This window comes from Thermobia domestica, chromosome 13, assembly GCF_964235325.1.
Source record: "Thermobia domestica chromosome 13, izTheDome1.hap1.1, whole genome shotgun sequence".
Lineage (NCBI taxonomy): Eukaryota > Metazoa > Arthropoda > Insecta > Zygentoma > Lepismatidae > Thermobia > Thermobia domestica.
Genome location: NC_137466.1, coordinates 176,165,341 through 176,309,519, shown reverse-complemented (window position 1 = coordinate 176,309,519; position 144,179 = coordinate 176,165,341). Strand labels below are relative to the sequence as shown.

Genomic DNA, 144,179 nt, shown 5'->3' with positions numbered 1-144,179 from the left:
AGAATATCACCGCCTGTATTAGCTCCTCCAATAACTGAAAATTGTAACCTTGAATTTTGTTTTTGTTTCTTTCGTTGTGGTTATAATTCATTAAAGTTATGCTTTGTGACGTTTTCTAACTGACGTAGGAGGTAAAGTATTATATATATATAGAGTTGCAATAACAGAATGGGGATTTTAGAACCTTAATTTATAAATTTCTTGCCAGTGGCCTTATTTAAGTTAAGAATAAGCTTAAAATTTAAACCTAAGAACTAAAGTTCTGTAAAAGAACGACAAGTTGACTCAAGTCACTCCGAGCAGTGGTCATAAAAAAAAAAAACTTTAAAATTTCTTATCGTGCAACTAGGCTTACGGGAAAAGAGTTTTCCGATGAAAAGGATTGATTGTTAGAACTAACTTAGAATATTCAGGATTTTTTTTTTTACGTACCAGTATATTATGTGGTACCGGAAATGAATAATTTAACGGAATAAACCTACCTGGTAGCTAATTCTTTTCGGGTCCAATGATGATTTCGCCGTATTTCTTCAAACGCACCAATAATGATTACGGTCACATCTTTGTTGTAGTGCCGTATTCTTCTGTTGTAGCGAAGTCAGTTGTTAACAATAACAGTAATCACAATAATATTTCCCAGTTCGTTAGTAACCCAGCTCTTAATTCGGGTAAATAGATTGAGCAGTCGTCATTAAGAGAAGGCGATGGTTACTTGACTGAAATTCTCTCTTCAAAATAATATGTGAATTTAAAATGAATTCGTTCAGAGACGAAGGGAGTTTGTATTGCCCTCTTTGAAATCATTAATACCTTGTTCTGAAGGAAGAAGAAGGAAATACAGCAATTTGAAATTTTGAGATATTTCCTTCCCCTTTCTTTAAATTGTGAGATGGGGGGGAAATACAAATAAGATGTATCCTGAACACAGGAGTCGAGCTGAACTTTCTAAATTATAATATTTGAAAACCTTACAAAATTCTTCTCGTTTGACTAGGTTCAACCTGTGCTCAGTGTACATTTAAATGCGTTTGCGGAAGAGAAGTAGTTTCTCAGTGTGCCGGAAATTATAGATAAGAATATGGAGGCTGGATTATTGTTAGGTTTACTTCTTTCTACGACTTATTATGTTTTAGTTCAAACCTAACTGAACATTTTGAACATTTGAAAACCCTCTTCAAAATTCTAGAATTTGGAAATTTTGCTCTAAATTTAAAAAAAAAAAGTGTCAATTTGTAAAACTGAAATTTCGTTTCTTGGATATGTAGTGAATGGAAAGGAATTGAAGCCGAACCCTAAACAGAATGAAGCCATTAAGTGTTTTCCAGTTCCTAAAAACAAAAAGAAGTTAAGATCCTTTTTAGGAATCCTGTCATGGAGGAGAAAGTTTATTCCTCAATTCGCTGCGTTAACGGCTCCATTCTTTGACCTTTTGAAGAAAGACAGGAAATACTGTTTTACGGAGGAATTAATGAGTAAATTTCAACAATTAAGAGAGTTGCTAAGTGAACCTCCTGCACTTAGTCAACCGAATTTCGACAAACCATTTCATCTATTTTCAGATGCTTCGTTAGAAAATTTGGCGGGTTATTTGGCTCAATATGACGATGATGGAGAACTTTTGGTCATCGAATACGCGAGTCGAAAATTAAAGCTTCATGAAGTGTCTTACTCGATTTTTCAATTAGAGTTACTAGCTGTTTTGTTCCTATGTGAACATTTTTCGTATTATATATTAGGCAGGAAGGTGACGGTTCACTGTGACAATAGTGCAGTGACCTATGCTTTCACTTTGCAAAACCTTGATCCTAGAACGACCAAAATTTTGTTGAAACTCCAAAGGTTTGATCTCCGATTTGAGCATATCAAGGGAGTAGATAATAAAATTGCAGATATATTGAGTAGGAATTCTCCTGAACTCCCTGCCAAATCGGAGGACTATCACGTAAATTTCATTAATTACAATGAAAATATTCTGTTTGATACCAATGAGTTGGAGCGAATGCAAGCATCGGACAAGTACTGTCGTGAGTTGAGAGCTAAAATGAATTCGGAATCTGCGAACTCTAGAATCAAGGTTATAAATAATCTAATTTATATTCAAAATTCAAAACTAAGAATTGGCTGCTGGTGATTCCACAATCTCTGATTGAAAGAACAGTGAAACACATTCATGAGACAGGACATTTTGGCGTTGCTAAATGTGTAAAATTAGTGCAAGATTTATTTTTTTGGAAAAGTCAAAAACAAACGTTTCGAAAACATATAAATGATTGTGAATCGTGCGCGCGAACGAAATTTTCGAACAGAGCTATCTCTCGCGAAGATTTGCATATTGAGGCAGATAAACCACATAGCAAGGTGTGTGTTGATCTCGTGGGTAAGCTCCCATGTAGCTACGGATATTATGTATTGTCAATTGTTGATGTTTACTCCAGATTCCTTTGTTACCTACCTTTAAGAACAGCAACTACAGCTGAGATTATTCGAACTTTAGAGAAAGATTACTTTTATATTTGTCCATACCCAAATTATATCGTCTCTGATCAGGGCCCACAGTTTATTTCTCAGAGGTGGAAGGATTACTGTAAGGAACATCAGATGCAGCATATTCTGATTTCTCCTTATAACGCACGAGCGAATGGAATTTTGGAGAGATCCCATCGTGATTTGAATAGGATCATCAGATTGCTATGTAGTAATAACCATACCAAATGGAAAAATGTCTTGAAGGTCGCACAAGACCTGTTAAACTACTCCTACAATAGTTCCATCAATTGCACACCTGCAGAAGTTTTCATTTCTTTTTCGGCTGCAGATAGGTTTCGGGAGAAATTTCCTTGGCCTCCTGAACTTCAAAATGTGGAAAATTCAAAGAGGTTGATACAAGTAGAACCTCGTTTGTTGTCAAAAAGGAAGAGGAAACTGAAAAAGAATGTAGTTGAAATTAAAGAAGGGAATCTAGTCATGGTGAAAACTCATTTTCTTTCGGACGCTTTCAAAAGGGTCACGCACAAATACTTTCCTGTGTTTACAGGGCCTTATTTTGTGTCGAAGGTTCAACATAATTCCGTATTTTTAAAGGATTTAAAGGGGAGAGAAGTGCCAGTCCAAAATTTAATGAATGTTAAATTGTTTAATTGTTCAGAAGAGAAGCGAATTGAGTTATTAAAAGATTTCGAACAACTTTAACTTTAAAAAAAAAAAATTTTTTTTCGAGGTCGCTGGGAAAAATGTAACGTACCCTTTTACCGGTACTTTACATTGTTATTGTTTTACCGGTATTTTACATTGTTATTTGTTGTGCTGTTGTTTTGCTAAATGGTCCCCATTTGGTATAGTCATGCCATTAGCTCGTATACATGTTTTATTTGTTTTCACGTGTTAGCTATTAATGTTAGTTGTTCAAATGTTTCTTTACTGTTAATACAAGTCACCGGATGGTGAGGTTATTCTATGACTGTCCACTATATTTACGTATAACTAATATCAATTACAAATGATTTAATAATATATCGGATTCTTCTAAATTTGCTAGGTAGATTCTATTAACACTGCAATAGTAAAATGCTTATTTACATAACACTCACCCATGACGTAACATAATTAGTCGTGTCGATCATCGGTCCTTTGCATTCAATTGTCTTATGCGTGTAGCATGCTGTGCAGCATGCTGGGAAACAGAGCCAAGATGGCGATAATCGGGTGAGGAGACATGAAAATGCACTGAATGCCGATTGGTGTTCTTCAAGTGAATGGACAGACACGACTAGGTGAGAATTATCAATATTCTGTTCTTAGTTTGATGAATTATGTGTCTCATTAAATATATTATATATATTAATACTTCACTAAGTTCTTAAATTTCAGGGAAGTAATAACATCAAAATATTAAGTTTTACAATATAACAAAATATGGTGTAGTTGAGTTATGTAGTCGCCAGGTATTGCATGATGCTCAGCCATTTTTACTGTGCTACAAAATAGGCGACCCCCTTCGGTCATCCATGATAATTTAAAATTTAAATACGTAAAACGTACTTTTAGGACTCAACCTCATCAAAATTTGTGTTTTGATCCAACCTAGAGATAATTGGAATAAAAGAATTGGATGCCGAAGGCTAAATTAATCTTTAACAATTTTGGTAAACGGTCGCCTGATGAAACCGCCTATGGATGCTGAAAATAGTAGGTGTCGGGTGGTTTAAAGTTGGATATATAATCGTCATTTCTTCGAAGTGTGCAGTTTCCATTCCGTAACGAAAAGGCAGAATCCGGAGAAGTGAGGAGGATACAACCAACGTGTCATAAGGTAAAAACTTTCCTTACTTATTTATCCTGAACCGGGAACCATTCAGATTGATGACAGCAAGGGTACCAGTGGTGATATAAAACCTAAACTATTTGCAACTTAATGACAGTTTGTGAAATTTTTATTCGGTACATCAATAGTACGACAAACATGTGTAAATAAAATCTCGTGTTGTGCCACGCATTTAACAGGATTATCGTAATACTTCCATTAATATAATTATTAAGACTAATATCATTAGTAAATCTTTAGTATGCATTCGGTAAAATAAACTTAGCTTTCGGTACAGATTTCGAACGTGATGTCCTTATGTAATTTCAAGGTTAGGTTAGTTATGCTCGACTTGTCGTTTTTCTTCCTTTTCCTTAAATATATTGATCCATAGAATAAAATGTCATGTTTACAGTATAATCAGGAAAGTGCTAAATATTGATGTATTTTTCTTTTCTTCATATTCATTTGTATATATATCATATTCATTCATATTAAGAGTCAATGTAGTTTTTGTTATGTTAGAAAATGTGACCCAATGTCATAGAAACAAATTTAAGATATGCTACAAATATATGTTATGAAATGATTCCTAAGGAGGAATAATAATAATTGTAATAATAATAATGTAGTATATAGAAGTGGAGATGACATAAATGGGTACATATGCAGTACGTGACAGAAGTGCATGGAACATAATATTTCATTTTTTTTTCCTTCTTTATTTGTTCCTGACATTTTCCTGAATTTTGGATAAAAATAAATGGATCAATGAATAGTTAGAATTAATAGGATTGTTCCATTGGAGTGTAATACTCTAGGTTAACCTACCAAAGAAACTACTAACGATGTATCATCTATATGCTATTTTTTTTTCCTCTTTTCTTTCTTCTTTGTACTGGCAAGCTATGAATATGTAAATCACGTACAATTGTAACAATGTTGATTGGAAGTTATGTATTAACCGAATGTGAAAACTAAAGCAGTGCAAAGAGTCAAGCTTAATTTTGAAACAATAGTTCGAAATTTATAACCGTCTTCTTAAGCTGTAATTCCAGTTTTTCTTTTGTTTCAATAAATGATAACTTGAACTTTAATGTATGATTCCATTTCAGTAAGTCATATTAAATACCTAGATTATAGGATAATAGTAACATAAAGTGCCAGCTGATGTCGAACATGTGCTAGATGGCACAGTCGCTAAGATCTCATTGACGGTCTACCACTTGACAAGAACCTGCTATTGCGTTAGAAATTCCGTTGCGTATGTAAATTAGAAATCAATCCTCGTTCGTTGCTTTAACAGAAATTAGGTAATTACAAATTCGCTATCCTCATCATTTTTTTTTTTTAATCCAATCTAAGATTGTGCTTGGTATCTTCTCATTTATTTTTTATGACGTGAAAATATAACGTTTCATTGGTTCTGAGTTCTTACTATCACAGATTAACTTCCGGGTTCCTCCGCGGCGAACTCGCTCTCTTAATTTGCTAGCTTACGAGATACCTAAGTTATCAATTGTCAAGCGCTCTTTGTTTTACAGACTAGTGCACGATTACAATGCTGTTTCAATAGATTTTAACATTTCTACTTCTAGACGAAACTTTAGAACTCAACTAAAGAGAATATTGTATATTGAGAGGTGAACTTTTTTTTTTTTGTATTTGCTTTGTTGGTTACTTTGTATTCTTTTCGTTTTTTTTCTTTCTATGATTTTATGTTTTTTCATGTTGATCAGCTTCAGCCAATTGGACTTTTACTGCATGAAACTTAGTGAATAAATAAATAAAATGTAAATATGTATTAATATTTTTAAGCAACTCTCCTGTCGAACTGATCTTTCAGTTGCATTTTCTCTGACAGTTCTATTTTATTTTTTTTATTTTTTTAACTTTTGCCGATTGGTTCACGTATAACTAACATGTATTTATCATGAATGAAAGTTATCATAGATCTGAAATTGCAACATTATGTAATGAAATTGTTTCATTATATGCATGAGTCAATTACCCGTTTCACTTTTTCACTATATAAATTCAGTAACCCAAATTCTGAATTCATTATATTAATTACGCCTAGTTGTTCTGCCAAGACCTGCAAGCCCCAGCATTCGATTGTATGTAAACATTTATAGTTCTGAATTCAAAGATAGAGAAAGTAAAAACAAGCAGCAAAGAAAATTGGATGTTACACAATACATCATTAGCTCCAAAACATCAGTTTGATATCAAATCAAGTATGACACAAATCGAGCTTAAATCAACAAAAGCGAAGATTGAGTAAAGTCTCATTTTGAAAACTTCCAAGTCAGTCTTGAACCGTTGAGGTTTTAACTGTAAATTTATTAGGGAATATCTGATTCTCTGAATGTGGATACTATCTAAAGGCGGAGTATAATAACTCTACACAGATTAATCCAGATCTTAATTCAGGACCAGAGGCAACGATTTAGCGGATCTTTTCTAACTCAAACGATTGAGCTCATCTAAATCATGGATACAGCTTAAAGACAATAATCTCACAAGCAATTCTTCTATAAAAGTTAGTTTATCCTTCGAAATATTCTATAACCTATAAACATGTTGACCTTCGGTCAGTCACGTTAAATGAAACACATACAATACATAACTCTTAATCAACATTAAGTGTATAATCAAACACTTTGAATTTAAACTTATCATAAGCTAATTATGTCTAGTTAATCTAATTAGTTTAAAATTACCCTAATTAAGGATGCAATTTAAGACTATGTTTGCGATAGTACGTTTCGATTTTGTCTAAATCAGTACTGCAGAAAAAGTCACAATATCTTAGTTTCTTTTCAGTATACGATCTGAGATTTTAATATGGTATAATATCCATAGAAACCAGTGGATCTTCTCAATAACGCCAGAATTGTGGTAAAAGTGGTGATGGTATAGGGTGGAAGGAAAAACAAAAAGAGTTTGACACCTACTTTTTGTTTCCCAATCCTGTACATTTCGGATAGCTCAGAAGGAGTAGGCAGAAACTAGCTCAAACTTTTGAGAGCACGTCTTGTAGATGAGAGTAGTTCGTAACCTCTAGATGCTTCCTGGCCTGCTTCTATTTTCAGGTTTAAAAGGTTGGAGGCTGAAGACTGTCTCATTGAATCGTCCTTTTTTGTCCTGATTTGTGGAAGTAACCAACTCACTACCGATATTCGACTTCTTGACTTCATTACCCAAGGTTTGTATATAAGGATTCTGGTGACATCCCTAGATTAAGTCACAGAAGGGAAAAGAAAACCTATTTCTCGTTGGCAAACACTGTAGGTTTCTAAAATGTGCTCGTTTTTTGTAATTGTTATGAAATGTGAGAGAAAGTTGAAACTTTTTGCTGTTTATTGCAAAAATGATAATTTAAATAAATTACATAAATGTAATTGACTTGGGAAGAAGTTCCTTTCTTCCTGTCGACAAAATTGCATATCTGTAGTCTTCCCTTACGTATTATGAGTATGTTTGTCAAGACTCTCAACAGACGTATTTTATCTGAAATAGGGTCTAGATTGAATTCTACTCAAATATGTTGGTGTACATACTAGTTTTGAACGATTCCGTTCTGTGCACATCCGAATTGTGGCTTTGAAGTCAGACATAGACACACTAGCTGCATAGACGAGCGAAGGGTTTCAAATGATGTTTCAGAAAATAGCTCAAGTCTGATTCTAAATTTCATCGTTTCTTTGGGCTGAATTTGATTGTTTACTTATGCGAACATCGGACACTTGTGACAGTTTTTATTCTACGCAGAATGCTATTTATATGATCCACACAATGACATCTGTGAATTATTATATAGAATACTTCACTGAGATAAAACTATATTTTACGAGAAAATAAATGATAGAAAGTTAAAACATCAAATGATGCATGAAATGCTCCAAAAGATCCAATACACTGTACATAAGGCACAATAAGCAGATTATATCAAAGCCGCATCGTATTAATTTCTACTATAAAAGTCTTTAGTAGAAGTCAGACATTTTGAACTACATCTAAGTTGTACTCCTATAGCAGAGATAACGTGATATAATGGAAACCTGCCCACGACCCACTGATCCGCCGTGACCCACTCTAACTAAAATCCCACTGTGATACACCCTGATCCAACACCGACAGTGGCTCTTCCTGTCTCTTGAGGTGTAAAGGGAAGAAAATATAACCAACATTCACACTTTTCTATTAATTAACCATAGAGATTCATATAAATAGGTAAGAGAGTATATTTGTTTGTACCTAAACAGCCTTACTTGTTTCAATATCAAACGATAGTCGCACTGGGTCGCGAGTCATGAAAGGTTTTGGGTAGCAGTAGTTAATTTATCGTTAACACATAATCCACTGATCCACTTTAACTCTGTCCAATAGATACAAGGCAATTTGTATTCCTATAAGATACTACGTTTGGCAAGTAGTCGTAAGTTTGTTTAAGGGAGAGGGAAATGTATAATTAAAGGGAGAAAAGCAACTCGGACGTCTCAAATTTTGGGCAGGTATACGACTTGGATTTGATATTTGATAAGTAATCACAGCTAGCCTACAGACTCTACTCGTTTTTATCATCCTCCATTTGATTCTTCTACGAGTATATTTAGATGCCCAAAATAGTATACCTATCAAATGGAAATTTTTCAGGAGAACTTTGATGTTCAATATCTCATGGAAAATTCATATTTCTTTTATGGTTACAACCAAAAACACAATTATGAAATTTGTTTTGTAATGCTGATAGTGAATAAATCTCTTGATGTGATTTACATAGGATGTTGAAGTTCAAATTTCTCACCCGGAAAATTTCAATCCGCACCCACAAACATCACTTGGCATCCAAGCACTCCACATTAAAAAAAAAAAAAAAATGAATCACAAGTACAGAGATATCATATGCAATTGATACATTCCACCAAATCTTGTTAAAACTTAGCGTCTTGACAATCATAGACAAGAATAGTATTTATATGTAATATTATGATATGTAGACCTCTGAACGGAGAGGAAGACCCAGCACATTTAGAAGGAAAATCCATAGATTCCGGCTACAGGCGCCTTTCCTAGTACTGCACCTGCCGCGGCAGGAGAACTGCAATCTTAGAAAATCCCTGCTGTGATGCAGACTTTCTTGACCATGAAGAGCCCATTACACAACCAGGTAATGTTTATCGAAATATATCACCTTGATTTTCTGAATCCTGCACATGCCAACGGAAGACACTCATGGTTTCCGTCTGTTTGTGGCTATACAGATTGGTCTTGGCTAAGAAACAAATTGTATGTAACCTGTTCCGGAATTTTTTTGTGTGCTATAGAGTCCTGCGAAATTTTCCCTCTCCGTATTTTCTAAACTAAAAATAAGCTTCTCTCTCTCTCTCTCTCAGTGTGGTTCTAGAGTTATAGTCCATCAAAATTGGGATTTGGACTTACCCTTATTAGTAAAATTCTACACACACACACAAAAAAAAAAATCTACCTGATATTAAACGTTAATTTTGGGCGTAATAAAGTAAATTATGACAGTTGCTTATCTACATTGGAAATGTAGTGGTTACCTACAATAAATATATGATTCTTAAAAAAAATCATTGGAAGCCCTTCTTTTTTTCTCAAATGGGAAACTTACTAGTTATTAGAAGAAATGAAAGGAAGTTTTCTTCGATGACTGTACCTGATACAGTACAATGTGTTCAAATTTTGTTCGGACAACTTTTGTACTAATATGTATAACCTGTTACTATCATTATATTACTCATGTGTAAAAGCCGTATTTGTAAAATTCCGAGAACTCTTTTGATGACACCTACGGGGCACAATGGCTCAGTAGTAGAACGCTTACCTCTGGTGGGTGGGGTTCTTGGCACGACACCCATCCAAGTAAGTTTGTGGTGGGCAATATCGTGCCTGTGGGTTTTCGTGTGGCGCTCCCGTTTTCTCCCACTTCCTCATCCCGTCAATTCTTCCATTAACATTCACTTTCTTTAATCATCGTCTTCCTTAGCTAAAGGACATAATCGTTAGACGTTAATCTCAAGGATTTTAGTTCATATCGTTTTCTTTTGACACCGCTTGTTGATGTAATACCATATTTGGTTTTGCTGAGAAATTCCAGATTGTAATTCCAGATGGAGACGCGGCAAATAACAGTTTCTCATAAGGCTCATTCAGCATACGACAGCATTCAATCTTTCAGCACCTTTGCATCCTCCTTGGTGGTGTTTCACGTATTTTTCAAAGTTAAAGATCATTGGTATATACCACGTTACTACATGTTAATACATGCCGTTCAGATTCGATCAATAAAAATGTGGACAAAACAAGACACTTTTGTTTAAGGGAATTTATCAAATATTAGACCATTAAAAATACTAAAGCGTGTTACAGTGAAACATCCCTTAACCAGGGGTGCCCACAAGGGGGGCTATGACGCAAACTGCGTCATTGAAATATTTGGGGGGGTAAAAATCTATATAAATATGTTTGAAGGGGTGTAAAAATTAATCAAAAAGTTTTTTTTTCATGGAAGAACACCTATGGATAGACAATTGAGGGGGGGTGCGTCATGGACATGAGGGGGGGTGGGCACCACTGCCTTAACGAACACCTAACAGAGACCTTCATAATCAAGACAGACTTTTTTGTCCTGGCATAAATATACTGTATATTGTTAGAGAAGAAAATCCTTTCATTTAGGGAGAAATAATCACGTCCAACTTATTAGTTATTTAGAGGTTTCACTGTATTACTTTTACTGATTTTTGAGGAAGAAGTATCTAGAAAGGAACTAATTTTTCTTGCCTCAGTCCATGGAAACAGTGAAGAAAAGCACAGATTCTCGAAAGGGGAGATGGAGTATAGTACGTTAAGAGATAATTAATACCATTATCATACAAAATATAGTAAGAAATACAAAAACAAATAAAGTATTTCACAGAATGCAGATTATGTGTTTCCTCTCTTCTCTACTTAGCGTTGCTCTTTTGTGGCCGTGAAAATGAGGTAAATGCGCTTTTTCCTGGAGACGACACAGTCAAGGTTACTGAAACTGCAGCAGCAGCGCACAGGGCCACGAGTTTCCATGACGACCATTTTGCTCTCTCACCGTTGTCATGGTGATTGGCTCTCGGAAGGAAGGGTTGCCAGGTGATTTCTTCTTTTCTTTTTTTTTTCGCTTTGTGATTTTTAACTACGTATAGCGTACATTCACATAATAATAAAAAAAAAAGGAATGAGGAAGATAAAGCGTATGACATTGAACTTACCCATCGTTCCGTGAATCTAACTTATATATTCCAGAAGATTTTTCGTTGTAATGTCAGCTGTCATTTAAATTTTGTCATCCTAGACATTTTGCAATATGTTTTCTTACATTTATTTCCTTATTATTCCTCCTTCTAGATTTCATCTTTTATTCAACGTGCACTTAAACAAATAGTATTCTGTATGATAGAAAAGTTATGCAAATAGTGTTTTCATAGTCAATTCGCTTTCAATCATAAAATGTTTATATTGAATATCATTTTAATATAGTATATGTTCTGCTGATAATTTTTATATTTAAAAATTTCTGTTTAACCTTCTGCTTATTCTGATAATATCCAGAAGGCTAAATATATTTATATCATGTATCAATCTATGGAATTGCCATCATTGACTGGTCTAATGGACAGAGCCTGTAACCCTATTCTTCGTTGTTATATATATATATATATATATAAAAGATATTAAGTGTCCCAAAAATAGGATTCTAGCTCTAAATGGGTTAACATGTGGGTTTAAAAATGTACTAGCCGGATGTAGTATCCTTTGAAATATACAACTTTATGTTGAGTTGGCAGCACTGTTAATCTAATGGTATAACAGAGTGTGTCAAACCATGTATCCCAGCCTATTTTTACATGGTACAAAATTTCAGTGTTTCTGTTTTTGTTTTAAAATTTACGAGAATATATCGACGTAAATAGTCCACCCTGTACATATAAATCAAAACAAAATTTGAAAGTAATTACTAAATTAAGATTAGTAATAAAGACATTTTTTGTTCTTTTTGCTTCCTTTTCTTAAAACAAATTTTCTCTTTGAAATTTTGCAATGTGGCTTATCTCATTACAAACTCAAACCTATTTTTTTTTTCAGTACCACTAATTGATGGTTTTGTTTACTTTCTAATGATGGATTATGCAGGAAAAAACAACTTCTTAAAAGCATTAATAAAACAAAAATAAGTCTTCCCCCGTCGCTGCTTAGCAAAGATATTCATATAAATTTATTTCTTTTTCTTTTAAAGTATCCCGTTTGAATTTATTTCCTTTTTTTTTTTTTTTTGAGAGAGAGAATATTTTTTGTGAGTATTTATTCAGACATTTGAAGATAAATACAGATTAAAATACATCGTGTGCATCACTTCCTTCCGCTTGTTGCTATGGAAACCAGGAAACCAGTAACTGAGTTTTATATCTTTCTGATCTCTGAAAATGTAAGTTTTTTTCCCATTCAACAGAAGTTAAAAGAAGTTCTTTGGTTTCAAGCTGTGTTTGCAGAAAAGGAAATGAACATTTGAAGCAAATAGGAACACAAGAGCAATTCTAAGAAAAGCGCGTGAGTACAGGACTACATGTATTATAGCATACAAACTATAGAGGAAGCAGAAAGATTTATATATCATAGGCATTCTGTCATTATTGATAGGTCACTTGCTACTTCTGAGAAGCTTCCATGCTCCACGGCCTTCCGCTATCTAATTCATCTTCACGTACGACTTTTCTGTTTTGCCACCCATTAATTGTAGGTTCCTTCGCCTCCTCTCTCTCTTTCCTGACATCATACCCCCTAGCACGCCCCTTATGATACAGTTTCCTCTCATCCAATGTTAAAACCGGTTTCTCTCTCTCTTCTTAATAATATTTAAAATTGTTCTTTTCTCCCCCCACCATTTCTAACAACCTGTTATTCGTTTTCCGTTCGACCCAGCTAATTCGCTTTATTCTTCTCCACCAGCTCGCGCCGTATGAACTTTGTGGTGGACAAACACCGTGCTCGTGGGTTTTCTCGGGGTTCTCCCGTTTCTTCCTACTTTCTTCATTCCACCATTTCATTCATTTCTCATCATCACCGTCTCGTTTAGCCTAACCGGCATAACAGTGCGACGTAAAACTTAAAAAATTCATTTCATTTTTTATTCTTCTCCACACTCACATTTCAAAAACTTCCAGTCGTTTCTCATCATTTTTGCGTAATGTCCATGTTTCTGCCCCATACAGTACAATATTCCACACGAAGCATTTTATGAGTCTTTTTCTTAACTCTTTATTCAAGGTCCCACAAAATTGTATTTTCTTCCTCCTAAAGGCTTCTTTCGCCATTCCTATCCTTACTTTTATTTCACGTTCACATTTCGCATCATTACTAATAATACTACTCATATATCGGAAACTAGTCCCTGTTCTATTTTCTCCTCTATTACTTCTATATTTGAGACTACCCCTTTCATGGCTTTTGTCTTTCTAACAATTATTTTCATCCCTTATTCTCCAAAGCCGTTCCTCAAGTTTTCTTATGTCTTATTGATTTTCTCTACGGATTCTGCAACAAGCGCCATATCATCTGCAAACCATATACACTAATCATCTTACTTCCTACTGAAGTGTCGTCTTCATTTTGTAGGCTCTTTTTTCACTATCTCTTCTAGATAAATAAGAGTGTCCCAAAAGTAGGTAAATACCCCTGCATTGATCAAGTATAACATTCTAGTTTATGGGTCTATTTGTTGCGGCTCTTCCTAGCTTAAGATGTAGGTAAAAACACATTAAGAATAAATAATAAAGAAACATGCATAACATTAAGAAATGGTACAATGAGCTGATCAGCACGGTACTGTATACTTTTTTGTGGGCTACTCTATATTAAATAATGTAGGAGAGAGACAGGATCTCTGTCGAACTCCCCTTCCAATTGTATCTCCTCTGTTATTTTCTCTCTTATTCTAACACTTGCTTGTTGGTTCATATATAAGTTCCTTATGAGTCTTCAATCTTTCGTTCCAACATAACTTTCTTTAAAACTTTCAACAATTCCCAATTCACGCTGTCAAAAGCCTTTCTAAAATCAATAAATACAACATACACATCCTTCCCTTTTTCTACAAACTTTTCACCGATTACTCTTAATAATCCAATTGTATTTCTTGTACCCTTACTTCTCCTGAACCCAAACTATTCCTCCTCAACTTTTCATTTTTTTCTTCCATGTAATCTTCTGTTTAGGATTCGAAGCAAAATTTTTGCTGCATGATATATGAGACTAATAATAATAATCCCCACATCTTTCTGGGTTCGATTTCTTGACCATCGGTATCATTATGGTCTTTAGGAAATCTTTTGCCGACTCTCCTTTTTCATATATTTCATTGCAGAGTCGAAACAATTCTTTCTTGCCCTTTTCTCCCATATATACCTTCTAGTTATAAAATTAGACCATGTAATTGTGAATACAATAAAGAAAACAATGTTCGTGATTCAAGCGCTCTTGAAAACCAAATATGCACAAGCCTTCGATCCTTTTGAAATATCAATAAGAAAATCAAAATAAACTTTACTAAACACGTTTTTTTTTTTAAAAAAAAAACAAAGATCACATGATTCCATATTTGGTATATTCGGAGCAATATATCCTTCATTATTTTAGCTGTGAAGGTATTTTCCCTTGACCTTTCAATTTCTAAGCTTATTCTTCTGGGTGAAGCTGTTGATATTAGGTCTATTTTAAGAAAAGGTAGATTTTATGAATTTACTTTCAAAGGATTCGCATTCAGAAACGAATTGGCCTAGGCATATGAAACAAGAAATAGGATGTCCAAAATACAACAAAGATTCAGAATATATATAAGTTAAACACGTTCAGAGATTCATCACTTCAAGAATAAGAAAGTTGAAAATGACCCCCCAAGTATAGTTCTTATTATGACCCGGCCTACAGTATGTTATTAATTATTCATTATTCACTCAAATAATAACTTATGTTAGCTGTAATGTGAGTTACGTAATTATGTCCACAATGCACAAATTTAGTTTATAAACATTGTGTATATAGAATTATCTGAACGTCTGTGTGCGTGAGTTTTCTCGGGGTTTTCCCGTTTAGTGCGACTTTCTTCATTCCACCATTTTATTTATTTCTCATAATCTCCGTTTCCTTTAGCCTAGCTGACATAATCGTGGGACGTAAAACTGAAAGATTTAATTTTATTTCAGTTCAATTACCTAAAGGTGAAGCAGAACTGTTGCGAGTCTAGACTGCAGCAGTGGAATTGGCTTGATCAGACAGTAAATATGACGGCCATTGTGAATTCCTTTCATTTCGTAAAAGTTAAAGTAACTTAATAATTTACAGTAATATAGAGGATTGCTCGGGGTTCTCCCATTTCCACATGAATTCTTAACCTACCAATTATTTAATAGTCCTTCGCTTTCATTAATCATGCTTCTTATTTAGCTTAAAGGACGCAACCGTTGGCATTAACCTACAGATTTCTTTTCTTGATTTGTTTGTGGAGTTTAATTAATGATAATAATTAGAAGGTGGTTCCGTATTTCTGTTTAATCAAGTAGTTAATTTGAATCTTATTTACTGTATATTCATTAGGTAGTGATCTCCAGATGAGTTCATTTTTCTAATGGTTTATCATCAATAATTTTTGCTATTATAAACACACATGGGTTTCTCTTTACATTTTGAAACGGAGATAGGCTTCCAAAGATATGAAGATTCTATATCATTAATCGGAAGCGATAAAACTATCATTCTCTGTCTTAATAGAAATAGTATCGAAAACACCACCTGTTCTTGGAAGGTTAAATTCATATATAGCTTTGAGACTTATAGTTAAAAATACTAAAAATTTTGTACGGAATAAAATATCGACAGCGGGAAATTATTTTACAAACTCTGCAATAGCAACAAAGTAATAGTGTTATCAATCCAACATGAAGTTGCATCCTTTGAAATGGCACTACATCAGAACGTTACATGTTTTACATCTACATGTTAAACAGAAACTTACACTACCTCATTTGTTATTTAGTGTCTAGTGTAACACTACAATATCACAGTTTTGGAGGCCTCTACCTGACTGAGATGAACAGCAATAACCTAACTTAGACGAAACGACTCAAGTACCTTAGTGTTGAATACTCTGATGATGATGGATTTCAAATAAATGTAAAAAAAAGTTATTGAAAATTTGACTGTTTCCAAAAGATTTTGTTTAGAAAAGCTACTTAAATAAATATCATGTTCAATCAAGTAAATGGTTTTCAATAAACGTGAATCCTAATGGCATTTGCAACACTTCGGTATCTCAACCATTCCGGAGATATGCGAAATTTATGGAGATTTCTATACTGTTTATGACATAATGACATAAATGATGTGTTCGTGAGAATTTTTGCTAATGATAATTGCTTTCCTTAGTATTAAACAGTGCTGACAGTTTAATAATGGTCATCATATCTCAAGAATGGATTGAACTATCAATTCACTGTAAACGGCGTTATGATCTTTACGTTTATTGGAAATTATCCAGGTGACAGGATGTGGTAGTTATCGAAGCAGCTTTTCAAATATAACTTTTTTTTTGAGAAGATTAAAATTCGAATCCCTTCTAATGATGTCCCTATTAATTCGAAATAAGTCACATCATTATCATAGTCGCTAAAGTACTTTGGATATTCATTGTCTCATTCGTTTCATTGCTTTATTACTGCCGTAGAGATCTCCGAAATTTCAAGTTTATGAAACTGTAGGGTTCACAGTTTGCCAAACATTGAATAACAAATGTGCTACTGCGAGTTTTTCTTTAAAATTATAAAATATGTAATAATCTTACGCAATGCCATATGAGAAAATACAATGGGTTGACAACACTGGTAATATGCTAGTATTGCAGAATATATACACACTTGATATTTCGCTCGTACAAAACATGAGCGTTTTTAATCTATTAGTTTACACTGTAACAAAGGCATTTCGAAATAAATGGTCCTTCCTGTGTATAAACACTCCTAGCTACCTATCACCATTTTTCTGTATGGAAATCAATGTTAAAACCGAAAATGGTGGTAGGTTTCTAGATTCAGTTTGACAAGAGATGTAAAGGAAAAGATGGAATCCTATTGTTGGGAGGCTGAATTCATATCAGCAAACCACACCTTAACTATCTGTTACTATTTCCAGTTTTATGATGATCGATGTTGAAACTGGAAATGAGATGCCCCTTTTGGTTTAAATGTAGGATTCTAGTAAGAGATAGAACTTACCTTTGATTGATTGATTGATCGGGGGAATAACGGATATATAAGCATCGTGGCTATTTGTCACGATGGAACATTTCTTTGGAACCATAAAAAAATGTTGGGGCACACTTAGTATTCGGAGGGGTATATATTATTTTCACACGCTACTATTCTATTTATTATTATACTATAGACGCATTATTTTGGTCCCTCCGAGGGAGCACTCTCAGAGCTCCGGAGGGGCAGTGTCCCCGAAAAATATGCCTGGAAGAAACACTGTTTTGGAACACTGAATTTATAGAAAGAAAAATTTTATTGCCATCTATTACTGGCTTTGCTCTGATATTTGTCCACAGACAGACATAGCCATCCTCCCATACGTATGTATTGCGTAATTTGAAAGATAAGTTCTTAATTATTCCTGGTAACCTTATTACTTTGTTTTCAAAAACATGAAACCTGTGTTTCTCTTTCCCTATTTTTCTTTTGGAAGTTAATGCAGAGAAGTGAGTCTACTAGAGAAATTGAATTAGTACGCCATACTACAGAAAAACAGCTTCTTCTAGATATTTTCTAAATTAAATGCCATCTTCATCTGTTCCAAACAACCTCCAGAGCTTCACATATATAATTTACATACTTTACTCTCACAAATACTCAATCGGGAAATAGGAGCTTCTTATAACATAATACAACTTCCAAGTAATTGTCTTGAAAGAATCAATACAAGTGAACGTGAAAACAACAACGTTACGTAACACTCTGTGCCTCGATTCTTAGTTCAAAAAGTAATTTTCCTTCTCAGTTTCAACGCCAACACCAACGATTATATTTCAGCGAAACAACGCTCTAATTGAATTCTGCAGTTAAGGAAGCTCCATTATTTATTACAAATAGGACGCAGGAGGATGGAACAGAGACCAACATACGAGAACATATGAGATAAATTTAAGTTGATGTCAGTTCGTATATATATAGGGGATGGACAAATATATAGGGGTTGGACAAATAAATTTAAAACGTTTGTAAAAGTGTGAAAATTATACCTAGTATGGTGTGGAGCCTCCTTCTGCGTCCAAAACTGCTTGGATCCGACGTGAAATGGACCTATACGCTCCAAAACGTGCTCCAGTTCCTTAAGGAACGCTGGTGGATGGTAATGAGACCGAACATGCCTTTCTAACTCAGACCACAATGACTCAATGATGTTCAGATCTGGTGATTATGGAACCCAGGGGAGGTGAGATAGCTCCTGGTCATGCTCCTCAAACCATGATTTCACCGTTTTTGCAGCGTGACAGGGTGCCAAATCATCTTGGTAGATGCCATCACCATCAAGGAACAATATTTGGGCCATGGGTAGAACCTGGTCCCCCAAAATGGCCTCATACGCCTTAGCATTCATCATTCTATGCAGGGCTATGATGAGACCTGCAGAAAACCACGATATCACTGCCCATACTGTAACAAAAGCACCCCCATGCTTTAACGTTGGGAGCAGACAGTCTGTATCATAGGCCTGCGACAGTGTTCTCCAGACGTAAACACGGCCGGTTGTTGGAAACAAGGTGAAGGTCGATTCATCGGACCACATTACGTGTTTCCACTGCTCATGAGTCCACGCCTTGTGGCCCTTGCACCAATGGATACGCCTCTTCGCATTTACTGCTGTGACCAGGGGATTGGCGATAGCTGCCCTGCCATGAATTTTCATTTTGTGAAGTTCCCGTCGCACTGTTTTTGATGAAACCGTATTCTGAAGACCGGAATTGAGTTCAGACGTAATTTTCATTGCAGTGGTCTTCTTTTTAGCTGCTACAATCTGTTTTAATGCCCTCCGGTCCCTATCTGACAGGATTGTCTTTCGACCACTGTTGTGCTTTGTAGACGTCGTTTGCCCATGAATTATGTATTCCCTCGTGACATTGGACACAGTGCCTTTCGATATCCCCACAATGTTTGCCACTGTTACCGCTGAAGCTCCAACGAGACGGGCACCAACAATCATGTCTCTTTGGAAGTCTATCAGGTCACTGCACCACTGCACCACTTTCACACCACGACACTCACAGGTGAACGGTTTACTGCTGACGGAAGAGGAAGGTGCACATGACACATTGAAAAAATATATATATATATTCATATCATTATAAGTATTCTCCCACTCACCACTTACTGCAACTGAGAAGCTTCCAAACTCCACGGTCTTCTAACATCTTCTCATTTGTTTTTCGCTCGATTCAGTTAATTCTTTCCATTCTTCTCCACACCCACATTTCGAAAGCTTCCAGATGTTTCTCATCATTTTTGCGTAATGTCCATGTTTCTGATCCATATAGTACAATATTCCACACGAGGCATTTTATGAGTCTTTTTCTTAACTCTTCATTCAAGGTGCCACAAAATAGTATTTTCTTTCTCCTAAAGGCTTCTTTCACCATTTCTATTCTTGTTTTTATTTCACTTTCACACTTCATATCATCACTAATATGTATGACATACATTAATGAACTCTACTAATGAAAGTAAAGAACAAAGTGCGAAACTAAAGGCTAATGAAATTTTGCAGTAAGAAGAGCTATGTATCCTTTATCACAGGCAACCAACAATGCTTTGCTGTTCTAGAGGTTGCGTAGGAGCTAGGGAATGTTATGATTTTAAAACGATACGATATGTTAAAGTTAACGTCACTCATGAAAATAATAACGATTGACTTTGTTAAGAAACTCAGCCGAGAATACCGCTTTAGCTCTCTATTGCAAAAAAAAAAAAAAAAAAAAAAAACCCTCAAGAATTCACTTTCGTTCAAGAGTTATCGTGTGGACTAACGTACAGATAGACATAATAAAATTTTATAAGGCCCGATTAGTACGTGATCTTAATGAACGTATTCTTAATGGACAAATCGTTTCAGTTCAAAAGAAATGATAAACTATTATTGACGACTGAGGAAAGACATACATTTTAATACCATAAAAATTTGTTTTTCCTGGTTTTCTCGAAAACTGTGCATGGGATTTTAGTTTCCAACATCTGATTTTGTGTAGCTCTTAGTGATCTATATATTGATATACAGTATGATCCACTTTGATTAATGTTATAATTGAAAACAAAAAAAAAATCATCATCACACCCTACTTGTGTATCTTAGGCTCTGATTATATTCAAGGTTCTTCCTTCTTCCAGGAGAGCGTTACTATAATAATTATGTCGTTTATTTCCTTCACGTCCACCAATTTCTCCTTCATATTCTTATTCAAACCACTCCAAAGCCATTCTTTCTGCTATTGTTCGCCGTACATATAAGCTTGTATCCATTTCCTATGATCAAAAGCCAATCCATTTAGTCTCCTGGATGCATGCTTACTCTTCTTGTCAGCGTTTTCGATAACTTGTAACTCTACCTGTCAAGATTTCAATGTTCCACGTTCCTACTCTGATTTTCTGCTGTATTTGGAGCTAGCTTCTTTAGCCCCTGCCGTTCATTGTTAAGGGGCAGCACGTGCTCACTTCTAATGTCCTTAAGGCGATCGATCCACGTGTCGCTTCTGGGGTACGCCATAGCCCTTTTCTCACTCATATTCCTTTCTCTATCCATATTTAATTTTACAATTGTTTTTACAATCGGATACCTATCCTGTCGTCAACCTTCGCGCTTGTGGGCCAGGGTTTTTTGTCGGGGTTGTCTCCCCTAATTTGAAAGTATTATTACAACCAAAATTTACCAAATTACTATTAAAATTACCAAAGTTACAGACCTGCTAAAAGTTACAGACCTGCTACTAAATTTACTAACCTACTACTGAACGTTACCGAACTACTACTGAAAGTTAGAAATTTACTTCAAACAATTACTAAACACATAATTTTAGTGTGTGTAGAAAGTAGACAAACGTAACATAATAAAAGAGATAAAAATATTGGATGAGGAGTAAATAACCCAATTTAATAAAAGAACATCTAGATTAAGGATATGAACTTAGATTTTTCAAATCTATTTTTTTATTTCATAAAATTTACATTTTATGTAAATATTAACTGAATATGATCTTCATTCAATCCCAGTTTCATATTCTGATTTTTATGTTGTTTGAGAAGTCATCCCTCAGTTAAATTTTATGATATATGAAAACTAATGACCAGAAATAGCTTTGTGAATGTGATGCATTAATAAGTTATCCAACAATTACCTTCATTTGGAACAGTATCCCCCCGGTTTGAAACATTAAGAACTGATTTTATTGGTTATATATCATATTGGTTCTAGAGGGTGTCCAATATACAATGCAACCCGGAGTTTGGGATAGTAGAACTTTTGAACCTGAAGCGATACACAAATAATGGTTATACAAAAATGAAGCCTTGTTCATGCATATATTTTTAAACTAGGAAGCAACGATTGAAGTACACTAGGAACTACACACTGTTGCCAGATGTAACCGAAGGTGTAAATCAATTTTTTTGAAAAACAGGTAAATTGACTCATAACTCATACGTATGGATGTTCTGTCGTTAATTTTCAGTTTGTTTAGTTGGAGTAGCTTGGAAACTATGGAGCAGAAAAAAGATTTTTTTCATTTCCGCCGACAACTAATCGGATGAGGCCTCTGTAAGGGGGAACTAAGGAAATCGTAGTTTTCATAAATTAACACTCTGAATTGGCAACTTTGCTGATGTTTCAGTGCATCAAAAGGTGTGTTAAGGATCTGTCTACATTATGCAATTCCTGAAAACAATGAAAAACAAAGTTTGAAATTATCATGATAAAACGTTTACTTACATGCACCCAGCAACACTGCTATTTATTTGTATGGGACTATTTAAAGCAAGAGGTATACAAGAACAATTCCCGAACTATTCAAAACCTGGAAACGAACATTCGCAGTGCCATTGAGAATATTAACACTTCTGCTCTTCGTAAAGTTGCTGCAAACCTGATGAAACTTGTGAACCAGTGTTTGAATCAGAACAGGGGACACTCCCAACATCCGCTGCAGAGCTAGTAACTCATTTCTGATAGTAGCAGTGTTGCAGGGTGCATGTAAGTAAACGTTTTATCATGATAATTTCAAACTTCGTTTTTCATTGTTTTCTGAAATTGCATAATGTAGACAGATCCTTAACACACCTTTTGATGCACTGAAACATCAGCAAAGTTGCCAATTCAGAGTGTTAATTTATGAAAACTACAATTTCCCTAGTTCCCCCTTACAGAGGCCTCATCCGATTAGTTATCGGTGGAAATGAAAAATTCTTTTTTTGCTCCATAGTTTCCAAGCTACTCCAACTAAACAAACTGAAAATTAACGACAGAACATCCATACGTATGAGTTATGAGTCAATTTACATGTTTTTCAAAAAAAATTGATTTACACCTTCGGTTACATCTGGCAACAGTATGTTGTTCCTAGTGTACTTCAATCGTTGCTTCCTAGTTTAAAAATATATGCATGAATAGGGCTTCATTTTGGTATAACCAATTTTCGTGTATCACTTCAGGTTCAAAAGTTCTACTAACTCGAACTCCGGGTTGCATTGTATATTAGACACCCTGTACTTATAATGTAAATCGTATCACTGTGTAAATGTCCATATTCTAAGCTTTCTTTTCGCTCTTATTTTCGAAGTTTTTACTCTTCACTAACTTTCTTATTTGAAAGGCCTACAAAAATATCATCCTTAGCTGTCTCATAAATGATTGATGAGAAACGAATACACATATACTTAAAAGATCATAGTTTCCGTCTACAGCTACGACAAATTGGTTTATTAAATCTAGTTTTATGTGTAACGGAGAAAACGTTTTACAGTGATCGATCAATGGAACTGAAACAATGTTCCTCTACATAGCCAAGCTTTCTGTACCTTGACCTCGCGTCTAACTATTACAAGAAGCAAGAACTCTTCGTGTAACATGATTGTTGGTTCAGTAATAAGTCAAATAACTTAAAACCCCCATATTATCTATTTACGTTCCTGTATCTATCGTTGGCTAACAAAACGAAATTTTAAACTTTCATAAGTTTCCTTCAAAATCACCGAATGAGCGACTGGAATGCAAGAGTTACGCAATGAAACACCTTTCAAACCGAATCAACAAATAACCGCCAATTTCTGAACTGTTGTAAGGAATATTGTGGAATTTCAATTGTAGAGAAATGCCGTGACAACAAATTAACATTTCTTCCTTTCCAGTGTTGCCACATTTGGTACAATTGTACCAAATTCAGCCCTTTTTGTCATTCATCGGCCCGTTGGTACCACGCTGGCATTTTCAGCCCTTTTTGTAAAAAAAAAAAAAAAAAAAAAAAAATGGTACAATTCTACCCAATTCAGCACCATTTAACAAATACTTGTCACATTTTTAAAAGCGTCACTAAGACTTTTTGGACTTAAAAATGCTGTTGAAGATTCATTTTGTGACGTTGCATCTCTTAACGCTAGAAAATTTGTGTGGATAGTTTGTAATTCGAACTATACCGGGAAACAAATGACGCTAGATGGGCGCATCTACGCCGCTCCTGAAGGGAGACCAGAAAGAAGCAGTGTGGTGGAAATATTATCTTGAAATCTTAAAAAAAGGAAGCACACCACACACACACACACACACACACGTTGAATCAAGTGTTAAATATTCTGAAGAAGACCAGCGTGTGCTTAAGTAAGTCTATAATTGTCGTTGCAAAGATTCAACAGCAAAATGATAATAGCACGAAAAATAGATTGACATAATTGCTAGGAGCTAAGTTGTTTCCTAGTGACACCATATTGACGAATATAAGAATACCCGAACATTTATGCAATTATATATATATATCGGCGTGTTGATTTGGACTCTTGAAAGACGAGGGGGAAGGTTATAGAACTTAACCTCTTTCAGTTTTGTGTTATAGAGTCATGTAGTACACTGGCATAAAATTCAGCCCTTTTTGTTTCAATTTGGTACTATTTTTCAGCCCACTTCAGAGCTAGGACTGTGGCAACACTGATCCTTTCTGAAATATGGCACCAATTCCGCTTCTCAGGCCTGTACCGCGAGAATGTGATATTTTTACAGAACTCCTAGTAATTCTGCAATATCTTCTGACAAATTCAGATCGCGCAAAGAACTGTTAAGTTCATGTCGGTTAAAATGGCACTGCCGTTAAATTTTGACTATTATTAGGTTCAGTTAGTTACTCTGTGCAATATACACCCTGTTTCAAAAAGAATATACGTATTTCGAATGCATATATTTATTAAACTTTAAGACATACGAATATGAAATTTTACACACATATTTACGAACCTCTCAAGTTCAAATTACAGTTCAAAGTTCAAATTACAGATGTTCAATATGTCCTCCATCAGTAACACGAACAATATCACATCGATACTCAAATTCCTCCCATACTCGGGCAAGCATGTCCTGCGTCACTGATGTTATGGCAGTACGGATCCGGTTCTTCAACTCTTCCAGGTTTTGTGGAAATGATGGTACATAAACGTTGTCTTTAACTAAACCCCACGGTGACCGTGGAGGCCAGCTGAGACATGCTAAGTCGCCAGCTCCTTGACGACCAATCCAACGGTTAGGTAGAGTTTCATTCAGATATTCACGCACTTGGCGACTCCAGGGAGGGGGTGCCCCGTCTTGTTGAAAAATGAAGTCTTCGTGCAGCTTCGGAAACAACCAGTTTTGTAACATAGCGAAATACTGCTGACTGTTAACCGTGTTTCCATTAAAGAAGAAGAATGGGCCGTAAGCAGATGATGGGGATATCACACAAAACACATTGACTTTGGGCGAATCTCGTACATGTTCAATGACTGCATAGAGGTTCTGTACGCCCCAAATTCGAACATTTTGTTTGTTTACCTGACCACTAACACGGCAAGTCGCTTCATCACTAAACACGATGCGTTGTGCAAAAGTGTTATCATTGTCAATAGCATCCAGAATCTCGTTACAAAATGCCACACGTTTGCGTTTGTCATCAGGACGCAGAGCTTGTAACAGTTGTAACTTGTACGGCTTCATAACCAACCGAGGTCTCAAAACACGCCCAATTGTTGTTGTCGGCACTTGTAACTCCTGACTGGCACGACGAGTTGATTTTGAGGGACTACGTTGGAAAGCATTTTGAATTCGTGCAACATTTTCTTCAGGAACACGAGGGCGGCCAAAATTTTTTCCTTTACATACACATCCTGTATCTACAAACTGTCGATTCCATTTGCAAATGTTCCACCCATTCGTAGGATCAATTTGGTACCTCAACCTGAAACGTCTTTGCACTGTAATCACGGAATTGCACTTCGCAAACTCGAGAACACAAAATGAATTCTGCTGCGGAGTAGCCATTTTAAACATATGACGGTTACCAAGCAAAACAGAAGACAACTGACATCTAGCGGCTATTAATATAAACTAGACTATGTATTCGTTTCTCTAATAGCCGAGCCGAGGCGCAGCGGTCGATAGTTTGAACAAAATAATTCTTCGTAATACGTATATTCTTTTTGAAACAGGGTGTATACAAACAATCATCAATGTACAAGAATAACATCGTCGCTGCGAAAGTGAATTCGATACAAAGTAATGTACTAGTAGTTACATCTGCTATCAAATGAATATAATGCAATTTTGTTCATGAACTGAACATGCAATTTTGTTCGTCTCATGCTGGAAAGACTACAAGGAGGTTGCATGCGCATGTCGCTTGGAGCACTGTCGTGGCTGTGACGTCATCTGGGTTGCAAGGGACAAAGAGAAAAGGCGCGGATAGAGTGACAAGTGGAAATTCTTTGTTACTTTGTTCTGTTAAAGGTCGAGAATGTCTAACTGTATAGTGTACGGCTGTAGTAATTACTACAGAAAAACTAAAGGAACTAATATAAAATACTTTAGATATCCTCAAGAAGAGGGAGAATGTCTCCAGAAATGGATTTTAGCTTGCAGGTAACAGGACAAAATAAACCTAAAATATAGTTTTACATAAAAATAATAAATAAATGCAATGTTAAATGAAATTCTATAAACACGATTTCATTATGTAGTTTCTTTTTAGTATTAATAGTATGTAATAGTAGTATATAGGGCTATAGTAGCTTGTGTTGATTCTGCGTACAAAAATCCAATAGTACGATTTAAAAAGACGAACTTCGAGGTAAGACCCGGATTCGAAATCATGAGGGAAGGGGAGCGACAGAGGTGATCATAAATATCATCATTTCCGTCTACATAAGATATTGAGATAAAATTTTCCCCACAGAGGCAGGCATGTTACTCGAGAAGGGAGGCACGATGTTCTAGGGGGCATTACCTCCCTCGAGTTAAGCATATGGAGAGCATTGAACGCGTTAAAGTAGTTCAGATCCCATTTCATTCTAGAGGTTTGCATTCCCTGTAGCCTTGGTGCTGAAACGGGACGTTGCACTTCAAATTAACTAACGGATGGAAGGTTCGTAATAACGATTAACGGTTACAAAGATATATAACAATGTATTACATCAAGAGAATAAAGTATTCACCTACCATGTAAGGGCGACATTGTCGGGACATTTCTGCACTCAGATTTTGAAACTTTTGTTCATTGTAATCATGACTTTGGATAATAATTATTTATATATATTTAGGTGCCCCTCCAGAATTATAAAATTAAGAATGACTGCAGTAAATATAGAAATATGGTAGATTCTCGATCAATCAAGGAAGCACGGTGGCTCAGTGGCAGAACGCTCACCTCTGGTGCAAGGAAGGGGTACTGGTTCACTCCCCGGTCAAATGAGTTTGTGGTGGACAACATCGTGTCCGTGAGTTTTTCGGGATACTCCCGCATTCTTATTCCACCAAATTTCACATAACAATTCACTTGCATTTATCGTTTGTCTTCTTTAGTCCATGGGACATAAAAGAGAAAATTTATCAAGAAAATGAAGAAAATTAAGTAATTTTATGGTTTACATGTTCTCTAGTCTACCTGTAACACCCGTACAGGCGTCTTCATCTACCCCTAGTACTTTGTTTCTTGCTTGAAATGGTCATGTTGTTGCAATTTCTTTGTTTGAGGTGCTTTGTATATACATATTTATTTCTGTATATTTTTATAACATGATAGTATATGTAACGTTCTATTTCGAACAAATGTCTAATAATATAATTTGTTGTGGCATTCACCAAACCTCTTGTTCAAATAAAAATTCTATAAATATACCATCAGCGATTTCAAATAAGATGATTTTTTATATAAATCAAAAATAAAAACGATGTTTAAAATATTAAATACGTGCGTCCCTGCTCAACAAAGTTTTTAACCTCCGCTGAGATTCTGATGAAACTTACGTGGGAGCAACCTCTTAGAAAAAAATCTTTCCAAGCATAACGAAAATACACGTACGTGCATCTCTGTTTGCGAAAACCATAAATTCGCCCCTGAGATATTCTCAAAATTTATGTGGGGCCATCAGTAAAGAATTCTCTTTCAAGCAAAATTATAAAAATAGCGAATCGAAAGCGATCAATCTGTTACGTTTCGTATATACTTGAGCATACATAAATACATAATAATGAAATGCATTAACGACACACTGTGTTATAGACTATTCAGGCCTATACATGCTCAAGTGTATTACTTCAGATGTTAAAAAAGAAAAGAAAGAAAGAAAGAAAAAGCAGAAAATGTAGTGAGTAATGTTGGCTTGTTCAAGCTTCAAAATTGTTTAATATGAACTGATATTGCTTGTTTCTTTTGCTATTGTAAATATCTTTCTTTGAATTAACTTAGCTTAATCATTGATTACATTACGTTTATATAATTATTTTGTTCTAAAATTTTCACTTCGTTGAAGACCACTACAAATACAAGAGAAGTTTGCGTGTGAGATACCAGCGAGCAAGCGCTTGTTGAAAGGATCTTGCATCGTTTGGCCTAATCCTCGTTTCGCCTAACCAATTATCTGACACTTTTATGACAGATAAAAGATAAGCTTTATGTCCGCCATTTTAGGCGAAATAAGGATACTCGTTTGGCCGAATCCTCGTTTTGCCTAAAATGGTGGACTATAAAAAAATCGCGGAGATAAAACTGGAGGGAAATTTTTCGGAAAAAAATATTCCATACTATGTGAAGAACTGAGAAATACAAATTAGTTTTCCCATAACTAATTTGTAATATTGCTATTTGCTTTCGGAAAAATGTTTCGACAATTGTACAGTTACTTTTCCTTCCATTTTGAGAATATTAATGCCCCCACAGGGTGTATAGTGACTATATTTGAGATGAGAGAAACACAAAAAGTTACACCTGTTATTAATTTTATTTAAAGGTGAGTGCTGTTCAAAAGTAACTTTTAGTTTGCAGTTTGTTTCCAAATATTTAATATTGTCAAATGGTACTGCTAATCGGTACGTTAAAGGAAATATAGTTTGTGTGTTTCTTTCTTATGTAGGTGCAAAAGTTATTTTATTGTAGGTTTTGCTGATCTTTCAAACGATTTCATTCCAGTTTCAACGCTTTTTTGAAACTGTTAATGCAATATAAGAGATCCGATTGTGATTCTATTGTAATTACAATTCGTATGAAATTTGTAACTATTTCGAGCTAGATCTGACAAAAGATCCCTAAATTTGCTAATAGCTTAACAATGGACAATTGTGATCGCAATGAGTGATTTGTGAGAAATCGCTCCGCTGACAAATTGCTCTTTGGATAATTCCACAATTCAAACATCTCAATGTGTTACTGACAAAGAAGAAAAATATATTTCATTTCTTATTATTACTTTTGAAATTACAACTTTTGAGTTGAATTTCCACTCGTTTCACATACTACCAGGAATGTCCATAGCGTAAGTCTCTGAAATGCACAATGAGATTGAAATCCGGGCTTCTCGGTGGTTGTTTCAGCAGGAAGAATTTGAATGCTCCTCCAAACAGATGGTGGCCAACCGGGATCTGTTACGAGAGTGGTTGTTCTGCTGGTACACTCCATTTCCACTTGTATGACAGAAATAAAGATATAGTTGACTCTGGTGATCTTCGTACTTCGATACAATACGGGTGAATAGTAGGTAACAAAGGTCCAAAACATTGCTTACAGAAAAACACTATAAATCAACGTGGTCTCCGTTATCTTGTACAATTCCAACCTGATATGATTTCGTTGGGATGGCACCAAATTATAGATCATTATCGGCATGATGAGATTGAAATTGAGACTCATCGAACCAGGGTTTGCTGGTTTAAACCAGCTGTTAAAAAAATAAATAAATAAATAAACTGCTCTAAACCAAAAAACGAAAAATGTTCGTAAAAGTGTAATTGTTCGTAAAATCTTGATAAACACTCATTTATGGGTTATCACGTTTCACTCCCGAATATTATTCCTATTATATTCAGACATAAATTTCCCATTCATTACTCAAAAAGAGTATACTGCTAAAGCAACTTTTGTATTTTTTTATAAGTTTATGAATGCTTCTCTTCTGATTTCTTTTATAGTTTGTTATTATTATTATGCAATTTCAATCAAAGTAAAATTCTAAATATTGTTTTGTTTTAATAATATTTACTATTGATAAAATACATCGAAATGCTGTAGTTTTTGGGGGAGAGGAGGGTTCATACAAATCCCACGAGAGGCATTTATTGAAATCAGAAGTATCTTTGGTATTTATTTATGTATAAATGGGTCAGAGCCAAAGTGAACTCAAATAATTCGTATCTTTATTCACTTTTCATACAGATATGCAAATTAAGTCTACTTCTTCTTCTTCTCGTTGTATTTCTCTATCTTGGACTAAATTAGTTCTTCTGTACTCTGCAGCATTTTGAAATTGTCCATATGTAATTCTGTATAATAGTTTCACTTGTGCAACTGGTTATCTTTTTGTCCTTCTGAAATAATTCTTGACAGTTACATTAACAAGTACCTAAAGATCAGCACAACGTATTTTTACCAGGAGTCCTTCATGAGTGAGTCGGCAGACATATCGCATTTGTGGTCAATTAGTCCCGGTTTAGAGTTCAAATAGAGGACAATTTCTCTCGGATGTAAGCCCAGAAGCGGTTTCATTCCGCTTTAAGCTTATGTGATTTCTTCCAGCATAACCCAGTTGTTGCATAATAACACCAACATGAAACAAACTTCTCTCCATATGTGATATAAATACATACAGCAAATTATTTAAACAAAAAACCTGGTTTAAACAAAAAAAATACCGGGTTTAAACAAAAAAAACGGGTTTATTGTTTTTTTTAAAAAAAAAAACAATGTTTTTGCCAACCCTGCATCGCACCATGCTACTCGTTTCTATGGTCCAGTCACGGCATTCTGTTGCCAGTGTAAAATATTAACCGTAGTGACATATAATGACAAGTCGTGGGTTATCGGTTTCTGAAGTCATACGATGAAGCGAACGTTGTCTACTAATTTTAATCTATATATTTTGCATTTCTTAATTCTTTATATACCGGTACTAGGGAATTTTCTCTTATATAATTTCCCTCTAGTTGAATTTCCACGATTTTTTCTTATTGTCCACCATTTTAGGCGTAACGAGGATAAGGCCAAACGAGGATCCTTTTTTCGCCTAAAATGGCGGACACAAATCTTATCATTTATCTGTCATAAAAGTGTCAGATAATTGGTTAGGCGAAACGAGGATTAGGCCAAACGTGGCGACACGTGTTAAAAGTGTATCTGCCTCTCGTTGGCCGCGTCTGCGACCAAGATGACTTCATGCGCCAGAGCGACAAGAATGTAGCACTGCATTGCATCCACCTTGTAGTCTTTCCACCATGGTTCGTCTATTTTGAATATTAAAGAATATTTTTATTGCATTATATGTACAACTAGCGACATCTGGGAGAGAAAGTTCTAAAATATGTTGATAAGAGCCTGATAGCAACCTGATAAGAATCAAGTTGTTACGAAATTCAAATAATAAAATTGGTTTTGAATAATAATACTTTAATTGAACAAAGAGTTTATTTTGAAATAAATAAATAATTTAGTTTCATAGTTGATATATTGAATATGCATCAGTAGTATGCACACTGAGGTATGAACGAATCAGGAATAAATTATGAAATGGAAATGAGGAGAAATTAATGTAACTAAAATTTACAGATATTTAAATATTTTTACCAACTTTTACACAATTGATCACATCGCGTTTGAGCTTAGTCATTTCGTGGTAGGCAGGTTATAGACTTAGACCAAACTTAGTTGCTAATGGTGGACTGTCTATTTTTAATCTAATTTCATTTATTTAGAAATTATAATTTTGAAGTAGTATTAGTAACCATTTCAACTGAAGGGAAATGTTATTATGAATATTATTAGTATTAGTAGTAAAGTCCTGGGTGAAGGGGATGTTACACTCATTATATGTACCCAAGAGAAAACCTTATCCATTATCATGTACCTGAACTCAAGAGACAACTACCTGAAACGTTATCCATTAGCATATATTAAAAAGACAACTGCCTGAACTCTTATCCATTAGTGAGTCCAAAAGATAACTGCCTGAAATGTCATCTATTAGGACGTGTCCAAGAGACATGTAGCTGAAATCTAATCCATCAGGATGTAACCAAAAGTTATCTGTCTGAAGTATTATAAATTAGTGTATACTTAAGATACGCCTGCCTTAAACCTTATTAAAGCATATCTATGAAGACTTACTCAACAGAACAACCTGAAATATTCTTCATAAGCACATTCCCTACAGACCTATTTTATACTGACGTGAACTTACAAGATTGTATCTACTTAAACCCTTCTGTATCGGTGTGTAGCCGACAGAACTCTGCCTGAAATCTTAATATATTTTCATGTAACAAATTAGATTACTGAATATCTGCATGTAATGAATGTTTAAGAATTTACACTTGACAGCGTATCTTAAATTACACACATGAAGAGATACCTAACTTAGTTTTTCCAGGATTTGGTAGGCACAAGATGACACAGTTGTATGCACAGAAAGTTCGGAAACATTTTCAAATAATGCGATAGTTGACAATTTACTTTTCGCAAGAATTTCATAGAATATAGGATGTTCACGCATATTAGTGAACCTTGTGTACTCATGTTAAGCCAGTCAGTATGTATTAAGCGAACAAGCATTCATAATTCCCTTTTATTTAGTTGGACCGAAAGAACACAAGCTGTGGGAACAATTTCCTCCTTGGGGTTAAGAAGGGAGTAAACATGCAGTCATAAAAAAAAGGCGAAGGAGGGAGGGAGAAGAGTCTTAACTATTCCTTATTTGTTAGAAGTCTAGAAGTCTCTTGATGATACTTTAAGAAAACTTCACACTTCTCGTCACGAAATTTCATTTTGTTCTGTAATTTTTACTCTTAAACAGGAGCAAGTTATTAAATACGTTCATACGATGTTATCTCACATTGTTTTATTATCAAAATTTGATCTTACTTTATTAGTATTATTGTTTTCTACTTTTTAGTTCTTTTCTCTACTTGTTGTTAGGGCCTTGGTTAAAGTCGGTTAAATTTTAAAACAAAAAACAGTTTTTATATAAGTCCAATGGTTATGCCGTGTAGGCTGAAACTGACAGTGATGAAAATGAATTTTGGAATGAAGAAAGTGACAGGAAACGGGAAATCCGCAAGAAAACCTACACACACACACACACACACACACACACACACATACACACACACACACACACACACACACACACACACACACACACACGGTGTCTGTCCCGCAAAACCCACTTGGTGCGAACTGGGATCGAACCAGGGATCGAAGGTGAATACCACCGAACTATCGAGGGCTTTTGTAAGTCTATAAGTACCTCTGAAAAGTACACAGTCACAATCCGACGTTTTTAACATCTGTGAAATTATTTATTGAAAAAATACTTTTCTTTCTTATTTAGAAAAAAGGAAAACTTAAGTGAACTGTAGGAAATAAATTACCGTATTTCTTGGAATATAAGGCGACCTTGGTAGTTTTATAGGAGTACTACTCATGGGTCCATAACAAACAAGAACATTAATAGTGTAGTTGATATTTTGCAGGGATACTACTCGTGGATAAATAGCAAACAAAAACATTAATAGCTTATTTAATAGTGTTGTAGGAATAGTATTATGAATCCGTAACAAACAAGAACATCAATCGTAGTTGATAGTTTTGTTCAATCCCAAGTCTCGTCTCTCATTATTTATGTATTTTTTCATGTGTAATCGCATTATGTATACGTTAATTTGAAAAAAGAGAATGTTCTTCAAAAAAAAAAAACTTTTGTGCATGTCTGACCAGATGTCCAAAAACATCCAAAACGGGTGAATAAGTGTCATAAGGATCTATTCAAAGAGTGTCAGTAATGTGTAAATGTCCTGTCCTAACTATGTTCAAAAGTCGTTTATGAATGATACTCATTGGACGCATTAGAAATGTAGGTACATTTTAGACATCGTTACTGCAATTCCTATTAACCACTGTTAGAACGTATTTTGTACAATTTTGTTCATCATTTGAACATTTCGAACACTTTTTGGCATATTAAACGCTGTTCAAGAACAGTTTCTAAAGTGTCAAAACAGTTTTATTTATTTATTTATTATTTTATTTTTTATCCATTTACTTTTTTATTTTTTATTTTTATTTTATTTATTTATTTATTTATTTATTTATTTATTTTGTAATTCAGCTACTTCACTTAAATAGCAAATTGAAAGCCTTCAGGAGAGAAATAATAGGAGTGGATGACTATGTGCTAACCATACATTTCGAGTAAAAGCCATCTCACTCGAGAATGCTTAGCCAGAGGCCAAGGAATTGTTAATTTCATTAAATTTACTCATACCCACTGAGACTTCCTCGTCTGAATTATGACAGAGAGCTAACTGCAGGTGATCGCTAAAAAGTAAAGGTATGGATGTCGTATATTGCCTTTAATTTTAGGTAATAAGACCATATCTTCGCTTAAAATAATGTTAATAAAAGTGGAAGAAAGCGGGACTGCTAACATAGATCAATATCCATGTTATCCTTTCAACTAATCCAAGACTTTGTAACGTATATCCTGTTTCTAAATATATATTTATACTAGTACTACAATTATTTTGGAAGGATATTAACACGTTACACGCGCACCTGCCTCCGCAAAGACAACTTAAACGTGCACGCTGGAAGGAAGGAGAATTTAATTCCCCCACTAAAAAATAAATTATGGTTATGTTGGTATAGTTCAAGTAACTGAACAAAAGTGGGAACTTATTAAATCCAATAGCTACTAGTAAAAATACTCTCATAGCACGCCAGGTAAACTAAGCTCTACATTAGTCAAATAATAGAGTTAAATCGGATATTATCAACTTTATATCTGTAAACTCGAACAATATAATTAATTGCCAAATTTTGAGAATACAAAAAATAACACAAAATGAATTTAATTTAGATCACAAAATTGAGAACTCAACTATAAAACTCATTAACATTCAAATATCGACCAGCGATAGCAGCCTAGAAACAACCACAATGTTAAATGGCGTACTAACTTGCCAAGAGAAATTCTAGAAAATAATTTACTTACAGTAGGTATTCCAGTTATAAACCAAAGCTTTTTCAGCAATAAACTCACATATTCACAATTTATCAAATACACTATCAACACTTAATTTAATTTAGAAGCCGATTAGGTTGAAACATATTCAATTTTGACACCAAATATAATCGTTTTCCTTCCTATTTGATAGCTGCCTGTGATCTGACGATCCCAGGTAGCGCTGCACTTGAACAAAATTATCATTCCAAAAAGTACCACCAGAGGTCATTGAGAACCATAGCTTTTCTTGAAATGATTTAAATCTCAGTTAGGATACTATGATTATTACAAATCGGTGGAAAACTTGCTAACTTCGTTTTAATAACAGAAAAATCGAGGATAATTACAATTTACAATTATTATTTTAGAAAATTCAAAACCTTGACTATAAATGACATATTACACACATCCGGCCCTCCCTAATTAAAAAGTTAACCTTTTTAATATAAACGTTCCTAAATTATAATCCATTTAATAAGCAATTGCCATAAGGTCACTACTCATAATATCTCCGTTAGTTGATTTGAATCATCCACTCCATCATTCATACCTAACCCCCAAAAAGGAAAAGAAGGAAAAAGAAAAATAAACGAACTAAACAAAATCAAATACTAATAATAATAACTAGAATCATCCATCGCCATACAAAATTCATTCACTCATGGATCTCTACTTCTAATCCATCACCCGTTAATAATTATGGCAATTAACTCATTAATAAATTATAATAATACAGCCTAAATTATTTTTCAATATTGTCTAATATCGTATAGATTAATTTCAAATCTTATTCCTCATAAGCATTATCAAACTAATTATCAATACTCAAATTAACAATTTTTTTTTTTTTTTTTTTTTTTTTTTTACAGATATTGGCTCTCCAAAACATCCATTTAGGCAATAAACAATAAAAACATACTACTTACATACAGCTGACAAAGTCTGCAATAATTGATAATATCCGAAACCAAACTTATTCATGGACACATACATACATCAATGGTAGTCGCGACAATATACAAAACACGGCATTGCAGGCCTGCAATAGAAGTAACAATTACTATTTGATCAAAACAAATAATACACAAACAAATACACAACCAAACTAAAACTGTGGTAAGCGGTAACACTCTGACTGAGATACTCTAAATTAGCCGGATTTTTTTTTTTTTATGTTGCAGTTATATCTCTTCTCTCTCGATACTTTTTAGTAAGGGCTACATGTGACCTACGAACATCATTAGGATTAGCATCAGATCTAATTTGAACACTGTTCTGACCCAGGAATTTGACCAATGTGTATGGGCCCTCCCAACGATAAGCCAAGCTCTTATTAAACTTGTCCACCAATGATGACTTCACTTGCGATTTTATTAATAATTTATCCCCCACCTTATAATCAACAGGAATTCTCTTTTTATCATATAACGCCTTCCTCCTCTTCCACGCTAACTCCATATTACGCATCGCCGATGCCCAAATTTCACCTTTATTCTTATCCACAAATATTTTATCCACATTCCACTTAGTGTCAAGAGGGTCACACACATTATACCCGTATACCATATCCACTGGACTACACTTTAGTTCTGTGTGGATCGAATTATTGAGTGAAAATTCAATTTCGTGTATGCCCTTATCCCACTGTTGTTGTTTATCATGGAAAAATATCTTTAACCCATTTTTCACAGAACGTATGTATCTTTCACTCAAATTCGAAAAGGCTGCGTAAGGGGAAATCCTGATATCTTTGATTCCTTGACTATATAAAAAATCCGTGAACAATTTAGATACAAAAATAGAGTGACAATCATGGGCGAAAGCATGTATAAACCCATGCCTACACATTAACTTATACATCTTATTTATAATACTTTGGCTGGACAAAACTTTAATAGGTTCCAGATAAACAAAACGTGAACAACCATCTACTATAATTAAACAATAACGTCCTGATTTTGATCTTGTTATTGGCCCAATTACATCTCCATACCAAAGACCGTTTACAGTCTTTTCATATTCTGATACTAACAACCCCATCTTTTTCTTATTTTCGGCTTTGGCTAATTGACATTCTTTACAAGTGGTTACGTATTCCTTAATATCTTTCAAGATACCAGGCCATGTATAGCGCGAGGCTAATTTCCCAATCGTACGGCTCACCCCTCCGTGACCACCGGGCAAAATTTGTCCATGATAGAATTCCAACAATACTCTCCATAAATTTTTGGGAACACAAACCTTATAGGGATTCTTATATGCTTTTGTTTTCTTACAAAGTATTCCGTTTACCAATTTATAACCTTCTACCTGTTGTTTGCTTTCCAATTTTTTAATTATTTCTGACAATAAAGGATCTTTATACTGATGCTCCTTAATAGATAAAGATGCATAGGGCATATCCCACATATTTACCATACATAGGTTTTGCATTTCCTCATCACTAGATTGTACATTCTCAATCAATTCGAAATCATGGGTGTTATATACTCTAGAAATAAAATCAGATATTACATTTAAATTTGACGATATGTGCTTAACATCAAAATGAAAGGCAAACAACCTATGCAATAAGCTACCATATTTTTTTACACGTTTAATATTCTTGAGGGCATAAGACAAACTTTGATTATCTACTAATAATTCAAATTTATTATGTAAATAGATTTTAAATCGTTCTAGAGTCTCCACTACTGACATCAATTCAAGCAAATAAATGGGCTTACTATAATCATAAGGACGTAATTTTCGACTGAAATACGCTACAGGTCTCAAGTAGCCTTCTGAATCGTACTGTTGGATCACCCCTCCAAGACTTTTTAATGATGAATCGCAACACACTATAAACTTTTGGTTTAAATCGGGTAATTTAAGCACAATGTGGGATTCGAACATTGCCTTGATATCATCTAAGGCTTTTTTCTGGGCGGGTCCCCAATGAAATGCCACCTTAGGAGATCTCAATTCATTTATTGGATGCATTATTTCATGAAAACCAGGCACGAACCTTGAGTAATATTGCAAGAATGAACATAAACGCAACACCCCCCGACGATTTTTTGGTGCTGGTAACTTGCGTATAATATCTAGGCGAGCAGGATCCATTTCAAATTTATTATATTCAATAATATGACCTAAATAAGAAATTCTGGTTTGAAACATAACACTTTTATCAAGTGACAGCGTAATACCATTTTCACGAAAAATATTCAACACTTTTGTCAACAATTTCTTATGCGAAACAATATCTTTAGAAACCAGTACGACATCATCAAAAAACCACTCCAATCCTTCCTCTTTTAAGGGATATAACAAGTCTGTCATAAGTTTTGACAACAAGTAAGACCCCACAGATAATCCGAAAGGTAAATAACGAAATTGAAAAAGGCCTCTGTGCGTCAAAAACGCAGTATACTGGCGCGAATTCTCAGATATCTTCAGTTGTAGATAAGCTTTACGTAGATCGATCACACTAAAGATACGTCCTTGAGATAATTGTGCAATAACATCCTCAATAAGCGGAGTATATTGAGAATTAACCAACAGTCTGTCATTCAAACCTTTGTAATTGACTACTAATCTTCTTCCCCCACTCTTATTTTTAACTAAAAATGCAGGAAAAGCCCAACAACTATTACTTTTTTCAATAATGTTCTGTTCTAACCAATCATCAATAATTTTATCCATCTCCTTCTGTTCACTACGTGAAATCGGATATGCTTTATTTCGAATAGGGGTTTCATCAGTCACTTTTAATTCATACTCAAAGTTTTTAACTGTTCCAATACGATCACTGAAAACGTCAGAATAATTAGCAACCAATTCATTTACATACCTTGGTAAATCAGGATCTTCATTCACCAACTTGGGATCGACCAAAACCTTGGTAGCCTGCCTATTAGGAGTTCTCGTATCCTCTCGTACATTGGATCCATCCCCCTGTGTACCAGACTGTTGAAAATTATGTACCACCGCCCTGGATGTAGCCCTGCTGTTTGAACCTGTTTCTGCTTGCACACCATCGCGAGACGCCTGATGTTCCACAAACCATTTAGAAGTCGGAACCTTATGTGACCTGGAATGATTAGTTTCTGCGGCAGAATCATTTTTCAAAAGAGTAGGGGTATTATTTAACCTTATTGGAACTTTAACTTTTCCACCATCTATTATAAATTGTTTCTTGTTAATGTCTATTGCTCCTTTAAGAAAACTAATTCCGTCTATTCCTATAATAAACTTAGGTGACAAGTTTTTATGCAAAAAGAATTTAAGTTTGTAAGTTAAACCGCCAATTTTTATCGGTAAAACAACACACTGATCTAAATAAAGCACTTCCTTTCCAATCCCCACTCCACGAAAAGTATCTTTAATATATTGCACTCTCCAGTTAGTGTTTTGTTCCCATTCTTTAAAAGAGTCTATATCACAAAGATTCACTGTACTGCAAGTATCTAAGGCTCCTTCTAACTTTCGTCCCAAAAAATACGCATCGATAAATGTAGCTATAGGTTTCCTATTATCCTCGGTTGACGTTCTATTCATCAAGGCCGCCTGTTGTTTTTGTTGTTGCTTTTTATACATACAATTTATAACCTTATGATCTCCGCCACAAAAACAACAATTTATTCTCTTTTTACACTCAATAGAAAAATTTGACCCGCACATTTCATCATAGACTAATTTTGATCTTTCATAATTCACATATTTAACAACTTCCTCATAAAGTTCTTGATAAGTTGATGGAATAATATATTTAAAGATTGCATATCTAATATCTGGTTTCATACCCTGTAAAACATTCACTTTAATACCCTCTTCATTTAGAGTGCCTTGAAACACCACATAAGCATCATGAATATTGCTGATATATTCTAATATATTTTCATTCTTGCTCTGAATACGTTCAACAAACAATCTATTTATTTCTCGTAAGCCTAATGGTGTCAACAGAGAAGTTCGTAAGGCACGACATACCTCCAACCAGTCATTAACATTGCCCAACAACTTAAGTAATTCTGTATTTAATAACCCAGTAGTTTTTCCAATAGCCAACATCATAATACATTCTAAGGGAAACAACCTCAGTTTATTAATTTTATAAACAGAAAGCAAAAACTGAAAGAGTTCTATATCTTTGCTTCCATCACAAAAGGGTATATTACGAGCAAAATCGTTTAAAGATTTTTGTGCTGAATGAGTAACAAGTTTACTTAAATCTGTTCTCAAAACAGAAGCATTAGTATTGCATGTGAAATTATTTACAACCGATTCTGAAGGAAATATCTGAGTTCCAGCCAAGTGCGAACGAATTGCTCGTATTTGTGCTGATAAGCTACCACCAGCTGTTGGAGGTGAACGGCCTTGACCGCCGACTGCTGTTTGCTCGTGGCCACCTGACACCCCCGGGCGACTAGGCGAAGCCTTAATACAAACGTTATCGCTCTTATTTTTATTGCCACTTGCAATAACAAATGAATCATTTTCTACCGTATTATTCTTTCCAGCGTCACTCAAAACACCAGGATCACTAGTGTGATTTTCCACACTAGGATTTGTCAATTGAGTTTGGTTAATTACTAAAACTCCAGTATCACCATTTTCGAAATGATCAAGTTCAAGACGTAGGTCATGATTAACAGGTCCGGTCGCCATCTTACGAACCACTCGGTGACGCTCAATACAATTTTAATTACTTACTATTTAACTATAATGCAACCCTTTTACAGAATAATCCGGCTCTATCTATCACATAACAAGAAATAATAACATATTTCACATTCCCACTCACCAACTGAGATCACAGGCAGCTATTTAGATTTGTAACGTATATCCTGTTTCTAAATATATATTTATACTAGTACTACAATTATTTTGGAAGGATATTAACACGTTACACGCGCACCTGCCTCCGCAAAGACAACTTAAACGTGCACGCTGGAAGGAAGGAGAATTTAATTCCCCCACTAAAAAATAAATTATGGTTATGTTGGTATAGTTCAAGTAACTGAACAAAAGTGGGAACTTATTAAATCCAATAGCTACTAGTAAAAATACTCTCATAGCACGCCAGGTAAACTAAGCTCTACATTAGTCAAATAATAGAGTTAAATCGGATATTATCAACTTTATATCTGTAAACTCGAACAATATAATTAATTGCCAAATTTTGAGAATACAAAAAATAACACAAAATGAATTTAATTTAGATCACAAAATTGAGAACTCAACTATAAAACTCATTAACATTCAAATATCGACCAGCGATAGCAGCCTAGAAACAACCACAATGTTAAATGGCGTACTAACTTGCCAAGAGAAATTCTAGAAAATAATTTACTTACAGTAGGTATTCCAGTTATAAACCAAAGCTTTTTCAGCAATAAACTCACATATTCACAATTTATCAAATACACTATCAACACTTAATTTAATTTAGAAGCCGATTAGGTTGAAACATATTCAATTTTGACACCAAATATAATCGTTTTCCTTCCTATTTGATAGCTGCCTGTGATCTGACGATCCCAGGTAGCGCTGCACTTGAACAAAATTATCATTCCAAAAAGTACCACCAGAGGTCATTGAGAACCATAGCTTTTCTTGAAATGATTTAAATCTCAGTTAGGATACTATGATTATTACAAATCGGTGGAAAACTTGCTAACTTCGTTTTAATAACAGAAAAATCGAGGATAATTACAATTTACAATTATTATTTTAGAAAATTCAAAACCTTGACTATAAATGACATATTACAACTTAAAAAGTCTTCTTTATAAAACATGAAAGATGCCCGGTAATATTTTCCACTAGACGGCTCATGCTCTAACTTAAACGAGAAAAAAGCTTGAGAAAAAAGGAACACCCGAAAAAAAAAGTTGCTCTTCTGTTTTCTTTATTGTTTCACAGAATGAGTTCTTGTTTTTTTTTTTTCGTTTTTAAGGGGAAAAAGCCTTGTTTGTTCCTGACAGAGGATATCATCCACACGAAATTGATTCTATGAATCATTTTCCAGGAACACATTAGTGGAACGAAATAATGGCAACACCTTTTCACATACACACACCCTCATACTTTTACGATATATATAATACGTACAACATCACCAACCTATACACAGGTAGAAATGGTGGGAGCCAGGAAGATATAGATGCCGTCGTCTTCTATTCTTTATTTTCAATAAATTATTGCTTCTATCTGCTTATCTTTTGCGTAACTTTCCTTTCCACAATAATCTATTTACACATGAATGTATGAAAAGTAAATACTTGTAGCAGAAGACTTTACAGAGAGAGTATCGTTGTATTATTATTATTATTATTATTATTATTATTATTATTATTATTATTATTATTATTATTATTATTATTATTAAGTATTATGCCTTTCGTTAGGTCCTGGGACAAATGAGTTGTGTGTTTATCTAAAGTTTTTTTTTTTTTTTAATTTTAGATTTAGGCCTCGAAATGTTCCTTCCACGTTTTTCGATCTTCAGCTTCCTCTTTTAACTTCCAATGATTTCTTCTATTTTTCAAATCATCGATCAGTCGTGTTCTTCTTCTTCCTATTCCTCGTTTTCTTTCTATCTTTCCTTCTATGGCGGTATGAAGAAGACAATTTCTTCGCAAGATGTGTCCAATCCAATTGGCCTTCGTGCGAAGGATGCTGACTAGAAGTGTCCTCTTCTCTCCTATCCGTTTTAATGTTCAAGTCTCTGAACCATACACACCACTTGACCAACTTCTTCCCAAGTGCAATATTGAGCCTGCTACTAAGGAGCTTTTCTTGTTGAATGCTTCTTTGGCTATGGCAATTCTTGATCTGATTTCTTTGGTGCAGTAAGCGTCTCTTGTCAAAATACGAAAATTCAAAATGATAATAATAATAATTCTTGAAAGGTTAAAATTTACAGCCATTGGCTAGGATTGAAATTAGTGAGGTATAGAGCAATACAAACTTAAAATAAAATAAAATACAACTTTCATTCGTTTCATTAATTATCTTCCTATTTTGGCCTACTCAAACCTCTTTTCCCCATGCTTTTTGATATCGTCAGCGCTGGTATAGTTGCTAGATCGCGCGCGAAGTGGTGCACGGGGTCCTGGGTTTGATTCCAGTTGAAAGAGTCTTGAAATTTAAATGTATTACGGTGGTTTGGATTCCACCTTAACTATAGATACGGTCTCATGTAGCCTCAGTTCTGAAAAAAAGACACTAATCTACAACTAACCAAGGCGGGGTTCTCAACTAAGACTTTATGTACTTGGCTCATATTTCCCATTTAAACGATATGATTCATCCAATTCACACATGAAGTTTATTTTGTGTGTGTGTGTGTGTTTCTTTCGGTAACCAACCGTAGCTGCTGTGAAGTTCCATATTGTTTAACATTCTTAATAAATTCTTTCTAGCGTCCTTTTTCCGCATCAAGTATTTTTCCTCGAAACTTCGTTTTGTAAGTTTCTTTCTCTGTGTTCTTTTCTGCAAGTCAACGTTCAGCTTCCACTTTCATAGAATACGACGACAAAAATTATGCTTCCTATACATTTTTCCATTGACTTTATTATTGCGATGTTAGTCGCAACGAATAAGTGTTGTGTGAGTATTAGTATCATGATTTCTTGTTATTATCTACTTTTAATTTGCTCGTTGACTTTCTTCTTATCTGTTAACATGATGCCTACATAAATTTATTCATCTCCTTTCTATCAATTTTGTTGATTGCAATGTTTCAGTGTATAAATCTTGGTTTGTTAACATGTACTACATAAGACTATACAGTATATATATATCTACATTTACCTATATGTATGTATGTATCTATATCTATATCTATAGCTATCTATTTATCATTATAGATAGATAGATCCAAGTCGATAATTTGTCGACTTCCGAGTATTTTTTAGTCTCATTCCCTAAAGTGATTCCATATTGGACCAAAGTAGTCCATGAGAGAATATAACTCAATTGAATAATGTCTCAGAAGACCTCAAATTTTGAATACATTTACAGTATACAATATGAGGCAAATGTATCTTTTAAGTTTGGAACGGTTAGGGGAACTAACGCCAAATCTTCCACAGTTGTAATGTAGGGAGTAGCAGGTCTATTACTCCAGGAGTGGATTAAGGGCGGAGCCAATGGAGTCCAGGCTCCCCAAGCTCAGGGGGCCCCCAAAATCCCTCTGTTTAATACTAAAATATAGTAATCAACTTATTATATTATATTTTTAAAACCCATGCTATTTTTTTCCAACTCGCTTCGCTCGCGGTATCGCTACAGTTAAGTCTTCTTCTACTAGCGTCTTCACGATACGTACCGGTAGGTTATTTTGTGACGGAGTGAGCTATTTTGGGCCTCTATTACAAACCAAATTATTAGCTTGTGGTGACAATTTCTTTGAAATATCTCTGTCATTACTTAAAGCAAATATAGGAGGTTTTCCAAAACTCCTTAACAATACCTAGGTAAAAGGTTCATATTAAAATCAATTTGGGCTCTCTGAGATACAGTATAGTTCTCGGTATTTTGATAAGCCTATGAGACTGTGGAAGGCAACAAAGAAAATTTATAGGCTGGAATTTTCGTAACATAGGATCCCCTTGAAATAGTCGGCTCCAAGGCCCCAAAAACCTTAATCTGCCCCTGTATTACTCTATGATACTATCGACTTCTGGCGGGAATATTTAAGTCACCAATATTGGACATAGGTCCAAAATTTTGAATAGGAAGGAAATAATGTGACCTAAGTTTTGGTTTACCTGTTCGCCACAAATACATTACTGACGATATTTCCATCTTGCTTCTAATCATTTAAAAGTTATTACTTATATATGTTTATTGATCTATAATTGTCTTTCCAAACTTATAGGAATCTTTGCTTCATATTGGATACTATAAAGGTGTTCTAAACTTGAGGTTGCTTGGGGCATTATTTAAATAGGGCTGTGCGATATCGAAATTTCGATATCGACATTTGATATTTTTCTGACATAGATATCGAATAGATATATCGATATCGACAATTTCGATATCGAATAGATATATCGATATTGACAATTTCGATATCAGATATCGACAATATCGATATCGAATATCGACAATATCGGATATCGATATTGAATATCGACAATCTCGGATATCGATATAGACAATATCGATATCGACTATCCACAATATCGAATATCGATATCAACATCAAATATCTATATCGACAACATCCAATATTGATATCGACAACATCAAATATGGATATTCAATATATTGATAGGTCTTGAATATTCATGTTGATATAGACAATCTGGTCTCAAAACGTTTCAATGACAGATATCTCAGAATACTTGTTATTCACAAAAAACAGACTTGTGTTTCCTCTAATCCACCACTCTTTCCTCAAAAAAAGTTAATAAAAATAGTCATTTAATTTCTTTCCCAGCTATCATATTGGTCATCATTGCGGAAATAGTGAGAGTGAAACAGGGTAACATAGAATACGTGTTTTATTTGTGTGTAGGTGTTTATTTCATGTATGTGCATTTCTGAATATGCACTTGTAGCGGTATGCGTTTCAGAGAGAGAGAGAGAAGTTCTTTCTATAACATAACACATGCTTGCTTTGTATTTTAAGCTCACGCACAAACAATACTTGATCCAGGTATGGACGATAGGGGCCGCGGTGGCTTAGTGGTAGAGCGTTCACCTCTGGTGCAGGAGGTCGGGTTCAAACCTTGCTCCCGCCAAGTGAACTTTGTGGTGGACAAACAGCATTGCGTGGGTTTCCTTGGGGCTCTCCCATTTTCTTTCACTTTCTTCATTCCACCATTTTCATTCATTTCTCATTATCACCGTCTCTTTTAGCCTAACCGGCATAATCGTGTGACGTAAAACTCAAAAATTTCATTTCATTTCAGAGATGGACGAATGACGTACCCCATCAGCAAAAACAAAATCGGGGAATTCCCGTTTTTCTTTTGTGCTAATTATTTGATGCCTTACTGCAACAGGAAATCGATGCATATCTTTCAGTGCCATCTAGACAGTGGTGCTATTCAGCCGGTTCGCTAGAACTGGTTGTTAATATATTTCGAGTTTGCTAAACCGTTTGTTATATCCAGACATAACAGTAAATTTTACCCTGTTATACCAAAGAACGAGCAAGTTTCAGTTTGTTTAGCTTTGTTCTTAAAAATTCTTACAGCTACAGGGTTAGATATATGATCTCTCAGAACAAGGTATAAGCGAGTTTTTCTTAATTTCAAATGGGCTGGTTAGATATCAAGAATGAAAACTGGGATCACATGAGTGCAGTGGTAAGGTTATTTACATTTGAAACGCATACATACCATTATCAACAATTGTTGATCCATTGCCAAGTTAAGGTGTCTCCAATACTTCTTGACAAACATCTATTTTGGATAATTCGTTTCCAAGATATTCGCAGTGCTACCTAATTTCGTCACAACACCTTATATTAGGTTGCTGTGTAGATCTCTACTTGTCACTTGTGGCATCCAGTGAAAAATTTGCTATTGTCTATCTTATATGATTTGCTTCCTAAGAGAAAGGGAGAGAGACATCTCTCTATGTATCCATCTACTATCTCTTTCTCATATATATATAACCAGTTGTTAGAAAATTAGAATAGCACCACTGCCTACATATATGGAAGAAAACCCCCTTCACTGAAGGGAATCTCATGACAGTGACTTTCGAAAATTAGCTCTTCTGGCACGTGTTTGTGTAGGTCCCAGCGTTCTATCGGGAAGAGTGTGTAGTTGTGGATGCAATATCGTAACTGATGCTCATACTTCATTTAGTGCAGAACATTGAAATAACTGATTTTCTTTCCATGAATAAAAAAGCTCGTTCCTAAATAGCAGTGTCATGAACTTCAATGCATCATACATTTCTAGTTGAAAACCCAGTGCTAATAGGCATATTTCTAAATAAGACAGTTATTGTTCAATTTTCTCTGTGTGTGTCATGTATGTGTTTCTGTTCTTCTAAGTTAATCCATTGGCTTTACAACAGGGGCGTCATTTAGAGGGGACAGGAGGGGGCAATTGCCCCCCAAGACTTTGAGGAATACATATACTTTAATAGATTGTCTACTAATATACTAGTACAAACCGTGAAAGTCTTATGTCGGTGGTGCTCTTGCCCCCCTCAAGCGAAGTCTGAAATGACGCTCCTGCTTTACAAATTTAACACTTGGACTTATTCTTTTGTAGTGTTCTATTTTAATATTCCAGTAAAAAAACACACGATCAATCGAGATCTCTTTCATGTTATTATTAAATTGATAATCTTTTGTATTAAAGAGCTTTACGCAAAGACGTGACATCTCCCACATGAACTGAAGAGGTTTCTTGTTATTGGTTTTGTGCAAACTCATATCTAAAAGTGTTGATGTTTTCATTAAATTTAGTCTAAATCTTACGTCTTATACCATTATTCAGTTTTGCTTATGAAATCAATTTAGAAAGGTTCTAAGTCATTCCTAATAATAGTGCACCTAATAATGCATATTCTAATACTTAAATCCAAAGAAATATAGAAAGGTTGATACTACCTAAACAGAATGGGCCTTATGCAGATTCGTTTTGACTCGCGATTAGTGCCATACTAAAGAGTTCGACTAACATAAGTCTCCTGCAGTAGTCAGACGTTTAGTATGATGCTAATCATATGTCAAAACGACTCTGCATAAGGAGGAATATGTAGGTCTGTGTAGTGAAATGACAGAATGGAGGCTTTTGTTTGTTTTAGTGGGCTGAGTTATGTGGCTCAACTTACATCTCGTAACCACATACAAATAAACGGAAAGTAACTACTTTACACAGAAAACGAATAAATTCTTGTTTCCTTGTCTGTTTAGTTTTAAGCAAATATTAGCACTGGAATTTGATTCTTCACTCGCAATGGCAATACAGCACAAACATTAATTGCAGTGAGCATATCAAGTTGACTCGGTTAAGGAATGCACCCATGTTAATGATGAGAAATATTTTGGAGGCCATAGCTCCCCGGCTCTGCACTGGGTTTGGCTTTATCTTCGAAAGGAACATCATTTCTGCCCAATACAATTTTTGCACAAATTTGCTTTGATTCGGTGAAGAAGTGCAGCCGATAATGTAAGTTAAATATACAATATTTAGGTGGATTAAATAGACGTAGAAACATCCCTACCCCACCGCTGATTTGGACTATCTTCAAAAGGAACCAAATATTTAACCCATACCAATCCTGTGTAAATTTGGTTTCATTCTTTTAAGAAATGAAGTAAACAAAGAAATTACATATTAACATGGAATGTTGGTGGTGCATAGTTCCCCAAGCCCTACATTAATTTAACTCATGAAATGGGTCGTTTTTCTGCCTCATACGAGTATCGTGCAATTTGGTTTCATTCGGTTAAGAAATGCAAATGCAGCTGCTATCGAGAGCGAAAAAGCGTTAGGGTCTATATATATAAAACAAAACCCGCCGCGGTTTTTTCGAGTTAGTGTCAAACACCAATATCGAATATGACAATATCAATATCGAATATCGATATCGACAACATTGATATCAATATTAAATATCGTTATCGAAGATTCGGAATCGATATCGAATATCGACGATATTGGATATCGACATCGAATATCGACGATATCGGATATCGATATCGAATATCGACGATAGCGATACATCGACGTCGATAGTTTTGCGATATCGATTATCGATATAAGCTGATATGATATCGACGATATCGATATATCGACATATCGCACAGCCCTACATTTAATTCAATTGAGCTAATTTTTTTTCTCATGGGTTACTTTGGTCTCATATGGACCCATTTCAGGAATATCAGGCACACATTGAGTAGCTTGAGTTGGTGTTGATCTGCTTCCGCAAGATGCTTTCACTTGATCTTTACCAAACACAAATCATACAGCGGCCCCCCTTGATGTAGAGATTTTCTGAAGTTCAACGATATACATAGACATGGAAGGGTGCAATCCAACTGTTTATTGGCACACTTATTTTCGTATAAATGTCCGCACATTTACCTGTTCAGTATGTATGTCTTATTTTGGATAGAATAGGTATACAGATATTAAATTTTAAAAATTAATCGTACTTTTCGGCAATATCTCATTAATCATGTACTGGATACTATTGTATTGGTAACAACAAGATGAAAAGTTTGACGAGTGTATGAATAACATTGTAGATCCGGTATTTTCTTTTCAAAAATAGGAAAAGAAGAAAAACACTTTTAAGACTGAATGATTCATTGATGATATGCTCAATGGCGGATCTAAAAGGTAAAAACTGGTGCAGCCAGAACCCAGTTTATGACAGATATACCATGAGTTCTTTATAAACTTTCAAAAATAAATAAATAAATAAATAAACTGGCATTCAAAAAAACTGGGGGCCTACACCCCGCCAGCCCTAGCCTAGATGCGCCACTGGGTATGACTTTGTCATATCAAGATTTGATGATGATACTCCGTCATATTTCATTTTTTCTTATCTCTTTTTCGAAAACGGTTTCGCGCCTTGTAAGTAGTCAGTATTTTTAATATTTTCTACTTTTCCACATAGTGTTTGGTTTATAAGATTAAGGTAAAAAAAAAGTAAAAGCGTATTTGGGAAACGAGAACAAACAAGAAAATTAAAACTGTAAAAAATATGTTATAATAATAAATAATAAATTAAAATTGAGAATATGTGTAACATATATTTACGAATCAACATTATTTATGAATTTAGGATACTGAAAGTTTGTTCTGTAGCCTATATTATTATTATTATTATTATTATTATTATTATTATTATTATTATTATTATTATTATTATTATTATTATTATTATTATTATTGTGTGTGTGTGTGTGAAACTAAACTTTATTTTCAAACAGAAATTAAATGTGCCTCTAAATACTAGATGTCTCTAGCTTCAATAATCGCTCGTGCTCTCTTACGGGAACCGGTTAAACTACTACCTGGACAAGTTTCACCTCTCCAATATGACGATTGCAAGATAAGGTTCTCAATTTCGACAAAAAAAAAAAAAAAAAAAAAAAAAAATGACTGCAGCATATTTTAGTATAGTCGTCTCCTGATTCATCTTAATAATACAGAAATAGCATGTGGAAATATTCTATACGTCAAATGCATATATCTATAGAAAGATGGTAAAACATAATGTGTACATGTGTACAGTTAAACAAATTTCAACCTTATGAATCAATCAATACGATGATGACAAAACATGATGTGTTATTTTTTGCTTCTTGCTCCGGTAGTTGATCATACTGAGATCTACGATATATTATTTTTTTTTAAAAAAAAAAGTTCATAATGACAATTAAAAATTTTCTATATAGCTACATATTTTCATTTGTGAATTTAAAATATTTTAACTTAATTCCTAAAGTTGAAATATGGTTGCCTGTGTACATATGATGTTTTGTCATTCTCGTACAGATATAAGAGCTCCATCGTTGAATAGCAATTAGCGTGCGCGCCTTTGGCGTGGGAAATCTGGGTGGGATCCCTAGTGGGAACTCTTGGTTCGAATCCCACGTTAAGCTGTAAGTCCACGTCGCATATATCCTCGCTGCTGAAGAGACGCTAAACTAAAAATCAAATCAATCGTAAATATATAAGAAAAAGTGTATATCGCAATGATTTTATAGGTAGAGACAAAATATCGGTCGGGGTTATTCTTTTCCCCTTCACCAATTTATTATAAAATTGCTAAGTACAGTGTCTTTGATGACAAAGAGTAAATAGTGTCTTTCTTCTTATTGGCCAGATGTAGGGAGATTGGTGTTTGCACGGTGCCCCTTCTCTCAAAGCAGTCTCCAAGGCACCTGCAAGGTTTTTGGAAAGTCATGAAGGAAAGCCCCCTCAGCGCGAGGCAGCTTCGTGAGGCTTGGTTGTAGTGAGGATCCCTAGTCCAATGCGACATCGGGTTAAGGAAAGGTGTACCTCTAGTCCAATGCGACCTCAGGGCAGGTGTTGGTTAGTTGATCAGTTGGTCGACTGATGCCAGGTCCCTCGGTGGTCCCTCTTTTATTTTTTCCTCTTCGGGTCCTTTCGTGAGGTCCGTCTACTTTCGGCTTCCTCCGGTGTTTTCCGTGTTGATTTCTCGTCTGCTTCATTGTTTATAATCAATAACACGTGTTGCATTAACGTCTGCTTTTGTCGTGATATGGGGATCCTTACAATATTCATGAATTTCAGAATGTCGTTCCTACATGACATTTGAGTTTCTTCTTCGTTTTTGTATCCTTATGCAACAGCAAAGTTACGAAAGACGGGACCAATTACTAACGTAGAGTTCGAACCGCGCCAGATTCTTGAATTTGGTACACAGACCATCAAACAAGATGAAATCCCAAAGTATACACCGTTCCCCACCGCAATATCTCGATTCCAATTTCCAACTCCAAAGTAGCTGGATCTGACATACAAGATAAGTATATTTTGGATTTGGGTTTAAGTTAGACGTTCCTTTCAGTAGCAAAGCTATATGAGACGTGGACCCAGAGATTTTTGTTGCAAAGGATCTCAGCTTTGGGGTGAGTCCAATACTACAAATCACTAGATCTTATTGGGTGAACGGGTATTATTCTGCACTCGAGAAAACAATAAGTAATTGTTAAATACTTTCATCTATATTTTCAGAAGAATAATGATACAACTAGATTGCTTTTATAAGAGAGAGAGTAGAGATGAAATTTTCATGCTACATCAATCTTTGCTTGTTAAAAAAGTATAGTTTTATTGAGACAGTGTACAAGTGTGCGTTGAGTTAGAAACTTTTGAGAGGTCCAGACTCCGGGGATCCTCCTGAATGCGTCCCTTACATGGACGTACAACTTAACGCAGGATCCAAATCACATGAGCTTCCGCTGGAATTGAACTCGGTTTTCCCACGCCGAGGACAAGTACGCTAACCGTACAGCTACAGAGGAGCTCAAGATATGTATATATTGCCTCATCCATTACCTCAAATAACCTAGATCTCCCTCGATAACAAAATAAAAAAGCGACTACTGTTATTTTAATGACGCGCCGTATCTTCCATATAGCTTATCACTCTTGTCTACTAGATGCTAAATATCTCGTGAATGGTTCAGTTGCCTTCCCTCAACCTTACATCCTATATCATTGAGTATTAACTCCGAAGAAGTACAAAATTTCACTTCTTAGGCTCAACATCTCTTATTTACTTGATTCAATGCGTCTTAAAGTAGTTGTTGAAAATCTTTCCATCTATTGTTATCCACTACTACATTTATCCATCCACATTACGTTACTCAGCGTTAGCCTATTGTCTTATCTTCAACATCACGAAGTCTTACCGTATGTTTACCCACCTTTATATCTAAGTAGTGATTAGTGAACTAAAGAGGCGTACCTATGTAAAGGTGTTTAGTTTATCAACCCTCTCTGTCCGTGTGTTCGTCCGTCCATCAGATAAATCAATCTGAAGAATAACTTGATAAATTATCATAAATTTTGGATAGGATATAGAGAGTAAAAAGAAAGAAATAAGAGTTCGTTGATAGAGGTGATACACATGAAATGGTAGAAATCAACATTTTTCTCATTTTGAATTTAATAATTATAGAATAAAAATTGTAATAGATAACTTGAAGCTGTTTATTGCTTTCCATCCTTAACACTCTATTAACATTAAAAGTGATAGAAATCCACTACCATTCCATGTTTCAATTAGTGGTGGGCACAAAAACCGGCATTTTGGTTTTCAGTTTTTAGGAAAACCGAAACGGATTTTTGGGAATTTTCAAAACCCGGTTTTACGCCGAAAAACCGGTTTCAGTTTTCTTCAAAACTGGTTCTGTTTTTACCGGATTCGGTTTCGATTTTCTTCAAAATCGATTTCGTTTTTTTTTTCCAAAATTGGTTCTATTTCTGACTAGAATAGTGTTTTGTTGTTCTCCGGAAACCGATTCCATTTCCACAGAAATAGTTTCATGTGTTATCAAAGGTTTTCACCGAAACGGTTTCGGTGAAAACCGGACCGGTTTTGAGGGAAATCAAAACCGGTTTTAGAGGAAACCGAAACCGGTTTCGGTGAAAAACTGAATCGGTTTTAGAGAAAACCGAAACCGGTTTCGGTGAAAAACGAAACGGTTTTTGGAGAAAACAGAAATGTCGGTTTTTGGGATTTCGGTTTTTCTAGAAACCGGTTTCCGGATTTTATAAAAACCGGTTTTGCCCATCTCTAGGTTAAATATTGATCTACATAGAGCAAACAAAGTAAAAAAAAGCGAGAAGAGTTTATTTCTGAACCGATTTAGCGTCTTAATAAAGGTACAATCTTCTCTCTTAACCTAAATTTAAACCAGAAGAGGCAGAAATGATATCACTTCCGGATTTAACGTTGATCGCTATTAGAGTAAAAACGATAATAGATGGTGAGAAACAGATTTCTGGAATCAACAAGGCGTGCTAAGAATATATTCCCTCTGCACTCGAACGCTCTTCTCAAACCGAAAATGTCGAAATTTACTTCTATTTGTGGTTTCAATAATAAATTCAGCAAATATAACGTCATACAAACCAAACTTCATCACGCGCTGTACACGTAGCACTGCAACTTTTTCCATCTAACTCGAGACTCTCTCTAAATAAAGGATAGATCTAATTCAATTTTGGATATTACGAGCCAATCAGAAATCATGGATTTTTTCGCTGTCCCTTATATTGAACCTGTCATTACCTATGTACTCCATAGTGTCTGATGAAGTGTGTAGTTGGCAAAACTCTTACACGTTATTTCTCTCTCTCTCTCTCTCTCTCTCTCTCTCACTCTGTTTTTTTTTATATAATAAACATATTCTTTTCCTCAGCGAGTAGTTTAAATTAGAATTTGAACATAGTATTTTATTAGAATCGTAGTACTATGCTAGCAATTCTCTGAATTCGCATTCCCAACGAAGATGGAATTTTTGTAAGCATCATACACGGTTTCGAATAGAGAAGTATCCTCAAACACGTCAGCAGCGAGACTCTAATGTAATCGAGGTGAGAATTGAAGAGTTATTCAAATCTTTAGGTTTAGCGTCTCACGATTATTCCCTTTAGGCTAAGGGAGATGGATGATGAGGGAATAATTGGCGGAATGAAAGTGTTGGAGGAAACTGAAGTACACCGAGAAAAACCACGCACAAAATGTTGTCTAACACAAACTTATTTGGCCGGGTATCGAACCAGGGTATATTGAAGACTTAGTTTGTAAAGTTTCCTTCTAGTATTTTGGAAAGCATCAAAACTAGTAAAATTAAGCAAACACTCTTAATAACCATAAATAAAATTGCATCATCAGATTAAAAAACAGCAAACAGTAATTTGGATCACTGTACATATGATAGAACATGGGATCATAAATAAGATCAAATCTGGGATCCTAATCTTTTCCAAAATCTATCTGAAACAAATTTTGTTCTAATATTTTTTCTCTCTTTTTGCGTGATTTATTACTGAGCGATTTTTCAAATGTGTGTATCTTCCCACACTTCAATCAATAATGTATATTCTCTCCTTAGATAATACGAAAACAAATTACGTCATCCCATATGACCGAGTTCTTAGATTTTTCAGTCTTTTTTTTTTTTTTTTTATTTCTCCTCATGTTTGTCATCAAATTACATTATTGCTTTTCTTCTACGCTTTATCATGTGACTTGACTTCGCTTCCTGTTTGTGTGGTATAACCTTCGACAAAGGGGTCTCCCACACGCTTCCGATTCACAAGTTGTTTCCTGCAGAAACGGTTTTATGACTTCTCACAGATGTCTCACGTTTCAGGAAGGAATATTTGCTAAATGTCACCAAATCAAACGGAATAACTAGAAAATTGAATTGGAACTGTAGCTTTTTTTTCTTATCATCTGACTATAGTTCAAGTAAGGATCTACAAGCATTATTACATTTGAGCAATGCTAGAATTGCTTCTGATACTGATATTACTGAAAACATAATTGAACAGTTCTACATTTTGCTTCGTAATGGAGAGTTCCTCGTTCGAAAATGAATTGAAATGAAACTTTTAAATTTTACTTCCCAAAGTTGTGCCGGCTAGGCTAAAGGAGATGGTGATAATGAGAAACGAGTGAAACAGTAAAATGAAGAAAGTGGGAGGAAACGGGAGAATCCAGAGAAAACCCACGCACACGGTGGTAGTCCACCACAAAGTTCACTTGACCCTAGTTGATATCGAACCAAAGGCCCCATGCACCAAAGGTGAACGCTCTACCACTGAGCCACCACAGCCAGCAGTTCCTTGTGCGAATTATGTAACGAAATCACCCTGATTATGTATTTAACTCTCAGTCTTACTAAACTATTGTTAGAATACTACCTTTAAATCAACGATGATCGCCGGGAATGGCCCGGGTTGGGAAATTCCGTCCCAGAGTTACAATATTCCCTTACTAGCAATCTCCTATCGCGCAGAACATGGGATAGCAGTATTTTCTCAATGAGACCCCTATGTATTGTAAGCACCTTCCTTTGCAAACCTTCTGAAAGCATCACTGCATTAAAAAAAGCATACACTGGTCGATTATATCTTTCAAAAGATCACAGTGGAAATTGGGACATATTTGGTACGTCACTAGCAAGAAAGACAAAAAGAAAAAGAATAAAAAAGAATAAAAAATAACACAACGTTACTTAACACATACTACATGTATGAATATCGCAGCAAAATGCTGTCTTACCTTCTTAACTAAATATCCTTAACTAGGGGTGAACGGTGGTCCAGTGGTAGAGCGTTGGCCTCTGGGAAGAGAGGATCCTGTTCCAATCCTAGGCAGTCGCTGGTCAATTTGTAGTGGATAATATCCTGTTTGATGGTTTGCTCCCGGTTCTCCTGTTTCCTCCTACTATTTCTTCCATATTCATTTATTTACATTAATCATCCATCATCTTTAGCCTAAAGATCATTATCGTGGGGCGTAAAAGAAAGGTAAATATTTTATTTCATCTTTTTATTTTCGACTAATTTCTTTACGATTTTTGCGACCTTTTGTTTTCGGTTTTCCACCAGTGGCGGCTGGTGGATTGTGGTTTCGGGTGTTGCAGTACGAACGTTAAGAGACAGAAGATATAAAGTTGACTCATTGACTAATCAGCATAACTTTAGATGCAAATGCTATGTGACATGCTAAATTAAATAAAATTCTGTTTTTAAAAAATAAAGAATGCAGAACATTTTATCCGATTAATCACCTTAATTAATTAGTAAGTTTATTCTCCTCTCTTTGATAGGGGCAAATCTGTCTAATACATGCTGGTTGAACTCTGGTATTCTTATTTAACAGATTAATTATAAAGCAGTTAAAGTGAAAAATAACAGCATTGAAGAACTATGAGAAAAATGAATTGACATGTATAGTAGTTATCTATTGTATTGTGTTGTAACCGTTATTCTTTGTATTGTATTGGAATTACAATCGAGAATGTATATATATTAGATTATGTATTACACTTATATCTTTATATTTTTTTCTTTCTTTCTTTTCTGTATCCATATCTGTAAATATTCTGTAGCCATTTCTGACCTTCTTGTAAATATTTTGTATGCATTTTAATCTGTTACTTTAAGATTTGACGATTGTAATGCTTTGGATGTCCTCTGAAGTTTCTGCAATAAAGAGGATATGAATATGAATACTGTCAGGTCTTTTTCGATAGAAAGCATAACCAATGGTGATAACCTTTCTTGGGACATTCAATTCCTTGAAAGTGTCAATTCTTTCTCATGTGGGAAAAAACTTTTCGTCTTTTGCTGACCCCATAACTAACTAACTAACTAACTCTATGGCCTATGGAACCCGGAGGTTCAATGCCGCGTTCACGAAAGCTCTCCACTGACTTCTATCCTTGGCTAACTGCATCCAGTTTCTACTCTGTATTCCAATCTCTGCGAGATCCATCTTAATATTGTCCTCCCATCTGCGCCTAGGTCTTCCTAATGGTCGTTTTCCGATTGGTCTTCCAGTCAAGACTTTGAAAGCGTCTCTACTTTCTTCCATTCTAGCTACATGACCCGCCCATCTAAGCCTCCTAGACTTGACGACCCTAACAATGTTGGGTAAACCATATAAATTATGTAGTTCCTCGTTATGAAGTTTCCGCCATTCCCCATTCCCGTTCCTCTTGGGTCCGAATATTCGTCTCAGGATCCTGTTCTCAAATACTTTCAGTCTATGTTCTTCCCTCAGAGTAAGTGACCATGTTTCGCAGCCATACAAAACAACAGGCATGATTATCGTTTTGTATATTTTAAGCTTCAAATTCCTGGACAGAATTCGCGACGTACGTATAAACTGTAAGCCCCATAGGTACAGTTTATATTAATTTAAGAAGCTTTGTAGATTCACTAAATATTTTTTCTAGATTATTGCGAACGATTCATTCTAGCAAACTAAGTCCCTGACAGTGATCCGAATTCCTCTTCAGCGTTGACTGAAGAGAGTTCGTAGCAGAGATTAGTGTTATAAAAAAAATGTACATTGAACACACTTTATTCACAGTTTATCCAGGAAAACTTAAGAAACCTCGAAACCCGCCAGATGAAGGATCAGCATGTAACAGAAGCCCAAAATCAAAGAACATCAAAACAAACAGCACTGCCAGTTCTACACCCAGAAATGTTAACTGGGAACGGTCCAAAGTATTTGAGGGAGGTCCAATACGTCTAAATAATATGGAACCTGTCTTATACTGCACCCGAAAAGACGATAAGTAATTATTACTTACTGTCATCTATATTTTTAGAAAAAATGATAGAGCGATTATTTTTATAAGAAAAGAAGAGTACATGATGAGGCGTAAAATAAAATATTTAGCCTACATCAATCGTTTCTCTGTTAAACAAATATAGTACGTTAAGAAAGTCTAAAAATGTTAGTCAAGTTTCGAAATTTTTGGGAGGTCCAGACCCGGTGGACCCCCTCGTGGCTACGCCCCTGAGCATTGCTAACTAGTCCCAAATTCAATGTGGCGTTCCCCATCATATAGTTTTATGTGGAAATTATCAAGAGTATAAAATATACTTATTTTATAAAAGAAATATGTTTATACTAAAATACTATCCACAGGAGGGGGAGCGATTCTAATACTGATTTATTAATATTTGGTTCACAAATTACTGTAGAAGAAGCCTTCATTATCAATATAAGCTAAGAATTAACTTGTAAATGCAGGTCTACTTTCATTTGTTTTCTCCTCTACTAGATATTTTCTTTCTTATTTTGTAATTCTGCAATCACTTTTTTTAATTGTCATTATATTGATTTGCTTCAGTATGGTCCGTAATTTAACAATATGAATGCATAAAAACAAATTCCATTTGTTAATTGCTAGTGAAATAAAATTCAGAAATCTTATTTAGCGCGAAAAACCTTCTCGTTCACTAGAAACCGTGCTGTGTTGCAGAAGCACTGCAACGACCAGCCCCTTTAACTTCTGAGATAGGGGAAAGGAGACTTAACATTTGCTCCAATTGCCGCGCTGAAGGAATCTGGTCGTTGTATGCTCGCTGCAACACAATATAAATTAGACTCTCTGTGACGGATTATTTTTCGCTTTTTAAAACGGATTAACGAAACGGACAGTTACAGAAGTAAAAAGTATGTTATTTAAAGTGTATATATGCAAGTATTAAAAAGTATTTTTTCTGTTCTTTATTACTATTGATAATAATATTTTTTTTCTTGAAATACTTTGGTCGTTGCGCAACGCTGCACCACTAACGTTAGCCGCCACTGTTTTCCACAAACTCTAGTGATCATCTGTGACTAATCCCTCTGTTGAGTCGGAAGTTGTAAATGTTTTTCAACATCGAACTCGCATAATTTGGAAGATTGCCGTACTTTCACAACTGAAAACGACACTAGATGTTGCTTTTTTTCTTATTATTATTTGTATTCTTTGTCTCCGCCTTTTCTCATGTTTATATGGGGTCTGCGTTCCCATATTTAATTCTTTTGCTTTATGGAGATTAATATTGAAACCAACTGATAGTTATTAATCATATACGAGGAGAAAAATAGACAGAGAAAGATCAACAAACGAAGATGTTTTAAAACGGATAGGAGGGAACGGACACTTTTAGCCAGCATCCTTTGTAGGAAGGCCAATTGGATTTTACATATCTTTCGAAGAAATTATCTTCTTCATATCGCCATAGAAGGAAAAATGGAAGGAAAGCGAGGAATAGGAAGAAGACAAGTAATCGATGATTTGAGAAACAGAAGAAAATATAGGGAGTTAAAAGAGGAAGCTGAAGATGGAAAAACTTGAAAGAATCGTTTCCAGGCTTAAATCTAACTTTAAAAAAAAAAAAAAAACATTAGTATCATGACCTGCCGAAAGGCAGAATACTTAATAATAATATGTAGGAGAAAAAGAACTGTCTCTGATATTCGTGACAGAAAGAAGTTACATTTTTCCTTCTAAAGGATAAATTCGAAATCGAGAAAATGCTATTCTTAGAGATGAAATATTATTAATACCTTTTAAAGAATCATATTAAAGAGAATCTTATACCCCTACCTAGTTTCAGTGCGAAGTTACGGCTCCTTCAATCATGTAACAAGTATTGGTTTCCTGAATAGTAAAACCTGTACATGAAAGTTTTAAATTGAAACTTTATCCATTTATCTATACAATAAAACATGTCAACGTGGCTTACCCTGTAACATAGCCTCGTATATGTATGTATCGACATTATAATTATTTAGCAAATTAGCCAATTTGGATGGGTTCATTGTATATAACCGAGTAGTAAGTAATTGTTATTAAAATAATGGTATTAGGAACCTGTGATCAATTACTTTCTTCCTGAGAATGACACGAGGCTGACCTGTAGCCATCAAGAGATGGTCTCTCAAGATGGTCCCTACTTTAGTGCTACTTTTACCAACCATGATCACTCAGTTTTACACCATTAAGAAAATTGCCATTATAGATGCACTGTAAAAACCTTGACACGTAAGTAGTGGCAAGCCGTCAGGGACCTTCTCTTGCTGGCCTTTCTATAGCTACTTCAACTTACATTATGTCTTATTGTTTCATTTACATTTTCTCTTCTTTAACCATAATTCCCTTACTCAGGGTACCAACAAAAAGAGATAGTGACGAAAAGAGTCAACCAGCAACGATGCTAAAAAGGGGTAAGGGGCGGGATTCCTCCCGGTTGCTACCCTTATCTCCCAACTGCTCTCAGATATGTTGTATTGTAACGTAAGTCAAGTAATATAAAAGTATCCTTTTCTGCATGCACAAATATGGAAATAAGGAATGCATTTCGAGACAAGACTAGAAAGAATTCTTCCAGAATCGAGGTTACACTAAGAAAAAATGTAACACTCTGCAAAAAATGTATAACTGAAAATGTATGTTTTGTAATACTTCCCATATAAGCGTTCCATCTATGCGTATCTTCGTATGAAACAAAGAAATGTATATAGTCGGTCAGGATTTCACAGATGAACGTATATAACATATAGCTGACGTATAGAACAAGAAGACTGTAAGATGTAAGACATTTTGCAGCGGCATGATGTAACATTAAAGCGGGAAAAGGGCAGTACATATATAGCATATAGATAATGTATGTTCAGTACAAATTTCCGTAGTAAACATAAGGATCCCGTATACTCGTAGAATATACCGCTGTCTGGATAACGGGATTTTTTCTCAGTCTAGACGAGCCGACAAAACCTTATTTCTCGTTTCGTCTCATGGGCAGAAATAATCAAAATCATTGTTTCACAATAAAAAAAAACTGAGTACTTGATATTAATTGAAATGAAATATCATTTCTAGATTTATTATTCCCCATGCTCATGCCTTTGAGGTTAAAGGACGGCTGATTAATGAAAGTGAATGATTATAAAATAGTTTGCTGGAATGAAAATGTTGAACGAAATAGGTGAACGTCAAGAAAACCCACTGGCACCATGTTGTCTACTACAAGTACGCATGACCGGAGATCGAACCAAGTGTCTCTCAAACTACAGGTGAACGCTCTATGGCTGAGATACCATGGTCCATCGAAGCTCCTCTGAAATGAAATCTTTAAGTTTTACGTCCCACGATTACGCAGGTTAGGCTAAAGAAGAAGGTGATGATGAGAAATGGATGAAATGGTGGAATGAAAAAAGGGAGGAAACGGGAGAATCCCTAGAAAACCCTTTCACACGGTGTTTGTCCACCACAAAATTCACTTGGAGCGAGCTGGGATCGAACCAAGGACTATTTATCTGTTTGAGAATAAAACTTTTTCGTTATATTGTGCCTGTGTACTTGAGAGGATTATCAAATTCTATCAGTTTGCGGTGTGTCGCGTTATTTTATTTATTTATTTATTTTAATTTTCTAAATTTGGTTACCCTAGTATACCAAATGTATTTCAAATCCATCCTTTCAAATGTATTAGCAATTTAATTTACTTTCTACAGCAATAGAAGAATATGAACTTGTTACATCCTATATTCAATCTGTTAGAAGTTGTACATTTACTATCCAAAAATTCTAGGAGTAAAATTAAAACTTACATATCTTGTAATTGTATTCGCATATGATTTTTAACAAAGTAAACGGTAGTGTAAACAAATGTTTCCCATACATACTAGTTTTCCTCTTCGTTTCATGCCTATTACAAACATAAATAACTAGTAAATTTCTTCGTTTCATACTTATCACAAAGATAAATAACTAGTAAATTTCTTCGTTTCATACTTATCACAAAGATAAATAACTAGTAAATTTCTTCGTTTCATACTTATCACAAAGATAAATAATCTAATAAATTTCTTCGTTTCATACTTATCACAAAGATAAATAACTAGTAAATTTCTTCGTTTCATACTTATCACAAAGATAAATAACTAATAAATTTCTTCGTTTCATACTTATCACAAAGATAAATAACTTGTATATTTCTTCGTTTCATATCCGTTCAGGAGAAAAACACTGTACTCAAGGGCACTGTGTCTATAGTGACGCATCACTTTGTTCCGTGTGTATAACTTCTATAGGATTGATGCTTGTGATCTGTGGTTTAACATGTAATCCAAACAATATGAGCTCACGCCGGAAATTAAACTCGGATTTTCCACTGCAAAAGTGAGAAACCTTACCTTTCAGCTACGAGCAAGCTTCTATTAGATATACAGTAATTGCAGTAAAAATTTTATCACACTTTATTAACAATTCTCGTCTTTATCAGACGTAGGTATTAACCATGGGAATTCCGAAGAATACCATGTACTATATTTGGATATAAAACAAGGTGTGAAATCAATAGTGCACGCTTACGCATAAAATACATTTTTTTTTAATTTATCATTGTTGTTTAGCATTTAACAAGAATCAAGAAATATAGTGCGTGTAATTAATGTTGAGTACGGTCTCACATAACAAAAACTATAGTTATTAACATTAGCAGTGACAAAAAAAAATGTGTCTCAACTCTGAAGTGACTTCTTGTTTTTCCAGGTATAGCCAGAAATACGTTGAGTCGTTTCTTCTCGAAAACACAAGGAAAGCGAAAACTTACTTTTTACAGCGTGTAGTTGAGTTAGCTTCTACCAGATGGAGTAACTTTATGAGCCATCTTCAGCAAATTGCAGGCTTATTTCATTGTTCGTGTGAAATAGTGCTAACAAGAGTTTCCACTAACGCTCCGTCTTCTTTTCTTGATCAGTTTTTCCATTTAAGAACATCGCCTTAGGATCTTCGACAGTGGGGCGGTAGTTTTCTTTCATCTAATTGTAAACTTGTGTATATCTTGTTGCAATTTCAATCTTGTATACTCACCTCTGCTGGATACTTTGACCTTCAACCTCTTTCACATCTGGAAGAAGAAGTCTTCGCTGAACCCAATAGAGGTGACCGACGTTAGAACACCTAAGAATATACGTAGTTACATCTCTTGATAAAGCGAAGGGAAGTGTAAAATTTTAAATATCCCATACAGGTGATTATCGGGAAGTTTGTTTTCTGTGTTTCGCAATTCATTCATCTTCAATAGTGAATGTCTTTCATGTCTTTCACCCATTGGCTCTTACATTTTTAACGATCTGTTTCAGGATGCCTAAGTCAAGTACTCTAGTAGTGTGAAAAATGTGTGCTTTTTAGCACTAGAGTCATATTTCTGTATTTATTTGGGAAGGGGGACTCTCCCGATGCCAGTGAAGTTAACACTTTTCATTAGTTCATTGTAACAATATTGATTGAAACATACACCCAGGTAGTCTAAAAGGTATTAATCCTTTCGCCCACGAGATGATGCAGCAGGTCAGGTCTAACATCATTTCATAGCTGATACTTGATGCTAGTAGATGTACATGCTCGACGTTTAGGTGCCACATGATTTGACTCGAAAACATTTACTCAATCAAGTTGATATCTGCGAATCTCTATTGAAACGTAACGAACTCGAGTCATTTCTGAAGTGATTGATCACAAGTGATAAAAAGTGGTAACCTTCGAAAACAATGTACTGAAAAGCTCGCGGCTTAAGTGAAGAGAAGCTCCACAATTTGTGACAAAGCCTACACTGACCACCAGGAAGATTATGCTATGCGTTTGCTAGAATTGTAAGGAAGTGTGCATCACAAGCTGCTGCCACCGTTCTCAACAATAGAGTCTGGTCTGTACTGCTGACAATTAGTGCCAGTGCCTCTAGGAATTCAAAACAAACATCCGGTACTGTTCAACAGAAAGGTTATCGTGAACCATGCTGACAATGTCAGAAGGCATAAATATTTAACGACCCGTCAAAAATAAAGAGAACTTGGCTGGGACTTTCATGCATCCACTGTATAGCCTGGACCTGGCACCGTTAGTATATCATTTGCTTTGGTTTTGTGCAGGACTGCTTGAAAGATGTTAGATTAGTTTCAAAAGAGTCCTGTGAAAAGCACATGTTACAAATTTTTGACCAGAAACCACAAAAGTTCTGTAGTGTGGAGATTGGGTGTTGCCAGAAAAAAAGGGAAATAATCGTCGAACAAAATGGTCCACACGTATATGGTTATATAACGCTATTTTCGAATCACGCATTTTCAATTTATCCCCCAAAATCTTAATACCTTTTAGACAATCTGCCATATAAAATCAACAGGTATTTGTCCTTACTCCTGCAGTGCCAAAATACAGTTTTGGATATATATTACCGGTATGTCATATTTTGCATTTTTGTTTACGTCATAAATGCACACAGGTTTTCAAAGTTTTGGGGTCATAGAAATTCGAGCCCTGCTAATGAAGATAGGATATGTTATATACACATGGACCTCTAGTATAATAGTGTTGTTAATTTAACAACGGCTTAGTGGCTTAGTGGTAGAGGAATCATCTCAGGTGCATCTTAAGCACTTGGTTTGGTCATAGCACCTGCCAAGAGAGTTTTGTAATGAACAAACACAGTGTCTGTGGGGTTTTCTCGGAATTTTTCCGTTTCCTCTCAGCTTCATCATTTCGCCATTATCATCCATGTCATCATCGCTGTCTCCCTTAACTTTAGAGTACAATCGTAGGGACGTTAAACTAAAAATAATAATAATAATAATAATGTAGGAGTGTGTTCTGTTTCCTCTCTCTTTATTCCACCATTTCGTCCGCTTCTCTTAGCCTTGCATTACTTTTGCTTTTGCATTCTTTGTTCACACTGTTGTTAATTTGTTCAATAATAGATAAATTCACAATATGACCTTCCACTTGACAATGCATTGCTACTGCTATATGCAATATAGGAAATCAAATTTCGCATTGAAAACAAATAATAACTACATTTTTGCACGTGTAGTCACTTGGTTGCGTACTACGTCATTAACCAAAATCTTGCTGTCAATCTAACACCTAAGCCTTCAATGATTCAAAAAAAAAAAGTTTCTACAGAACGGAAGTTGATACAAAATTGTGAATTCCCAAAAGGTTATATTTCAAGCGGATGTCCTTTTGTTTAAGTTCTTGCGTAAGGTTTTGTTACTGTGTTCACTGTCACGATCACGTTATTCTGTAATGACATTTTCTCATATAAAAAAAATACTTTGAATTCATTGATGCTTCATATCCAAATTACAAGTCACTGTGAAGAGTTCTGTCATGAGTTTTCGTTCTGTAATAGTATTCTTTCTAGGTAAGATATATATATTTTTGTATATACACATAAATTTTTATAGACATTTTTAGATACTATAATTTGCTCTGCCTGAAATAATAGGTGGTCATTTGATTGTCGTCTTGTACAGTTCGAATGAAATCATAACCATTCAGTTTTAATATTAAATTTTCAACAATAACATGAGCATTAAATGTTAAAATAGTGTCCAAAAATGAGACCTATGTCAGTCGATATACCTCATAGAGCTGAACAAAATGTCATATGTGGGGCTAAATCCTCATAGTTGTCGAGAAAATCGTCTGAAACTAATTTATGGCGCTAAAGTTGTGGCCAACAATACCAGGTTCAATAACACGTCGCCTATTATTATGAACGGATATTAGGATCGAGGAACACGCTACAGGGACGTGTTCCGTCGGGGGAGACGAACTGCATTTGATGCATTTGACTGCATTTTTATGACACAAGTTCTTGCGAATACGTCCGTAACAAGTTCCTTTAGTTTTAGTTACATAGTTTGTGAGCATAATTCAAGAGAAGTGAGACACGAATTCAGAAAACAAAAAAACAAAAAAAAGTGAGAACAATTAGCAAAAGAAGTTAATATATATATATATATATATATATATATATATATATATGTGTGTGTGTGTGTGTGTGTGTGTGTTCTAAAAATGGCGGCCACGGATCACAGAGCACCATTCTACAGTCCAAAATAAAGTAAAAATGTTATATGATGGTATGCCCTCCGGGGCCTCCTTCAGCCACTATGGGAAAATTTGGCAACGTCGCATATTAACTTGGAGTCATTAACATTATTCTACGAATACAACAAGCAGTTGAATCGATTGCTACACTAATAAGTAATGCTAGTGTCAATCGATATCGACTTTAACTGTCTTCTGGAAAGAATCGATATAACTATTTGATAGATTGGCAGATCTAATCTATGGTTCTTTATTTGCAACATAGTGCAATTTGTGTCTCTAGGCGAGGACTCGAAAGATATATATATATATATGATGTAAATGTAATAGCTTTACAAGAAATTATGTGAAAAGTTATTTTCCACTGAAAAAAAATCTAAATTATGAAAGGAGCGTTATTCAATGTGAATCGATCCCTTAAGCTAAGATATTGCGATATTATTTACATTTAATAGTTCGTACACTAAGAAAGCAAGAAATTCAGAAATATTTGCCCTCTTTTTTCAGAATGATATAACAAAAACAACAGAAGTGAGATCGTAACTTTGTGATGGTATGTAACAGTTACCAAAAATGAGATCAAACATTAGTATGCGCTGTCCTATTCTCTTACGATAAGAGTTCCTCAGAGAATCACGGGAATCAATCACAATCTTTATTTTTGTAGAATGATCTTGACTTTTTCCTCAATCAATGTACCTTACTGTATTCATCCTTTTCGTCATCCCAGTGGCGTAACTAAAGGCTTGGGGACCTCCCCACGCGCATCGTGGAGTGGGGCCCCTTCTCTACGTCCCACTTCACGATTTGGGGCTCCCTGATGCCTTGGGGGCTTCCTGCAATGCGAGGTCTGCGGGGCCCTTATTTACACCCCTGCTTCACCCTTTTCTCCATCTTTTTCTTCCTATGATGAAGAAACGAAGTTCTTATGTATGGAATAGGTTGTCGTCTTCCAGACAACAATAGCTTCATCAGTGCTTCAAAAATGAAATAAATTAGTGTAAAAAGTAACATAATCTTAATTTGAGAAACAAAGTAGCTATTTATTCATTACGATTTTTTGAAAAATGAAATTCCAGGAAAGTACTATTTCTTACTATGGAATACAGGTATGATTGCATTGTGAAGCGTTGCTTAGTGTGGTGTATTATTTCTGTCTGTTGTGTAATAAGTTTAATAGCGATAAGATTTTTATTATATTTTATCTTTGTTTATTTATTTATTTATTTATTTATTATCTACCATCCTTATTTCATGTATTGCGTGAACCAAACTTAGGAACGGTCATGTTCGCAATGAGGAAATTTTGATTTCAGTAGTTTCCGCTGCCATCAATTCATTTCCTTGTGGTAACCTAGAGTTCAAGGTTATAGTTAGATGGAAAATTGTTTACACTGTAAAAAATTTCATAGGTAAATTTACAATAAACGTTGGCAATCTGATTGCCAAGCCTCTATGTAAATTAATTTACACCTATAAAGTAAAATTCCTAATACGAAATGATGTAAAATTACATTTTCATCAATAAAAAGATTTTTCTTATAAATTTGCTATGAATGTTTAAAAAATTACTAATTTACTAATTTTGTAATTTAATGTAGAGAAATGTACAGCAACTTACAAAATGAAGCTTAAATATTTTACATTGATATTTGGTAATTTAAACTACATAAATTTTTTCCAGTATAGATAGTAGTACGTTTAAAAAGATAAGAAAAGAACAGTTTTTTTTTGTTAATAATTGGACTAGAATTTTTAAAAATCCATTTTACATCAGTTTGTGTAAACTCAATGTAAAATTTGAGTTTTGATTTGCGGTAATTTGTTTCACATATTGATTTTTTATGTTTGGGATTTGACACCTTAATTTAAATCTTGAGTTTTGCGATAATTTTGTGTATTGCATTGAAAAAAATCAAAATTCGTCACAAATTTCTTCATAGACTCACCACCAAAAATACATAAATATTTTGCATTGCAAATTGCGATCTGACAAAAATTGAGAGTATGTGGGGAACTCTCAGCGGTCGGACAATTTCTTATAACAATAGTTTTAAAATGTCTCATTATAGACAAATTAAATATACAATTCATTTGATTTAGTAACTTATACTATTGTTATTTACTTTAATAGTACGAAGTTGAACCACGATACTCAGGAGTTGCATGATGTTTTTTTTTTTTTTTTCTTGAATTAACTTGCATAGAAGTTTATCTTCGATACCTCGCAAATAGAGCAGAAGCTCTTCCATTCGTATTATTTTATTCTAAAAGTTATCGCGTGACTTATGATATATTACAAACTAATAACAACTGTAGTAACTCAGTTTTAAAGGATAATGTTTTATATTATGACTAAAAATTTGTTTCAAATAAGTATGACCAAAAATGAACAAGCTATAAGATTATTATTATTATTATTATTATTATTAGTAGTAGTAGTAGTAGTAGTAGTAGTAGTAGTAGTAGTAGTAGTAGTAGTAGTAGTAGTAGTAATAGTAGTACTAGTAGTAGTAGTAGTAGTAGTAGTAATAGTAGTAGTAGTAGTAGTAGTAGTAGTAGTAGTAGTAGTAGTAGCATGAGGGCAGATAGTAGTAACGGATAGTAGAGGGAAAGTATTTTTTAAAAGAGTTTAATATGTACCAAACTAAAGAAAGCACAAATGAACTTACATCTTTTTCCTACTTTTCTACATAGTCACCCAGTTTCTCAGCACAATTCTCCAGCGTGGTACCAGTTTCAAGATGCCTTGTTTATAGAAGTTCGTTTGGTTGGAGTATAACCATCTGCGGACTGCTGATTTCACTTTCGCACCTGTCGCAAAGTGTTGGCCGGTCAGGAATTTCCTTGTAAGACCAAAGAGGTGAAAGTCTGACGATGCCAGATCCGGATTGTACGGAGGATGCTCAAGCATCTTCCACACAAATTTATTGAGTTTCTGACAGACAGGAGCAGCAACGTGTGGATGGGCATCGTCATGAAAATGTTTGATACCGTCAGCATTAATATGTCTGCGTTTGTCACGAAGGGCACGACGCAGCTTAACCAGAGTTTTAATGTAGGTTTACATTTACAGTTGTCCCATGCTCAGCAAAGTCCACCAATAACATACCAAACATGTCCCAGAACACTGTCATAAGAACTTTCCTCGCAGATTTAGTCACCTTAAATTTTTTCGGACTGTGGAACCAGCATGTTTCCACTCCATAGAGGCCTGCTTGGTTTCGTGCGTGTAGTGATACGCCCACGACTCATCATCACCAATAACCATACCTTTCAAAAGTCATGCCCTTCTGTACCGTAACGCTTAGGTGATCCAAACTTGTGATCATTCGCTGGACCTTGTGGTTGTCTGTTAGGTTCTTAGGCACCCAGCGAGCACTTACTGCACTGAATCGCAACATATGAACAATGTTGTACACCACAGCATAGGAAATGTTGAATTTCTTCGATAAGGTTCGCAGGTGCACACGCCGGTAATTCAAAATTGCTGCCTCGATGGCGCGGATATTGTCTGGTGTTGAATCTGTTATCGGCCACCAGGAGCGTGGCGCATCACTAAGGTTTCCACGGCCTTCTTCAAAGAATGCATACACCTGGAGACATTGCTACGGTCCACACAATCATCCCCATACACGCCACGCATGTTCCTGTCAATTTCACTCGGTGTATGCCCTTTGGCTCACAAATATCTAACCACACCTCGCTGCTCGTACACATGTGGACAACAGTAACATGTGCGCCATGTTTGTTTCGTAGTTCAGGCTTCTCGCGGTAGAGCTGCACAGGAGAAAAAATACCCTCTGTAGTGCCAACTTAAACTCTCTCGTAGTGCAGTTTCACCAGTCCAGCGTTACTTTCAGCGTTACATTGTGAGTTACTTTCAGATCTGCTCTAGTAGTAGTAGTACTAGTATTAGTATTGGCAACTTCTGAAAATTTACTCGAAACTTCTTGAACTTGGGTTTATTGAAAATAAAACAGTACACGTTAAATGTATTTAAGCAGCTCTCTAACTGCTCCAGATTTCCGCGTCAACACCGAAAACTCTTATATCGAACGCGGGTGAATGCGAGACTATTCCAATGCAGGGAATATCTTATAAGTAAAGCAATTTTTTAGTTAAAAAATTATACGTTTAAAATTTTCTGTTGGTAGATTGTTTCTTATTATCTCTTTTGTTATTCTTCAGCATTGATCGTTCAAGTGTACTGCGAAGACTGTGAAACTGCATCTTCAGATGAAACATGGGATCCTGTATGCTACAAAGGGAGCACCACAATTGAAAATAGGAATACTTTGAAATGTTATTTACAATATAAATCTTATGAAGGTAACAGCAAGTAATACTATGTAATAAGAACATGTTGGCAGTGTGTGTGTGTCTAATTCACAGTCATGAGTAAACTTAGTTATGTAAGAGATTAGAGCTACCAATAATTGGCTAATATCTGTTTTGTGGTCTCGGTAATTATTCTGTTTAATTTTCTGCCTATTTTAGAACAGTATTTTAACACATTAGAATCCGTTCTCAATCATGAGCTAAGTTTTCAATAAAAGTACCGAAGAATAACTAGTGATTGTATGCATTATATAGAGTATATACTTTATATGAATCTTCTAATTTCTAGAACTTTCTTGTGGCTTTATATTATGTCTTATAGACTCGGTACTAAAAGCGACGCTAAAATCCGATCCAAGTAATAATTTCTTGGATTTTTCCTTTTTTTTAAAGAAAAAAAGGTGAATTCACCCCTTTTCTACTGATTGGTTTCAACGCTATAGACTATACTGGAGTGTCTCAGAGAAACACACGCTATGTCCCATAAAAGTCGAAGAAATTTTACAAACTTACCTTTGAACATCCTTTTTCTTAACAGAATGAACTCATTTCGTCACTTGTCAGTGATTTCATGCCCACCTAATAAGTGAATTTACCCCTTGGTCATTGGTTGGATTAGAATTTAGCGTTTTTCAGCATTAAAACTACATGAGACGTAGTAGTATTTGAGGAAACTCTTGTGATTCTGAATCCCTGGCTTAGAACCCATAGTCCCTGGTCAAGTGCCCATAGTCCGCCATTACCCAAGGGTACTTAGGACCAGCTAAATTTTGGCAATGAATACGTTGGCCCCCCCCTTCAAATTTTGGGAGGAATGTATAAGACCACCCTTAAATTTTGGAAATTGTCAAATTTTAAAATGTGCTAGTTTATTACAGAAGCATAGTATGTTCCTTTATGTGTTTAGGTTTTCCATCTCTTTCTGTTTTAAGAGTAAAACAATTATCAACTCAAATTATGCCAAAGATACATAGGACCACCTCTTAAATTTTAGAAATTATCGTATTTAAAATTTTGGAGGGTAGTGTATTTTTGTAAGTTTCCTTGGTCTATATCGTTCCCGTTTATGGGTTAAATATACCAAAACAACCAAATTTAGAAGGTTTTTGAGATATTTTACTCTCTTGAACGATGCTTTATTATGTTATAGATACGGGTTCATTCTCTTTCATAGGTTTGGGTACATTAGTGATACACTATCAAATTTTGGGAAAGATGTTCAGCCATTCTTAAATTTAAAAAATTGCCGAAATTTTTTTTAAAAAAATTAGGATATTATAGGACCGTGATATATTTTCTGTGTAAGCTTGGTCGGCTCATCTTGGTCCCTTTTATGATTAAAAAATATGAAGTTGGATTTGGACCTAATTTATCTTCTTTAACGAGATGAAAGTCACATGACAATTCAACAGGTACATATAGGAGTTACCTTTTTTGACAAGTCCAGATTTGAATCTGGTACTAGCTTTTAATTTGCCTGTTACTTTAATTTATAGGTTCATGCGTCATACAGCCTCGTATGATAAAATATGGTGACCAGAATTTTAGCTTGTAAAAACGAGAAGCATATGAATCAGGGAAAGTAAACCTCTTATTCAGATGTTACATTTTGGACCCAGCAGTGTTTTCAAGTTACAAAATACGCAAATAGTGGTGATAACGCATTCAAGAACATTTAAAAATTACAAATACTCAAGTCCGTTCAAAATTCCAGGTACAGTCTAAAAATTCCAAATGATTTTCTTTTACCCCCCCAAAAAAAATAGCTAAATACACAACGATTTTAGTGAAATAGAGTATAATTTGACACACTTTATATTTTAAATAGTGATGAACAAATGCAAGACCAAGACCAAGACCAAGACTCAGGTGGTCTTGGTCTTGGTCTTGGTCTTGCACATCCTGTCTTGGTCTTGGCCTTGCACCGGAATCCTTGGTCTTGGTCTTGGTCTTTGCTTGGAAGAGTCTTGCAAGTCTTGCTTTTAATAAATCTTACGATTTTCATAGGTAAATTTTACTCCGGATATAAGGGATAATAAATTCTACAACGCGCCAATAGTAACGGTAATACAATGTATGTTTCTAAATGTAATATATTTTATAGTTTAATTTCGTGTAAGTATGATGAAAGTGTACAACATAGGCGATGACCTTTATATTTTTCAATGGGTGACCACACTTCACTGCTTATAAGTTAAATCACAAAGTTTCGTAATCTTATCATACTTTTTAACAGATCCAATACTCCACTGGTTTCCAAACTGGGGAGACTACGTCTGAGACGCATGAAAGAAAATCAAGACGGTACAGATTACTGAAATACTATGAATTGCAAAACTATTTTTACACTTTAAAGGCGTGAGATTTTTTTTTCTTTTCAACCACGATTAGTTAATCTTTGTATTGAACAAACTTCCAACTAAACATTGAAATTTTTGTTTTACGGATTCTAATGTGTACTATATTGGGCATAAATATAGACATTACGCAAAAGCAATGAAAAAATTGGAAGCTTTCGAAACGTGGACATGGAGAAAAAAGGAGTGAATTAGCTGAGTTGAACGGAAAACGAATGAGAAGGTGTTAGAAATAGTAGCAGTAGGGGAGAAAAAAATTAGATGTAATTAAGAGGAGGAAGAGGAACTGGTTGGGACATTGGCTGAGGAGGTACTGTATTATGAGGGACGTGCTAGAATGTATGGTGGAAGGAAAAAGAGGGAGGGAGAAGGAGACTAGTTGAAAGAACGTATTAAAACAGAAAATTGCTGCGTCAAGACGAAGAGACTAGCTGGGGACCACCGTATATCGAAGCTTCTCAGTTGCAGCAAGTGGCCTGAAAAGTAATAGCAGAAAAGTTATGATGGTGATATGTTTACCAATATTGGTCAAAGAGAGAGAGAGAGAGAGAGAGAGAGAGAAATAAAATAATAATGATTATAATCAAGCCTCTTAATATTTTACAATAATTTGAGTGAAAACTGAAAACTACTCAACTGCTTATGTCTTAAAAATACAAATAACGACAAAATAACGGCATCAAACTCTAAGTTATTTGAAATAGCTGTACAAAATCACTCTCACTCGTGAATATGAATTATTTATTGTTGTATAATGTTATATCGCTTAATTTTCGATGTGCCGTATACCTAAGGAGGCTAAAAATTATATTGATAAACAATTATTCAACATATAAGCATCCGCACATAAAATCAAGCTTCCGGTTACATGCATTAAGTTTTTGTCAATGTCATGAAAATGTTATTTTGATATTAATTTTATGAGCACACATTGAAAATTTCCAACGGATGCTCGAGCCTTGGAGTCAAGGTCATACCCATGTAGTCGGCAAATATAGTGTACGGAATTACTGATGTTCAATATTACATTTCTTTTTAGTTTTGAAAGAACATCACTAGTTCATTTTGAAATGAAATGAAATATCTAGTTTAACGTCCCACGATTATAGCGAGACTAAAGTAGACGATGATTATGAGAAATGAATGAAATGGTGGAGTGAAGAAAGTAGAAGGAAACGGGAAAACCCCTAGAAAACACACGTTCAAGATGTTTGTCCACCAAAAGAACTTATATGTCGCAAGCTAGGATCGAACCAGGGACCCCACGCACCAGAAGTCAACGCTCTACCACTTTTTTAAAATTAACTGATTCACCGAACGTGCCTCATTAACTTACTTATCTACTTATCACTAATATCTACTTAATTTTACTCGCTTATTACTCATTTAACTCGCTTTATCAGTAAACTAGAACGACAGGAACACGAACACAGAAACACCGTGGACAATTAAAATTCTATAGGTTCTCCCACAAGGAATGGAACCCGGGACCGCGTACACCAAAGGCGCACGTGTTAGCCACTAGACCAACGACCACTGAGCCACTGCGTCTATAACATGTTTTAGTTTACCTTTCGCTTATCCGCTTCTTGCGGCCACAACTATTCTTCGTATGATTTCCCAAAATCTAATCATGGACCGTCGCAAACAAATCCAATGATGACCAAAGTAAATCAGACATTGAAGTTCTTATACCTTGTAACAATTCATAGAATTATCCTTTCGGTCATCTCGCGAACAACCGGTTCAGAAGAACGACATATTGTAACTATATGCTACAGGGACAGATCAACTGACACGGATTGCATAAACTACGGGGAACACATTCACTCCAGCGGCATTTTTACTGAAGCCAACAGATTCAAGTGAAAGATATAATGAATTTTCCCCTTCGTTTTTACATTCTTAAAAAAATCAAGTCGTACAAGTACTTGTGCAAGACTCTTGCGCAAGAGTCTTTGTCTTGGTCTTGGTCTTGGTCTTGGTCTTGTCGATATGGTCTTGGTCTTGTCGATATGGTCTTGGTCTTGGTCTTGGTCTTGCACCCCTTGGTCGTGGTCTTGGTCTTGCATCGGGATTCCTGGTCTTGGTCTTGGTCTTACATGCAAGACTCTTGCAGAAACTGCAAGACCAAGACTCTTGTGCTCATCACTAATTTTAAATAACAATGTTCAATGTTATTACTTTCGCACTAGAGCACACACACGCAAGTTCATCTTGCTTTTACTTTTCTTTAGCTATATCTTTTTATTTTTTCTAGGAGGCGATTTTTCGAGTAGCTTGGAGGCCTCCATGCGGATTAATCTGGCACTGGCCGTGGGTAACCTCTTTCCCTTGTTATTTCTATTGAGGTAAATTCCTTTGTCGTTAACATCCCACAAATTCAAATAAGTGAATGAAAAATATTTTTTAAAAATATATAAAGCTTGCCTTTACAGCTTGAAAAGTTGGTAGAAAAAGAAGTTTTCGCTGCTTTGGATCGTTTCCAGCTGCGACCAGTGCATTATTCTCTGCTTCTTTACGTTTCTGATATCCGGATTTTTCTTTCTTTCGTTTTTGTGTTAATCGTGTACTTTTTCTCAATTCCATCACTTTCAGATTTTAAAGAAAACCAAATTTCCCAAATGAAACAGTTCTACGCTTAGAGTATCATAGATAGAACCATGCGCGCCGACTACGTGGGTGCTCCAGCGCTCCAGCACCCACATAAATAATCTTGTGGGTGTAACGCACCCACAAGACTTTCAGTTTGATAGATACAAAATAAAATAAATTACTGACCTTTAAAACATAATTGTTTGTTTCAAATGTGTTTGTGCAAAGGTAACCAAGCAACTCACTACCCCCTTCCTTTCCTGTCTCTGGCCTAGCCAAAGGCAGTCTCCACAATGAAAAAAATGGAACAATATTGTGAATAGAATCGCACCTTTCCGGTTTGCTTTGATGTTTCCTTATAAATGACACACTACAATACGACTTACCCTTAGAGGACCGGTATATTTTATCACAGCACAACCCTTCGTGACAGTGTTCATAAAAAATTTTAACTAAAAGGAAATCAATCAAAAAATATCGAGACTCCCCTGAAAACATATAGCACGTCCTGTCATTTATATGCACCCACATACATTTGGGAAAGTCGGCGCCGTTGTATAGAACATAATCCTTATTACAGTTTTGGCATCACAAATATGTATGTGGCTATTTGCGTACTGTACGTTTTAACCGTTAGCAGTGATTCGCAACCCTTGCGTAAATGTATTGAAACTGAAATAGAATATTTCGAATAGTGTTTACTCAGCTATAATTGAGTTTATTTTTAACGCTTTTTAGTTCTACCTTTAAACAAAAAAGATCAAGTTCGGGTTACAACAACAACCGCAGTTCTTTTTACCTTTTCGAGGTTTTAGATGGAAGTGAAAACAATAGGTGAAAACAAAAACGATTACTAAACAAAAAAAAAATGATTTTATAATTGTAAAATTTATTTTCTAGGGATTGGAAAGGACGAAACTTGTTTTATTACTAATCGCTGTGAAATGAAGTGTTAAGAAAATACCATTAAGATCATCGTTAATCGGGTTCCAAGTTACGACAATAATTCTGCCGTCCTAAGCTAAAGTGAAAAGACCTAAGCGAAAAGACCTTAACTTCACATTTTTCGAAAATCGATATATTGGTATGGGAATGTTCGTAGTACAATTCTGCATCTATCTAAAGTGAAACTGACGTGGTTTGACCAATAGGTAGGGGGTAATGACGTCATGAGTGTTTACCTTATGTTCAAAACTGTAACTGAAAGTAAGCAAAAAGACCTTAAGTGGCAATTCACAAGCAAAAATATTTAACTGTATTACCACACAAATTTTAGATCGTGAAAATATATTTAATAAAGTTTTACTGAAATACAACGAATTTGAACGTACAGACTAAGCCAAAACGCGTTTTGCTTATTTTCTCGAAAGTATGTGAAATGGAGATAAGACCTTTTCGCTTAGCAGGGCAGAATTGAGGAGCCTAGTATCAAAATACGCCACATCCATTTCACTTAGTTTCGAGTAATCTCGCAAAACGTGCAGTGAAGCTCCATATACACGCGTACAAAGTCCCATAATTGTACCAGTCTGTTTTCATAGAATTCCTTTAGATCAAACATGTAACAAGCGGTATATAACTCAATTTCAGTAAAAAAAAAATGAATTTTTCGGCTTTTGATACTAGACGCCTCAATTAATTGTAACATCTTTCCATGCCCTGTTTGCTTTGGAGGCTCGTTCGTATTAAGGACCCATATGACCTGTGTAATATATACATTTCCCTAGGATGAATTATTACTCATAACACACGCATAAATACAATCAAATTAGTTTTGATGTTACTATTAGTAGCATAACTAAGATCGCGTACCCCCAGTCCCCCACAATATTCGCAAATGGGCCTCCGTCAATATTCGTGCACTAGGTATATCGAATTAGAAACCCCATCTTGCTATCTCCCTTCCTCTTTATCGACTCGAATTTTAAAAAGACAGGATTATATCAGAAATGAAGACCTCCTTCTTCCCGAGTTTTGAAAACAAGTAAAAAAAAAGAAAAAAACATAAGTTAAAAAAGAAAGATTTGCAAGAAAGGAGTGGTGCGTTTCCATTGAACTTCACTATTTCCCGTGTACTTTATATATACCGGTACAATAAAAAGAAATTGTCCCAATCTAATGCCTTGTTAACTCCAATAGTTTTGTAATGTCTTTGCTACTCTTGAATAAGAACGTGAAGAATATTCTATGCAGATCCTCCTACAGCAAGGAAATCATGTTAGACATGAAATTTGAAACAAGAATTGCGGCGTAGGAAAGAACCAGGTCCCCTGAACAAAATGGTGATATTAGAAATCGTACCTGTGGCCAGAAACCCAAGAATTCGGGCCCTACATGTTTTGGCTCAAGTCCCTTCTATTCGATATCAAATATATTGCGCTGTCCATTATTGACATGCAGCATTACAGTATTGTCTTGTAATGTTCGATTGAATAACATTCAGGCAGGATAGTAAGGAAACTTACTTTTGTGAACAAAAAACATGGAGAATATGGCATAAACATCCTTTGTAGGTCTGATTTCTTGGCTTCGGGCCCAGGGCCAGATTTACGACATCACCGGTGTGCCCAGAGGAAACGGACCCTTTCCAATGCAATCATCCACGTCCAAAAACCTCCATGCTTCATTGCTGAATAGAAGGGACTCGACCCTATACTTTCGAAGCCCGATATCTGGGGACATCAGGCCCCGGGCTCGATTTGTGACATCACTGCTGTTCTTAGGGGACCACGACCTTTCCTTTGCTACCTCCCACATCCAAGAACTACATATTTCATTGGTGAATAGAAGGTACCTAAGCTCGAAACTTTGGGGCCGATTTCTGAGGCTTCGGGCCCATTTTGTCACATCACCGCTGTGCTCAGGGGATGATTATTTATCGCCACCACTCGCGTCCAACAATTCCATGTGTAACACGGTTTCCTTACCGTAGGAGAATCAGCTCCATGCTCTTTATATGTTATCGATTACATATCACATTATTGAATACATAAATTATGGAGGAGTTTACTTTCTCAAGTTAATAACTTACATGTATTTTTAAGACTTTTTTATTATCTTATTGATTTTTCAACAAACAAGGCTCCGGGTTAGGCGGGGTCTCCTTTTCCTAGTGCCACCCCGCTTCACTAGCACTGCGGACCCGTTATTTACTATAAACGAGAACGGATTTTTGAATTAATTATAACTAATCGAGCAATACATTAAGTGATTTTGCAGAGGGCAGGACTCACCCGGAAATTTCCGGGTATCCAGTCCGCCTCTGCACATGCAGCACAAAGTGGAAATAATATTTTTTGTTGGTGCGAAATGGGATGACAGGGTTAAAAAAAAATGACGGCGGCGATATACCAGTATTTAATTTGTTAGTTCATTTATTCCTTCACTTCCAAGCATTTCTGGGTCTCCCTCTAGATAAATTCGTGAGAGCCCTACCGGATATCATCTGCACTTATTAATAAATGGATAATTAGAAATAATGTCGAGATATCGAATTTCTTCATCTTCTTTTTCTTCCGCTACATGATACAATTTAATGGCATTGACACATCCTCCATAGAAACTATCTTGTGGATTAAATGGTATCTTATTAGTATAGGAATTTGTGTTCAAAAAAGACACGAGTGCCGCATTAAATTTTAAAAGTTGACGAAATTCACAGTCCCACATTTCGTATACTTTGATGCCCATAGATGGTAATAGTTTCATTTTACACTGCCTATGGTTAAACGTCAAAACCGGAAAAATAACAATTTGGAATTCATAAATAAGATGTTCTTCTTTCATCTTAATGTCTCGATAAAATCCGCTCAATTGAACACAACCAACAAAAATTTCTTATTCTCAAGCAGCATGTATAATTCGATCCTTCTGTTTTCTCCAGAAGGCAAGCTATTGTAGTGTAATACATGCACTAGGGAGGATCCAGGAGGCGATTCCCCCCCCCCCCCAAAGAAGAGGAAACTTTCTTATTTCATGTATAAATAAAACCCATCTTAGAGATTGGAGCTCTTAAAAGTAGCTCAAAGTAGCAGTATTACAACCCACCGCCCCCAACAAGTTTGTCCTGGATCCGCCCCTGAATACATGATTGGTTATTTCGATATCGGTATACTCTTGCAGAAAGCATGCGATCGCATTTGGCTCTAACAAATCGTGTCATTAAAAAATCGAGATAGTACATAATGTAAAGTGTTTATAATGCATGTCAAATCAAAGCTACTTTTTTAACAATAGACTCAAGTAATAATAAAATAATTTTGGTGTCTGTCTGTGATAAGCTTTCCGAATAGAAAGCAATGACGTGGAAATAGAAAATTTTGAACACAGACACATCTTCACCAAAACTAATAGTGTACGAAGCTATTTTTTCGATTTTTAACTCGAGAGGAGTTGGGAATCAATGAGCTACTGTTGGAAATTGAACTCGGGTCTCCGACATTAAAGGTCCATATACTAACCATATAGGCACGAGTAAACTCCTGACCGACATTACATAGGTAATTTTGAGTTTAGCCTCCCGTTCAGCAGCAAGGCTGTATGAGACGTGAACCTACTGATTAACGTGGAATCCAAAGTACATAAGATTCCTCCGGGAATTGAACCCGGGTCTCCCACGATAAACGCTCGTGCGCTAGCCGCTTAGCCACGAAGGAGCTCTAGACGGATATTAGTGTCAAATCCACAATTTTCGGAGTTGCTAAGACGAATAGAGACACTTCCGACTCCGTTGAAGTTGAACCCCCATTGCCATGGGTGGGAGTAAAATGATCGATAATGGTGTCAAATCCAGTTTTTTTTTTTTTTCGAATCGCTAAGCTGATTGGTAACACTCCGATGACATTTAAGAGCAACTTGAGCCAAGAAGGGACACGTCAGAATTTGAGAATTGCCAGGGGTAACACCAAAGGCATTGCTCCTTGTCATTTATTCATTCCACTCTGTATTGAGAAGACAATATCATAGGTATTGAATGTTGTTATTTATTTATTTATTTTACTGATATTAACAGGACACCATCGAAGGCATTCTTCTTCCTTATTTATTTATTTTATCCATTTCTTTACTTTCAAATATGAAATATTTTATAAACCTTATCTTCCCGTGTGAAAAACGGGTATTTCATCTAATACTGTATTATATACATATATATAAACATGTTTGTGTGTGTACATGACTGCTTGTTTATGTGTGTTTGTGTGTCTTTTATCACGTAGAAAGGAGTCATGCCATCTTCGTCATAGATATTCTACCATTATTGGCAGATCACTTGCTGCAACTGAGAAACTTCCATCTTCCACGGTGTTCCGCCAACCTCTTTGTCTTCACGTACGATTTTTCTGTTTTAATATTGTCCATTAATTGTAGTCACCTTCGACTCTTGCCACCATAGTCTTTAACACGTCCCTCATGATACAGTTTCTTCTTAGTCAATGCCCAACCAGTTTATCTTCCTCTTTTTAATCATATCTAAAATTGTTCTTTTCTCCTCCACTATTTCTAACACCTTCTTATTCGTTTTCCGTTCGACCTAGCTAATTCTCTCCATTCTTCTCCAATCCCACGATTCGAAAGCTTCCAGTTGTTTCTCATCATTTTTGCTTAATGTCCATGTTTCTGACTTATACAGTATAATACTCCACACGAAGCATTCTATAAGTCTTTTTCTTAATACTTTATTCAAGGTCCTACTCTTTTCTTCCTCCTAAAGGCTTCTTTCGCCACTACTATCCTTGCATTTATTTCACGTTCACACTTCATATCATCACTAATAATACTACCCAGGTATGGAAAACTAGTCACTTGTTCTATTTTCTCCCCTCCTACTTCTATATTTGACACTGATAGCTTCGTTCCAATTACCATGGCTTGCGAAATTCTGACATTTATTGTCATTCCGAATTTTTCATAGCCCTTCCTCACGTTTTCTAACATCTTCTTCAGATTCTGGGACAAGTGCCATATCATCTGCAAACCATATGCATCTAATCACTCCAGAGTCATGAAAATTTGAGCACAAATAAATTTTAACTATATCTAATCATGTACAAAGTCGTTTTTTTCGATTTTCAACTCGAGGATTATTGGATATTCAAAAAAAATATACTACCTCTGAAGTTCCTCAAGTTAGATAACCCACACTACTCTTCTGTCTTGCAGGGTTGCTCATTGTTCAGGCTCATAAGCTACTAAAATAATATTTAGCTCTAGCCACTCCTACTTCCTCTAAATGTTGAAATCATTGTTAGATCTAAATATAGTCTTCATATGTATCGCACATCCTTTTGTCTAGAATAATGATTTAAGAACGTAACAGTAAGAAACTAAAAAGAACTCAAGGTCTTAATTAAATTTATAATCTTCATTTCCAGATTCCGGTGACTCAATAACTGATGGTGCTTGTGAAGATAACCCAGAATTTGACCCATGTGAACTAGAAAACGCTTACTGGGGAGAAATGTGCGGAAGTGACAATGCAACATATAGAAATAGGTGGCACGCACAGTGCACGGCTAAGAAACAAAATGTCAGTAAGTATATCTAGTCTTATCTTGAAGTTTGATCTTCAGTCTTTATTATAACTTTCATAGTTTCTGTTGCCACTTATTTTACACTGGCCGGGAGACAAAAAAAAAAAAATCAAGATGAGCCATCACCAAATTTGGTAAGAGTGTAGAGGATCAAAGGTTAGGAACCAAGTTCCGTTTTAAGCCCTCTATTCAAATCTAAAGTGGTAGAAATTTACCGTTTCCATTTTTAACATTGATTGGGTAGTAGAGCTAAAACGGTAATACATAAGAAGGCACTGTTTTCTCCAATCGAGTAAGCGTCCCAAAAATACATCCATCCTTAATTCTCTACTAAAACCGTTAATGGTTGAAATCCACTACAAGTACCGGTTTCAATCTTCACCTACATAGTGCAAACATACTAACAGATAGCGAAAAGTGGATTCGTGAAATTGATCTAGCATTCTAAGAAATATGCTATTTTCTCTCCTAACCAACAATCAAACAGAAAGTGGTATAAATCAACTACTTCCGGTTTTAACGTTAATTGCCAAAAACCATAATACGTAAGTAAATGGCAAGAAGCAATTTTCTGGAATCAATTAAGCATTCACTGTAATATCTTTACTAAAACTTGCTATCGACAGCGAGATGCTCGTCAAAGCAAGAAAATTCAAACGTTTACTTTATTAGTTTCTCTCATCCAATTTAGATAAAATGAGCACAAGTTTGCAACATTGAAACTCTGTTATCTTTACTTTCGACTCACAGGCACTAAAAGTTAGTTTTGTCTTCGTATGTGTGTGTTCTTCTCTTATTTATTTATTTAACAGATTCGTAGCTGGGGTGCTGGCAAAACATGCAATCTCTTCTTCACTACGTTTTTAAAGAAATACAATCCACAAGCAGTTAAACACTGAATTCCTCTCCTTTTGGCATGTAAAAGATTAGTGCTACTTACAATTTCCTTTCAAGTTGTGGTCCGTGGCGATGACTTATCCTTCCATGTTATGTAGCCAATCAATCCTCAAACGACTTTATGAACCTCTGATGAAATACTGCACGCTGTTTAACTAAACGATGTTTTAAACTTCAGAAATATTTAGTATTCAAAATTGTGCCCTTCACTTGCCGTAGCTTGCTATGTACTTAGCGAACAGAAATATGAAATGGCCTCCACATTAAAACAACACTAAACCAAAATAACTTATGCACTTTTGCCAATAGTCTTTTGTCGGGTCGCTTTTCGTGGTATACACTTGGTTAACTTTCCCCCGACTAAATTGCGTCTTCTCTGGTCAAGATGCGTCACCTGACCATCAAATCACCTGCTCAATGTAAAAGTGTCCACTATTGGTTGGTCATCGGAAATCGTCTAATCAAGTTTAGATGTCTTTTGGGCAACTGGAGGTGACTCGTCATTTTTCGCCCCCGGGAGAAACTATTAAGAAATTGGCTCTCGCCAGCGCTTTGGACAAAGACAAACGTTGCCGTGAAGGACTGTACAGCATCGCACACAGTGTTACTTCAACACTAGAACACAGTAACGGTATGGATTGTATGCGTCGAATGGCGTTTGCTGCACATTGGTATGACACTATGACTTTGGGTTGCCATCCATTGACACATAATTACAAACGCTACAAACTACAACGAGGTTACGCTATTAGAGTGCTGAGTGGCATTCAGTCATATTTTCAGGCGAGTCTCACTACATTGTTGGCAGCATACAAAGTAAACACTGTTGTGATTATCACAATATGATACTATACATTGCAGAACGTCATATCATGGTAATGGCTACAATTTGTGATCTCAGCTGCTGTGTATTGAGCAAGAATATTAGGGAACTTATAGTGGATAAAACATACCCTTAGTTCAGGTAACACTGCACGTCGTATTTTAACAGGACAATACACAGTGAATATACGTATCATGGAATATGTAACCTTCTTCAATGAACGAAAAATATCACGTTTCCGTGACATGCTCGGTCTCCTGATATAGCTGTCACTGCTAAAGCCTTCTTTCTCTAGATATCTGTGCTGATGTCTTGTGGATTCGCAAACGTACATCTTTTAAGAAACACATCCAAGTTATGTTGGCTTGCAGACACTATATAAGAGGATCTAATTGCATTAAGTGGAGTCTCTTAACACTATACTGATTTATCAAAATTAAGAATATTGGACTGTTTTGAAATTATAGCAATTTCTGTATGGTCAAATAACAAGCAGAAGTATGTAGTGTAATTTTTACTCCACCCGCACATGTCTTTGTTGATGTTCCAATTTGACCATTCTGCCTTCCATTGTAACGTACTGCAAGGTATCATGTTATAAATTGTTTATTCTTAGTAAACATAATTATTACATCGTCTTTTATGACAAATCTTTATAAGTGTTACAGGCCTAAGAGTTTTCGTTTTATCTATCTACCCTTTATGTGAACGTAAAGCATTCTCAAATATGTGGATTACATTTCTTCTAGATTCTCATGTACAGTACATTGTTAGTACATTTTTCGTGCCGCAACAGCAAAGTTCTCAGGCCGTTCTCCCATTCCGCATACACGTATATATGAAATATTAAGATACATGGAACATTGTGTTCTCTTCTTCACAAAAATTGAATCGGTCATTGTTAAAAGGGAATATGTGCAGTGTATTTAAAAGGAAGCATACTCCTTTTAACAGTGACCAGTTCAATTCTTAATTAACCAACAAGAATGATATGTATTCAAGTTACTTTCTCATTCTTTGTCAAATAAGATGTATCATATTGGGTCTAAACTACGATGCTATACGATGGTGTTTAAGAATGACAATGATCAACCTAACAGCAAACAAATGTTCATTCTGATACGTCTATCACCTGTCAATGTCCCATATTTCTGAGGAATATTAGGAATGAAGAAGAAAGGTCTTTTCGTTCATATGGCGCCCAATACAGTGTACTTCGATATTTCTGCTATTATAAAGGTTACATCACTCTGACTTTCAGCATTTCATATGTGATGTAAGTCTCTTGTGTGTAAGAAGCATCTTAATTAATGTTATCTGAATGTCTGTTTCTTTGTATGTGCCTAATCGAAAATATTGTAAGTACTCTACAAAAATCTGCAAAAATGACTACAGTACATTGAAAATTGATTGCCTCTTCCTATCAGTAATATTTTTCTAATATTTATAGCAATGTATAGGCAATGTTGTAGTCTTCTTTGAACAGATATCCTTGTTTATGTCTTTTTTAACATCTTTCTAAAAAAAACATAATTAATATTATATTCTTTTTTCAATAGATGTTTCTGTGCTTCAATTCTTAACGTTCCAATTATTATCTTTTGCAATGCTATGATCTTTAATTAATTTTTATTAAAATTTCAGATATTGAAATTGTTGGAGAAGGCAAATGCAATATAACTTGTCCATATTCTGTTCTATTTGAACCTGTGTGTACAAAAGAAGAAAATTTGTTTGGAAATGCAGAAGCTCTTGAATGCCGAAAGATTCGAGAGCCTTATAAAGGTAAATAGTGTCATAATAATCTTATTTATACACAATTTGTGTGTTGACTCCTTACATATCATTTTTATATTTAGCAAATATTAGTAGATGAAAGTTAACTTTTAAAGTGCCTCGAATTTGCATACTGATAACATATTACAGGACTTTCTTGAGTGTATCAAAATTCAATAGGTTTTCAAATTCAATTTTATATATGGAGCGTTCAAAGCAGAAGGGAATCAAATACAATCATCTAAATTACAGTGAAAAGAAATATAAAATTGTATGGTTCAGTTAAGTACATGGCAAAAGTAACGCTGCTTTTACATTATGAAAGTTATTAACAATATCTCGAGATACATTATTTAAGCTCTGAACGAAATTTCAAATACAGCTATTAAAAGATTAAATATGTCCAAAATTACCCCAAGTTGATTCCTTTGTGTACCAAATGGAAAACTTTGCTTATTTTTGTTATAACTTTACTGTTTTCTAAAGGATCGAAAATATGAATCCGTGATTGAAATGGAGGGTTTTATAATTAGTGCATATCTTGTTTCATATTAAACTGAAATACACACTGGTTATTAAACTTATAAGATAAACATGCATTAAGCATTAATTTAGACCAAAACGGTAAAATACATGTTACCTGTAAAATTGAAACAGACTAGTAAATTCTCGTATTAAAGGAAAGATAGTCCTTCATTGCATTTAAAGCAAATCTTTATTTAACGTAAAGCAAAGAAATTTATTGCAAGTATCTTGGCCATACAGAATGTACTTACACCATAGTTATTAAGCCGTATCATCATTTATTTTCTCATGTTTCTATATAATGTACTATATAATAACAGTTTTTGTTCTTTATACTTTTGTTCCAAATAACTATTAGATAATTTTTTGGTGAAAGTTGGAATTTATTCAACCCAATTTTGATAGTTTATATCTTAGAAACTAAAGGGTTGCACTTTATAACATATCATATACTTATTAAGTTCGTATACTGTACTTGTGATTACTTTGTTAAAAAGAAGAAACAAGTGAAGGTGTAAAACTCTTGAGTGTTAACCTGAAACAATGAATGTACTATCATGACAGCCATCTTGAAATTCGTCATCTTGGATTCGGATCCATAATATTTAATCATGTGACACGTTTTGGGATGTCTTTCACTTTAAAAGACGTCTGATATTATTTCCAAGTTATCTTTGATCATTTAATATTTATTCTTCACAATATATGTTTAATACCTTTCAATTGTCTTTCAAACTTAAAAGATATATTTTTTCTCATATTGTATATTGTATATTGGTTACTGTAGTCTAATATGGAATCATTTTAGGTGGTGAGACTCAAAAACACTCGCTAATCAAAAAATAAGGATGACCCTAATATATATAAAGTCTTATGCTTAGTTTTCGAGAAAATCAAGAAAAACATTTTTTTGTCTCTAGATAACATGTCATTCGATATTTCCAGTTCAGCAGTTGATCTGAGGCATCCTTTTTTTTTCTGTTAATATATAATTCTTTTTACCTAGTATACTGTAAATGAAAAATACACACTATTAACTACCAGATCGTGTTTATTGTCACTTGATATCGTCTAATAGTGATGTACATACAGCTCTGTATTAGTTGTAAATAAACTTTATTGTTGTATTTCTAGAGTTCACTGTAGTATCATTGGACCAATGTTGGGGAATGGAATATAGACATACAGAAGGTTGCGTCAAGAGAACTTCACATTACTACTATGATGAAGATGGAGTTTGTGCTTCCAATGGGATAACCTATTCTACAGCTTACGACGTCAAATGCCTTAAACAGAGAAATAATGGTAATTGATGTATTATTTTAACTTCCATAGTATTATCTAATTAATGTTTAAACTGTAGTTAAAGGAATTAACTGGTTCATATTAACTGATTCAAACTGGTTCATATCAAAGTATTTCACTTTGATATTTTTTTCAGTCCATATTGAAATATATTTGGAGTAATTGTATATAAACTAAATAGAAGAATGAGAAGCTAAATATAAATTGAGAAATTACAATAATCTCTTTACTGGAAAGCTAGTAGTTAGGCTTAAATTTTTAAGAACTGAAAAGTTTTAAAAAGACTTTTGGCTTAAATTTAGAGATGCCTTTCCAGTTTGAAACTTACAGGAAAACAGTTAAAACATTTTTAAAAAAATCTTAGGCTACGTTAGGTTTGGTTATTTTTGGCTTGGTTAGGTTACCCCGGTAAGACTTCAGTCAGACTAGAACAGGACTGGAACAGGTTCTCATAGAAGCTTCAATTATCACTGAAATTCAATAATCCGTGGTTCTCGTAAAAAAATATATATATAATAGATTCTCTTCATTATTGTTATATAATTCTTTAAAATTCAATGTGGAAGTGTCATATTCAACGCACCAATTCGCCATCCTATACGACTGCCATGCTGCTGAATCATCTAAACTGTCCGCGTCTTGCGAATAGTACCCATTTCTACACATTTTTTCTCATGTTAAACATAACTTTACTGTCAAATTTACACACCTAAACATCACATAAGAACTCCAAATAATCATTTCTTATGTCATTTCTCTTGTAAATTTTCATAAATTTTATAAAACACGTAGGGGCAACTCAAAACAACCCAGATTTTCTGCAAATGAATACAACATTTCTCCCTTAATGATTCATTAATATCTTTAATATTATTGGAGCATTGAGTATAATCCATAATGATTTGTGGAACACCTTCTGGAGCAGCTGGAGTTGTCTGAAAGTTTTTTTTTAAAAGAAAGTAATATTATTAAAATTGGAAAAGTATACTTTATCGTTACTGTATATGTACTTGCCATAAAGTGCAGAAACAACATAAACACTTCTAATAGATTTCCATCAAAACAATGATGTTAAATATTCCTGAAATTATTCCATCTTAGATAACCGACAACCTTCTACTTTCTCGGACATGAATATGTACTTTTCCTAATGACTTTATAACAAAACATGATATATCAAACATGCTATAACATTTATATTTATTTTCTTCGTATGCATTTTGCCACAAAGTCCCACTTATCTACACTGATTTTATTTCCGGAGATCCCTTTATGAGGAGCATATGTGGGTCATTTCTGACTGATACATATCGCCAAGTCACTGACATCCACGTTAAACATCCCAATCAATCAAACTGACTTTTCTAAACTATCTTTTCTCGTAATAGAAACTTGTTTCTTACTTTATCGATGTTGGCATCTCTTTTCAGCACCAGAGTTATACGAAATGTGAACCTACAATTTAACGTGGAGTCTCAACCACTGTAATACCTTCAAAATTTCACCACCGGGAATCTAAGTCGGGCCAACATGCAACATAGGTGCGCACTAGTCACTAGACCAGTGGGCGGGTAGCAAAAATTTACTACGAGATTAGGATTGCAAATGACCATCAACAGTTTCAACTTGAACGAGTTTAATTCAGCCTGATTTCTTGCGCAAACGCACTAATTTATTTCTTAAATTGTTTTATTTTCTTTGTCTAGATCTTCGCGTCCTTCACCGAGGGCCATGCACTCTAGACGACATAAAAGCAGCAATGGATCATGATATGATATGTTTGTTTGCAAACAATTTACCATTATGTGATCCAGTGTGCCTGTCTGATGGAACAAACTACACCAACGCATATGAATTAGGATGCACTATTGGTTCTAATGAAGGTAAGTCAACTAGCTTCCACATGTGTGTACATAGGGAGAAAGGGAAGATATAATATCATGCTCATTAATCTTTGCCATTAATACAAATGTTTCTGTCATATATGTTTTGTGATTTCGAAATTCGGTATTTGAAAAAAATTAAAAAATGATAAAAGTAATATTTTGTTTTAACTTTTCAGATTCTTCTGAAGTAACTTATACAAAGTGTGAAACTGGAGAGTATGATCCCTGCTCTTCTGATTCTGATGATTCTAACACCTACCAATTTACGATGTGTGCTTCCAATGGGGTCACATATACTAGCTGGAAAGAATTTGAATGTGCTAAGAGGAATAGTGATGATGAACGTAAGTGTTTGTGATAAAACCCTGTCCTTGGTGGACACGTGACAAAATTACGCACAACGTAAGATTTTTGTTCCACTTATCCAAATTTGAGAATTATCCTTTTCAAACTGTTTTCCAACTATATTCTAGTTTGTAGTGTGTCCGTTTCTTTACTATTATTCCCACGTAACTAAGCAAGTCTGATTCTAGCTTTCACTTAGCTTTCACTATATAAGTATATAAGGCCATTTTATCCTTATAATAACAATAACAATTGCACCCGTCTACCCTACATTGTAAAACCGCTTTTCAAAAACTGATAATGTTCAATATGATGGGCCTGATGATGAACAATTGCACGACAACGGAGTTTTCATTTAAGAAGTCTTTTATTCAACACAACGTGATCCAGTTTAGCCACTCGTTCTTGCACTCTCTAGAGTTCCTCAAGTATTGTGGCTCGACGTTTTGTGATGTTCTGTTTTAATAGAATGAAAAGTCCATGTGTGATGCATCTGCCAATTAAATATGGACTTGATATCTCTCTCCTGTTTCATACAAGCACTGAAGACCACTTGAGATGTGACTGTTGGCGAACTTCTGTCGAATGATCCGATTAACGGATGCTGTTGATCATCGGACATATACTGTTATTTCACGTTGCGATGGTGGATATTCTCTGGTTAAATATTGCATATTTTAGCAATGACGTTTCGACTGCGTTTCGGAGTAGGTTATTTCTGCTTTTGACTAGATGTGTTCTTCCAGGGTTGATCCACATTGTAACGAATTGTTGGCATGTATTCCCTTATATCAGATACTTAAACCTTTGCACTTACACTATTTTTCAATGTGGTTCTACCTATAGCCCTCGAAAAATACTACTATGTAGCCCTTCCAAACTGGATGCGTTTTTGAAATGCAGAAATCCTTACATTCTCCCAGCTTGTAGATAACTGTCTGCTTCACATATGACGTGTACGTTATTCCACTCGAGCATCTTTGGGGTAACTCCTGCAAATTACTACCGTAAGGATCAAACGACCTTCTGTAAAAGTTAGCAGACAGCTTCACGTGACAAGCTTGTTTGGTCGAGTCAAATGTGAATCAGTATCCTAGTTTTTTCACAATGAAATTGCTATATTTTAAGGTTTTGTAATAGTGCCACACAATTCTCTGCTTGCTGACTGGTGAAAGTCTTGAATATACTTACTGCTGAAAGCTCATTAACTTAGATAAAGAAAACAGTTGCTCTGAGTACTGTTTTTCTCATGTGATCAGCTACATCCATACTTACTGTTTCAAAGTCACAAACGTACATTTTTTTTATTTCTTAAAGCACAATAGCCATTTTGTAGGTAATCGGAGGGGCTTTCACTCTCCGTTCGGGTAAGAGATTTTGTAATTTATTGAAAAATATTAAATTAGGTAGTCTAGGAGATTAATTTATTTTAAAACTTTGTATTACCTAAATCTTGGGTGATTCAATGATACATTTTTTGTTCGACAACCCAAATATTTTATTCAATACTAAAACAAATGCAGTGCTATCAGAATCAGCTATACTGTGCCAAAAGAATATGTTAAAAGTGTATTTGCATGTCATTGTCTCGTGCACCATTAACGCTACCATGTCACACGTCCAGTTGGGAAAACTTACATATAAATTTATCTTCCAGCACGATGGACCACTATTTCACTTTGCTCGTAATGTTTCGCATGTTGTGAGTGTTCTTTCGGAGATCATTACGGTGGATTCAGATAACACTGCACTTGTTGTTGAACTGAATAAACTATTCAAATTTGCAAAAAGTGTACTGATATCATTCAACAATCCACGTGCCATAACTCCTGCACAGCACCGCAACATTTTTTGACTAAGACCCTGTACTTATAAGCAGTGAGAATAGCTTGTATATGCAATCTTCAAGATTTGCCGAATAATTTCTTATCGGTATTAAAAAATGAAAATGAAATATCTCAATTTTTCGTCCCATGCTTATGCTGTACGCTAAAGGAGATGACGAGAATGAATGAAATGGTGGAATGAAGAATATAGAAAGAAACGGAAGAACTCTGAGAAAAACCACACACACAATGTTTGTCCTATAAAAAGTCCCCCTTGGGTCGAGCTGGAATCGAACCAAGGAACGTAAGAACCCACGCACCAGAAATGAGCATTCTACCACAGAACCACTGTGGTCCCATAATCTATGATTAGTGGCAAGAAATGTCCAGGGAGAGTTAGGCGAAAAGTTACTGTGTTGAAACAACATGCAGTATTTCGTTTATAGCTGAGTACATTTAGAGTGTAGTGAAAAGTGATTGGAATAGTGAGTGATATGATGCCTTGGAAATAGTAAGTGAAAGTGTCAGCTTTTCAGGGTCAGTTTCAAGAACTATATCATTACAGATAATTCGATCAATCGTCTGATTTTCAGTTTCAGTGAGTTAATGGAATTTGCAACAATAGAGTGCAGGTTGTGTGAAACATTACAGAATAACATATAATGTGTAAACCGAAAGAAAGACATAATGATAAAATGAATATGAACTGCAATAGACGCCGCTTGTAGCAGATTTTGCCGATATTTTTCAGAGCTTTCTCGTATTGTCACTAAAAGATGTCATCTACTTTATCAGGCGTGTTAACAATACCGATTCTAAGCCGAGAAGCAATTTTTGAGAAAAAAAATAAAAGAACATGGGGAAGTAGCTTTATTGTTTAAATATGGTAACAGTAAACCTATAAAAACTATTTTTATGCATACAACACACCACTGGTTTTGTAATCATGGAAAACGGCACAGTATTCACTAACCCTTATACATTTTGGTATACCTATAATAAAGAAATAAGTCAGCTACTTTTTTCTCATAAAATGCATATTCTATTAATCTGTATTTTTCCTTTATTTTTCAGTTTTTATTATTGATTACATTCAACCGTGCTCCAAGACCTATTCTCCTTGTAAAATGTTGGAAGAAGAGGAATATCGACAGCTAGCATCACCTGTCTGTGGAACGGATGGGGTCAGTTATTTAAACCGATTGGCTCTTCAATGTGCAGCAGAAAGCAATCCAGGTAAAAACACTGTTTATAAAACCAATAGATATTGTAAATATATTTTTATGTATTACCAAAGGAAGTGTCTATTCTTTGCACGAGTTGAACACTGTACAACCTAGATGCAGTAGACCCATTTGGGATGTATTATCTAAAGGATTTTTGAGATACTATATAAATTTTGAGCCCTCTTCCACTTCTCATGATAGATTTTAAGAATTCTAAACGGTAGTGGTTTCTTATAAAGAGTACTTGAAGGGGTAGATCATTTCAAATTTCTTGGAAGTATTTTGGCGAAGGTCGCGTACTGCACCAAAGAGATCAAGTCGAGAATCGCCATAGACAAACAAGCATTCAACAAGAAAAGATCACTCTTAACTAGCAGCCTTAATATTGGACTAAGGAAGAAATTAGTCAAATGCTACAATTGGAGCATTGAACTTTATGGTTCATAGACTTGGACATTACGAAAGTTAGAGAAGAAATATTTAGAGAACTTCGAAATGTAGTGTTAGAGGAAGATGGATAAGATAAAATCGACAGAAAGAGTAACAAACGAAGACGTTTTTAAACATATAGGAGAGAAGAGGACGTTTCTAGCCACCATCCTTCGTAGAAAGGCCAATTGAATTGGACACATCTTGAGAAGAAATTGTCGTCTTCATACTGTCATAGAGGGAAAGATGGAAGGAAAGCGAGGAATAGGAAGAAGAACACAAGTAATCGATGATTTGAAAAATAGAAGAAAATATTGGGAGTTAAAAGAGGAAGCTGATAATCGAGAAACATGGAAGAAACATTTCCAGACCTAAACTGATATTAAGCAGGAAAAAAACTCATTAGTTTCAGGACGTGCCACTTCCCTACAGTTACCTAGAAAATGTACCAAGTTAGAAGTATCAACAGCATCATTTCAGATTTTGTTTGAAGGAAGCAAATTTCTTCACCGACATAAGAGTTTCATTTTTTTTGTTAGTATATAAGTACACAATGAATTAAAATATAGCCTATGTATTTTTCGAACTCAGTTACAGCAATTGTCTCCCTATCATTCCCAAATGACGCCTCTGAGAAGTATGGTAAGCCAACAATGTGAATTTGTATAATAAAAATACAAACCGATAAATAGTAAAAGTGCACTTTGAGCAGAACAAGTGATTTTGTCATATCATGTGACATTGGAGGAATAGAATCATTATTATTTGCACGTAATAGATTAGGTTAGGTTAGGTATCGGTTCCTAAGAATATTCTGCTCAACGTGCACTTTTGCCTGATAAACTAGCTTTCAGCTTTAAAATTTTAGATGCAGTAAAACAATGTGTGCAAAAGTATGTTGATGATGCGTATTAAGTTTCTGAAGGAATTGATTGCATTCATTTACTCATGTCTAAAGACAAACAAAGGCTTCTTCTGATACTTAAAAGTTTTAAATATTTACTCAGATTAATTTGAATTAATCAGAATTTTGAATCTTGTAAGTTAACTAACAAGGGGCGTATGCGAACCGTGACAGCTAGATATTTATGAAAATTGGTACTCTGACTAATTCCCGATCGCTAATCATCGTGATGATAGCCACTAGGTACGGAAACGCCTTGTTTACCCGCTACGTATAACACATATATCAGGCAGTGACTGGATGAGGCTGTGCCGAGCTATACCCTAAAAACGCAGCAAAAAGGCAGAAAATTATAAATATGTGCAAGTAACCTGATACCTACGGGAAGGGGACACTTGACCAAGAACACGGCAGCATTGTCACACAAGCAGTGTTGCCATCCCAACACAAACTTATAGTTTTTCAAATGGAACGTATATCATTGTATGACGTTAAAACAATTGGAATAAAACGTGAAAGAAAATAAACAAACAATAGGTTATCAGTGTTTTCAAATAAGGGGGCTCATACAGAGAAATGAGCAAATGTACAATAACAACAAGACTGCGGAAGGAACAAATGTATAGTATTAAATAAATCACAGCATGCACAGCACCCAGTGACTAACGGGGCTTAATGCTTCATATCGAGTGTGTGGCTAGGGCGAGAAATATATGTAATTTGTCATACTATCTATAGTTTTTCTATTGTGTGCATTGGTGTATTATGTTAAAATATCTTACACCTGTTCATTACTATTAACCTGGATACAGTGTATGTTGTCTTAATCAATGTCTCACATGTTAATGTTTGCTATACTCTTGACTGACACCTATCACATTTCATTAATCTATGCGAATCGATTCGGTCGTACTTTCTTGTCACAGGTTTAGCTTTCTTGCCACAGCTTTTCTATACTCTTTCCAGGCTCTGCGCCGTCGTTTCTGTGGTTTGGAAGGCATGCAGGATTTTATACAGTGTTGCAACCCCGAGACAGTTTGCTTTATAGCTCTCGGGAACGGCTCTAGATATCGATGCCTCACAAACGCCATTGGAATTGCTGCGCTACATGGAAACTTCCTGTTTATATTTCCGCATTATGTCACATATGACTTCTTCTTTCTACGACTATTCTAACATATGCCCTTTTTTTGGGTGAATCCTCTATCAAAGCTGTTAGACAGTGGATGCTATGCATGCTGTGATTTACTCCTTACTGTACATTTGTTCCTTCCGCAGTCTTCTTGTTGTTATACATTTGTTTGTTTCTCTGTACGCACCCCATAATTTCTCAACTTTAGAGCCTCGTATCTCACTTATTTGACAAAACTGATAACTTAACGTTTGCTTATTTTCTTTCACGTTTTATGCCAATCGTTTTAATGCCATAAAATGGTATATGTTGTGTTTGAAAATCTATAAGTTTGTGTTGGAGTGGCAACACTGCTTGAGTGACACTATTTCTGTGTTCTTGATCACGTGTTCTCCTCCGGTAGGCTCAGGTAACCTGCAAACATTTTTAATTTTCTGCCTTTTTCCGGCTTTTCTGGAGTATAATTCGGCATACCCGGTCACTGCTTGGTATACCATGCGTAGCGGGTAAACAAGGCATTTCCGCACAGAGTGACTGTCACTACGATGACTAGCGATCCACAATTAGTCAGGATAACAATTTTCATAAATATCTAGATGTCACGAGATACATACGTCCCTTGTAAGAATTATGAATGATGGACGTGGTTAAAAATGCAGGTTATTCTTTGTTCTAACATCACTGAATTGATTCTAGTTATACTAGCAATTGTGTAATGTTGACCAGTTACGTTCAAATTACCTCGATTAATGTGTATGTGTATAGTGGGATAGAACCTGGTCGATTAAACCTTTCAATGAACACTCTGTTCATATAATTTAATTCTTGACAATTACCTGGTGGTATTACATTTTCCAACAGAAATATTTATTATCTTTAATTTTTATCGGTTTATGGTTCGATTCCCGGCAGAGTAGTTGGCTAGGATACCTCCTCACTTAAAACACTAGGTCCATCTCATAGTTTCGATGCTGAAAAGGAACGTTCAATCCAAATTATTTTTTTATTTTTCAATTCACGAACATGACATTACAAAACTGATCTCCGATGCTTATTAATACAATTTTTCTAAAAACCCACAAATTCAAGACGATATTACATATAATGGCAATTTTATACAATTAAGTAGAGTCAATAATCCTTAATCTTCGTGGCTGTACTCAAAAAGTAAGTGTTTATCTATAATCTAACTGTGGGACAGTAACGAAATGTAATAGCATGGTAAATTAATTACTTACCTAATAATGTAAACTATAAAGTTTATCTGACAAGTACGTATATTTGATGTTAAATCTGGAAAAGCTCTAAAAGCAAATTAATTCATTTTCCCTTGCAATGCATGGTTTGCCAGCTACGCATGACAGAAGTTTAGTTATAAGAATAAGATAAGCTTTAGTAGTTCTGAATAATACTTTTGCTTTGTAAAGAGTACAGCCATAATTCAGGAAGACAACCTTAATATTCCGACGTGTGATATATTTGTACTAATACATGCTTCTTTCAAAGACTGAATAGAGTTTGTACTAGAGGAATTTAAAATTGTTACATTATAATTTAGAACAAAACAAAGATTGTGCTGAATTAAATATAACTAACAAAAAGACAGAAAATATAACAGGGTAGACTTGTTCTCAGGTCTTCATAGTGCACTTCCTTTACTAAAGCCTGTGACAAACATCTTGGCATTTCAGCTAAACGAATAAAATGCAAGCTCTGGCGCGACGTTGCCAAGTGGTAAAGGGGTGTGGCTATGGCTAACCGTAAGCAGACAAACTAGGCTACAGCGCGATCAGGTGGCAGGAGATAGACGTGGATGTGTACAAAATACACGTGGCAATACCGCTGGCGTCTCATTTGATAGCAGCATTTAAAGGAAACTTGGAGCATCGCCTTCAAATGACAAGATGTTTGTCACGCCGTTTAAATAAATCTCTTAAGTGTAAGGACACATATTTTATATTTCTATATCACCACTTAACTCCTTTTCCTCAATATTTATAATGATTTGTCATAATAATTTTCTAATCGATATGTACAATAAATATTTTTCAGATTTGAAGAGACTCCACAATGGAGAATGTTTGGCTTAATTTTGGACGATGCCAAATCACACAGTCCTATAGCTATGATAGCCAACACCATGGTGACAACAGACGAACAAAGTACATTTTCGTTGCACATCAGTAAAATCTTTAGTTTAAGAAACTAATATTAAAGCACATTTAAAATATCAAAATGTTCATATATGTTACGTATGTTCATGTAAATAGATGTGTAAATATATATTAAATAAATTGAAATGATTAACCATTTAAATTGAATTTTATTGAATTACTTACAACAAACTGTATGTAGATCATTTTGCAACAAATCCGACGAACTTTCTAACTATAGTTTTACCCGCCTTCAAAAAAAGGAACCCTCTAACTCGGCACAAGTAATTTGTCCTGAAAAATTTCACAAGGCAAGGGGTAGTTTGTTTTTGGGAAGAAGCTTTTTGATGATTTTCGAATACGTCGCTGGTGATTTTGTCCATGTTTTATAAACAAATGTTCCATTAATTACCCTACAATCTGACGCAAACCATTTCTGGTAAAAAAAAACTCCAAAAAATTTTTGTTTATTCTTAGCAATGAGTATTTTATCCAATGATTTTCCCAAAAACTTCCCAGACGACTTCGTTCGTAATTTATAAATATTTCTCGTTACCAATGCTATAATATTGTGTAAGAGCTCCGTCGTGGCTAAGCAGTTAGCATACGAACCTTTGGCGTGGGAGACCCCGGTTCGATTCCCGGCGAGAGCTCATGTGGTTCGGATTCCACGTTATTCAGTAGGTCCACGTCTCATATAGCCTCGCTGCTGAAAGGGACGCTAAACTAAAATCAACTCAACTCAATATTGTGTAAGATGTTTCTCTTTTTAAAAAAGTCTATAAGGGAATTATTTACTCCGAGGGTGAGTATTAATCGTTCAATTTTCTCAAAAACGGCTCACAAGGAAACCGATTCAAGTATAACACGAAATTGTGGAGTTTATGCACAAACGAAGTGTTTTTGTGTACAATTAAACCCATTAGAGGGAAAAAAACCCTCGATCTCAACCGTTCCGGAGATATAGAGGAATAAGAGGAAGGTTGGTGCTATGACATTTTGCGAATTTTCGGCTATGATGAGAGCGAATATGTTTGAAAATTGCATTGAAACGTTAAGAAAGATGCACCACGGTGGAATAAAAGTAATGTTGAATGTTGAGGTAAGTGGCATAGCTTTTACCCGGGGCCCGAAAAAGAAGGAGCTTAAGGAATAACAAACGCTATTAACACGAAGAACAAAATTGTATGATATTACTTGCTAATATATCATGTCTTTAGTTCGTAGAAAATGAGAAAAGGTGATATGAAAATGTATTAATTACATTACCAAAGGAACAGAGACGTTATTGTGTGAATAAAAATACAATATTATATTCTGTGCAAAAGTGCTATAGAAAAAGAAATTAAATAATAAGAATCATAAATACATATTGTTGCAAACGTAAGTATGACAGTGGTAGTTGCGTGACATATATTAAAACGCAATGTATGGATCAATAAGCAAAAAGAGTATCTTCAACTTAAAAAACGAAAACCGGTACGCCTTGTATATCACATGCAGTTCCGAAAGGTTAATAATTGTAGAAATTGTAACTGTTTGGAAAGTTCGGGCGGCCACCATTTTTTACATTTTTCATCTTATTTGACTGATGATACTTTTATTCGATTCAGTGTACCAACAAACCTGAACATAGATACCTGACACGCCTATTTCAAGCAATAATGAAACTCCGGTATTTTCGCCTTCCCAGTCCAAAACATTTTTCTCCTAGATTTTTATTATGAACTCTTCGGTTTTGTAACCCTCATTACTAAGGCGAACTATTACTACAGTTTCCTGGGTGAAGGAATTATTCATTTATAAAAGACTCTTTTACTAGTACTAATGCTACATATTCAAAAAATTCGCAAAATATCGGAGCACAAGCCTTCCCCTTATTCTTCTATATCTCCGGAATGGTTGAGATCAAGGGTTTTCCCCTCTAATGGGTTCAATTCTACACAAAAACACTTCGTTTGCGCATAGACTCGTCCACAATTTCGTGTCACACTTGAATCGTTTTCCCCGTCAAACGATTTTGTTCATTTTTCATTGATATCAATTATACGTTAATTAGTATCAAATTATACGTAAGAAAAAGGTCGCTCTTAATGTGTTCAAACTTTTCACCGAAAATGGGATGACTTTTCTGGGTAGCAACACATGATGAAAGGAAAAGCCGCTATATAGAAGACAAGCTCCGTTGTTACAAAAAGAAGGTGCACTACCAATGATGATATCCCATGCAACGTTGTTACTGAGATTTTCAATCTATGTATGTATCGAAATGCAATACTGAACATTATAATAGATTAAGCTTTCTAATGATCTATCCACATAGTATCGTTATTTCAAATTTTGCCAGGGGACGAGTCAAGTTTGTCCTTCGACGTAAGAGTTTCATGTTTTTTGTTAGTACATAGTATATAATTTATTACAAAACTTGTGTTTCTCAAACCCAGGGGAGCAAGTGCGCCTTGTCCTCCCCAAATGATGGCCCTGGTCCATACTAGACGATTAAATCTACGTACAAAATTGATCCAAAAGATATTGGGAATACTCTATGTTTTTCTGGTGTTAGTATCAGAATGTTAATATAATATTTATGAAAAATATGAGTGTCGCAACATAGGGTCATAAATCCTGAGGGTAACATGAACTCAAACAGGGGGAAAATTTCAAGTGCTACACAAAATGACCCACCTTGTCCATATTGCACGAGTGACCTCTTAACTTCTGTGGTCATTTGCTACTTACACAATGCAATGCACACACATTTTATGTTCACGTTTGAATACTTAGCTTGGGTGGGTGGGCCATATTGGGTACCTGGGTCATAATCGGTACACGTACCTTAATGATTTATGCGGTGGATATTTTTAAACCCTGCCTCGGCATGCGATGACATGCGTAAACCCTTGGTGTAGGGTTTTCACTTTTAATATCATCACCCTGAAACTAGCAGGTATTTTCCGTTTAGGCTTACGACGTTTTGCGTCAGTTGTACCCATAGTGATGCCTAGTGTTGGAATCTTCAACTTTAACTGGAAATAACCTCATGTATATTCTGGTTCCACGTTACACCAAGAGAGGATACTTTATATCCACTACGAAAACATTTTTGGCTAATTTCTAGAAATTAAAAGTATTTGATGACAGAAAATATAATTTATATTTTGGACACACATTTTTTGACACAAAACTTGAGTTATGACATGATACTAAAGAAAGGTCCATAAAATTTCTTATCCTAATAAAAGTGTGGACAATTTTTAACCCACCTTGATGTACGTAGGGTTAAGTCGCTAGACTTTTAGAAAGGCGAGTGGTTAGTCCAGCGACAAAATTTCTTGTCAAGCCGCACGACAAAAATAGAGTTCAGTCTCGGGAGAGATGACAATGCAGAATCATGGTCATGTGCGGGATCGCGATTTGTGATCTAATTAATTTGAAAAAACAAAAAAGTGTATTCGCAAACGTTGGGGAACGCGGCACCTTTTCTTTACTAATCTCCGATTTAGAAACAGCCTTCTCCAAACACTTAAAATAAATGATATTATGAGGTTCTTAAGTCCCATAGTCAATCCACTTTTTTTTAAAAAAAAGATCACCCATCGTACCTCAGTTTCCTGAGCGACCCGAGTTTCCTCGTATACAAGTCATCTTTTGACCTTTACCATACTCGACAGGGACACAAACACATACATATTCAGGACAGTTAAAATTCCGACCTTGCTCTTCAGAGGGATTCGAACTCGCAGTGGATTGCGCCTCATGATCCGAAGTCAAACGCCCCCGAAACCACTCGGCTATTGCCACCGGCATGGCCCTGGTCCACACCAGACGATTAACCCTACGTACACCAAGGGGATTACCCACTTGGTTCACTCAAACCGACTTCGAAGAATCGCTCAAAATCGATGGTCCCCAAACTTATGAAGCCCCTGAATTACAGTACCGTTCTTAAATTCTACTGTGAGCTACCAACTAAAAGAACTACCATCTTTTTTTTAAAAAAAAATCTTACATTTGTTTATTGTCTATAAACGTACATTTTTAGTAAATATGAAATCAAACTATTCAAGTTAGCAAATGTCTCATATACACACGAAAAACATAACGTTTAGCAAATATCTAATATACACACGAAAAACATAACGTTTAGCAAATGTCTAATATACACACGAAAAACATAACGTTTAGCAAATTTCTAATATACACACGAAAAACATAACGTTTAGCAAATGTCTAATATACACACGAAAAACATAACGTTTAGCAAATGTCTAATATACACACGAAAAACATAACGTTTAACAAATGTCTAATATACACACGAAAAAAATAACGTTTAACAAATGTCTCATATACACACGAAAAACATAACGGGCACAAGCGCAGCCGTATACAATCAACTCTGAGACGAGGCTGACTATGGCAGTTAGGCGGGAGTAACAACCAGTTGTCGTTAGCTACCCCTGTCGTCAGTGTCAGCTCAATGGAGGAATCAAGGTTACCCAACCGGAGCGTTAAGAGGCCTCATCTCGGCGAAATTAAAATACTGCTAATTTTACAGTAATTATGTGGTATCTTCAAATAGATAAAAAGATAATTGAAATGTGGAACAAGAGTGCCCTAGACAATATTATTTTGCCTGAGGCACCGTTATCACAAGTCACCTAGTGGCTTTCCGTTTTCCAGTCGTTTCAAAACGCGAAAATAAATACCGATTTTCAAAATGGCTCGAAATCGAAAGCAGATAAGTGACTCGTAATAACGGTAACTCATGTAAAATGATATGTCTAGGGCGCTCTTGTTCCACATTTCGATTACCTTTTATCTATTTGAAGATATCACATAATTACTGTAAAATTAGAGGTATTTTAATTTCGTCGGGATGAGGCCTCTTAACGCGAACTACCGAAAATGTTCCCGCGAGCTACTAGTAACTCACGATCGACAGTTTGGTAATCACTACTCTAAATAGTTGAAGGAAAAATTATGAAGGAGGAAACCATACGTAGACAAACCATCCCCGCTTCACTAGTTCTTGGTATATGGGCTTCCCATTTATAATTAGATACGTGGTTCACCGTTTTATACATCTAGTGGGTTATAATTATTATAACATGACAACCATACCACGAAATCCTTTACGGATACGGACAGGAAATTTGCTATTTAGTTTTATCATTTAAAATACATGATAAAACATGTAACACTTTTAATAATACATGTAATTAAAGACATGTGTCAGCGCATTTAGATATTTCCTCTACAAGGAAAGATAAAAGATGAGAGTTCCGATTTTTAAAATAAAATGGCCAGATCTCGAAATCCCGTAAGGTTAGAGACATGAAATTTGCTATTTAGACTTTACAAAGGGTGAAATAAGAAGTCGAGACCCTAGGCCGAGCCAATGCGAGTAGAGGGCAAAGTTCCCAGCTAGCCGAAAGCTAGTTAAATACAAGAAAAATATAACACTTTATGTTTAGGCTTCAACTGGACGACTCAACCTCTGTGATACTGGAAGATTTCCTGGTACGCCCTCTGTGTTTGCACTTCCACACTACCGCTTATTGCGGAACAAATCACAAATTTTCCCATTCTCGACTTGCCAGACAGATTCACTCGATGTATCGTCTAGTGTGGATGGGACTAATAGCATTTTAATACATATATACAGCGACCAGGCAAAACATTATGCACACCTACCTAATATCTGACATGACCAACTTTGGCTCGCAGGACAAGAGTTGCTGTGTTACATGTAAACAATGACACCCTGGTAGGTGGCTGGAGGAATGGCACACGCAAGTCACTTAATTCCTATTCTATGGAGGAGGCGATGAGCTCAGATAAGACTTTCAATGACATCTCAATTGTAGCAATTAAAATTCACCCCAGAACAACATTAACTTTGTAACAACGAACGTTCTCCTGCTGAAAGATGCCATTCTCAACTAAAAATAATGGCTCACATGATAGATGCACAGGATCAGGAATGACTTGCCGATAACTAGTATCTGTCACGATGCTCTACACACACACTACTAAACTTATAGATGACTCTACGAAGGTCTACCAAATTATAATGAAGCCGTCAATGGATTGATGCCGTCCTACTATGCACGTTTCAAGCAGCTGTTCTTCTGGAAGAAGAAACTAAGTTACTAGAATTAGATATTACCTGGAGTTCATTTCCTTTCTTGAAATTTGCATTAAACTATGTTTTACTTCTTCATAATCAAAGATAGATGTTATTTTAATATATTTCTATTTTAAAATAATTGACTTTCCGATTTATTTATTTTAGTTTGTAAGATAAAAATATGTCTTGTGATGTTTACGTTCTTTTATTTTATTACAGATTCTGCAGATGGTATTGAAATTTGATTGAAATTAAATAATTAACACTCAACGAAAACAAAACATATAACATAGTGATAAAACTTTGAGAAGAGAGTACAGGTTAAATCTAACCATCCCGTGAACGAAAATAGTATTTAACAACCAAAACTTGAAATTACCAAAGGCGGTCCATCATGCGTCTTGTCACAATTTTAGATAAGATAGTATTGAACAAACTGAAAAGTAAAATCTCGCCTAAAATAACGGAAAATCTTTTCCTGTGGTTGATACGCCGTTAGGCGGATAGAATTAGGCGAAAGGAGAGAATACTTCTGCCAACATGGTCATGGTAGACTCATGGTAATGATTAATTATCACACGCCAGGAGTAGATGAATAGTTAGCGTTGTCGGGTAGTATTTGGAAAATCTCCGGGTTCGGCTATTCTGAATAAAAGTGCTCTTTCGTTGAAAATGTCACCTGCAACGACTGTCAGTTGCCTGCTATTTTGTGTGATTCCAAATAAGAAGTGATTACCAGAAACTGCTGACAACCCAAAACTAGCATACAAAACATTAATGTGAAAGTTATTAAACTACTCGAGACATCTTTACAGAAGGAAACATATCTTGTTTTATAAAATAATAGATAAGTTACAATGTTAAAAAATAGCAAAATGTATTATGTATGAAATTTGTAAATAAAAGAAAATAATATTTTCAAATTAGAAACACAGAAATGACTCTGAAGGAAGCGTAAAGGAAGGATGAATAAAATTGTAACGAAAAGTTAATGTCAGATGACACATTTATGATATGTCCTTGCACTTGACACGCCATTATGCATTGTAACTCTTAAATAAATAACACCGAAAATACAATTCCCATTCAAATCAACTAATAAACATTTTCCTGTACGTGTGTTCACTTCGTTTCAAACTACTTCATTAACTAGAATCAAGCTGTCAATCTAAATCAATAAGCCTTTCATAGTTTCAAAAAATATTGCAAACGGAAGATGACGCAAAATTGCGAATTCCCAAAGAGTCGATTTCAAGCGGATACCCTACTGTTTAACGTATTACGTAAGGTTTCTGTGAAATCTTTTTTCGATATAAAAGATTCTTGTAATTCATTTTTCCTTTCAGAGTCAAATTATAAGTCTGAGTGAAAAGTTCTGCCATGGTGTTTGCTTCTGGAATAATATTCTTTCTTGGTAAGAGATATTTGTTTTAATAGATTACAAACGTTATAACATTATTCTCTGGTTGAAACAATGGTCCTGTAGTTATTTGTATATTTACAATACAATTATAAAGATTATATTTTGAATAATTAAAGAAAATTTATTTTTGAATTCTTTAACAATCTCAACTTGTACGTACCTACTAGCTGAACCTGCGCTGTCTTCTCAGCGCATCGTTCTGTTATGACCATGAATCTCCTTCCCGCTGTGCATGTCTCCGTACTCACACAAGTAAAGGACAGGAGACTCACAAAGGAGGTGAATTACTATGTATAGATGTTAGAGTGAGTTTGTAGCAAATTTGAAGAAGTAAGACAATATCAAGTGGAAAATTTTTTTCTAATAAATGCATATCCGTCCAAATACACATCATTGCTTCTCTTGAGGCCTTTGAAGTTGCCAGCACACAATAGGTTTTGCCATTCAGATTTAAGCAAAGCGCCTGCAATGTCCGCCAACCCGCCATACGAAACTTCTCTACTCGTTGCCTAACACCGTAGTTTCTGCCTGCAACAATGTTAATCTTATGGGATCGAAACGGCCCCTAAAATGTTGAATAGAACAATAACGACACGAATTTTTGAAAATTTGAATGAGAAATGGACAATCTACACAAAATTTGGATTCGACCAGTGAAAACAGGACGTTTCTAGCACTTGTGATTTTCGAGATCTCATTGTCAAAAGGATTGCAGATAAACATATAAACCTAACATTTTAATATAAAGACTAGCTGAATCTGCGCTTTCTACACAGCAGATCATTCACATATGAGCATGAATCTCCTTGTCATTCCTAACATCTGTACATGTCTCTTTACAAACAAAAGTGAAAGTCGTCTTGATAAAAAAAAAAAATTAGCAAGAGATACTATATAGGTGAGATTTTTTCGATTACTTTTTCAATATCTCGCACCGTTTGCAAGATTTGAGCCTACTTCCGGTTGAAGATTTTAACTCATGTATGATCAGTGTTTTCTTTCTTCTTGCATACAGTATGTAATAAGCAAATTACCTTACACACACAATTAATTCTAATGTCAGTGATATATGGTGTTCATTGGGCAAAACCCTCCAAACAATAAAGATTCAACTTGGAGTGGACAAGTGGTTATCCTTCGTTTATCATTATCATTTAGCCATGAAATAAACGCCTGAGTGGTATGCAACCCCATATACAATTGTGTGGTGTTGGAATTTATAATGCGTAGGATATGCTGCTTTAGTTTTTTTCTAATTTCAACACTTCCAGTGTACCCGTAAAAATGTAATAAAGAAATAATGACCATGGTTTTTTTTTTAAATATTCAATTAGAACTGGACAATCTACATAAAATTTCCAATCTATCAGTGAAAACGTCATCTTTCTAGAGCCTGTAGTTTCCGAGATCTCATTCTCGAAAGGATTGGTCACAAACATATAAACGTCCACAAACGTATAGTTTAAAAGAACTCCAAAGATGGTAGCACAATTCATTTGTATTGATTTTGGAAAAGGCTTTAAATAATAATTTAAAAAAGATAAACTTTATGAAAAACGGGTCTATTTAAAATTATTTAAAGTACACATACTTTAAAATATTTGTCTTTATTAAACGTGAAATCACAAATAACTGTAAATCAAAGATTTGAAATCTAAAGTTATAGGTTGGAGCTCAGGCGCTTTTGTTGCCGGCCTCAACACGAAAAACAACGATTTTTGAATTTCCTCACTCTTAATACGACCGGCCACTTCCATGTACTTCCTCGGCCAACTCGTCCCTCTAGCAATACCACACCTGATATCGTTATATCCTCTACAACACTCAACTCTCACATCAATATTGATGTTTTAGATTTTTTGGGGAGCGATCACATTCCAATCAAGCTGTCTGTTGCTACCAACACTTCTCCACACCATACTATACCAAAGAGAAAACTGTACGTGTATCATCAGGCCAACTGGCCAGCCTACCAAGCGACCATCACCTCAGCACTTTCTGATATTTTAGAGCTAACATCACAAGATGACCTAGACACTGCCGCTCAACATGTCACTCAGACCTTACATACGGCTGCTTATCAACACATTCCAACCGCATATATTTCTCCGCACAAACCGAAACTTCCTCCACGATACCTTTCTCTTATAACTGCTGCTTGACGTGCCTACAGAGAATACACCCACAGCCGTAATATAGAGGCACTTCGCCTCCATAGACAATATCTTCGCATCACTCATAACTACATAATCGCATACAAACGCCTTCACTGGACCAGAACTTGTAATAAACTCAACGAAATATCCCATCCTACGAAATATTGGAGACAGTTCAATCAACTTCTTGACAAATTTCAAAGGACTCCATACCCACTAGTTGTAATCCAGCAAGCACTCTCTTCTGATCAGGACAAGGCCAATACCTTTGCCGCGTACTTCCAAAATATCTTTACTCCCCTACCTGGCTGGCATACTCCACAACGTTTACTTACAGAAGTCGATCGGTTATCTGATCCTAACTTATCACATTTGCAACCACATCATAGTCATGCTCTGGAACTAAATAATGCACTCACAGTACCCATCCAACCACCAGACATCCAGGCTACTCTTCTTAAGAAACGAAATACAGCACCAGGCTTTGATGGGCTTACCTATACTCTCATCAGAAACGCTCCTCCTGTTGTCTTCACCATCCTAAGCTTTATTTATACATTTATACTCCGTATTGGTTTTTTCCCCATCACTTGGAAGTACTCATAAGTATTACTCTTTCCTAAACCTAATAAACCACCCTCTAACGTTACCTCTTATCGACCTATACAACTGACGTCCACGTTCAGCAAAATATTTGAACGTATATTAGTGCGTCGTCTCCATGATCACTTACAGTCTAACGCTCTTCTTCCACTGCATCAAGCTGGATTTCGTCCCAATTTCAGCATTCTGGACCCCCTGTTACGTCTCAGCACTTATATATACAATCAATTCAACCAGGGTCATCCATCATGTTTGGTTGCATTCGATCTTGAAAAGGTATTCGACAAAGTTTGGCACCAGGGTCTTATATACAAATTATACTCTTTACAACTTCCTCTCTCTTACATACGAACTATACACTCCTTTCTCACAGCCCGACTTGCTTACATATCGATCAATGATGCTCTGTCATTTCCAATTTTCCTGAATTCTGGCGTTCCTCAAGGATCTTCTCTCTCTCCCCTGTTGTATTTGTTATATGTCTCCGATTTACCTACCACTCCTGGTATACAACTTTTCCAATTCGCTCACGATACTGCATTTCTCGCTGTCGGACGGACAATTACTAGTATCCAACATCGCCTTCAACAGTCAATTGACACTTTTGTTGACTGGTGCAACGTTTGGCGTGTGGCAATCAATGCTAATAAAACGCAAGCTATCGTCTTGTTACCATCTGGACGTCGATCTCGAGTACACCGAAATCCTCATTTATTACGACTTCATGTTGATAACTCACCAGTCACAATCCACAACACTTAAGTATCTAGGCATTGTGTTCGATTCCAAGATTACTTGGATACCGCACCTTCCCACTGTCATCGAGAAAACCAAAAACAGACTTAACTTACTCAAACGGCTAGTTGGTACCATTTGGGGTCTACATTCGTATCTCCTACTAAACACTTACAAAGTTTTAATGCGCCCGGTCTTAACTTATGGTCACACAGCTTGGTTGTCAGCTCCTCCTAAGTACTATCAAAAGTTAGCAATACTCGAACACCATGCATTTCGTTTAGCCTTTCGTATCCAGCTCCCCCATCCAACCCGTCTACTCTACGACCGTATTCATTTTCCATCGCTCTTATCCCATCTTGAGGTTCTACGCTTAAACTGCATTAAGAAACGCATTGAAAGTGCTCACACAGTATTCCTGAACATTCTCCGCTATGATAGAGACTTTGATTCCTCTGCTGTTTATTATCCGACACCTTTACAACATCTGATGACCCTGTATCATTTGAACATCGGCCACGAGAACATCGATTCGGAAGTTTTCGACATTTATCATCCTGGCACAGTTTCACCGCTCATCTATCCATCTCATGCACAGTAAATCACCCACTAACAAGGCTGCCTTTGTCTTCATTAGCTCCTGAGTCACCCCAGGAACAGAAGCTAACAGCATTTGCCTTACTAATAATACCCATGTGTTGTGGCGTCGTAGCACTTTACTCTCATGACATCTACCACTCCTCCCGTCTTGACTGCCGTCTATTCCTGTGATTGAACCCTATGTTTTATAGCTCCTGATGAACCTGAATCACCGCAATGCGTTTTGGCATTCTCACTTCATTTCAGGCACCGCCGTTCAAGAATAACTACGATTTATATGTCAGCCAGACGATCTTCCTCAGCATCCATGGCACATGAAGATTGCTCTCAATTAATTGATGCCCATCCCTCAGAGTAAATAAAATAAAATGTTGAATAAAGATGACTAATCAACACCTAGACCCTCTCATGATACAATTGATGCTCCTATACCATTCGACCTCTTCTCGAAGAAAGGGTGCAACCCTTTAAAAGGGTAAACTTTTAAAAAAAATAAAAAATATAGCTTGGTGTTGGCCTGTTCCTATGCCAGTTCGGTATGTGTGCGCTTTTGTTACTATTGTAGCATTTTAATAGATAGATTAAAACCATCATCATCGGTTAAAAGAATAATGATCTACAAGTCAGACATAAATAATATTTTCGATCTGGACTTTCAAAATCATTTGAACGAAAGTTTTAACATTAAGGTTAATTTAGACAAATTACCTTCCCATTATACAACAAAATGTACTGATTTAACATGTATTTACTATGTTCAACTTTGTATTACAATACAAACTTTTACTCTTTCTCTCTCTGTAGTGCTATCAGAACTACTAGACTTTAAATATTCATTTCATGCCCTCAGTCATCCGCATTTATACTGTAGTTGAGCCTTTCGAAATTCAAGGATCTCACTATTGCCAACCTGTAAGACTTTATAGATTTATTTGCTATTTGCTCTTGAAACATTTAGACAATACAACACATTACATTAAATAATGGCACAGGTCGCAATATAATAATAATAATAATAATAATAATAATAATAATAATAATAATAATAATAATAATAATAATAATAATAATAATAATAACTAACTCTATGGCCTATGGAACCCGGAGGTTCAATGCCGCGTTCACAAAAGCTCTCCACTGACTTCTATCCTTAGCTAACTGCATCCAGTTTCTACTTTGTATTCCTATCTCTGCAAGATCCATCTTAATATTGTCCTCCCATCTGCGCCTAGGTCTACCTAATGGTCATTTTCCGATGGGTCTTCCAGTCAAGACTTTGGAAGCGTTCCTACTTTCTTGCATTCTAGCTACATGACCCGCCCACCTAAGCCTCCTAGACTTGACAACCCTAACAATGTTGGGTAAACCATATAAATTATGTAGTTCCTTGTTATGAAGTTTCCGCCATTTCCCATTCCCGTTCCTCTTGGATCCGAATATTCGTCTCAGGATCTTGTTCTCAAATACTTTCAGTCTATGTTCTTCCCTCAGAGTAAGTGACCATGTTTCGCAGCCATACAGGACAACAGGCATGATTATAATAATAATAATAATAATAATAATAATAATAATAATAATAATAATAATAATAATAATAATAATAATAATAATAATAATAATAATAATAATAATAATAATAATAGAAAATCTTAACGTAAAACCTAACCTAATCTCATTTAGCTTCAAAAAAGAACCAGAATTATCTTATACAAATAGAAAATCAAATTTACCACTGAACATAGGAGATGTGTTTCTTGTAAAGATGTGCGTACCAAAATATCGGGTTAGAAGAGAACATAAATTTTAGAATAATCAAAATAATATAATAGCAAAAAATGAATAAAATAAATTAATAACGAATTCAAAGAAGGGATATAAATACGATTATGGAAAAGAAAACTAATTTCACTTACTCCTGATATAATGTTATTGATACAATGAGATTAAAGAAGAAACCTTTTTGTTAGCTTACACGCTAATGAATAATTTCAAGAAACTTTTGAAACAATAACTTTTTTGAATAATACAACTCTTTCAATTTTGCATGACCTGAAGAAAGGTGAGGATATAGATGTGGTTTGGCCGGGCCAACACCACGTACACGTATGTTAATGATATAATATTGCGTTATTATATTTTTTACATACAAAGTAAATTGTGACAGGCGTACTTGAAGGTGCGTAAGGTTAGTATTGTGACAGCTTAATTTCCTTTTTTCAGAAAGATCACAGATCACATAATCAGCAGAAGTAGTTTCAACTTCCGAGAGAATGATTCTCTCTAATCACACATCGTACAAAGAATAAACCAATACATGTTAAAATCAAATACGATAGTACTTTCAGTCCAAAGATATACAAGCCAATTGTTAAAGAAAAAAAGAGTGACGAAATTTGAGCAGAGTTACATCTTTTGAACTTCACCACGAACACTCTGTAGAGGATACGCTCACTATTTTGTATATCTGGACGCACTATAATCAACTTGGATTTTTGTCACTTCCAAATAGAATCCTATAAGTTGTTCCTCTTCACGATAGCCAGAGATCAAGCTGGACATGTTGACCAAACAATTTCTGCTTTGGAAACTTCGTTGGACAAATTGAGGAAGTCTTTTAAGTTTTAGCAGATAACCCGTCTACACATTCCTCATCCTATAAATATTGTCCAGGAAAATTTCACATTTGTAGAAATGAACCAGTATTCCAGCTGAATAGTTTGGAGGTATTCACAAAACAATATAAACTTTGCAATTTTGGACACGGAATAAGATTACCAGTAACTTTCGGATCTGTGAAAAGTAACGACCACAGGCAGTGTCACACCTTCAATTTTTCTAATACTTAGCTCTATTTGAACGTTAGTTGGGGCCAGTGGCGTATTTACGATTTTGATTCAGGGGGCTTTGCTAACTTTTGGGGGGGGCTTTGCCTAAAAATGTGAAAATTCTGCAAGATATTTCATATACTTTACTATAGTGAGTAAGATTTCGTGGGGGGGCTTAAGCCCGGAAGCTCCCCCCCCCTAAATACGCCACTGGTCGGAGCATTGTTTCACTTTTGTTTTCTGAATACCGCAAACCAACTTATGAGTTTACTCAGATCTGTTTCTACGAATTTCTACAGTGTTTGTAATTAACAGGATGCACATGAAAGACGACGATCAACCAGATATTTGCATATCAAAAATCTAGACACGGCAAAAATTGTACTGCCAATTGGAGATTATACAATACAAAGGAAATTATCAAAAGAAGATTAAAAAAAACTAACTTAACTAAAATTAATTTTCGAAGAATTTACAATCTTTTATTATTATTATTATTATTATTATTATTATTATTATTATTATTATTATTATTATTATTATTATTATTATTATTTTAGATTTATGTGGAAGACTCTCTATTTTGATTTTTCAATGAAAAAACAAAAAGCCAATGAAAAACGACAAAATACACCCTTATATACTAAAATAACCTAATACTAATACTTAATATACTAAGAGAAGATAATAATAATAATTACACACGTAAATTAAATACTATAGCGAATTATTGAAACCTTAACCCTTTCGGTACGTACTCGCACAATTGTGCGGGTACCAACTACAATCTCTAATAATTAAATATTTTAGCGTTGCATTTTATTTAATCGGCCGAGACGGCTCGATACAATTTTGCGGGTTACATGAGTCGTACAAATGTGTCAATCCCATACGAGCGTGCGTGTTTCTATTGTTTGCGATTGAAATTTGATGGGGATTTAAAAAGATGTTAAAGATATTCCCGTCCCGAAAGGGATAAATTAATTAATAATACTTCTTTGAAACTTTTACAATAAGTACGAAGCATTGATACGCGATGTATTAATATTTGAGATAAAATAAAATTATAATTCAAAACTGCATATACACAGGGTACTACAAAAAATCTTGGATCGTGATACATTATGTAGCCTATAATATATCACACAAATGTTTATCTTTCTTGTTTCTTTTTATTTATTTATTGCTCCACAAACAATAATCTTTAAAACTCACGCCACACAATTTGACGATCTCTAAGTATCTCCCCACAATTAACTTTACTTAAATGTTATGGTTCTCACTTATATATTATTAGTCCACAATACTCAGAATCATGTTTTGTTTTTCATTCCCTGCTCTACAGAGATATCTATAGTTCCTTAATACGTGAGGAAACTCTCATTTTCAGATTTATTTTTAAAGTTTATTACGTTTCACATGCTATGAATTCTCTAAGATTTAATTTTAATGGTATTGCTTAACCTTTTACATAACCCCTACATGTAGTACTCTAGAAAACTTCTCTAATATCTCAATATGCGTAATAAGGAATAATCAGTTCCTGGTACTAGAAACTTTGTTTCATTCAGTAGCTCCAAAACTAAGCAAGATAGATCGGTTTCTGTTCAACTCTGAAATTTGAACAAAATTCTTTAGAATTGGGGTTTAAGAAAGTGTTTTACGCTAATGATAAATTTAAGTCACAACCTCGTATCAACTTCACAAGTGCTTCTTTCCCAGCGGGTATTGAACTCGGGGCATGAAAGTTAGCAACACAGATTCACGGACCAGTTATAAATAAAATTGTATTTTAATTTAGTGGTTGTTCTAGATGTAAACTTTAGTTTTTTCGCTTGATATATTATTATTATTATTATTATTATTATTATTATTATTATTATTATTATTATTATTATTATTATTATTATTATTATTATTATTATTATTATTATCTTTCTTTTTTCTTAGGATTGATCGGCCATGTGTTGTGCGATGACTGCAGAAGAGCATCTTTAAATGAAACATGGGACCCTGTATGCTACAAGGGAGAAATTACAATGGAAAATAGACAAACATTGGAATGTTATTTGACATACCAAGATTATGAAGGTAATTATAAATAATACAGTGCTGAACATTAAAAAATACAATGCTGAAAAGTGGACATCAATATGACTCCACATGTGCAGAATAAGCAGAGGATGAAAGAGCAGTGAAATTAGAGAATATAGCTCTGCGGTACATCCCGTACACCTAACACTTTCTCCAGAAACTGTAACTTAATGCCGACCATAAAACTAAATGTCAATAGTACACAAATACTGTCATGGTATTTGTGTATCTGGACGATTCACTAATGTTTCATCATCGAAAGTGGTCAGATAGAAGAAAAAGAAGCTTGTGAGCACTACAAATGTTGGATATAAGCACTATACTTAACATGGCAAAGATCCAACCACGTTACGTTACGTTCTCACCAGACGCATCCCAACGTCCTCGGTTATCTGTATTACTGCACGAAAGATGTGTAGACAGCATGAATTGCAGTTGCTGAGGTCCTTGTTTCTTGAATTTTGCACCAAAATGTCTCCGCACTGTTATGACAAACTGTGCAAGTTCCATCACAATAAGCAGGCTCTATCTTCCTGTTCTCCATTTGTATTACTGTTCTCACAACAATTAGTGGCTACACACTAATACAAACACAGACTATAAATACTACTACATTTCACTCTTCTTTCCAATCAACTTCGTTTTCTATGTTGTTTCAATACTAAATAAATAATACAAACTAGCTGTTTAGTTTTGCATCAATTTTATGAATAACCCTTTTTTGGATATGTGCAACTGATAAATATCAATCGTAGCCAACTTCGGGGAGGGGGAAAGGGGTAAGGCGCGGAGAATCGTAGGCTTTCACGTTGCCGGTCCTATTAACCCTCCTAATTGTCACAGAGATACGAACGATACCTCGTTAGAAAACTTATAAAACACAAATTCTGACGAGGTAACTTTTGTGCTGCCCGCGCCCAGCGCGTAAAAGGAGAGGAAGAAGAAAATGAAAAATTTGGAAGAAAAACGAACTTTTGTATAACTTGTGGGACGCTGGAAACACTGTTCTTTGCTGTACGGAGGAAAAAGTATCTCATGTCAGGCCCGCAACCAGAAGGGGGCTAGGGGGTCTGGCCCCCTAAACTTTTCGTGGCCCCTCCAGACCTCAATACAAAAAACACAATTTAGATATTTGTAAGAGAATTTTTAATGACTTGGCCCCCCTAACATATTCATTACTCCCAAACCTTTGTGGCTGGTTTCGGGCATGTCTCATGTACGCCAGACATTGGAAACAGTCATATAAAAATAATGAAAGGCGTAGATGCAATAGCAAGGGAGATAAAAATTCGGAAGCTCGTACCACTCTCCACCCTCCTTATATGTTTGTCGTCTACCTTCGCGTTGTCTGGCAGCCCTAGCGACGCCCCTACTTGTCACAAGGACATGAACAATATGTCGTTCGAAAGTTTATAGAAGACAGATTCCAACTGTATAACATTTGTACCCCCATCCCCAGCCCGTAAAACAAGAAGAAAATCAAAAAATTGAAAACAAAACAATTTTAACTTTGTGGGACTCTGACAACACTGTTGTTTGTCGTATGCAGGGGGGCACAAAAGTTGCCTCTCTGAAATTTGTATCTAATCAGCTTTCCAACGAGGTGTGGTTCGTGTCCCTATGACAGTTAGGGGCGTGGCTAGGGCTGCGAACGTGACGACAGTCCATCGAAAAATATGTACATTGTAACCATCAAAGGTATAAAGTTCCGAATGTTTCTCTCTCTTGCTATTGTATCTACGCCATTTATTTTTAAATATGAATGTTGCCAATGTATGGCGTACATGTGAGATTATTTTTTTCCTGCATACAACAGAAAACAGTGTTTCCAGCGTTCCACAAGTTTTAAAAAGTTTGTTTTTGTTCCAAATTTTTTGTTTTCTTCTTTTTCTTCTTTTACGTGTTGGGCACGGGCAGCATAAAATTACCTCTTCGGAATTGGTTTTCTGTAAGCTTTCGAACGAGGTATTGTTCATGTCCTTGTGACATTAGGAGGGCTACTAGGACCGCCAACGTAAAGGTCTACGATTTCCTGCGTCTCACCCCTTTTCCCCCTAAAGGGGTATCATTATCTCCTAAACATTAATATTATTTCCAATTAATGTTTACAGAGTTGTCTGTGTTGTAAATCAATAAGCGTATTTAACTTAGCTTCTACTGCATTCATTCCAACTTCATACATTGCTTGCATTCCAATGATCCTTTCACTTTTATTCCGTCGGCAATATAAGAAAATCGCCTACGAAATCGAAACGACCTTTGAAAACTTGACTTATTGACTTGAGTTACAATGGCGGATACTGGTTTTGACGGCTTGGGCTACCATTGATTTTGATAATAGATTAATAACAAAATATGCGAAACAAATACTTATTGTTTTGTTGATCTTCAATTATCAAATGATATCATTTTTTCAGCAGCAATCAGTTTCAGTTCGTCCTTCGTCAGTTCATAACATTGCAAAAAGACTGATTTTGTTATTTAAACTTAAATCTACAGTTATACTGCTTTTAGGCTTGCAAACAAATTTTCTACATTGCTTCTAATCTATAACAAAAATGCTCGCAAGAATAAAAAATTGACACTTTTCTTCGTGGTATTTAATTTTCCCGCCAGACACCTAAAATAACACCTAAATATCAACTTAAGAGTTAAAAATACGTCTAATTAACATTTATAATCATTTTCAGATTCGAGAAACTCGATAACAGCTGGTGTTTGTGAAAACAACCCTGAATTTGATCCATGTCTTCTAGAATACACTTATTGGGAGGAACTATGTGGAAGTGACAATGGAACATATAGAAATAGGTGGCACGCACAATGCACAGCTAAAGAACACAATGTCAGTAAGTATTTTAAACAATACCTTTAACTAACGTTTAGCAGAGTTTTTCATTATAACTTCCATGGTTTGGATTCAATTTCATTTATCGGTACATAATGAGATAATGTGCTACGTATATCTTCTTCTTAGATCAGTAATAATTCAGTTAGATTTTGACGTAGCATTCCGCAAATCCCTATTTTCAGCCCGCAGTAGACTTCCGAGTATCTGGCCTAATGTGGCGGAAGGGCAGGCCGGATAAAAAAAAAAAAAAAAAAGCATAGGCCGGAGTTCTATGAACTCACTCTTTTTCCCACCAATACCAGAAGACAAAGACCAATATCACCCCAAGAACAACTTACGAATACAGTGCTGCACATGCTGTTCAGTTATAATCAGGAACAGCGGCAAGCGTACTGTATTGAGGTCCGTTATACACTGACGAAACAATGAACAAGAACAGAACTGCTGCTCTTTTCCTGTCACAACTTGTATTTTTTTCACACGATACGTAGGAGGATCGTAGCAGGCGCCCGCTTCCAATGTCTTGGCAATGTTGCCAATGCAACGCCTTGTCTTCCACATTTAATTACACTGAAAGAAAACTAGGCCGGATATTCGCGAGCCGGATTCTTGGGAGTCTACCTAGTTAGTGAATATTTTCTTCCATATATCTTTCATTATTTGAGCTGTATTTCAGTCACGGCCTTCCTTTAGGGAATTTACCTTCTGTTATTCCCTTCATAGGTAACAGTATGGTCTTCCCATGTCTTATAATGTGCTGAATCATCTTGCACTTTTTTTTAATATCCTTGAGTAATACTTCTTATCCTACCAACATTTTAGTTTTGTACATCATCCAGACATCTAATTTTCAACCCGCTCTCTATCAGCACATTTCTTTCGAATTAATCTGTTCTCATTTTCCCTCTTCTCTACTCTTAAAGTCCATACTTCTTAAAGCCTTACCTCACATATGTTTTCATCAGACTTTTCTTCAGTTCTACTTCGAAGTTTCCGGTAAAAAGTTTGAAGCTTGTGTTTCACTTTAAATGTCTTGTTCGTATGATTATTGTGGATTTATAGCATGTCTGTGCCTATTATTGCTTGTAATGTTATTTCTTAAAGAAAAGAACTTCTGCTCTCTTCCACGAGGTGATCTATTTTAATCTTCAATATTCTAGTTACTTTTGTTGTGCATCTCATAATGTTTACGTACATATACAGAGAAAATTACTTCAACATTCTTATTCCTCATTTCAGTACCTCATGCTTTTCTTTCTTTCTTCTCTTTTTCTTTTTCTTCTTCTTTTTCTTGAATTAGGCTAGATAGTCGTGAGCCGAATAATTAAGAGTCTACTGTATATGATTTTTCTTCAAAGTCTGACCTTGTTTTTCGACTGACAATTTTTATATTGTTTCTATTTTCCTCTTCATGTCACAGCAATCAATTCAAGAAACGTATAAAATAACAAAACAAAATGAGAAATGGTCTACATTTATTGACCTTTATTGCTCTTATATTCTGGCAACCCTGTAAACTAGGACAGAAAATTAGGGGTGAGGTTAAATTTACACTGGCACACACAGTAATTGATGATGTAACGTCACATAGTAATTAGTCCACTTTGCACACACAACTTTATTGATAAAAAAAAAGTGATTTGCATACCTTGCGAAACAGCTGGACGAGTGTTAGCGAACCAAGGGGATTAGAAGCCCCGCAGAGATCGTTTTATTCCACCTTTTCGCCCCCGAACGATAATACCATGTGACATTACGTCACGCTGAGCTGTTGCAACTTCAATGTATATCTAACCTCACCCGAAAATTACTTAAGACCTCCTCTCTCGGGGTATCAAGATGGCTGCCAGACAGATAAGTATATGAGCGTCAAGCTCTTAACTTTTTTTACTTTTAATATTTAATCAATTTTATCTTTAATCCACAAAATAGTTTGATACAATCCTTACGGTGTATGGTATACCATCAATATATCCGGCGCCAGTACCCCCATTATTTTTACATATATTAGTTTAAAACAATTTTACTAAGACCAGGCTAATCGTCCACGTGGGCAGGCCATCTTTATAACATTTACATCAATTCTAATTTGAAACAATATTAGTAAAAATAGTCGACTGGGCTCTATGGCCTCGATTATAATAATATAAACACCCGCATGGGTTCATAAGAAGTAGACTCCCTCTCAATGCCCCTATTACACCATGTAAACAGAACACTAGGACTCCACAAAACAAATGCTGTAACTTATCAGATACGTAGTAGTTCTTCACAACAGTAGTATAATTCCTTTTGCTTCACTATTTATGAAAATACATAACCAATGAAGTATTATTCATTTTTGTACAGATGCTCTTGTTTTCTGTTATTAACATTTCATTTATTATTCTCATTTCCATCACGATTTCAGATATTCAAATTGTTGGAGAAGGCCAATGCAACATAACATGTCCATATTCTGTTCTATTTAAACCCGTGTGTACGGCAGAAGAAAATTATTTTGGAAATATGGAAGCTCTTGAGTGTTTCAAGCTTCGAAATCCTTACAAGGGTATGTAATAAACAGGAATAATTTCAAAAATAGGAAATAGTTTAAAAAACTTTACAATGTAAAAGTTTATGCACAAACAAAATATACAATGTGGGGGGTTCTGAACTGATTTCATAAAGTGAAAGATATTACCCGTAGGAAGGTGATGTCCCTTTATGTTTCTACGTAGTCATCTCCTTCCTCGATGCACGGTTTGCTCGTTGGTATAGCGACTAAAAGTTGTTCAAGAAGTCATTTTAATACTTAATAATTTCAATAATAATAATAATAATAATAATAATAACTCAAATATAAGACGGAAGAAAGAAACGTTAAACTAATGGACGAAAATAAAAATTAGATATTAAGTTTGTACAGGAAAGGTAGTGCTGGGCACTGAGTTTAGATTACAAAACAAATAATAGGTATTAAATTAACACAAGACAATAAGTATTAGATATTATATGGAGGCAAGAAAACTTTTATTTATTGAATTGAGATTCGAAAAGAGGAACTGAATGTTCAATTGAGATAAGTAGATTTTAAATTTATATAAAGGAAAAGTTCTAGAACATAAACTAAGATAATAAATATTAGGAATTAGACCTAGAAGGAAAATAATCAAGAATGATTCAAGTAAAACAAAAAAAAAACAGAAGCAATATACTTTACCGTAATTTAAATAAAACAAAACTAGCAATATTAAGTTAACATTGTGTATTAAATGACCTTGCATCGTTTGACTTAATCCTCGCTTCGCCTAACGAATTATCTCACACTTTTATAACATAAATTATAAGGTTTGTGTTCAGCATTATTGACAAAATAAAGATCCTTGGTTTCCCTAAAGTGGTGGACTATAGAAAAATAGGAGAGAAATAAAACTGGAGAGAAATTTCGATTTTGTTTTAAGATATCTGATATTGCATATTGCTTTTCCACCATTCTATACCGAATTCTAATCTGGGAGATTGAAATAAAATCTTTTCAAGTACAAATCGTCACATCCAAGTTTTGTTTCTTTGTTGATGTTAAGTGTTTTATTAACACCGTGGCTATATGATACGTTGACCTACAGTTTAACCACTTCAAAACTGATTTTATTTTAATCTTAGAAAGTACAACGTCCTTCCGGCAGAACGTAACGTCCTAAAAGTCCTACCATGTTTATCTATAAATTAGAGAATTTTGTATACGTCCAGCAGGACGGAAAGTTCCCCTGGTGGAAAGAGCATGAACTCTAGTTTTAGGACAAAAAAGAATCATATTGGTATGACTGTTAGTTTAGTAACAGCGAGAAGTTTTCTGAGGATGATTGTTTGTACGTTTACGCTCCCTATTTTGATTCACCAAACACCAATCATGTGTGGAGTAGAGCGAATTTCGGTGATAACTGGGAAGCACTAAACCTATTCTTATACTGTTTATTGTATATTTTAAAATGGGTTCTTTCCATTGAGGAAGTGCATCCTGCCGGCAGGATGGCAGGTCGTGTATAGAAGTCCTTCCGGAAGACCCTTCCGGCAGGGTAGAGGCTTGAAGATATTTCTCTATTTCAGAAGATCAAATGCCAAATTATCCTATTAATAGTAATTTTACAATGTAGTATGTAGGCCTATATAAGGTACCAAATGTTTTCAACTAAAGCAATCCATTATAAGAATAGAAAATATAACAAAATTAACTAAATATCAATTGGAATTGACAAAATGAATGAAAGAGTTGAGGTGAAATTCAAACCATTGTATTGTATTTCATGCTCACCCACCGGAAATCGAACCCGGGATCCCATGGTTCAGTATGCTAAAAAGGGTGAATAATCCATATAAAGCAATGATAGTGTTGGAATTAATAGAATGAAGAGAGTGATAATAAATAGGAGAAAGCCAGAACTCCTACAAGCATGGTTCTGTACACCATAAACTCAAATATTCTGGAGTCGAACAAAAACTGTTCGCTTTAGAAGCAAATTCTTTACTACTAATCCACCGTAACCCAATTTCCGCTCTGTGGGGAGGACCAAAATAATATGTAGATGAACAGAAATGGACAATTTAAAAAAAAATAGAAATGATTAATGTTGTTGTTGCGCTTTCAGAACTGTCAATAGTGTCAAACGAGCAATGCTGGGATCTGGATGATCAATACAATTGCAGATATGAACGCTTCCCTCATTATTACTCTGAACAAGATGGAATTTGTGCTTCCAATGGATATACCTATTCATCAGCTTACGACGTTAAGTGCCTCAAACGGAACAACGAAGGTAATTAAGCTTTTCTAATAGTATCAAGTATCTACAAATATATAATGTATGCAATGTAATTATAGATTATTTTAACTCTGCATAAAGGGCATTATAAGGTTACTATTTTAGCTACAATGCTTGTTCTTCGCAAGGGGACAATAAGTTTATGGGAGATATTTGAATTCCCTTTCCCCTTAGAATATTTATTTGAATGAAAGTGTGTGACAAAAATACAGAAGATACTATTTTTGGTATACATATTGAAACCCCTTACCTCTACATAATACGCCTTTAATCAAATTGATATGATTTAAAAACTCACCTTGAAATGGGTACTATCTTCTAAAAGCCATTTCAAACACATCAGATGTTTTCCTGACCTCGAAAACTATAAATTTGACACAAATCTCATTCATTTTTTGACATTTTGTTTTCACTTCCCCGGACTCTCTGCCGATGAAGATGAACTTGGAGTTGAACGGCGTTGGGGACGTCACTATTCATTTCAGTGACTCCAAAAACTATGGGTTGCACGCTAATGTCAGTCGCTTTACACTATTATTACATGTCTTTCCTTCCAACTCCAGGCCCTTGAGGTGTCTTACTCCCACATTATTATTTCTTTTTTTCTAGATTGAAGTGATAGGCTTCGGATATTTATGCATTTTGCATGTTACATACGAAAATGCGTATTTATCGTAGGTTTCTGCATCAAAGAAGACCACAATTTCTAAACAACCAACGTGGAATTATAACCCATTTATCGCTGATTTCTTTCACTAACGTGCCCCTAGTGGGAAGGAAATTCTATTTTTGCACAAATTTTCTATCTGATTCAGTGATCTTGCACCTCCTACAAAATGTCATTGACCGAATTCTTTGCAATGGAATGCAGTACAAATAGGGGTCACCTTTATATATTGATGAGATCACTTCAGCAGTTCTGAATGAGTAAGTAAGCTAGTTATGTGCTATCTCTGTCAGATTGAAGTTCAACATGCCGAAAGAAAAGACATCGTCGTTCACTACGCTACAATAAATGCGTGTGTTAAAGAATTTTACATTACTACAGATGTATCAGTGTTATTTTGTAAGTTTTGTGAAGTTACAGTGACTGCGGGAAAGGGTCTTCCAAGTAACTCAACATCTAATGACTTCAAAGAATGTACAAAACAAGGAACTGAATATTAAAAGCAAGGAACAACAGACTTTAATCAAAGTATCAATTAATAAATCAAGACCTCAACGATTTCAGTTCAACTAAGATTTGTGTCGGGCTATGGTGTAAGCAAATATTTCATTGGCAAAACTAAAAAATAAGGAATTTGCAGGATTTTTACAAAAATATACTAAACAACCATTACCAGATGAATCTACCCCAACAGAAAGTCACATCCCGGTGTTATACAGTAAAGCTTTGAGTGAGTTGAGTTTAGAAAAAACGCGATGAACAAAAGTATCTCGGTTTCTTTGGATGAAACTACTGATTTTCAGCAAGGGCTTTTTTCTTTTTGTATACTCGGTGTTGAAGAAGAGAAAGGGAATTTTTATTCACTGCATTGCTTGTGCTGGAAAGTGTTAACCATTCAAGTATTGCAATCTTTTCAATGACTCTATGATTTTTTTGTGGCCTTCGGCTATCGGGTATTGCCTATGAAGGGTGTTAGTGGTATGTTCAGTTGCAGCTTCTTACATGAAAAAGGCTGTAACAGGTCTTCAGTTTTTATACCCAAAAATGATTAATGGAATTTGTGCAGTGTACGGGCTTCATTGTGTAGCTGCATGGTTCGTGCACTTTACCCAAAAGTAAATAGTGTGATTTCTTCTTTCAAAAAAGTTTTCTCTGAAAGCTCCTAGTCGTCAAGCTAAGTTTAAGGAACTTGCTGGAAATATTCCACTCCCCCTTTTTCTGTTGTAACGCAATAGGGTACTTGGCTTGATTCAGTAGTTTACTACTCAGGTAATATTGAAATAGTAAGCAATGTTGTCAAAAAATTTGATGCAAACGGCGCAATTACCATCAAAGAAGCGCAAATAGCTCCTAGTGGTAACGGCATTAGAGAGGAACTTGCCTTTATTCATTTGAATTTCATATGCATTTCAAGGACAATTTAAAAAATTGAATCAAGGGGACTATCTTTGAAGGAGAATCTCGCAGAGATGAATTGAGTCCAATACTTTTAGCAGAGATTGGAAGTACAGAGGTGTAGGAAAAGTTCCAATATGTATTTTCAAAGAACTCCGGCTACAACTTTCTACAGCAAATTGATACACTTCACGGCGACTGGATAAATGTTTGTAATATTCCCGAAGAAATATACGTGTCCGATGTTACAAAATTATAACATGCACCTATTGTTTCGTGAGATGAGGCAAGAAAAAAATGAAATGAAATATTTACGTTTTACGTCCCACTGTTATGCCGGTTAGGCTAAAGAGGACGGTGATGATGAGAAAAGGTGGAAAGAAGAAAGTGGGTGGAAACGGGAAAACCCCGAGAAAATCCACGAGCACGGTGTTTGTCCACAACAAAGTCCACACGGCGCGAGCTGGGATCGGACCAGGAAAGAGTGTTTTCCAATACTCTTCAAGATAATAGACATATATATTCAGTTTCAAACATTTGAAACAATGTGCAACAGTAAGCAGTGGCCCTCCCTATTTCCTTCCTACACTCCCCGAAAAAACTGCAAGTGAAATAATTATAGTAAGCATAACATAAAACTGTAGCTGTACAATAAAAAATCTTATGATGTAATAGGTAGTGGTTCTTGAAGGTATACATGCAATCAGGTAAAGTAAACATGAAACTTTAAGTGTGTATTTTTTGATTAAGAATAATAAACAAGTGTTTTTAGAACATGTTATTCAAAGTCATTTGTGTTATCGCTTACATTTTAGTGTCATGCTTTTAGTTTCGAGAAACATGCGAAGTATTTAGGAAAATTAAGTGCATGCTTGGATGTTTATTATGGCGATTTTAAGGACACATTTGCATGCATATTTGGAGGTTTCCTACTGCATAACTATCCGAATAATAACGTAGATCTGGACGAATTTTGAAATGTGTACAATAAAGTTTTAATAAAACTTTCAAAAGAAATATGTCATGCTCTAATATAGGGAAGTTCTGTCTCTTCCCTAAAGATAATGGGAATATCAGAGGATTTTTCATGGTTTTCAAAGCGATTTTCCTCTTATGTGACAATATTTGGATTCCAAAAGTACTCCTGTGATCATTCACAAAGAACTCAGAGTTGCTATACAAGAAACGGGAAGAAAATTCCGTTTCTGAGACATAAACGAATATCTGGATTCCCAATATTCTTGGACTTTCGCCACTTTTACGTCCAAGACATGTCTACGTATTTTGTTCATACTAGTTAGACTAAAGACACTAAACTGAAACTGGAAGGTTAACTCACATCTTTTGTTGTTGCTGAATTTACAAGATAAACTATGGAAGCTCTACATATTGTCCTAATTTAGTTCATACTATAACGTGGTGAAATCCTGGAGTGATTCTCGATCAAGTCCATGTTGGAACTGTTGCTGCTATATACATTCTTCTAGCCAGCGCACTTAAGACGCTGTTTGCTGCCACTCTAGTGAGACTTATAAGGAAAAGTGCCGCTTATTCACTCAACAAGAAATTCTGCGCCATCTGTAAAGTTTGGGCAAGTAATTGCCCAAAATGAACGCTCTACCAGTTATCTCAAACAATGAGTAAACTGCTCTGGAAGTTGTATTATACACAGGGGTGTAGCCAAGGGGGGCCCATCGGGGCCCGGCCCCCCCAAATGGTTTCCTGCCCCCCCCCAAATGACCAGCTTTTAAAACATCATAGTAAAATTATCTCGCTTCATTTATTTAGAAGTAACAAAGTTAATTGACAATTAATAATTTATGGTAAAATAGTAAGGAGAAATATTGTTTTTTCCATACCGATCTCTTCCTTATACCGATCGAAAAATATGATACTTTTTTTGTGACAGCAGATTACACAATTTACTGCGATTTATATTTGACAGTTTGAAGACACACGTTTTAACAAGGTGCTACAAATACAGCCATAAAACAAAGGTACTAAACTGATTTGTAAGTACAGTATATTTTTATATGCTTTAACAAGTGTTTTAAAATACATAGAGGATGGAAAATTTGGTGAGAAACAATGCTTTTGTTCAATTTGGATTTCATTCACTCTCTCTTTTATTTCTACTCAGTGTAATAAAATATTTTTTTTTTTTTTAGTCACGAATAATAAATATTTTTGTCAGGAAACCGTAAAGAAATTAAGTGAAATTTCAAAGAAAATCAATCTTGTGTAGATGGGTTCTGTATACAAGGTCTTAAATTTAAATATAAAGGTAACCAAGAAAAGTTTTATTGCTTTTTCACCCACCACCTTCGAACATTGATATGTCACCTAACCTGGAAGATCAAAAATAGTCCCCATCAGCATCGACGACCTTCTGAAAACGTTCTGGAAGGCCATGGAATCCATCGCGGTAGAACTTGGTGGGCCGTGAAACGAAGAAAGTATCAGGTGCATTTTGGACTTTTAATAGGGATTTGAATTGGCGTCCTCTAAGGTGATTGTTCAAAGAATGGAACAGGTGATAATCGGACGGTGCAATACCCGGGGAATATAGTGGTTGCAATATTGTTTCCCATCCAAGGAAAATGGTGTCCTGAGTCATCTTAGCTACGTGGAACTTAGCGTTGTCCCGTAAACGAAGACCCATTTGCAATTCAGAAGCGATGGCTCCAGAGTTTTGAGTTTTTGTTGAGCACAGTTCAACTGCTGACACTAAACAGTTGCATTGATACTCTGACCAGCTGGTAGCAGTTCCCGATGCACGATGCACCAAACACAGAGAAGGACCCTATTCTGGTACAGTGCGGGTTTCGGCTGTTTTGAAATCGGTTCATGGGATGCTAACTAATGATGACGGCGCCGTGGAGCTTCGTATAGGACACACTTTTTTATCACATGTCAACGCCCTGTCCAGAAATGGCTCCGAAACAGTAAATAAACACAGGCGACTGCCGCGTTGTCTTCTGGCCCGGAGTCAAAATATGTGAGACCCATTGACCCAACTTGTAGTGCTTCACAAGTTGATAGATGTGCTGCCGAATGGTTTCTCCACACACTGAATTGTAGTCCCAGTTCCTCTTTGTACATGTGTTGGTCTTCTGGCACGTGGTGTTTTCGGGTGTTTCGTCATCGTCCTTAAACTTGTTAAACCATCGCTGCAATGTCCGATGCGTCACGACACCCTCACCAAAGGCCTGGCATATCTTCTGTCCCGCTACAGCGGCGTTTGACCTCCATTTGAACTCGTTCAGCATACATGCTCTTATGACGCTCTGTGGATGTCCCATGTTCCCTCTGTCTTTACGCAAGTTCACGGTGTGTCTGAATTGTCACAACCAGGTAGTATCCAACATATACCCACACCAACAACTGACGTTCGCCTTATCTCCACTCGCATCCAACTCACTGTGTGAGGTCCAATTGAACACAGGCTTCCACGAAAAGGGACAGAACTTTCTTGGTTACCTTTATAGTTATGCACAAAAGTATAGCGTTTGGTCCCGCGCAGTAGTTCTTGATTAAGCATAATAAAAACTATCTTGAATATAATTTATGGATAATAATAATAATAATAATAATAATAATAATAATAATAATAATAATAATAATAATAATAATAATAATAATAATAATAAGCTAAAATAGTGTTTTTAGTTTTCCAGAAGTAAACCCAAATTTTCCTTTCTTTCAGGGCTCAAAAACACTAGCAGCAACATTTTTTTTGGCTTTGTACATTGTAGCTGGCCCCCCCTCAAAAACGACGGGCCCCCCTTACACAAACCTGCTGGCTACACCCCTGATTATACAAATCTCACGCAAAAGAAAACCTCCGACCCTGTTGAGGGCAAACCCTCAAGGATCATCAGCTCCCATCATCGACTTTTCTCTAGGACTCCTCCATTTCAGTCCTCATCGTATTCGCAGCCAGTCTACAACCAAAGCTACTGCTCCAAACAGACACCACTAAGAAGATATTCACCTCTTTTCTTTAATAGGTACTGAAGGAAAGCATTGGAGCACTCAACAAGACGTTCGTTAAATGAGTGACGTCGGTTGTCACATTCATTAAGCCGGATTTTCAGAAACTTAAAGCTACGTTGACTTCCTCCACTAACTCAACCTTCAATAAACCGCTTATGCCTCTTAAGAGTACAGGAAAAGGAGACGACATCATGTCATCTCCTGCACCACCAGTATCAGCTCACAACAGTTTTTCAAGTAAATAGCTGGATTTTGGACTTGGCATTGTTAGTGCAGCAACGGCACGATCTCCCATACCGGCCCTTGGCAGAGTCATCTGTGGGCACATCTGTGGGCACATAGCACAACCAATCATCTTCCAGCATCGGATTTAGACGACCTTGAAGGATCAATAAGAATGCACCAAAGAAAAACATCACTCCAATTGGCTGTATCAGATTTCACTTCAATTACGAAAGCATTCTCTATTATAGATATTTCTCTGGGCAAAGTATCCATGGCGAGACGTTCCATTCCACTCTACGGGGTAGAACAAAAAACCTTATGACTTGACTTGTGCATTTCCTTCAAAACAAGGATCAATGTAAATTGATATATCTAAAGTAACGTCTTTCGGTTTCTCATCCACACATAAACAACTTGTCTACCAACAAATAAAACCAAACTCAAATTAATCTTGTTCCTTTCAACAGAAGTTTACTCGTTCAATTAGATTGAGCGAATATAAAATTTTAACGATTAGAGAAACTCACATCAGCTTTCACAGGTTCCACCATTACTGTATTCAACTAGGACTGATTCTTTGTGTAAAGTATTTATTTCATTATTTATTTTCTTTGTCTAGATCTTCATGTCCTTCACCCAGGGCCATGTACTCTAAATGAAATAAAAGCAACAATGAGCGATGACATGATTTGTTTGTTGGCGAAAAATTTCCCATTACGTAGCCCAGTGTGCCTGCCCGACGGAACAAACTATACCAACGTATATGAATTAGGATGCACTGTTGGTTCTAATGAAGGTAGGATATTTCCCTTATACACATGAATACATACATAAAAAGAAAAGAAAATATAGAATTAAGTAAGGCATTACGTAATGAAAATGTTAATCATGAAGGAGAAACAAAAACACTACTATATTCAAACAAAGAAAATATCTAGGTATAAGGCGTTCTATGCACAAAGAATGAACTCAACAAAAGTCTATTACGTGCAATCAGAGAGCTCAAAAAATTGTTGGCTATATCTTTTAAGTACCAATACTAACTGATCCGTAGCAGCCAGTTCTCGTGCCTATGTATAAATTGTCTTTTGTCGGTCCTATCAAAAAATACAAATTCAAAATAAATTTACAATTATTTCGTTCGTACAAAGTTTACTAGTAAAAGGGATTTACAGGAAATTAGTATTTATTAAGTTCGCCCTTATACCGGAAAGTCTCATATGTTAGTATTTAAAAAAGTGTCAGCAAAGTTTCACAGAAACACGTTTAACTTTTGTAGATATTTTAGAGTTTATCTCAAAATATTGTCCCAAGAAAATGAAATGAGATATCGAGTTTAATGTCCCACTATCATGCCCGACTTTAAGGAAGGCGGTTCTTTGATTTCATCTACTTCTTACAAAAATTTAATTGATTATGCATTGTTTTATAGTTTTGTCATAAATTTTGTATAATAGGTGTTTTTGTGTGACTTTAAAATTCAACATTTCTAAGAGACGTCAGCAGAATTTCTAATGGTTTTCCGTTTACAGAGTCCTCCCAAGTAACTTATGCCAAGTGTGAAAACAAAGGAGAAGATGATCCCTGCTCCTCAGATACCGATGATTCTGTGTCCTATGATTTAACGATGTGTGGATCCAATGGCGTCACCTACAATAGTTGGAGGGAACTTAATTGTGCTCAGAAGAACAGCGATGAGGAAAGTAAGTGTTCCAAATGCTCTCCTTGTTACACACTTGGTTAAATATAGGATTTTTTCGTTATCTTGATAACAGAATTATCCTTTATAGAACTATCCATTAATTATAATATTATAATAATAGTAACTTCCTTGATTACTTTTGAATATTCTTCTTGGAATTTTTTTTTTTTCATTTCCTTCCACTGTATCCACATAGTAAAGTAAGTTTAACTTTAGTTTGCAACACGCTTGACATGGCTTGCCAAAATGCTTGCAGAATGCTGCATACAGCAAATTTGTTAATTTTTATTAGATGTTCTAGTTTCCTCGAACTAAATTCCTATGAACTTTTCTCATAAATCTTCTGTAAGATTGCCACAAATTCTCTGTTTGTTGACTGGTGAAAACTTTTAATATTCTTCTATTGCAAGTTCATTAGTATTCGGTAAATATAACACACACGAAAAAGGAAATTGGTCTAAAATTCTGCTTGAAATGTCCCGTTAAGGGTCTTCATTACAGTGAAATTAAACTACCGCTAATTTTAGAGTTTTTTCTGTAATATCTTCAAAACAAATAAAAGTATTCGAAAAGCAGAAACGTGGTGAACTAGTCAATACAATTTTGTATGTGATATCTTTATCACAGCTCACCTATCTGCTTTTGGTATGCCGCTATTTCCAGAACCCGCAAAAAATGCTAAATCTATCTTCAGTTCCAAATCAAAAGCAGATAAATAAGTTGTGATAACGGTATCACATGCAAAATTGTATTGTCTAGTTCACTATGTTTCTGCTTTTCGAATATTTTTGTTTTGAAGATATTACAGAAAACTCTAAAATTAGCGGTAGTTTAATTTCGCTGTAGTGAAGATCCTTAAGCGCAAAAGCTGTAAAATATCTACCAAAAGAAAATGTAAAAAAAAATTGGCTGTGAGAAGATACCAAATGTTAGAGAGTAAGATTTTATAATTCAAAATTAATATTATAAAGGTAATTGAAACGTAATGGGTAGTCAAGTTCCAAGTTTATGCAATGAAAGTTGAACTCACTATAAGGAGGAGAGTTCCTTCGTAGCTAAGCGGTTAGCGTAAGAGCCTTTGACGTGGGAGACCCGAGTTCGATTCCCGGCGGAAGCCCATGTGGTTCGAATTCCACGTTAATCAGTAGGTCCCGTCTGATATAGCCTTGCTGGAGAAAGAGACATTAAACTCAAAAATCAATTCAACTCACTATAAGAAGGGTGTAAGTTTATCTAACTAAATGGTTTGGTTTAATACATGACTGCATTGGGGAAGTAAGGTATAATTGTACAAAGTGAGAGTCATAAATAATAATGGAATGGTCTCCGATGGTCACCGATAATAAGGGAATGTTTGAATGAATTAATAGATGCAGTAGAGGTATTTGCAGTTATAATATGTTGAACTAACTCGGGTTTGTGATGCGGAGTTCAAACGGTTACTATAAACGACATGTATTCTCGAAATACGTATTGTAATGTACTTTTGAAATGCAAATTAAGTGTATTCGAGTGAGATTGAGTTTCTGCACTAGCCACATTCTTCTGAATTTCTATAATGTGCAATAAAGCATGATATTTTTTGCGAAGTATTAGAAAAGGAGTGAGGACAAGACAGTTATATACTTTATATTAGTTGCGATACATGTATGCTCCATTAGTCAAGACATAAACAATTATTTCCTCTAGGTCAGTTAGTAACAAACAAGGTAAGTAAGACCAATTTTGGTACTATCTTAATACATTTCCTCTATTTCCATCTTGTAAATAGTTAAGTTCGTTATAGTTTTCAGCAAAGTTTGACTCGTACCTCTAGTAACTATAGCCATATATATGATAATGATCGTTGTGTTTACGGTTTTTCTGTGATTTATAAATGATATCAATAGAACGTGAAGTTCAAACATTTCTAACACAGCCTTCTTCCGAGATTATGCTCATATGAAAATTGGAGTTTAGAGATTTCAGTATGATTCAATGTCTTGTAAACATGATTTAATATACATAATTTTGTTCAAAGAAACAAACCTAGTCACCCTCCTTTCTTTGAGAAGTTTTACACTCTTATTTACAATTGGAACTAAATATATATAACAGATGTTGATTTCCTTCGATAAGAGATCTTTATTTAGAAGCAAAGAATTTCCTGTATATGGTTGCCAGGGTATAGTCTTCTAAAGCAAGAAGGGTTACCAAGATTTTTTTAAAAAAAGGATGGTGCATCTGCTTTCGAAGAGTTGAGAGTTTAAAGATGCAATCACAGGTAGTATCAAATTACAAAACAATAAAAGGGTACACTTCTTTTTCCTTTAGTTACCCTTTCTCGTGTTATTTGTCTTGTAGTTCTCACTTTCAGAGAGGTGCACTTTAAAATGTGCAATATTGAAAATTGATTTCGTACTGTACACCCATGTCCAAAATTATTGTCGCATGTCTATAAATGTGTTGTTGTAGGAATATAATTTGATAATGAAGTCACCCGGTATTTCTTATAACGTTAGTATGTGTACCATTGGCAAAGACATGTACGTGGCAAATTTCATGTCAAAAGAGTAGTAAATAAGAACAATAAAACGAAAATAAAACTTTCTTGTCCATTTAGCAACATTTTGTTTTACACATTCTAATTTTCGTATTTATAATTCTTTTCCTATGAAATTACCACAAATATATATTTCCCGATTATATACATAGAATCAGTATTAACAGTGCCCTACAAAATCGCTATCAAATTATATTCTTACAAGAAGACAGTTATAGATATGCGATAATCATTTTGGACATGAGTGTACATAGACTATGAATAAATATTTTACATTATTTACGTGTTATTAAATGTTTACTTTATTTAACACTCTCTGATATCGAACTTAGTAAACATAAGAGTAAAAGATATGGTTGCCAGTGTTTCAGCGACCATTAAAAATGACAAAATACCCACTAAATTCTTAAAATTCTAAAACAAATAATTACTCAATACATCTATAATAATGAAATGATGGATCTATTATTATTTTTGAGAAGTATATATATATATATATATAGATAGATAGATAGACAGATAGATAGACAGATAGATAGATAGATAGATAGATAGATAGATAGATAGATAGATAGATAGATAGATAGATAGATAGATAGATAGATAGATAGATATAGATATAGATATAGATATAGATATATAGGTATATGTATAATCTGTTATACTTTTTTGAGAAATTTATATATATACTTTTGATGCCTTTGTTTCTCTTCAGTTTTTATTATTGATTATGAAAATCCCTGTTCAGAAGAAAATACCCCTTGTAAGAGGATGAGCCATTGGCCAGAATCAATACCTGTCTGTGGATCAGATGGCATCACCTATTTAAATCGAATAGCTCTTTTATGTGCAGCGGAGACCAAACCAGGTAAAAAAAATAATATAGCTTTCGAAACAAAAAATAATATAAACATAACTAACTGTTTATTTCTTATTTGTAAGTGTAATCTGAGCATTACACTAGAGACGTTCTTGTATTATTTTGCTACTTTGTAAAAGATGTGGTCACATTCAGTAAATCATGTGTGATAGTAATTTTTAAATAGTGTATCCCGACCATAACGGAACCACTTGTGTTACAGGATAAAACACTGACAAGAATACATAGAGGCAATTGTCTTCCTATGAGCACTGTGGAAATCGTTTTGATTGTCTGCAAGGTGAAAGAGAACCGATCAACGTTGAATTTCGTCCAAAATAGCTAAAGCTGCCATCGGTTTCCGCATGTGACATCGTGAGTTCTCAGTAATCAGCAAACTTTCTTCTGCTTCACTTGTCTTTGTGTGAGTTCCACATTTATTGCTGAAAGATCAGATACAAAATTAGCTCTATTGCAGATCTGTCTGTTATTCATTTTTTCTGCTATTGTATTATGCCATAAAAGCAACCATGTAAAAATGAAATGAAATATTTAAGTATAATGTCCCACGATTATGCCCTTTAGGCTAAAGGAGATAATTATTAAGACAAGTGAATGATGATGGAAGAATTAGTGTAATGGGATTGTGGGTGAGAAAGGAAAGTATCTCAAGAAAATACGCAAACGCGATGTTGTTCACCACAGACTTACTCGACCGGGGATCGAATTACGGACCATCACGCCAGAGGTAAGCGCTCTACAACTAAGTCATCATGCTCTCCAAAAAGAGAACCTTGTGTTCATTTCAGTTTCTTCGACTACTATATATACATTAGGACATACATTTTCCTACACACTTTCTTGCCTGTCACACCACGGTTCCTTCACCAGGTGACAGTGGACAGCTACATTCAAAATTTCCAGAGAGTTAAATCCATCTTCGCTAGTTAGAGACGTCATTGTGTATCCACCAAATGACTGGTTATGTGAGACTAGCAGCGTTCACCCCGCTTCGCTGCGGTCACCCCGGAACGCAATAAACTTTGTTACTTAGATAATTTTTACTTTTTCGCTTTCAAGTGATATGATAAAAACCATAGAAGATTGCAGTAAATGTTAACATTATATCGCCTGTCATTTATGTTAACCCGCCCCGCTTCGCTGCGGTCACCCCCGAACGCAATAAACTTTGTTACTTAGATAATTTTTACTTTTTCGCTTTCAAGTGATATGATAAAAACCATTATAACGCCTGTCATTTATGTTAACCCGCCGAGTGACACGGTCATGCGGGTTGCATATACATACGTTTATTTTTATACCTATGATGAACTAATAAAGGATTTGTACGTAATGGACACCTGAATGGTCAATTATCTCAAGACACTGGTAATTGAAAATTAAAGTGATATGATAAAAACCATCTAGGGTCCAAATCCTAATAACCCCCCAAAAATAAAAGAAATTGGTTCAGCCGTATTAGCGTGATGAGCGGACAAAGGATTTGTACGTTCTCTTTTATATATATAGATTTCAAGTTTTTCACCGAGTCTACTGTCTATGTATTCTTGTCTGTGAGACAAAGTTAGGATATTGAAACTAATTAATGATGCCTATTTCAATCTAATCTAATATAAATAAAATAAAGAGTTTGTTTATGTCTGTCTGTGTGCGGCGTGGGGACAAGACGAGTGGACCGAGACTTACCAAGTTTGGGTCACGGCGGACCAAGGCGAAGCGGTTTTTTTTTTATTTTTTTTTTAATTCGAACCAGAGGGATTTTAGGGAGGAGCTCACCTGGACATGTAAAAATAGTAGGATATGACCGATTTTACTGTCGAATTCATAGTTTTCGCGGTTGCTGAGATCAATGGTGAAACTGATCGCATTAACTTCCAAATTCACCCTATTCCGCTGCGGGCTGGTGGTCACCGGGAAGGGATACTGAGATATGTAAAAGTCATCTAAAATGACCGATATTAGTGTCGAATCCATAGTTTTCGCGGTCGCTGAGATCAATGGTGAAACTTTGATCGCATTAACTTCCAAATTCACCCTATTCCGCTGCGGACCGGGGGTCACCGAGGAGGGATACTGAGATATGTAAAAGCAATCTAAAATGACCGATATTAGTGTCAAATCCATAGTTTTCGCCGTCGCTGAAATGAATAGTGATACTTCCACAGGCGTTGACTTCTAAATACAGTCCCCATGCGAAGAATGGAAATATTCAGCTAGTATTAAATAAGTATATTCAATTTTCTGAAATAATATCGTATTGAATTGCTGCCAGTGAATTGAATTTCTTTGGTACACTATAATGTTTCTTTATGATCAATAAATATGCAGTAACTTGGCTTTATATTTTTATAGGTTTGCCATACAATTTTATATTACACCGTTAGTGTGGCAAAAACTGAAATATTCGAGAAAGATTGCGTCCTGTACTTATAGGTGGAATCATCCTTGTTTAAGATAGTACGTTCGAGCCAGAGCACTCAAATATTTTCCTTGTGGCTATGAGTAGAACATCTTAAAAGCAGGACTAGCTAGAAAGGTTTATGAACATGGTTGCATATTTAGGCACAAGACAGAAATCCTTCATCCGTATTTTCTCAAGATTCACGAAAACAAGCAGACAAAAATGCACTATTACCTACTTTGTAGTGTAACAGTGCTATGATGTTCAAATTCCACTTTATGGAATAAAAGTACATTACAATATATTTTTTTTTACGAGGGCTATCCAGAAAGTAGATTACGTTTTGGAATAAAAAATCAACAAAGTATAGGAAACAAATTTTATTATATACAGATGAAAGCCACACACAAATACTACTTTTCGACATAGTCACCATTCAAATTAAGGCATTTATCGTAGCGATGTACGAGCTTGGAAATTCCTTCGTCGAAAAATTCGGCCGCCTGCGACTTCAACCACTTCGTTACCTCTTCTTGCAGCTGTTCGTCGTCATCAAAACGCTGCATAGCCAGCCACTTCTTCATTGCTGGGAATAGGTGGAAGTCGCTCGGTGCCAGGTCGGGACTGTACGGCGGATGAGGAAACAACTCCCACTGAAAAGATTCAAGAACTTCACGCGTGACATTTGCCGTGTGGGGCCGGGCGTTGTCGTGAATCAACAAGATCTTAGAGCTCAACATTCCTCTGCGCTTGTTTTGAATTGCTCTTCTGAGGTTTTGCAGAGTTTGGCAATACCTTTGAGCGTTTATTGTAGTGCCTCTTTCCAGGAAGTCCACCAAAATCACACCTTTTCTGTCCCAAAAAACAGTCGCCATCATCTTCCTTGCCGACATTGTTTGCATGCATTTCTTGGGTTTTTGGGGAGAACCTGTGTGCCCCCACTGCATTGATTGCAATTTCGTTTCACAGTTCACGTGTTTCACCCATGTTTCGTCACCAGTAACGATGCGATCGAGTAAAGAGTCACCATCCTTATTGTAGGCGTCCAAAAAGTGCAACGCTGCAGCCATTCGCTGATTTTTGTGGTCCTCTGTCAAGATTTTTGGAATCCATCTTGCACAAAACTTGTGGTAACCAAGCTTTTCGCTGATGATTTCGTGCAACAAACTTCGCGAAATTTGTGGAAAACTCAAAGAAAGTTCCGTTATTGTGAACTTTCGATTTTCACGGACTTTAACATCGACTTTTTCGACAAGTTCGGCAGTCACTTTACTGGGTCTCCCACTTCGATCTTCGTCGTGAACATTGGTTCGGCCATTTTTAAATCTTATGACCCACTGTCGCACTCCACCTTCAGTGATAATGTTGTCCCCATACACTTCACACAGCTGCCGATAGATTTCTATCGGTTTACAGTTTTTTGCTGTCAGAAACCTTATTACTGCACGCACCTCGCAGCTCGCGGGATTTTCAATTAACGCAGACATTTCAAACCGTCACAGTATCTTAACGGAGCACAGCACGAACCTCTCACTAGCACGGCTAGATGCCGACTGAGCTGCGCAACGCTCTGACCCCAAGATGGCCGCGCTAGCCCCGCCCCTAGCGGACACAGACGAAAACGTAATCTACTTTCTGGATAGCCCTCGTACTTTAGATCTGGTTGTTACAGGTAAATTTAATAGCAATTCTTTTTCAAGACTGAGTTCCATAAAATATGGCCATAAGGTACACAAGCACGAACAGAGTAGATTTGGCCTCAGAACACTTTTGGTTCCCTGTTCGATTCCAGCCCTTATGAGTTTGTTATGATGGATAACATTGTGTTCGTGGATTTTCTCGGGTTCTCATTCATCATTTCATGTTCTCATTACACTAATTATCTCCTTATAGTAATCTCTCATTAATCATCCGTCATCTTTAGCGTACGAGAAGTTAAATTAAAGAATTTTTAATAGCCTCAGGGATTGTTAGTTCTTAACTTGTGTATTGTTGGAGAATTATCATGGTTAGAAAGATATGTTTCATATTTCTATCATATAGTTATACGTATTTCTATCATATACCAGGTTATCATAAAATAAGTATCGCTGTTCAGAGAACACGGGAAACCTAACTACTTGACATAATGCAGCCAAACCTGGTAGGAGTACATTTAGGAACATGTAGAAGCGATTGGCGTAGAAAAGAAAATTAGTTCCAATTGTCGCCACCAGAGATAATTATGGCGCTGTACAACACCAAGTAAGTGCAGCGTGGAAGATAAACGACAAAAATGCACTATTACCATATTACAAATGATAAGAAAGGACGTAATTACCACTCTTATGGGTCTCGTGGCATTGATTCCTAATGTTATTAATACTCCGTGGTCAGTGGCGGATTTACGGGGAAGGGGCCTTTTGAACTGAAGCGTCTCTTTAAAATTCTTGGATATCTTACAAAAATAAAGTTAAATGTTAGTCTTTCCTGTGGTCCCTAAAATGCAAACTCCCTCCAAAATTCCAGGAAAAGATTAGTGTCAAATCTCTCCCCCAAAGGCTATTGTGTTTCTGTTCAGGGTTAAGTACGGGTAGTGTGGTATGGAAAACAAATTATATTGATATTCAATGAACGAAAGGCCATAATTATGCCCCCAAGTGACGCATAGTATTGATTTGTAATCCTATTAATAACCCCATGGTGTAGCGATGTGTTATGAGCGATGATGATGATGTGGAGGTCCCTGAGCAAGGAAAATGCATGGTGACTAGCACCGTATAAGATGGTGATTGCGTTATAAGGACAGGACCTACAGGGTAACGTAGGATCCACCTCACATGTGTCTTCACAGGAAATCGAACCCGGGACCCCTTGAACACAACGTAAAGAGTGTGGGAAGAATAAAGAAGCAAACATAGGATCACCATCAGTTCCCTTCTGGCAATACTGGCCCTCAAACTCGTATCACTGAAACACATGCAGGCGTGATAAGCGCCTGGAGAGATAATTACAGTCTTTCTTATCATTTATCATCACTAGTGTCGTTTTTCTTCCACGCTGCACTTACATGGCGTTGTACAGAGCCACAATTACCTCTGGTGGCGAAAATTGGAACTAATTTTGTTTTCTACACTAATCGCTTCTGCATATTACCAAATACGCACCTACCCAGTTTGGTTGCATTCTGTCAAGTGGTTACGTCTCCAGAATTCTCTGAACAACGATACTTATTTTATGGTAACCTGGTATTTCCCTCATATTTCTTACAATATAACTAGTAACATTTTTTTCAATATATTGAATCAGTTTTTTCTTTATTCTTTCAGGTTTAAAGAGAATGCATAATGGAGTATGCATAGCTTAATTTCAGATTATGCCCAAGCATACACTATAACAGCTATAATACATCACGATGACTACAACCTTTGAAAGGGCATCTTATAGGAAGATATCAACATTAAAGCCCTTTAACACATAGTGAAATGTACATTTCACTATGTTTGTACATTTGATTGTAGTGTAAATGGATGTTAAATAAATTTTAAAATTTTTATACTGTAAAAAGAATTTTCATTAAAATACTTGAGCTTGAAATCAGCCATACCGTATCCCTCAGTTTTTCATATTTCTATCCAGAGAGTTCTGTCACAAACTTGACGGCGTTTGTAGATGAATTTTTCTCATGCTCTAAAAAAAATGTTGTTCAGTTAGTTAAAAATTACTTAGGTTTGGAGACATATCTGGTGCTCTGTTTACCATACGATTGAGAAAATGACGTGAGAAAAAAGTGGGAGCAAACAGCAGACGACAGGAAGAAAATTAATGAAATTACAAACATACAGGGTGCGCACGATAAATTAGTAGCAAGTTTGCATCTCTTCATTTAACATGTTTCTTATTAATTTTGGATAACTATCCTTTCAAGATTATTCCGTTAGATATAGGTGTTAAATGCGGATGCCTATCACTAGGGCAACCCAAAAGCATAAAAAGCATAATAGCAATTTAGGCATATGGTTGGTACCTTGAACATGGTTGTGGTTGTCTAAGGGTCTAGAACAGCGTTTCCCAACCTTTTTCAACTTGCGGCACACTACGGATGTAACTTGAATTCTCGCGGCACACTCATAGATATTATTATTATTTGCAAATATAAAATACGATGGTGATTTTTTTTCTGTGATTACTGATCTTCTTCTCACAAAGATGAAAGCTCGATCATTGGTTTTCCCCTATGCTAATTCATTATGCTTATTTTTTATTCTAATTTTAAAATAGAAAACAATTGCAATGAAATATAGGACTCAGATTCTTAAAAATACGCTTTCTTTTTCGAAAACTGTATCCAACCTTTCACTAAGAACGAAGATCACTAAATAACGAACGAACAAACAAATGTCTTGTACATTTAGCTTTGCTGTTTTAAAAACCGGTGCATATTATTGCAATCACACAGTTTGCGATGTGTCGAAGTCAAAACACACCTGTTGAAGAAAGTGTTCTGTCATTCACGTGCGAATGAGTGTTCTACGAACGTTCATTTGACGCGTACCGTACAAGTGCTTCCATTTCTCGGTGTTAGTATGACTCTCAATTTAAGCGTAACATAGCAGCTAACCGTGGAAATGTGTACGAGCCGAAATACTGTCTGCTACACAGTAATAGGTATAGAATAATATATTACAATTACAGTAATTTTTTCCATGGTAGAAATTCATAGTAATGTGAAATACAAAAATATCAAATTTTTGTTGTGTCTTGCAATTTGGTTACTATGGAATTAATAATTTTATTTCGATTTCCTCGCGGCACACCAGCGGTCCATTCGCGGCACACCAGTGTGCCGCGGCACACCGGTTGGGAAACGCTGGTCTAGAAGAAACTAATTTTAAAAGCATAATAAAACATCATTTTAGAAAATAAAGCATAAAGCATAATTTAAAATATATAGCACAATTCTTGGAAAATTTTGTTTAACTGCAAGTTTAACATACTGTATTAATATTTTTAAAACCAATATTTACAATGCAAAATCATTGAGAACCTAGCAATGCAACAATGAAAAGCTTATTTTTATTTCTGTAAACTTTTTGGTGTAATCCTTTGATGTACAGAAAAGAAAAAAAAGGAAAAGAAGAAGAAAACTTTCCGCCAGCAATGAATAGTACACAAGAACTCCACACTACATTATTATGTGTACCTCTTAAACTTGATATATATGCACCTCTAAGGTGGTGGAAAAAACAACTGGCTCGAGTAAAGCATATCTCTTTACAGTGCATTAAGTACAAAGTTTAATAAATATGAATAAAACTGGTTGCATAAAATATTAATAAATAGATCATGATATTTAGAATATTTTATGTATAGTAAATATTACACATTATACACGATTACTGTAAAACAATCACTGAAATTAACAATCTATATATATAAAAGAGAACGTACAAATCCTTTGTCCGCTCATCACGCTAATACGGCTGAACCAATTTCTTTTATTTTTGGGGGGTTATTAGGATTTGGACCCTAGATGGTTTTTATCATATCACTTTAATTTTCAATTACCAGTGTCTTGAGATAATTGACCATTCAGGTGTCCATTACGTACAAATCCTTTGTTAGTTCATCATAGGTATAAAAATAAACGTATGTATATGCAACCCGCATGACCGTGTCACTCGGCGGGTTAACATAAATGACAGGCGTTATAATGGTTTTTATCATATCACTTGAAAGCGAAAAAGTAAAAATTATCTAAGTAACAAAGTTTATTGCGTTCGGGGGTGACCGCAGCGAAGCGGGGCGGGTTAACATAAATGACAGGCGATATAATGTTAACATTTACTGCAATCTTCTATGGTTTTTATCATATCACTTGAAAGCGAAAAAGTAAAAATTATCTAAGTAACAAAGTTTATTGCGTTCCGGGGTGACCGCAGCGAAGCGGGGTGAACGCTGCTAGTAAAGCATAATTTGAAAAAAAAAATAAAGCATAATTACACAAAAAATAAAGCATAATGTGGGTTGCTCTACCTATCACCATGACGAAGGCATACAATGTTAAAACAACTGTAACCAGTCCAGGTTGGCTACTGAAGGAATTACGGACTTCAATATTATATTACGTACAGTTTACAACATGAAGGTGTACGATATTGATTCAAATGTCGCTACACCAGCACAACATAATCATAAGGTAAGCGAGGATTGTACAGTCCGCAGCAAAAAGCCTGCAACATAAGCATGTAAGTTTATTATGAAACGACGAGGTCTTTTGCTCCGTAATAAGTGTGCAGGGGAGGACGCCGAGGTTTCTCCTGGCGTGATTCGTGCCACTTAGACGTTATGTTGATTCCCTGCGCTGTTAGGCCGTAGTTTCACAATAAACTTACATGCTCATATTCCAGGTTTTTTTGCTGCGGACTGTACAAATCCAGATATCGTGCATAGAATTCTGCCGATCATCAATAAATGTCTCGAAAAGTCAATGGACATCAAACCAAGAGAACGGAACAAGTTGGATGCAAAATGTCGCAAAATTGTTGCTGAAGATATCACATACAGATTGTATTCTCTTAGAAGAGGTAAGCTGATGGCAGGGCAAACAAAGAAAATGAGCATGAGAAAGAAATGAAACTTCTAATCCTAACGCAGTTAATTTTCTGATTTTTCTTCTCCGCGGTGACAAGAATTTGTCCGAGAAAGATGTAATATTTGAGGAGAGAAATTAATTAACAACATCACATCAATAGAGATGTTGTTAAAACTAAGATTATCAACGTTATAATATTCATAGATAAAGCAAAACAAAGAGTTAGTTAAGGAGTGTTCAAGATTATGAAGTCAAATCATGTGTAATATTGGAACAAATGGAGATCGTTTTAATCTGTGTCGTCTTGCCCCCCCCACATCCACCACAAACAACGAAAACATATTTCGTTTGTGCTACATCTGTTCTAATGTGTTCCACAGTAACAGAATTTGTTCTGCTATCCTCTCCAAGTAAATTAACAATCAATTGTGTTGAGGCTTGAACGAAGTCGTCCTAGCCACACACACCCCCCCCCCATCCACACACACACCTTGAAATCATCAGTTTATGTAAGCAAGTAGCTTAAATCGTTTGTGCTCGATTTCTTCTAATTTGTACTACAGTATCAAAGTTTGTTCTTTAACTAAGATAATTTAGGAAGATATAAAAATAAGCTGCAACACCGATGATGACATTCAATGTGATCTTACCATTTTGTGCCCGTTGCTTTTTCGTGCGGAAATTTTACGTTGTTCTATGGTGAAGGAAATAAAAATCAGCAACTAGGAACAGCGTTTTACATTTTCGAACGACTAATATCACCAATTAAACGGGTTGAATTTGTTAATGATAGACTTTTTTTTTATTACTCTTAAGGGTCGGTACTCTGATATTGTTGTTCTAAATATACATGCCCCAATGGAAGATAAGGATGACGATACAGTTTTATAGCAAGAAGTAGAACGAGTATTTGATCGACTCCCTATATACCATATGAAAATTCTCAATGCGAAGGTAGGACGAGAGGGTATTTTCAAACCGATTATAGGGAATGAAAATCTGTATAAAGAAAGTAATGACAACCGTATTAGACTCGTGAACTTTGCACTATCCAAAAACCTTATCATGAAGAGTACAAAATTTTCACACCTCGACGTTCATAAATATACTTGAACCTCACCAGATGGAAAAATTCACAATTAAATTGATCACGTTTTAGTAGATAAAACAGACTAATATAATTGACGATCGGTCATTCAAAGGAGCTGACTGTGACACTGAATACTACCTGTTAGCAATGATAATAATCAGAGAGAGATTACCGTTGAATAAAGGAAATATTCAATATCTGAATAACGGAGAGGATTAATTTTAAAAAATTAGAAAAGAGCCAGCGAGGGGGGAAATACCAGATTGAAGTATTGAATAGATTCTAGCTTTTAGAAGGTTCGGAATGTACTAATGTTGAGAATACTTGGGTTGAAATTAGGAATAACATTAACATTTCAGCAAAAGAAAACCTGTGGCACGCAGAAAAACACAGGAGCAAGCAAAGTATAGTTCGACAAGAAATGCACTAAACTAGCAGAGAAGAGAAAGCATTCAAAATTGAGTTGGCTAAACAATCCGAACTATATAACTACACAAAATTTCATTGACTTCAAGCGGTACACATTCAAAACTTTTAGAACAAATAAACACGATTTTTTGAAAGCCAAAATTAATGAACTTGAAGATAATAGTAAAAGCAATAATATTTGGGGCATGCATAATTGCGTCAATGAATTTTAAAAAAGCTATCAACCTCGCGCTTATATATTAAAGAGAGTCCACGGGACAATTCTCACTGATAACGATAGAGGGAAAGATTTTTTGACAATTTGCTTAACACCCAGCCAAAAACTAATTATCATCGTGAAAGAAAAATACACACAGCAGGGCCCTATATTCCAGAGCCTAACCGAAAAGAAATAGAAATTGATATAAAGCAAAAACACAAATATCGGATGTAGACGAAATTCTGGCTAATAATTTTATCTGAAGGAGAAAAATTACCAACAAGATACATGAACTTATTCTTCTTATTTGGAACAAAGAGGAATTGTCGCAAGAGTGAAAAGAATCAATTATTATTCCAAGGCATCTCTCTTCTGTCAACATCCTATAAAATTCTCTTAAGCATTCTGTTAGCAAGATTATTTCTATACTCAGATAAAATTATTAGAGATAATCAGAGGGAATTAAAGCTAAATCGATCAACTATCAACCAAATATTTACAATTCAACAAATACTCGAAACAGACTGGAATAGCATCTGTACCCCCGTACATCAATTATTTATAGATTTTAGAAAGGTACATGATTAGGAAGAAAACATTGTAACATTCTTACGGAATTTGGAATGCCTAAAAAGCTACGTTAGATTAAATTGTGTTTAAATGAATTTCAATGTAAAGTCCGAGTAGGTAAATACTTGTCAACGAGCTTTCATGTCGAGAATGACCTGAAACAAGGAGATGTGTTCTTGTCGCCATTA

At 35.4% G+C, this 144,179-nt stretch overlaps 3 protein-coding genes across 3 annotated transcripts; all 3 read left to right on the top strand.

Moving 5' to 3' along the window:
* Positions 1-49,465: 49,465 nt before the first annotated feature.
* LOC145667861 (serine protease inhibitor dipetalogastin-like) lies at positions 49,466-89,134 on the top strand. The gene is made up of 6 exons (XM_081735294.1): positions 49,466-49,481; positions 70,241-70,381; positions 81,714-81,872; positions 85,237-85,377; positions 87,028-87,198; positions 88,905-89,134. The coding sequence occupies exons 1-6, from the start codon at positions 49,466-49,468 to the stop codon at positions 89,132-89,134; spliced, it is 858 nt and encodes a 285-aa protein (XP_081591420.1).
* A 132-nt stretch (positions 89,135-89,266) lies between these two features.
* On the top strand, positions 89,267-97,117 carry LOC145667434 (thrombin inhibitor rhodniin-like). The gene is made up of 3 exons (XM_081734914.1): positions 89,267-89,428; positions 92,330-92,491; positions 96,999-97,117. The coding sequence occupies exons 1-3, from the start codon at positions 89,353-89,355 to the stop codon at positions 97,034-97,036; spliced, it is 276 nt and encodes a 91-aa protein (XP_081591040.1). The 5' UTR covers positions 89,267-89,352; the 3' UTR covers positions 97,037-97,117.
* Positions 97,118-113,613: 16,496 nt separating this feature from the next.
* LOC145667860 (serine protease inhibitor dipetalogastin-like) lies at positions 113,614-128,426 on the top strand. The gene is made up of 4 exons (XM_081735293.1): positions 113,614-113,665; positions 116,359-116,517; positions 121,148-121,315; positions 128,224-128,426. Exons 1-4 carry the CDS (start codon positions 113,614-113,616, stop codon positions 128,424-128,426), a joined length of 582 nt encoding a protein of 193 aa, XP_081591419.1.
* The last annotated feature ends 15,753 nt before the right edge of the window (positions 128,427-144,179 follow it).

Excerpts from the sequence above, each read along its gene's own strand:
- LOC145667860 (XM_081735293.1), top strand. The coding sequence starts at position 113,614 with ATGGAAAATAGACAAACATTGGAATGTTATTTGACATACCAAGATTAT. Across the intron at positions 113,666-116,358 it reads GACATACCAAGATTATGAAG|ATTCGAGAAACTCGATAACA; the intron begins GTAATTATAAAT and ends AATCATTTTCAG. Across the intron at positions 121,316-128,223 it reads CCTCAAACGGAACAACGAAG|ATCTTCATGTCCTTCACCCA; the intron begins GTAATTAAGCTT and ends TTCTTTGTCTAG.
- LOC145667861 (XM_081735294.1), top strand. Across the intron at positions 70,382-81,713 it reads ACAATATAAATCTTATGAAG|ATTCCGGTGACTCAATAACT; the intron begins GTAACAGCAAGT and ends CTTCATTTCCAG. Across the intron at positions 81,873-85,236 it reads GGCTAAGAAACAAAATGTCA|ATATTGAAATTGTTGGAGAA; the intron begins GTAAGTATATCT and ends TTAAAATTTCAG.
- LOC145667434 (XM_081734914.1), top strand. The coding sequence starts at position 89,353 with ATGTGTGCTTCCAATGGGGTCACATATACTAGCTGGAAAGAATTTGAA. Across the intron at positions 89,429-92,329 it reads GAGGAATAGTGATGATGAAC|TTTTTATTATTGATTACATT; the intron begins GTAAGTGTTTGT and ends TTTATTTTTCAG. Across the intron at positions 92,492-96,998 it reads TGCAGCAGAAAGCAATCCAG|ATTTGAAGAGACTCCACAAT; the intron begins GTAAAAACACTG and ends AATATTTTTCAG.